The sequence below is a fragment of the Ambystoma mexicanum genome, chromosome 14 (assembly GCF_040938575.1).
Source record: "Ambystoma mexicanum isolate Mex_15411 chromosome 14, UKY_AmexF1_1, whole genome shotgun sequence".
In the NCBI taxonomy this organism is placed as follows: Eukaryota; Metazoa; Chordata; class Amphibia; order Caudata; family Ambystomatidae; genus Ambystoma; species Ambystoma mexicanum.
This window is the reverse complement of record NC_090940.1, coordinates 260,777,609-260,921,787: the sequence shown is the minus strand read 5'-3', so window position 1 is coordinate 260,921,787 and position 144,179 is coordinate 260,777,609.

Here is a 144,179-nt window from a genome sequence, read left to right as displayed (position 1 = left end):
TAAAAGGCTTTTTGAAAAATCACTGAACTTCTATGACTATCATCATTTTTGAATATGTAAACATTTTACTTTGGAATTCATCAAGCTTTGGAGAGTTTACATTACTTATATACCCTGATTGGGTCTTCCAAGAGAGCAGCTGTGTGACCTTGCATCCCATTTGGTCTTTGGCTTCTTGAGCTGTAGGCACAGTCTGTTTCAAATCGCACTGCTGCCACCAGTGTGGCTAATTGGATTCTGCTCCACACAAGTACAAGAATGAGTAGGGTGAAATAGCCCACTCAGCCCTCACACATCTACAGACCAAAATCCAATACAATCGTAAAGGTTTAACAGGGACTGTTAAGAGATATACCTCCTTTGCCTTTTAAGATAACGTGGGATGACGGAAGGCTATGCTCTTAAGAGGGGTGTGAAGGTGAACCAATAATGACCCAAAGAACACAAGAACATAGTCTACAATTAAGGGAATATCCACTCAAGGTGCTATACAAATATATTTACTTTAAATAAGAACACCATCTGTAATAAATTGAATAGAAAATATGGTACAGAAACTCATCCTGAAGGAAGAACAGAGAAGTTGTGACAGACTAAGGAAAGTCGCATTCTGAGCGTAGTTCTAGGGGTGCTAGGTAAGTTTCTAGCAGCAGAAAAGATGTGTCATTGTTTTAACCAGGTGGCATTGTGACCTAACCAGTCTCTAAGGACTGAGGGGGCAGTCCGTAGTCAACTGTACCTGGATTCGGTTCTTGGTTGGTTGTCAAAGTTAGACTCAGTGTCGATTGTTGATGCGAGTGGATGGAGCTCAGTACAGGCACATTGGATTGTGTGGGCCCAAGCAGCAAGCATGCATCGAGTAGGGGTGAATGAGGTCTGTGGGGTAAGGGGGCTCTAAACAATGCTGGTCACCCAGGATCTCTTCCCAGTTGGGCCAGGATGAGTCTGGCTTTTGCCGCTGGTAGGGGTCGATGCGTGAAGCTGCAGCAGTTTGAGTCGGCAGGCGACAGTGGACAAAGTGGTGATCTCGGGGGAGTTGATGTGCAATTTGATGAGGTAGCCTTTAGAGGGCTGACTGGGTGAAGCCGTAGTTGTAACCCATCATCAGAGGCAGTTTAGGACTCACCAGTGATTCAGATCGTGTCACAGCATTGAGCAGTTTCTTCAGTCCTAGCAAGTGATGGGCTCAGCTCCTTCTATAGTACATTTCAAAAATAAATAATTAACTAACTTAGCTTCCTCTTGCTTTCTGCCCTCGGTTTCTTCTTGTTCTTCTCTTGCAACAATCAACAATTATGCACAATAGTCAACTGTATTTCCGGCCAGGGCTTCACTTCCATCCCTACCTGTTTCTTCATCTGCTGTTGCACTGGCTCAGGCAGTCCCCAACACAAAATGTGGAAAAATAATGCCACTGTTTTAACCCACAGTTCTCTCGTCCTAATACACCAACGCTCTTGAATCTCTTGAATAAAGGAAACAGGGCCTTTGTACTCCCCCATTTTCCATGTCATAATCACAACCATATCTGATGTATCAGGGTACTATACTCTACGCTCTCCATATGTTACCTCTCCAATTATTAAATGGCACTCCATCATGTGTTGTGTTTTGTGCCGTTATGCTCGCATATTCAGCTAATCTCCAAATGTCATCAGCTCTCTCTTTCCTAGTATGGGTGCTAGCAAACCCTTTATATCACCAACTACTAACATCATTTCTTTCTAACTCATAGAACCATTTTCCTGCATCTGCAGTAAAACTAGGCAGTTTACATTTCAAGTTCTCTTTATAAACCTGTGGCCATGGGATAAATTGTGGTCGTCCTCCCCCTTTCTCTAATAATGGGAATTGCATATTCCTTCACACATAATTGTACCCACCTACACTTCTAGTTTTCAAGGTGGAGCAACTTTCACCTGTCTTCATCCTGGCAGCGGCCTTAATGTGCTTACATATGGTGGGGATGTAACCCCTGCACTGTGCAATCGTACTGGTGGTCATTCAGAATATGGTGTTGGTTCCGGTGTTTTCTCTTTAGGGTCTTCTAAATCTTATTACTGTACCCCTTTTTCTATACTTGGATCTATTGAAAAACCACTTGCACCTTCTTCTCCTTGTGCCTTCTCATTTTGTTACCTTTCTTTGTGTGACATCAATATACCTCAGCTTTTATGGCTGTTGTGCCTGTCCTTGTCATAAAGGTCTAACCCACTTATGAACAGTGCTTTGTGTTTGTCTGCCATTATGTCACCCCATATACTTTCTATTTCTTCTTATAAAGATCCCTCATTGTTCCCTTTAGATTTATAGCCATCCTTGTCCCTAATCTGCCTATATAAACCCCCAATCCTTTTTCCTTTGCGTTCTGCCTCTTGCTCATCAGCCCATGTCTGTATTCTTGGTATTCCCTGCAGCTCTCTATGGGGCTGTTGTGACCACCTCTCTTCTTCCCACCGTTAGTGTGCTTCAACTGGCACTATGCATCTGTTAACATGATAATCTATTTTGTCATCCTTGTGTTACCTACTCCTTCTGATTTCTTCTTCCCTTCTTCTCCTCTCCCTGTTCTCTTTGTCCACTCGCCTTCTTTGCACCCTATGTTCTTTCATTCTCTGGACTTCTATTTAGCGGTGTTTCTTCTCCTCTATCTTCTCCTCTATTCTCTTATTCTCTTTCTTTTGTTCCTCATACCTTTTTCGTGCCTCCTTTTTTTCCTTTCTTTCTCTTTCTGCTCTTTATATGCTCTTTTCTGTTCTTTTTCTTTCTCTTCCCATTGTTCTCTTTCTTACTTCTCCCTAAAACCATTGTTACCTTTTACGTCTAATTTGAGTAATATCTGTACTCCCATCAATTCATTTTGCACTATAATTCCCTCCTTCGCCCAGTCCATCTCCTCTTTTTTGTTTCTTTGACTTCCTCCTCTATTTATATCTGTCTACTTCTTCATTAATCATGCGCTTAATATTCATCACGTGTCAATATATTTTTTCATTCCTTAATCTTACTTTCTTCCATACTGCCTTCAATATTGTAAGCGGGTGGTGCGTATGTAGGATTTACATACCCTTCTGCTGCCTTTAATTCCTTTAAAGGATACATTCCCTATTTAACTTCCATTGTGCTATCGTTTTTGGGAGGAGTAAGAGGAGCTGAGGGTGTTAGGTCTTCCTCTTTATGCTGATTAAGCATCCACTACTTCTCGGACGGGTTTCTTTCTCATTTTGGTACATCTTCAGCTAATCTTTTTTGTAACTTCTTTCCCGTGTATGTACAGGTATGTTGTCATATGTCGCAAAACTGTTTTTGACAATTAATCTTCTTGAGGCCACGGCATGAGTGCTTTATTAGTCATGCCCTTCACCCATTCTGTGTGGTACTGCCTTATTTTAGGTGTGTGTCCTGGTAATGACCTGCATAGATGTGAAAGAGGAGTGTGCCTATGTTGACAAGTCGATCTGGACTGGCATTACTTTCCAGGTTCTTAAAATAAATTTGGGTAAGCACTATCAATCACTGTCCTTTACCAATAAGATTAATATTTTAACCAATTTTAAAGTCTTTATGATATTGTTTCTTTTAATTTCTTGCTTTATAGTTCTATCGACTCTTTCTGTTCTGTTGTTCTATTATGGCCACTGCAAGAACTTTTTCTTGACTTTTACTATGTTTTCTCAACATGTATCCTTCTCTGATTGACGTCAATTGCTTGATTTTAAGACCTGATATTCAACTAATTATATTACTAATTATTGTTTTTATATTTCTTAGTTTATACAAAATAAACGTTTTACACTGACATATTTATAATCCCAAATAAACATGCACTTTTCTTTTTCTGTGATCGCTTTCCTTTACTTTCCCTTAGTAAATGTATCTCATCTCACTATTTACTCCATTTTGGAGTGTAATATGTGTTCTTCTTAATTGGCACTTGCCTCAGGAATCCCTATCATATACTCATTTTAGAGTTTAATGCTATTCTTTGGTCCCCATGGAACCCGAAATCGAGCTATCTATCTCTCTAAACACAAATCCTCTTTCGAAATATTTACACTTAGACTATAGCCCCTCCCCTTTATTTGCCACTTTCAATGCTCTACTTACATCCGTGGCTCAGCTCGAGTCCCTCAGCATCTACTTTTCTCCAATCTACCAGTTTGCCTTCAGTCTGCAGGGCACCTGCGGTGACCAGACAGGAATTTCTTCAAAGGGGCACCTGCTGCTTTCTTCACGTGTGTATTATACACCACTCTCCACCGGAAGCACAACAATCTTCTGGCTATTGGCAAAAGTCTTCGACACTACTATGATTCCTAAATATCTTCCTTCTCGAGCTCTTCGCTCATCCGCCTGCAACTCCCTCAGGGTCAGCCACTTCTCCAAGCAACGAGTTGGGGGTAGATCTCTCTCTGCGGCAGGGGCCTCCCTCTCGAACAGCCTTCCTGCATCCCTGAAACTTGAGGAGAACCATCTCTGGTTCTGGAAGCACCTCAAAACCTTCCTCTTTGCTTCTGCTTTCTCTCCCCCTATCCCCTGCTAAATTCCTACTGAAACTGCACTGATTCTGCAACTGGGCCACTCTCACCGATCTCGGTCCTTGACCCTGCACTCTCCCCTTGCACTGTCTCCCTGGCAACCCCTGCACTGCGGGACTGTCTCTGCATCCCTACAGCCCCCCTTCCCAGCACTTGTCTGCACTTACCTTGCACATGCCACCAGCTGGCCCTTATTATTTATCTTGTTATTCTTCTACCCCTGTACTGCACTTTCCCCTCTCCCTTTCCCCCTGCACTTTTCCCTTGCCCCTACCCTTGCACTTGCGCGATATGAATGACACCTGGACTAGTAGGATCGTTGTCTGTCTTCCCTTTGTTCCTCCCTCCCTGCCTCGTCGCGCCTTGAAACACTTGTGTATAGGCGCATTACAAATGCCATATCATATCATATTATCATATCATATCATATCATATCATACGAGAGTCTATATCTGGCCTAGGTAGCTGGATCTTGAAATATCTGCACCGCAACCAAAATGTGCAGTAGCACCTTGGAGCGTATCTTATGAGCAGAATGGAATTATGATAGTAAATGACCTCAGACCCAAATAACCTGACTGACTCAAAGAATATGGCAAAGTACTACTTTATTGTCAGCTCACATGAAGTAGGGAAATCTGGTGACCATTCTAAATGCAGCTCACTCACTCGTATCTAAGTTTTGAAAACACAAAGACGTTTTACTTCGATGTGGATCAGATATGACATCATCCTAAGTGGAAAAAAGTAAAACCTATAGAGGGGAGGGATTGCTTAAGGGAACATATATACCTATAATATGTATAAGTGTTAATAACATTATTGGCTGCCCTTATCTAGTAGGCATCCCTTAAGCTACCTCCAAATATGTATAATACTGATTATTAAAAATAAAAACTGCAGATTTTCCTCTGCAACATTGTATAGCATGTTGCTACATGGCCACTCATGATTGGTTGACGTACGCTCTCAACCTTGGACATAAGGCTCACTAGCGCATGTGAACAGAACGAAACCCAGATACAGAGAAAAGTGTGAGACCACTGCCCACTTCGGTCAATTAGCCTACAATCTCTCATCAGTCAGACCATGAGCCAAAGCTTCTCCTTTGTAGTTGAACTTGACTTTAAGGGAGTCAGGGTACACTACTATCTTCATCTGAGGCTTAATTAATAGAGCTTGTTTTTTTAGTCTTGAACCACGTGTCAGTATCCATTCCAAGCTGCTATTTAATACTTACTGCTTATTTATTTGATTTAATATGCTAGGTTCTATTACTCCTCTTGGCCTCTAGATACTTGGTAGCTTCGTCTTTCATATACTTTCTTCATCCTTGATTGTCCAATACTTGGCACTTGCCGATGTTTTCGCTGCTGCTTAATCTAAGAAAAATGTGCCCTTCGTTCATAGCTTATCCTGGTTAACTCCCTTTGTGCTTTCCAATTATATCTTGCTGTGTCAGTCATCCTTAGTCTTAACAAAACAGATATTCTTTGTTTCTTGCATTTAGCTGTTTTCTGCAGCATTTCTGATCAGTGGCCCTGGTTTGTCATTGAGGTAGTTCTGACACAATCCAACGTCCATATTTTCATTGTGGCTGCTTTCCTCACATTATTGTTTGTATTGCAGCAAACTACTATGTAGCTTATCTACCTTGCGTTTCTGCATTTATACATTCATTGAGATTTTTCTCAATCGTCTTCTCGGCATACATTATTTCTTTGTCTCTTTATTCTTGATTACTTTGTTACTTAGATTACACCTTCATTCTCAAAGTTTTCTTGCATCATTTCTGTGCGTCATCGTGCCTTCTCTTTATGATGTCACTTTATTCTCATTGGTTCACACTTACAGCTCTTCTATATCCAGTAGTGTATGCTGACATCCTTCAACCACGTTAGTGCGAGAGTACAGTCATTACAGCTGTGTAAATTCATAACGTCTCTCATATCTTTGGTGCATTATTGGAATCGTACCTGGTGAAATACCGTTGAACATGCTCGCATCCGGCTCAAAAATGCAGTTTATGGGAATCTGATGGGTATGGTGAACACCCATCTGAAAGAAGTGGGATTGACATTACCGTCTGCCTGCGAAGCCACTCCTTTTCTAAAAAAAAAGAAATAGAAGACTCTATTGTGGGACCGCTCTCAATCTAGCCATAAATTATCAGAGATGCAGAGATACACAAAATATGCAACTCAGGGCTCTTCAACAGATCTCCCACATGGTTATCTAATCAAGCATTGTAGCCCTCCTCTGATACGCTTCATAATGTACCTAGACCTTAATATCGTACCTGTGATAGAGTGCACTGGAGCATGGTCGGGCATACTGCAGTCAGCCAGACTTTGCCACGTGCAAAATTTAACCTTTGAGACATATCTTAATGGAATGCTCAATCACGGCAATTGCCCATGGTAATGTTTGTAATACATTTTCTGATTGTGAACCAGATCAACTCTGGTCAGCGATATATGCTGCTGAATCAATGGCTATCATGGTGGCAGCCTATTACGTCCAGGAACGTCTGTAACAGCGAGAAGGCATGAGGGACCATGGCTGCATATCAAGATCTTGTGCCGGACTATGAAGGGAATCAGCAATGACAGCATTAGCCACATTTTGCATCGAAGGACTTTACCATTCTAAAAATTCTGATGCCATTTCCAGTCATTTCTGGATTCCTGCATGCTCACACAGAGCCTGCCTCATACTTTCCCATTGGCTGCATCACTTTGCTTACCTTACGCAGGGAGCCAGCACCAAAGCTGGCCCCCTGCCCAAGGCCCCCCTCATAAGGCCCATTCTCCTGTCTGACCTGTCCGGCTGTGGCCAGAGTGCCGTGCCGCCAACCCCTGTATCCATCTGTCTCCCCTTCTGCCTTCTCTGACAGCCTTTGATGTTGCTTCAAGCCCTGCCTCCTTTGGATGCTCACCGCAACAGATACACTGACTTCAGGTTAAGTGCTGCTGCCTCACACTAAGCACTGGCCGCGTGTCTGCATTTTCCCCTCTCTGCCTATCTAGCATCTCCTATGTCACCACCACCTAAGGCTTCAGCATCGATCTTGCTCGGTCCAGCTGCTGCTCCATTACCGTGCCATCTGATCTTCGTCTCGATTCCTGCCCGCACAGCACACCACGAGTCGGCCTGTCCTCTTCTGTTTTTCCACATGGCCCAGGTGACAGTTTCTTCTCTCAGCCGCTGATCCCTAATGTTATATGGTAATGCAATGCTCTCTCTACGCACATTCGATGCCTCAGTCTATTTGCTGTCACTTGACTCTAACAACCTTGCTGTCTATGAAATTCTGCACCCAATCTACTCTGACTATGTTATATGTTTCTACCTGCAGCCTACCTACAATTCAATTACTTTAGTTCTGCTGTTAAGGGTTGCCAATGCCTATTGCGATTTTGCCTACGTATGCTGATGATGTTTGCCATTTGTAACCCTCCTACTTTGGTACTTGTTTTGCCATATCACACTGTTTTATCCATGATTGGGTGTTTGCTGTAATATAAGTGCATTAGGATGGGTGGCATTCTATCTCACACAGCCCTATCATTGTTGCTGTTTGCCTACCTTCTGCTTCTTTCTTGATGTGGGCACGAGCACCATGATGTGGGTTTTCCAAAGTTTTTCAACCTGTAGATGCCTCTGTTTGCCTTCCTGTTAAATGCATTTTTGTTGTAGCCCCTACCTCTTTTGGCTTCCCCAATCTGGTTACCCTCTCCAATGTTTTCCTCGTTCCAGCCTTGTGCTGTGTTGAACCTGCTTACTTGCACTTAATGTACCTTTTCTCCTCCCTCCCTTGTCCTGCACCTGCCCCTCTCCCCATCTCCCCTGCATTTCATGTTACAGCACTTGCATGATCCGAATTGTCTCAAGGCCTAGAAGGATCGCTTTTTTCTTTGTCTTTGTTTTGTTTCCTCATCCTTGTTCGTCCCCTACCCTCACTCCCCTCCTCCCCTCTACCCCGCTCCCCATACATTTCCTGTTTTAGCATGCACCAGATGTCGCAAGGCCTAGTAGGAACATTGTTTGATTTGTTTCCTAATTCCTATTCCACCCTCCATTGCTTGATGCACCTTGGAACAACTTTTGGCTGTATAGGCGCATTACAAATAACCAATAAATAAATAAAATAAAAGTTTAAGAAATTGGTAATTTAGTAATGTTTTATTTATGATATGTGATTTGTCATTTTGAATTGATATGTGATAGCACTGGTATAAACAATGCATTTTGTATTAATTTTATTGTGCATGATTTTGGTTTTCTAAATATTTTTTACTGATTTTATAATGTAAAAGGTTTGCAAGACAAGCCGTATACACTTAGAAAAAAAATGGCCATCTTGGGTTTACCCTTGCAGGCAGGATCACCCTACCTACGTCTTTGATCTTCTCAGTTAAGGCAGCCCTGTGGGTCTGTGAATGTGGGCGCCCAAGTGCTAGGGTTGCTCCCACTCTTCCTTTCTGAGCATAGGATGCGGGTGACTGGAATCTCCCCTTAAAGTTTTGGAACACTTTTGTGCCAAAAGGTTCAGACCTTTTCTACTCCACCTCTTTAGATTTACCTTTCTCATGCCCTTTGTCATCTGGTTTGGATGCAAAGGCCATTGCCTATTTCTGGACTCAAGTAGCCAGAAGCCGGTCGGCCGCCTCTGCAAACTCCGAAGGGTCAGTGATGTTCTTGTCCACTAGATACTGGTATAACTCCATTCACATTGTTTAAAAATGCTCACATGCCTTAAAATTTGTCAACTTTGTTACCTATGACCCAACCACTCAGATACTTCTGGGACTATGTTGTTTGGATCACTACTGGTTCACCTTCACACCACCATTAAGAGCATGCCTTCCCTCAGCCCACGTTACCCCCAAAGGCAAAGGAGGTATATTGCTTAACCGTTCCTGTTTTACAGCCAATGTTTGATTCACCTTTTCTGGTGACCTCTCTGAAGCTCTTGAGATGTTGTTCTGGGGTTTTACAGAACTTTCTGAGGATGCTGTCCTTCATTGTGGAATAGGAGTCAACTGAATAATGACATCAGTTCTGACTGTCACTAGGTGGCTCATAAGGGCTGCTCCTCAAACTACCCTTCTACCTCTAGTAGGCCGAGAGCTAACTACAGCTTTTTGGACCAGTCGAAAATGTCCCTCATCTCCTCATAAAGTTTGACTAAGTCCATGGGGATTTGGTACCTAGGCTTTCATTGGGATCCACCACTGGAGACACTTTCCCCACACTAACTGTTTTGCTGTCTTTCCTCTGGGCCTCCAGCCTGCACAATATCCAGTAGTCCCTTTGCTTTTTTTCTTCAGGACCATCTTTGTTTCTTCCAGTAGGTAGAGCCTTTCAATGTTGAGCACTGTCAGGGTCTCTTGTGGCCTGGCTGATGCACGGGAGCTACCAGATGAGTGTGATTTGTGGGGGGGGATTGTGACCGTTGGGACACCACAGTCTTGCCCTGTGGGAGGTATTCTGGGTATTCGCTATCTGGGAAGCGCTATCAATGCCACTCAGAAATGTCTTCCCCCTCCCCACGATATGCATGAGCAACAGTGCTAGTGGAACCACATTGCAGATGACCTCCGAGCAGCCCTCTATCCCCATAGCTTGTTCAAAATCTTGGAAGATTTTCAGCAGTTTGGCTTTCCTAAACCTACTACCATGAATGAGTGAGACTCCTTTCTTGACAGAGGTTGCACAAGGCGCTTACCTCCTTTGCCTTTTGTGATAACGTGGGCTGACGGAAGGCTATGCTCTTAAGAGGGGTGTGAAGGTGAACCAATAATGACCCAAACAACACAAGAACACAGTCTACAATTAAGGGAATATCCACTCAAGGTGCTATACAAATATATTTACTTTAAATAAGAACACCATCTGTAATAAATTGAATAGAAAATATGGTACAGAAACCCATCCTGAAGGAAGAACAGAGAAGTTGTGACAGACTAAGGAAAGTCGCATTCTGAGCGTAGTTCTAGGGGTGCTAGGTAAGTTTCTAGCAGCAGAAAGGATGTGCCGTTGTTGAAACCAGGTGGCATTGTGACCTAACCAGTCTCTAGGGACTGAGGGGGCAGTCCGTAGTCAACAGTACCTGGATTCGGTTCTTGGTTGGTTGTCAAAGTCAGACTCAGTGTCGATTGTTGATGCAAGTGGATGGAGCTCAGTTCAGGCACATTGGATTATGTGGGCCCAAGCAGCAAGCATGCATCGAGTAGGGGCGAATGAGGTCTGTGGGGTAAGGGGGCTCTCAACAATGCTGGTCACCCAGGATCTCTTCCCAGTTGGGCCAGGCTGAGTCTGGCTTTTGCCGCTGGTAGGGGTCGATGCGTGAAGCTGCAGCAGTTTGAGTCGGCAGGCGACAGTGGACAAAGTGGTGATCTCGGGGGAGTTGATGTGCAATTTGATGAGGTAGCCATTAGAGGGCTGACTGGGTGAAGCCGTGGTTGTAACCCATCATCAGAGGCAGTTTAGGACTCACCAGTGATTCAGATCGTGTCACAGCATTGAGCAGTTTCTTCGGTCCTAGCAAGTGATGGGCTCAGCTAGGGCATGATGCAGTACTAAGCTGCTTCGAATCACAGTCAATATTTTGCATTAGTGGAGCGGGGCCAGCATCTTCCATTTCCTTCGGGGTACAGTGAACACAGTACGACCAGTTTGGTGCTGTGAGGCCCAGGATGGGTCAGTTCAGAGTCTGCTCTCCCAGCCTTAAGAGAGTCAAGTGCAAAGTGGCAGGTCCTGATCCACAGCAAAGGTCATCCTCCAATAGAAGGAAACAGATCTCTCTTCTGTCTTGGATGGCTCCTTATTCAGCTCAAACTTGGTGCTTTGGAAAGTGCCACTTTCGCAAAAGAAAGTGTAGTTAGATATTCAGGGCAAATCTACAGCCTTAAAATTTCAGAGATGGTCTGAGCAGTCTGAAAAAGGGGTGGGAGACCCTTTCTTTTAAAGGCAAAAGTCCTGAAGTAATTGGGCTAAAGCTAGCCTGCCTTTGTGGTCCAATCGCTGCTCCTGAAGAGTGGACTTTGCCCTTCCCTTCTGATGTCACCCAAAATGTCTTACCCTTGGTGAAGTAAAGGGGACAGGAAGGAGAAAGAGAGACAATGAGAAACAAGATGGTGGAAGTCTGTATCCAGTGACTAGAACACTCCTGTCTACTCTGGCCCCCTTCCCTTTCCACTAAGAACGCATGCCCTCAGGCATGGATCTCCCTAGTGTGAGGCTTCTCCTTTTTAATGGGTGTGTTTCTTGATTCTTGGATCAGCACAGCGGCCTGTTGTGTGACTGTGCTTGGAGGAGGGAGTTACCGGCCCACACAAAGGGACCAAAGAAGAGGCTTGGCCCTCAGAGTTTTTGATCAGCCATTTGGCAGTTTCAATCCGTTTGACCAGAATCCACATGACCTTCCACAGCATAGCTGACTCACAGGAGCTGAAACATGCTTGATATCAGTTGAGATGTGGCATGTTGATATCAATTGGGATGTGCAGCCATGATCATAAGTAATACCATGCCTAAACTCAGACATATGTTAATTTACTACAACCAAATAATTGATGGGTGGTAGATTTTGAATTAATCTGAACCACTGGCACTGCTCTGGGCAACCTTCCACTCCACCGTTTTTAGCCCATCTGTGCCATTGAAAAACAGGTCCAGCCAGATGCAAATAAGTCAAGTCATACCACTAATGGTAGCAGCCCAGCCCAAACTGCAAGGCCAGGTCCCCTCTGCACAGAAACACAAGCAAGCCCATACATGTTTAAGCCTTGTTGGACATCCTCATTGAGGTGTAGCTCAGTTCCCTTTGGCGCAGCAAGCAAGTCGCCCAGGTCTGGGAATAATCCCTCTCACATAGGGAGACAAACTACAACCAAAAAAGTGATGGGTGGAAGGTTTTGAATTAATCTGAACCACTGGCACTGCTCTGGGCAACCTCCCACTCCACCATTTTTTAGCCTGTCTACGCCATTACATTATGGTTCCAGCCATATGCAAATCAGTAAGATCGTACCACATACGTTAATCTACACCAGCATGGGATACTTCTGATCATCATAGTTTTGTTTCAGTGGGGTAGAGACTTGGTTGTCACTGTGGCTGTTGAGTGTGCCTCTTGTGACCTTAAAACCTTAAACCTTAAAACCTGTTCTTTGCTAAAAGTAGAGCAGGTGCTGCGGATCAGGCTACTGATGCAGCAGAGAACAAGTACACTATGCTTTTGGTGTGGAGTTGATGAAACAGGAAATCTGGTTAGCAGATTATCCCTTCGTAGATGGAATTGTCCACATCATTTTAAGTATAAACTAGCTGGAATAACCGACGTTGCCTGTGTTCTAATCGAGTGGTGTCTCATGAACCCTCGAGGATGTTGCTCTTGTCCTCATTGGCAAGTCTTGCTTCAGTTTGCTCTGGTGTCTCATGTGCCTTGGAGGATGTTGCTCTTGTCCTCATTTCAGCAAGTTTTGCTTCAGTTTGCTCTGATATCTCATTTGCCGTGGAGAAAGTTGCTCTTGTCCTCTGGTTGGCAAGTTGTGCTGCTGTTTGTTGTTGTGTTTCAGAAGCTCTTGATATTGATGTTTGATTTGCATCAGAGGGAGCTTTTCCAAGTGATGTTTGTTTTTTGTTCGGCATGTTTCAGTCACATAATGGCTTCAGCACATTTGAGAAAATGTCCAAGAAAGATCAATTGATTGTGCTGTCTTCTCATGAATGTACTTAAGTAAACTGTAACCTTGCCATTTCCCACTGCACTTTTGAACTGTATACAGTAGTTATACATTCGAATGGAATTACCAAAATATCGAACATGTTGCTTCAGATACTTTTCCAAGCTTTGTCCCCTTCTAGTACCTTCTGTAGTGAATCGGGGTGAGCATCAGTAAAGAAGGGTGTCTACATTTTTTGCATCCAAACACAGACTACAATCTTGCCCCAGTCAATGTAAAATTTGGTAGCAGTGGGTTCAACGGTGTGTATTTGTATAGCGGGACAAACATACACACATACATACATTCAGCTTAATATATGAAGATAGTAATCAAATAAGCCAGGGCTTTGCACCCTTGCTAGATGGCAATTCCTCGCAGTCATCAATGACATTTGTTATGTCATCTTTGATGTCCTGGGTGTTAGTCTTAGCAGTGCACGGTGGTGGCGCGAGTTATGGTTGCTTAGCTTACCATAACTGGCGAATTTCAAGGGTTTTTCGGTTTTACTTGGAACCATAACGTCCCTTTAACAAAGTTTTTTCACTGAATTTCATAGGTTTTTAGTAGCGCAACTTAACCATAACGTCCCTTTAACAAAGTTTTTTCACTGAATTTCATAGTTTTTTAGTAGCACAACTTAACAATAATGACTTTGACTTTATATACATGTCATATGGAACTGACTAGATCTCTTCTTATGAACTTGATGTCCGCGAACTTATTTAATGTTCGCGGACATGTTCGGAGAACAGTACCACTACCTAAAATCTGTGGGGGGTGGTGGGGTATGTTTGATTGTTATATCATAATATAGGAACATTTAATAAATTGTTCGTAGTGTTCACTACCCAATTGAAACTGTTCTAAGAACACAATTGATGTCCTGAAATGTTCGTACATAAACTAAATTACACGTGTCCTGAAGAACACTATATCTGTCCTTACTGTTCGCTACCAAGTTTAAACTGTTCTAAGAAAACACGCAGTGTCCTGAAATGTTCGTTTCACGTGTGACGCACTTTTAATTACTTCAGAACCCGAACAGTGTCCGTAGGACATCAATGCGCATGCGCTAACCAATCTCTGTGCACTTAGTGTCCTGCGGACAGGCGCTTCCTTCGCAAACGGATCATATGACCGCGCCCACGCTCATCGTGTGTCCTGAAATGCGGACACTGTTCGTGTCCCCGAACAATTTAAAAGTACATTTTCAGTTAATCCATAATATTTTTCAATAAAATCTCACCATGGCACAAGTCCCACATAGCAATCCTTTTGAAACTTTCCAATCCTTTTTTTGTGTTCGATCTGTCCGCGGACAGTGCGCATGTCCGCAGACCGAGCACAAGCACCGCTATAAAAGACCACGCCCAAGAGCTTATTCCCATTGTGTTTCTGGCTATTCTTCAGAACACAGTGATTTTTGCTGCCACCTGCAGACTACACCATCATCGAGATGGCATCCTTGGCTGCTGAACTGCCACTTGGTGCTGCACCTGCTTCAGCACCACCCCCACCCCCTCCACCACCACCACCTCCCCAAGGGCCTGAAGAGGGGAACAGGAGTGAGGATGCGGAGGAGGAAGAAGAGGATGATGAGAATGAGGTAGAGGAAATCCCTACTACCCGCACTAGGCGTGAGTCTTGGGTGTGGCGGTTATTTACCATTCATGGGAATGGTCCTAAGGCTCGTGCGAACCGTGTTACCTGCAATGAGTGCAAAATGATACTCAGTCGCGGGAAGCACGGTAAGTACAGCTTTGGGACCACTACTATGAAGCGACACCTGAGGTCATTTCACTCTGGGGCTATTCGCAGGGTTGTACCTTGCGAAGAACGTAGCAGGTTGATTTCCTCTACTTCATCCTCTGTTTCTGATCCTGTCACCACAAGGACCACCTCTGTGCGACATCGTCTTTCTCAAGGTGCCTCACAGGCCATACAGAATGCTGATGACCCTTACCTTTCGAGGGTCACAGTTGTATGTATGTACTGTGACACAGTACTCTGCAGGGGGGAGCGACTTCGGAGTGCTTTTGAGACTATCGTCTCAGAGCACGAGAAAACCTGCTCACTACCCAAATAAAACCCACTCTACATCTTCCTCTCTCAGCTCGCCCTTTCTTATCCCTGTGGTTGATGTCCCCCCCTTTACCCTCCTTTACCCTCCTCTCCTAGTGTGTCGTGTCTGAAAAACCAAAAAAAATACAAAATTACAAAAATCAAAAAAAAATAAGGCTCTTTTCAGAGCCGCCTTTCCCAGTTAAAAAATAGAAGTGAAAATAAATGAAGCAGGGCCCTTTGTATTTTTTAGAAGTCCGCAGACAGTCGGCGGACATCTAAAAAATGGGGTTGCTACCCTATCATAACCATTGCAATTTTCTGTGGTCAGAAGTGGTGGCTCTGAAAAGAGCCTTTGGGAGGTGTTTGTATGTCAAAATTTATAAATACTTAACACCTGCTTCACAATGGATGCTGTAATTCTAAAAAAGGTTGTAATGCATTTTGTATATTTCTCAAAAAAATCTGATTGCCAGCATAAGTAAGATAGACTCCATCTCTGCGAAAAATGTACGTACTACAAAACATAATATTTTCATTGTGAAAAGAGGACATGCCAAAATCTCTTAGAAAGGCACAAACAGCCTTATTAACATTGCGCCTTGCTTTTTCCATTTGTTGACCAAATTCAGAAGAACAATGCCACATTTGTCTCTGTGCAATCCGTGAAAATATTACTTGAGAATTAGGGAACATGTCCATAACCTTCCCAAGTCCTTCTTTCATAGCAAATTGCAAAAAAATTCCAGTCACATGTCCTAAACTGTTCCCTCCACAATGAATTACAATTATGTCTGGATGTTGCTCTGTCTCCAAAGTAGCACAGAGAGGTAGCAAGTCCAACCACTTCATTCCACGTACTCTATTCCAGTGTACTTCCACATGTGGGAATCCAAGATCTACAGCTACTCCACAGCTTTCTGCATGCACCTTCAACCAATGTATCCACGAATCTCCTAAAATCCAAACAATCTGTTTTCTGAAACACACAGCCATAGCTATCTTTTGTTCTCTCAGCAAAAAGAGTATCTGAGAACATCTCTCCTGGCACAACACACCCACCAAACTTTCCTGACCAATCCCTTTCAGTGCTTATTCTCATTTGCATGACTTCTGAACCCAAAAATCCCCGGATGTAACTCCCGATGTTCGCGAACTACTGCCATGTCCGCGGACATATCGTAACATGAACAGCCCTTCTACCATTTCCACTTCACTTTCTGTGCCATTCCCTCATTGGATGTAGCTAAGAAGTCACATGACCATCCACCAATCACATTCAAGACCTCTACATCTAACTGCATCATCATAGATCAGCACTGCAAATGTACTATGAATCTCTCTGAGTACAAGTGTCATATCATTGGCAAGCACGATCTACAAGAAATACTGTACAAGTCTTCAAGATTTCTACTTGCAGCTCCATGCATATCCATATGAATGAACACAAACTCCAGGTATGCATATTTTCTGTACAGGACATGAACACATTTTCAAACTGACTTAATATTTTTGTTTTATTTCTCTATTTATTCAATTACTTTAATTTAAGCATGACATTGAGGCACTATTACCTGGAAGAGCTTAGTTACAGAAATAGTGGTATTCAGTGGTACATTATGAATTTCACAAGCATAGTAAATATATTTTGTCATTACAATACAATTTGTTCATTAAGAACATATCATATGTTTCAAACTTGTGCAACGTATCTTATGTAAATAAGATAGTTTTAATGGTTTTGAGGAAGGCGCTGAGGATTTCAATTAAAAAAATCAATGTCTAAATTAAAAACAGTGCTATATACAAATAAAATTACTAATTTGTTTCTTTTACAATTGCAGTGAATACCATTCTCCTGAAAAGAAGCAACCAAATTTGAAGAACAAAGAAGAACTAAGAAGTAACCTGTTCATTTCAGAAAAAAAGTAAGTAGAATATCACCATAATATTTGTATTATTACTGAAACACACCGTAAAGTTAATTCATGCTATTTCTGTGCCTAAAAATAGAGATTGTGCACCATTCTGACCAAAAATCCCCATGTCTTAAACAGCGATTTACAGCCAGAATGGCCCACAAATTCCTATTTTTGGACACACAAATTACCCAACTCAACCGCTGCAATTTTGATATTAAAGAACAAACAACCGTTTTAATTGTATACATTAGATTTATTATTTGTACTTCTCAACACCACTAGCTTACTTTTTTCTGTCATCTGAACCCCAGTTTAGCAGCACATAAATTCAAGAATACCCATCCCTACTAGTTGTAGTTCCCAATGCACAATCACACACCATTACATACATCTTTATCATCTTACTCAAACACTCATGCACACAGCACACATACATTGCAGAACACCCCAACCAATACCTTCTTTATTTTTTTCAACAGACCCTAAAGAATGCCTACCAAAAGTCAAGTCCGTAGAAAGCAACGCAAAAGTAGAACAAATGAAAATAAAAGTGTCCAACATAAGCATCCATATCTAGCAGAATTTGTAAAAAAAAGTTGAAACAAAACAGCGAATACAGTCATTTAGTGAAACAAAAGAAATTTCAAGTGCAAAAACTTTGCATCCTCTATCAAAATGTAAAACAAACCAGAAAACAATTAAATTAACAAAAAATCAGCTTTCACTAGAGATAAAACTGCTTCTATAAATCTTGATAAAGTTCAAAGTAAGCATACCAAGAAAAGTATTTTAGCCAAAATGTTCTGTCACAGAGTCCTTCAAAATCTTATAAAAACAGGAGTGAAACCAGGTGCAACCCTTAAAACCTATCGTAGGAAATTAATCTTAGAAGCTTTGATAGATACTGCAATTCTTCTCAAAAGAAAGTTATTTATTTTAGTGTCAAACAAAATTCAACCACTAACAAAACGAATAACTGAATTACAAAAAAGACTTCTCAATAAACGAAATATCAACAGAAAGAACTTCTTAAGTATCTGCGGAGGTGAGTGGAATCACACTATGAGCACAGAACCATACTTTAATGAAGAAGGGTACAAACAAAAGCAAACAAATACAATTGCCATACATAGCAGTGGTCGAAGTTATAGACATCTAAATTCTGTTGTTCCCACAACCCCAGAGATACTAAACAAACGCTGGCTGAGACTCCAGTGGGTTCGTCAGCTAGCAGTAGAAAGTTTCCACTTGCCATTTGGACTTCCTCCTCTGGAGCGAAGGCTAAGGAGACAAACTGGACCCCTGAAGGTTTACCCTTACATCTGGGATCTCCTTTCACATGGTCAGTCGAGCCACAAACAAAGCATTTGCCAAATGCTTTCTGGAATGGTGGCTTGTTCTGACCTCCTTCTGGTTTGGCACCAGAAGACACACTATTCTGCTGTGGTTTTCCTTGTGGCTTACCCTTCTGGTTTTGTTTGGGGCCCTCTTTGGAATTTGAGTTATTAGAATTCTCTTTTGAGTCTTTTTTAGGCTGTTTTCCCTCATCCTTTTTCTGAGTTGCCCCAGAATCCTTATGAGTAGCCCTGTTGGCAACCCATAAGTCAGCAGCCTTAGCTAGCTCCCGGGAATCCAATTCCTTCGAATCAGCCAAGTGCTGTCTGAGCTCAGGGGAACAGGCATCATAAATAGACTCCAACATAAAAAGATTCCTCATACCCTCATAAGTGTTCACTTTGTAACCCTTAATCCATCCCTCTATGTTTTTCAACCCTTCACTCACCCAGGTATCCCAAGGGGTACCATCATGCTTTTTGAGGGTTCTAAACCTCTTAAGATACTGGGAAGGGGTCTTCCCGAATCTAGCTATCAAAGCTAGTTTCACACTTTCATAATCCGTCTTATCCGCCTCCCCCAATTCCATTACCACATCAGTAGCAACAGGAGGGAGCCTAGAGAACAACCAGGGAAGCAAAGCATTGCCGGTGATGTCCTGGAGCCCATGATTGTACTCAAACAGTTTCAACCAATCCAACACATCCAATCTCGGTTCATACATACCCACTAATTCCTTCGGCATCCGGGGTCTTTTGGGACTGGAGCTCCTAGAGGAACCAGAGGAGAGAGAAGCATTTTCCATAGAAAACTTTTTCATCTCTAACTCGTGATTAAGTTCTATTTCCCTGAGTCTTAACTCAGCTTGCTTCTGCTCAGCCTGGGCATTCATCCATCTGAACTCAAGCTCTTGGTTTCGTTCAGATTGAGCCAAGAACCCTGTGTATTCTAATTCGAGCTTAATTTTTTCAAGTTCAAAATAAGCAGGGTTACTGGTGGGACCTGGTATGGGCCCTATAGGCACAGCTGGTAAGGCAGGTAGAGGAGCAGGGGAGACAGTTTCATTAGCCTCTCCGTCCTCGTCAGCCTCTTCATCGCTATCATCAGAATTATGATTTAGATCAACACCATCACTGTTATCTACATTTGCTGGAGAGATTGGTTCCTCTGAACCAGTACCCAGACTTTGGTTCGCCAGCAATCTCTCTATTAGTTCTAACTTCTTGCCTCTTACGGGAAGATTCTCTTGTCTACAGAGAGCTCGCAAACTCTCAGTATTTTCACCTGACAAGGATTCTTGACTGTAAGTTCCCATCGTAGACATGTTTCTGAAAGTTGCTTTTTAGTGCTAAGTTTTGTGGTTAGTTATCCTAAAGTGTCGAAAAGCACTCTAAACTGTATACTCGATACAAATCCCACCGCTGTACACCAGTGTTAGGCCGAAACCTGTGCAGTTCCCTCTGGGACCACTGCAAAAGATTTAGGACTACAGGTGTTTGGCAGTAAACCCACTTGGTAGCAGTCTGCACCACACAGATTCACTGTTGGTAGCTGTGGCTGAGCAGTCAGACTTCTCTCAAGAAGAGTTAAGCAGTATGTGGAGTATACAAGATAGGGCAATTCTTCACAGTAAGACAAGCAAACACGCAACGAGACTCAGTGTAAAGGTGTTAAGGTATTTATTTATAACGAAACATCTATCAAAAACACTATGGCACTATCACAGCAAACAAATCAATCACAATTACTCTACAAAGAAGAAACAATCAATCCCCCTAACAATATGTCGACAAGTCTAGGTTATTCCGGCACCACTTATTTACAGACAGAGGTGTATGCCTCAACCTAGATGGCACTCTAATATTAGTTAGGACGGGAGAGAAAAATAGGCAGGTTACGAAGTCAACACAGTTCAATACTTTACGGGAAAAATGCAAGGCAAGAAGACAAGAACCACAATAGATCATAAAGTTCAGAGGCCAGGCCCACTCGGAGAGAGGCAAGGCGAGATGTTCCAAAAGTCTCTTAGTGGAAATGCGTTCGAGTCTTTGTAGCAAATGGTTATCGGCAGATTGAACTAGTTCAGAAAAATACGTGAGAAAGCTTGGAGGCGACCCAACGGAACGGGGAGGATTAAGACACCTCTCTCGAAACCGATCGAAAGGGAAGCCAGGTGGACACGGTACCTTGTTGTGGAGGGCAGCTCCAGCGGGGGTAGTTGTTCCTGGTGGTGGATGTACGTCGGGTCTTTGCCAAGAGTAGAGATGATCTTGTCGTCGAAGAAAAGTGAAGTCCGGTGCACCACCAGGGAAGAGGCCAGCCGCGGAGTGCTCCGTCACAATGCACCACCTTTTGGTCGCGGTTCAGGGGTAGTGGCTATCCGGTTGCTGAGGTGCTCTGCACGGGCAATTCGACCACTGCGTCCTGAGGCGAATAAAAAGCAAAGGGGACTGGTTGTTCCCACCAGCCAGGGGAAGAGACTCTCCGGCAGGGAGATCTCCTCTGTCGTCGGGAAGTGGTGAGTCGGTTCCGCAGGGCTCCACCGGAGGTGTCATCGTGCAGGTCGGCTCAGCGTTACCCTCGTCGGATTCTTAGGTCCTGTTGCGACTTCTGAAGATCCAGTCCCAAAAGCCTTGCTTTTATGCAGAAAACCCCCATTCATTCAGCCTAGCTGTCAATCAACACATGCTAAGTGGTGAGCGGGGAGGCTCACCACTTGGGCCAATCACTCCAGAGTGCGACCGGAGTTGGCAAGGCAACTCGGTCCAGGGTGCCTAAATCCCCTCCCACACCCCTGTGGTAACCCAGACAGAATGGCGCCACTTTGGAGGGTCTCTGTACAGAGCCCGCCAAAAGTGGAACAAAGGGCTCGACCTTTGGTTTAGAAGTTATAGAGATGAACACAGACGCCATTTTACAAACCGAGTTCTGGCAGAAAATACCATCTGATAAACTTATTTAAGATAAGTGGACCGGTGATACGTTAGAGATTAACGAGAAAAAGTATCAATCTCCAACAATGGGACGAATCCCATAGGGTTATGTCCGGGGTCGAACATAACAAGTAGTTTCCACTGCCACCAGCCAAAACTCGACGAGGGGGGACGGGACAGTGCCCCCTCGAATAATAGATCCAGGAGTAATCGAATTACCCCTACTAGTACGTCCACAATAAGATGGTTTTTACTAGTTCTGTTCGTTAATTTGGGTCTAGTAAAGCCAATGGTGACTTTACATGCCCGGGGAGACAGTAGTCAGTCCCCGGGTATGGAGTCTATGACGGAGGTCCGCTAGGACGCCCCAGTGTTACGGCACGTAGGGTACGATGTAACACACATAGAAAAACACATGAGACCCTATGGAGTAAAAGACCCCATAGCCCATAGAACACATTGACATTCAAAGGAATTACACACATTCCACACATTCATGTCCAAGAGTGGGAGAAAAAGAGTCTCACTCTTGGCAGGATGGAAAAAACAAACTCCAGAAATCCAGCAAAGCTGCTGGGGGACTCACTAGGTTAGGAAATTCAGCCTAAACAGAGAATTCTCCCTAACACATGAGCATTTCAGCTCACGTGAAAAACTGCACATCTTCGTGTAATACGAGGAAAGGGCCCATGCGCGTAAGTGACGTGACGCGCGCATGTGTTTCCCTCAGCACGGGTTAAAGGTGAGCGGGCCCAGCAGTTCGCTGTACGTGCCTTTCGTGGAGACCGACGTGTGTTGCCGCTTCCTGTTGTTTCGCGCGCCATCACAACTTCACAGCTATCAAGGACGTATCTCTTCTTTTGGCGGGGGTATTGGCTACGCATGTTTTTATGCATCGCGCTAGTCAGACGATGAGTCGCACACGCTCTTTTCCCCACTGCGGGTGCCCCTGTGTATCGCACCCATTTTCGATGTCATAGTAGCCTGCGTGTCCCACGCGTACGTGTTATTCGTGTTACTGGGTGCCACCACGTACTGCGGGAGGTTGAATCCATGCACGTAGGCTGCAGGGTTGCGTGCACGGTTTTACTGCAGTTTTGGGGTGCGTGAGCGTTGCGTGACCCATCACTACATCACCGGGGTCACATACAGCCTTGCAGGTGCAGGGGGGCTGTTAACATCTTGCTTCCCACCCCCTTCACCCCAATTGCCCAGGTCAATTGTGGTGTACACCTCCCATTGGCACCACTCCATCTGTGCCGGCACTACTACATCTGTGCCATGGTTGGGAGGCCACCAAAGGTGAGGGGCGCCTCAGCTGGGCGTCCTCCTCGTGGCGGGCATGGTCGGGGACGTGGCCGTGTTGACCAGGGAGTAGGGGGACTCCAGGGTGTCCAGGGCGGCCACAGAGGGGGAAGAGGCAGGGGTGCGCCACTTGAGCACAATGTTGTGCCATGTGTCGGTGCAGTCATGCCACCACCCCCTGTGGTTCCGGGGGATGCAGCTTCTGCATCTGTCACTGGCGCCCGTGTGACCCGGCAGTCCGTTCCATCGACTGCCACGGGCCGAAGGGTAGTGGTAGCTGCAGCTGCAGCTGTGGACACCGCAACCAAGGTTCGGGGTCTGCCAGCGCAGGCTGCGTTGGCACTTGAAGAGCCCTTGGTAGATCTCCAACAGGCCATGGGGGAAACCATAGGGGCAGGCCGGGCTGCTCAGACCAAGACACGTGTCCCTGGGGCAGTCATGTCATCTGTTGCCCCGAACAGCCGGGTGTTGGCAAGTGCAGGGGCAGATGCACCCAACAGCACCCCGGTTGTGAGTCTGCCAACCAGGACCGTTGCGGTCAATGACCCTGCCACAGCTGATGTTGCTGCGCATGGTCCATTAGTGGGCACCCAGCTGCCACTGACACAAGTCAGGCCTTTGGTCATCCCTCCACCTGCCACTCCCTTGGCTCAATCCACCGAACCCACTGGCCATACTGGTCAGGGCGGCATTAGCCAGCCAGGGTCTGCGCCACAGTCCAAGAGGAGGAAGGTTGCACCTGCAGCACAGTCTGGGACCCCACACACAGCCACGACCTCCTGCACGTCGAGGAAGAAGCCTTTCTGTAAGCAGGAACTGGACTTCCTCGTGGACTACGTGCGGGGCCACAGCCGTGACATGCTAGTGGGTGCCAATAGTCAGACTACGGCTGCCCAACGTGACACCCACTGGAAGCATGTTGCGGAACATGTCAGTTCATTCGGCCATGAGGTGCGCACGGCGCAAGAGTGCAAAAAGCGTTGGAATGACATCAAATGCAGCACTAGGGCTAAGCGTGCCTCTAATTACAACTTGACTCTGGTGACTGGCGGTGGGCCTGCACCAGAGGAGGAAGAGCTCACTCCACATGAGGAACTCGTTGCGGAGTTCATACCACCTGAATTGGTCGAAGGAGTGGGAGAGATGCTGGACTTTGATGCCCAGTCCAGTGAGTGTTGATGCGTGTTTGTTGAGGACGTGTGTGTTTCACTTGTGGGATGTGTTGTGCATGATTGCCGCTACATGTGACGTGTACATGGTTCTGATGTGTAAGTAATGCAATGCTTCCGTCATGCATGTCTCCTCTGCCTGCATGCGGGGACTCCATGTAGGCATGCTCCCTTGCCCCTCCTCTGCCACTCTGCACCCCAGTTCCACCTTTGCACTGGTGTTCTTCAATCTTGCCAATGTGTACTTTCTTGTTCATGCGTCCTGTGTAGATGCTAACTTCCAGCGTAGAATCTGCCAAACATATGCCGTGTGGTACAGCCTTAGTACTTGATGCAGGGTATCTCACTTGTAGTGTGCATAGGTCAGATGTCCCGCATGGACATGAGTGCCCATTCATGCTCCATGTGCATTGCACGCATGCCCCTATGTGTCCTTGACTGGATGATCACTGTAATACAAGTCCTTGGTTACATACATTGCCTGCCATCTCATCAGCTTTCCCATGTCAACTGTGGCTCAGTCCTGCGTTGCACACATGTTTAGGGTCTGACAATCTGTGTGGCTCACAGGCCTCAGCCTGTTCAATGGCCAATGACTCTGTCCAACTGTTGTTGTGTCTTCTTCACACATGGGCGGAATCCAGAGTTTTCATCATGTGTCATGCTTACTGTCCCAGCATCATTTGCAGTGTTGTCACTTGAATCACATTAAGCTGTCATTGCCAATCAACACTGCCTGTCAATACACAGGTGTATGGTCAGCCTTTTGATACCATGCTAGGCATCCCTGCTTTGGTACTGGGGTGGAGGGGTGCTTGGCTTCTAGATATGGTACACATTGAATGCACAATGCACGTGATGTCTGAATTTGACATTGCACTGCCTTCACATTTCCTGGCACACACCATGGAGTCCTTGTACATGTAGGTAGTGAGTGGCGTACACATTTTCTGCACTGCATAGACCCACTGTTAGGCGGAAACCTGTGCAGTTCCCTCTGGGACCACTGCAAAAGATTTAGGACTACAGGCATTTGGCGGTGAACCCACTTGGTAGCAGTCTGTACCACATAGATTCACTTGGTAGCTGTGGCTGAGCAGTCAGACTTCCCTCAAGAAGAGTTGAGCAGTATGTGGATTATACAAAATAGGGCAATTCTTCACAGCAAGACAAGCAAACACGCAACAAGGCTTAGTGTAAATATATTAAGGTATTTAATTATAACAGAACATCTATGAAAAACACTATCGCACTATCACGGCAAACAAATCAAACACAATTACTCTACGAAGTAGAAAACGATCAATCCCCCTAGCAATATGTCGACAACTCTAGGTTCTACCGGCACCACTTATTTTCAGACAGAGGTGTATACCTCAACCTAGATGACACTGGAATATTAGTTAGGACGGGAGAGAAAAAGATAGGCAGGTTACGAAATCAACACAGTTTGATCCTACGCAGATAAAAATGCAAGGCAAGAAGGCAAGAATCACAATAGGTCATAAAGTTCAGAGGCCAGGCCCACTCGGTGAGAGGCAAGGCGCGATGTCCCAAAAGTCTCTAGCGGAGATGCATTCAAATCTTATAGCAAATTGTTATCGGCAGATTGAACCAGTTCAGAACAAAGAATGAGAAAAGCTTGGAGGCAACCCAACGGAAAGGAGAGGATTAAGACACCTCACTCAACCCGATCGAAAGGGAAGCCAGGCGGACACGGTACCTTGTTGTGGAGGGCAGCTCCGGCGGGGGCAGTTGTTCCTGGTGGTGGATGCACGTCGGGTCTTTGCCAAGAGTAGAGATGATCTCGTCGTCGAAGAAAAGTGAAGTCCGGTGCACCACCAGGGAAGAGACCAGCCGCGGAGTGCTCCGTCACAAGGCACCACCTTTTGGCCGCGGTTCAGGGGTAGTGGCTATCCGGTTGCCGGGGTGCGCTGCACGGGCAATTCGACCACTGCATCCTGAGGCGAATAAAAAGCAAAGGGGACTAGTTGTTCCCACCAGTCAGGGGAAGAGACTCTCCGGCAGGGAGATCTCCTCTGTCGTCGGGAAGTGGTGAGTCGGTTCCGCAGGGCTCCACCGGAGGTGTCGTCGTGCAGGTCGGCTCAGCGTTACCCTCGTCGGATTCTTAGGTCCTGTGGCGACTTCTCAAGATCCAGTCCAAAAGCCCTGCTTTTATGCAGAAAACCCCCATGCATTCAGCCTAGCTGTCAATCAACATATGCTAATTGGTGAGCGGGAAGGCTCACCACTTCGGCCAATCACTCCAGAGTGCGACCGGAGTTGGCAAGGCAACTCGGTCCAGGGTGCCTAAACCCCCTCCCGCACCCCTGTGGTAACCCAGACAGAATGGCACCACTTTGGAGGGTCTCTGTCCAGAGTCCCGCCAAAAGTGGAACAAAGGGCTCAACCTTTGGTTTAGGAGTCACAGAGACGAACACAGACGCCATTTTACAAACCGAGTTCTGGCAGAAAATACCCTCCGATAAACTTATTTAAGATAAGTAGACCGTTGGTACGTTAGAGATTAACGAGAAAAAGTATCAATCCCCAACAATGGGACGAATCCCATAGGGTTATGTCTGGGGTCGAACATAACAAGTAGTTTCCACTGCCACCAGCCAAAACTCGACGAGGGGGGACGGGACAGTGCCCCCTCGAGTAGCAGGTCCAGGAGTAATCGAATTACCCCTACTAGTACGTCCACAATAAGATGGTTTGTACTAGTCCTGTTAGTAAATTTAGGTCTAGTAAAGCCAATGGTGACTTTACATTCCCGGGGAGACAGTAGTCAGTCCCCGGGTATGGAGTCTATGGCGGAGGACCGCTAGGACGCCCCAGTGTTACGGCACGTAGGGTGCGGTGTAACACACATAGACAAACATATGAGACCCTATGGAGTAAAAGACCCCATAGCCCATCGAACACATTGACATTTGAAGGAATTACACACATACATGTCCAAGAGTGGGAGAAAAGAGTCTCACTCTTGGCAGGATGGAAAAAAAACAAACTCCCGAAATCCAGCAAAGCTGCTGGGGGACTCACTAGGTTAGGAAATTCAGCCTGAACAGAGAATTCTCCCTAACACTCGCCCCCTCCAGACTAAGGGACAGGAGGATTTAATCGACTCCTGGATGAATCTCATACCTCTAGTCGATGACATACATCCTAGAGAGACCATCAGCATTTCGGTGGTGACATCCTGACCTGTGCTCAATGGTGAAATCAAACCAATGCAGGCAGATCGACCATCTCAATAGTTTTGGGTTTTTCCCTTTCATTTGCATTAACCATCTCAAGGGTTGGTGGTCAGTCTGAATGACAAAAGTAGAACCATACAAGTATGGCCTAAACTTCTTCAGAGCCCACACGATAGCAAAGCACTCTCTTTCGATTGTTGCCCACCTTGTTTCAGGATCCTTCAGCTTGCGGCTGATGAAGCAAATGGGGTGCTCCCTACCTTTCCCATCCAGATGACTGAGTACGGCACCTATTCCTACATTTGAAGCATCTGTCTGCACAATGAAGTGTTGGCGGTAATCAGGAGCTCTGAGTACTGAGGCTTGGCAAAGAGCCTTTTTCAGGTTTTCAAAAGCCTGATTGCATTCCTCGTTCCATCTAACCTTCTTAGGCAATTTGGGCGAGGAGATGACATTCAGTGGAGAAGCTATGGTCCCATAGTTCTCTATGAAATTCCTGTAATACCAGGTGAGGTCTAGGAAGGCTCTCACCTGGGTTTGAGTAGTCGGTGTTGTCCAATTGTGCACAGCTTCAATTTTACTGAGCAAAGGCCTTATTTCTCCACCGCCTACCTCATGCCCAAGATAGACTACCTTACTCTGTCCAATTTGGCATTTGCTCGCCTTTATGGTCAGATTGGCTCGTCCAAGAGCCTGCAAAACATCTCTCAGGTGGGTTACATGTTCTTCCCAGGAATTGCTGAACACTGCAATGTCATCCAAGTATGCCATGCAGAAGTCCTCCATCCCATTCAGAACCTGGTTTACCATTCGTTGAAACGTAGCAGGTGCATTTTTCAATCCGAAAGGCATTACCTTAAACTGGTATAAGCCAACGGGGGTAGAAAATGCAGTTTTCTCCTTGGCATGGTCCGTCAGGGCTATTTGCCAATAGCCTGACGTCAAGTCAAATGTGCTGAGGAACTTGGCGGCGCCAAGTTTATCCACCAACTCATCTGTTCTTGGCAAAGGGTGGGCATCAGTCTTGGTGACTGCATTAAGAGCTCTATAATCCACGCAGAATCTAAGTTCTTTAGATCCGGCCTTTGGTACTAACACAACTGGGCTAGACCATGGACTAGTAGAGGGCTCTTTTACCCTGAGATCGAGCATCTTGCTGACCTCACCTTTGATGTGGGTTCGTACGTTTTCTGACATGCGGTATCCTCTGCTTTTGACTGGCAGACAGTCACCAGTGAGTATGTCGTGCTGGCCCCAAGGGGTCAAGCCTGGTGAAAGCGAGAACAGAGAGGCAAACTGATTCAACATAGATTTGCACTCTTCTTGTTGCTCGGGTGTCAGATTGGAGGAGAGATTCACTCCTTCAATTTTTTCATCTAAAGGTAAGCCTCTGAGGAGATCCGGAAGAGCTTCACTCTCTTCTTCTTCCTCGGATGACGCTAGAAGCAACGCTCCTACGTCAGGTCGCGAGACATATGCTTTAAGTCGGTTGGTGTGAAAGACTGTCGGAGCCTCCTTGGGATTGCCCAAGTCCACCAGATAGTTAACCTCTCCGAGTTTACCCACTACTCGGAAGGGTTCCATCCACTTATCTTGCAAGGCCCTCTGCCTTGTTGGGATCATAACGAGAACGAGCTGGTCTTGAGCGAACTCAACCATGTTAGCCTTTTGATCGTGCCAGTGCTTGACCAATGCTTGTCCAGCTTTCAAGTTATCGCTTGCTTCCGTCATCATGTGTGACATTCTCCTCCGGAGACCTATCACGTAGTCAGTCACTCTGACTGGCTTGGGGGAAGGAGCACTCTCCAACCCCTCCTTAATCAGGGCCAATGGACCTCTGACAGGATGACCATAGAGTAGTTTGAAGGGCGAGTAACCTACGCCTTCCTGAGGGACTTCTCTATAAGCAAAGAGAAGGCATGGCAGTAGAAGGTCCCACTTACGCTTAAGGGGTTCCTCTAAAGAACCTATCATGCTCTTCATGGTTCGATTGAACAGTTCTACCAACCCATTGGTTTGTGGGTGGTAAGCTGTTGAGAACTTGTAAGTAACTCCACAGGTTTTCCACATGGCTTTCATGTAGTGGGACAAAAAGTTTGACCCCCTGTCAGAGATTACTTCCTTAGGAAACCCGACCCTAGTAAAAATACCAAGGAGGGCCTTAGCCACAGCCGGAGCCGTAACAGTCCTCATAGGAATTGCCTCAGGATACCTAGTAGCATGCTCTACTACAACAAGGATAAACCTGTTGCCTGAGGAGGTTGGAGGATCAAGGGGACCAACAATGTCAATCCCTACTCTCTCAAATGGGACTCCCACAACTGGGAGAGGCACTAAAGGTGCCACATTCTTGGAGCCAACCTTACCAGAGATCTGGCAGGTGTGGCAGCTCCTGCAGTGTTTTTCTACTTTGGCCCCCATCTTCGGCCAATAGAAGTAGAGAGAGAGCCTTTCCTTAGTCTTCTTGAAACTCAAGTGACCAGCCAAAGGAATCTCGTGGGCTAACTGCAAGAACTGTGGTCTGTTCTCTTGGGGTACTACAAGTCGTTTGTAGTCTCCAGGTGCAGACTCGGTCCGTTCACTGTAGAAGAGGCCATCTTCCCAGTGCAACCTGTATTTCCCACGCTCTTGCCCTTCAGCCTGAGCTTCTGCCTGGTGGCGAAGACCTTCCAGAGTTAGACATTCTCTCTGTCCCTTACTGAAGTCTGCCCTGCTGGGTCCACCTTCTGCCAGTAAAGACTGCAGCTCAGGATGGTCAACAGGATCCAGCTCTCCAATGAGTTCCTGGCCTTCCATTAGCTCTTCCTCAGAGTCTAATTCTACCACACAGGGTTGTACCTCCCTCTCAGCCTCGGCTGGAGGTGGAGTTACGGGTGTAACTTTGGACAACCGCGGGGAAGTCCATGTTGGCTTCACTGGAATGCTGGCTGCTGGTTTCGGGATAGAAGCCTTAGGTTTCCCTTTTGCTTCTGATGTCTTGGAGACAGCGGCCGACAATTCCAGTGGAGCAGGAGTGATTTCTTTCTTCATCATCTCCCCGAGAGTACCGCGCATGGTCCTCTCTCTTGCAGGTCTGGTTAGCTCCTGTAACCGTTTACTAGGAGGTCTGGGAGTATGCGATACAACTCCGAGAGTTTTCAAATCGTTACCCAACAGTACGCGTCCTGGTACCTCACTCTGTATGCTGACAGGTATCTTCACAGTCATGTCATTACAATGGATGAGAACTGGTAATTGGGGAAGCATCTGCACAGGCCCTCCAGCTAACTTGGTGAGGCGTTTGGGTGCCTTAGCAACATCCTCGGCCTGAAAAAATGATCTATCCACCACAGTTATGCTGGCCCCAGTGTCCCTAATGGCAGGAGCCTCCTGACCATTCACCTGGACACTGTCCTTATAATACTCTTTAGTATTAGCGGGGATAGAATTATAGACATCTAAATTCTGTTGTTCCCACAACCCCAGAGATACTAAAGAAACGCTGGCTGAGACTCCAATGAGTTTGTCAGCTAGCAGTAGAAAGTTTCCACTTGCCATTTGGACTTCGTCCTCTGGAGCGAAGGCTAAGGAGACAAGCTGGACCCCTGAAGGTTTACCCTTACATCTGGGATCTCCTTTCACGTGATCAGTCGAGCCACAAACAAAGCATTTACCGACTGCTTTCTGGAATGGCGGCTTGTTCTGACCTCCTTCTGGTTTGGCACCAGAAGACACACTATTCTGCTGTGGTTTTCCCGGTGGCTTACCCTTCTGGTTTTGTTTGGGGCCCTCTTTGGAATGTGAGTTATTCAAATTCTCTTTTGAGTCTTTTTTAGGCTGTTTTCCCTCATCCTTTTTCTGAGTTGCCCCAGAATCCTTATGAGTAGCCCTGTTGGCAACCCACAAGTCAGCAGCCTAAGCTAGCTCCCTGTAATCGAATTCCTTCGAATCAGCCAAGTGCTGTCTGAGCTCAGGAGAACAGGCATCATAAATAGACTCCAACATAAAAAGATTCCTCATACCCTCATAAGTGTTCACTTTGTAACCCTTAATCCATCCCTGTAAGTTTTTCAACCCTTCACTCACCCAGGTAGCCCAAGGGGTACCATCATGCTTTTTGAGGGTTCTAAACCTCTTAAGATACTGGGAAGGGGTCTTCCCGAATCTAGCTATCAAAGCTAGTTTCACACTTTTGTAATCCGTCTTATCCGCCTCCCCCAACTCCATTACCACATCAGTCGCAACAGGAGGGAGTCTAGAGAACAACCAGGGAAGCAAAGCATTCCCGGTGATGTCCTGGAGCCCATGATTGTATTCAAACAGTTTCAAGCAATCCAACACATCCAATCTCGGTTCATACATACCCACTAATTCCTTCGGCATCCGGGGTCTTTTGGGACTGGAGCTCCTAGAGGAACCAGAGGAGAGAGAAGCATTTTCCATAGACAACTTTTTCATCTCTAACTCGTGATTAAGTTCTATTTCGCCGGGTGTCTTACGTCAGCTTGATTCTGCTCAGCCTGGGCATTCATCCGTTTGAACTCGAGCTCTTGGTTTCGTTCAGATTGAGCCAAGAACCGTTTGTATTCTAGTTCGAGCTTCATTTTTTCAAGTTCAAAATAAGCAGGGTTACTTGTGGGACCTGGTATGGGCCCCGTAGGCACAGCTGGTAAGGCAGGTAGAGGAGCAGGGGAGACAGTTTCGTTAGCCTCACCGTCCTCGTCAGCCTCTTCATCGCTATCATCAGAATTACGATTCAGATCAACACCATCACTGTTATCTACAGTCGCTGGAGAGATTGGTTCCTCTGAACCAGTACCCAGACTTTGGTTCGCCAGCAATCTATCGATTAGTTCTAACTTCTTGCCTCTTACAGGAAGATTCTCTTGTCTACAGAGAGCTCGCAGACTCTCAGTATTTTCACCTGACAAAGACTCTTGACTGTAAGTTTCCATCGTAGACATGTTTTTTGAAAGTTGCTTGTTGTGCAAAGTTTTGTGGTTAGTTATCCTACAGTGTCGAAAAGCACTCTAAACTGTATACTCGATACAAATCCCACCGCTGTACACCAGTGTTAGGTGGAAACCTGTGCAGTTCCCTCTGTGACCACTGCAAAAGATTTAGGACTACAGGCGTTTGGCGGTGAACCCACTTGGTAGCAGTCTGTACCACACAGATTCACTTGGTAGCTGTGGCTGAGCAGTCAGACTTCCCTCAAGAAGAGTTGAGCAGTATGTGGAGTATACAAAATAGGGCAATTCTTCACAGCAAGACAAGCAAACACGCAACGAGGCTTAGTGTAAAGATATTAAGGTATTTATTTATAACAGAACATCTATGAAAAACACTATCGCACTATCACGGCAAACAAATCAAACACAATTACTCTACGAAGTAGAAAACGATCAATCCCCCTAGCAATATGTCGACAACTCTAGGTTCTACCGGCACCACTTATTTTCAGACAAAGGTGTATACCTCAACCTAGATGACACTGGAATATTAGTTAGGACGGGAGAGAAAAAGATAGGCAGGTTACGAAATCAACACAGTTCGATCCTACGCGGATAAAAATGCAAGGCAAGAAGGCAAGAATCACAATAGGTCATAAAGTTCAGAGGCCAGGCCCACTCGGTGAGAGGCAAGGCGCGATGTCCCAAAAGTCTCTAGCGGAGATGCATTCAAGTCTTATAGCAAATTGTTATCGGCAGATTGAACCAGTTCAGAACAAAGAATGAGAAAAGCTTGGAGGCAACCCAACGGAAAGGAGAGGATTAAGACACCTCACTCAACCCGATCGAAAGGGAAGCCAGGCGGACATGGTACCTTGTTGTGGAGGGCAGCTCCGGCGGGGGCAGTTGTTCCTGGGGGTGGATGCACGTCGGGTCTTTGCCAAGAGTAGAGATGATATCGTCGTCGAAGAAAAGTGAAGTCCGGTGCACCACCAGGGAAGAGACCAGCCGCGGAGTGCTCCGTCACAAGGCACCACCTTTTGGCCGCGGTTCAGGGGTAGTGGCTATCCGGTTGCTGGGGTGCGCTGCACGGGCAATTCGACCACTGCGTCCTGAGGCGAATAAAAAGCAAAGGGGACTGGTTGTTCCCACCAGTCAGGGGAAGAGACTCTCCGGCAGGGAGATCTCCTCTGTCGTCAGGAAGTGGTGAGTTGGTTCCGCAGTGCTCCACCGGAGGTGTCGTCGTGCAGGTCGGCTCAGCGTTACCCTCGTCGGATTCTTAGGTCCTGTGGCGACTTCTCAAGATCCAGTCCCAAAAGCCCTGCTTTTATGCAGAAAACCCCCATGCATTCAGCCTAGCTGTCAATCAACACATGCTAAGTGGTGAGCGGGAAGGCTCACCACTTGGGCCAATCACTCCAGAGTGCGACCAGAGTTGGCAAGGCAACTCGGTCCAGGGTGCCTAAACCCCCTCTGACATCCCTGTGGTAACCCAGACAGAACAAAGGGCTCAACCTTTGGTTTAGGAGTCACAGAGACGAACACAGACGCCATTTTACAAACCGAGTTCTGGCAGAAAATACCCTCCGATAAACTTATTTAAGATAAGTAGACCGTTGGTACATTAGAGATTAACGAGAAAAAGTATCAATCCCCAACAATGGGACGAATCCCATAGGGTTATGTCCGGGGTCGAACATAACAAGTAGTTTCCACTGCCACCAGCCAAAACTCGACGAGGGGGGACGGGACAGTGCCCCCTCGAATAACAGATCCAGGAGTAATCGAATTACCCCTACTAGTACGTCCATAATAAGATGGTTTGTACTAGTTCTGTTAGTAAATTTAGGTCTAGTAAAGCCAATGGTGACTTTACATGCCCGGGGAGACAGTAGTCAGTCCCCGGGTATGGAGTCTATGATGGAGGTCCGCTAGGACGCCCCAGTGTTACGGCACGTAGGGTGTGGTGTAACACACATAGAAAAACATATGAGACCCTATGGAGTAAAAGACCCCAAAGCCCATAGAACACATTGACCTTCCAAGGAATTACACACTTTCATGTCCAAGAGTGGGAGGAAAAGAGTCTCACTCTTGGCAGGATGGAAAAAAACAAACTCCCGAAATCCAGCAAAGCTGCTGGGGGACTCACTAGGTTAGGAAATTCAGCCTAAACAGAGAATTCTCCCTAACACCCACTTCCATGGAAACTGCCACCTTTCAACAGGTCTGATCACAGAAGCAATTCAAAGTTGACCCAGCATGCATGCCAGGTTATATGTTGTGTGTCACATGTCTGCCTGATGCGTTTGCTATCGGTGTGTGTGTGTGTTGTGTGCTTCTGACATGTGTAGTGACCTTTTTTCTCTCTATTTTTCAGGTGATGACGCAATGGAGGCGGAGGATGGTGTTGTCATGCCAGACACAGGGTTGTTACAACTACATCAACCCGGCACTAGTGGGGGTCGTGGGGTGGTAGGCCACAAAAACCCCCAAGTGCTACAGTCCATCTTGTCTCTGGCTGCCTATGAGTCCAGCCTTGATGACGACTCTGACGTCCATGTTGAGTTGGATGAGCATCAAGTCCATGTGTCAGGGGTGAGTGATTCTGATGTGGACACTCCTCTGTCTGTGACATCTGCACTGAGGGATCAGACAGTCTTGGTTCCTCCGCCCGTGGTGGATCGGGACACAGGGTCACCCTCCACACCAGTCACTGATGTGCCTGGGACATCACGTCGACAGGGGCATGTAGCCGTGCAGCCGCGGGCGGTGCCAACACAGCGAGGACCCCCGGTCCTTGGGTCCCGCAAGGGTCAAGCCCGGCAACGCGGTCGCCGTGCGGAACCGCAGTATACTGAGTGGGAGCAAGACATGACTGCCAATTCAGAACGGCAGGGGGCAGCAATGGAGAACATCGCTGAGAGCATGGAGCGTGTGGCCCGATCTGTGCTCCCCCCTGCTAGGGAGGTGCTTCTCCAGCAGCAGGCGGCACGGTCCACGGCCCGCTCGCTCAGGCCGGGCATGGTGGCCTCAGACAGGGCACGCCAGGCTGAAATGTTGTCTCTGTGTCAAGCAATTGCTGCTCACGCAGAGGCGCACATGGATGCCCTGAGGGAGGAGTATGCTTCCCTCAGATCCACTCTGGGTGTCCTTATGATGTCCCAGAGGCAGCAGGCAGAGGAGAGGTTTGCACAGCTTGAGCGTACCATCTCGGCTGAGCTACAGGCTTGCCGGGAGGTGCAGCGGTTGTCCAGCCAGGCCTTGCAGGAGGAACTCCGTGTTACACGTGCTACCTTGCAAGAGGAAGCACGTGTATCACGTGAGGTTCTGCATGCAGACCTACGTCACATCGCCACACAGAACCAGGCTCACCCGTCCGGCAGACTGCTGCCGACGAGGGGCAAGCTGCGGCTAGGCGTGGCCAGGCTACTGTGCCACGTCCTCCTTTACAGGATGAGCCAGACTCGGACGACCATCTATCTCCCACATAGGTCGGGCTGTGCAGGCGTTGAGCCCATGGAGGTTTTTTTTTTGGCTCAGCATCATCGCATGTGGATGTTGAGCAGCACCCTGTACCTCCCCCCTCCTGGGTGCCTCCCCTCCCCCCCGGGTCGTATGTGGCCATTTTTGATTTTTCTTTTAGTTTAGTTAGTTAAGTTTCTGTTTGATAGTTAGTTTAATTAGGTAATGTAGGTTTTCCATAGTTAGTGTAATTAGTTAATAGTTAATAAAGTTTAAAATTGCTTGTCTATTGTGCTTTCATGTGACGGTGCGGTGCTTTGTGGCTTTTGAAGGCATCCACTGTCTGTTCCAGCTGGGCCCTTCAGGCTTGTCTTGTGTATGTGTTTGCTGCTTGGGGTCCTTGACTCACATATGCCACTCCTGCCTCCCTTATCCATGGGCTCGCAAGGATGGTTCGGTGTCACAAACTTTTACACAAGGGCTTTGGACTGTCATATCTGTGGCATGTCTGGTGCTGTGTGACTTGTGTTTACATCCCTAGTGGGGATGATTTTGGTGTTATTGTCCACTGTTCAGCTTTTGCTAGATGGGGTGTTTCATGATTAATGTGTACATTAATTGCTATGCATTGTGTAGTATGTTTCTTATCTTTACTGTACACGTGCTTGTTGCAATTCATGCTGTAGATAGTGTTCCACACTTTGGATGTGAAAGACGGACTGATGGTGTGATTTATGATGTGACTCTCTGACATGGTCAGTAATGAGATGCCTGAAGAGACACACACATGGCTTTGAAGCATTAATCATGTGTTTCATGCCCTTTCTGCAGGGGGATGAGTCTCCACAGCACCTTTGCCAGCAGACATGACCCATTGGACGACGGAATTCTGGACACGTTTGTTGGTGCCCACATGCACATGTGTGCACAAGCAGAGGCACAGGGATTGCAGACCTACATCCTAGAACTGCTGGCGTGTTCCAAGGAACTCCAGGCAAGGTGAGCAGCACAGGGGGGCCACAACACAGCAAAGCTTGCACCAGGCGAGTTGCACATGCAGGCTTAGTCACAGCACTGAGGGTGAGCTTGGACGAATATTGGTGTTGAAGCACACAATGCAGCTCAGATGTGTTGGTGGACTGATGGCTGTTGATTGTAAGGTTGTCTGGGACACCTGCAGGGGCAGTGGCACATACCCTCCGGTACACCAAGGTCCATTGTGGCACTTGTATCAACCATGTAGCCTTCCGAGACATGGAAAGGGGCAGCTCACAGGGACATACAGCAAGGGACATACTCGGGTGCAGTGCATTTCATTTCCATGTACTTTATGATAAATGCATTGCCAACTTTGTTTCGGTCATGGTGGTACGCAACTTGCTCTGAAGTCATGGCTTGCTATATGGGTCTGTCTGCTTACCCAGGGAACATTGCATGTTGTGTGAATTGTGACACATTGGTGTTCCATTTGCCACGCACCCACCGGCGGCTGACTTACTGCATTGACTGTGTATGACCCGTCACAGGGGTAATGTTATATATGGGTACGAAGCATCTACACCAGATTGTCTGTTTGTAGAGTAGTTTGTTGCTATGGGGCATGTTTGGTGGTGTGTTTTTGTGTAATTGGCACGTACAGGTTGTTGACTGTGGCTCTCTTTGCAGCATTGCAGTGCTCCTGTAACCGGACCTGAGAGTGCGCAGGCAGGAGGTCAGCACTCAAAACCAGAGCTAAGTGTCTTGTTGTTTTTCTTTCAAACTGCTCTGCATAGGCTTGCTGGGGGGTGCACTAATGCATGGATGTATGTGTGATTCAATTTGGTATGTTTTTTTCCCCCTAATCACCCGGAATCCTATGCAATTTTGAACCCTGTACCCTCTACCCTGTGTTCCTGCTTCCCGTGCCTATCCAAGCAACGTTCCCTAACCCTCTTTCCCCGCTGGGGTTGCGGATGCCTGTGTAAGCCCCGAACTTGCAGGCGCCAAAACCCTAGCGGGGGTGGTTGGTTCGTACCACTCCTAAGCCTAGACTACAGAAGGCCATGACAATGATGTCCAAGTTTGTTTGGATTGTGTATGTGTTCATGCAGGTAGTACATTTTCGTGCATTCCCTACTTTCATGTGTCATTCCTCCTCCCCTCTCCTGCCACTCATTCCAGTTATCCAGTGTGCCAACACCTGTCCCGACTGCATATCCCTGAACCTCCTTCCCCAGTAGGGTCTCAGGGGCCTGTGTGAGTTTGACCTTGCAGGCACCCGGGACACGGTGGGGGTGGTTGTTTCGTGACACTCCCGCGCCTGTACATGGGACCTGTGACAGTACACATCCGTTCATGGTGCATCATCCTATGTTATGTACCACACATGGTTCACATCCTGTTGTGACATTGTTTTACTGTGCTACCTTGGTTGTTGCATCATTTGGTAGTACTTGGCCTTTGTGAGGTACTGCTACGTCAAGTCATCTACTGGAGGGTGTTCTGGTTCGTTTTTATGCCTTGGATTTTGTGATTTTGGAAATGAGTGTGGATTCTGAGGGTGCAGGCACCTTTTTACACACAAGGTGGGAGATGGTGACGAAGGGTAATGGTGATCCTGTGGCCAGGTGGAATTGAGGGTTGAAGGCTCCATGACCCAGGTGCAGTTGTTCAGTGGGTCACGGTCATTTGTGAGGGAGGGGGGGGTTGTTGATAGTTGCCTTGCCCTGCAGTGTGATGGGAACTCTGACATTGTAATGGTGGTATCCTATGTACATGTTGTGTTCTGCTGATCAATGCCTGTTCATGTGTTGTGTTTACCTTTCAGGTACGAGGGGATAGTTGTGGTTTGACATGCTGGGGTGTACACATGGTGAATGTTCACATGTGATGTGTAGAGAACACTGATGGTCACTTGAGTGCACATGCATATGTTGAGTGCATGTCCTTGCAGACCCACACACTTGCACTCTGATGCACTACATGTACTCTCACCCTTGCATATCCACGTGTACACTGTTTACCTTCTGGTGGCCACTGTGTCCCTGCAGCACATGTTCTCTGACCAATTATGGATCCTGTACATGCCTAATTTTGTATGGGTATTGCTTGCCATGTCATGTTGTGGTTTGGGAGGGTTTGAGTGACATAACAGTGATGGCCATAGCCTGTTTTGCAGGTGTGTGTGATGCATGTCAGGGTCATCCGCTTCTCAGAGCAACTAGCTGGGGGTAGATCTCTCTCCGCGGCAGGGCCCTCCCTCTGGAACAGCCTTCCTGCCTCACTTGAACTTGAGGGGAACCATCTCCGGTTCGGGAAGCACCTCAAGACCTTCCTCTTTGCTTGTGCTTTCTCTCTGCCTCTCCCTTGCGGAATTCTTCACTGGAACTGCACTGGATCTGCAACTGGGCCACTCTCACCGACCTCGGTCCCTGGCCCAGCCACTCTCCACTTGTACTGCCTCCCTGGCAACCCCTGCACTACGGTACTGTCTCTCTATCCCTACAGCACCCCCTTCCCAGCACTTGTCTGCACTTACCTTTGCAGTTGCCACCAGCTGACCTATGTATTTGTTTTTTGGTCTACTTCCCCTGTACTGCAATCCCCCCTTCCCCTTCCCCTTGCACTTTTCCCTTCCCCCTACCCCTGCACTTGCACAATCTAAATGACACCTGGCCTAGTAGTACTGTTGTCTGTCTTCCCTTGTTCCCCCCTCCCTGCCTCATCGCACCTTGAAATACTTGTGTATAGGCCATATTATGTCATAGGTCATATGTGTGCCTTTTGGTCACACAGGATAGCTTGTGTTTAAGTAGCTAGGGATGCAGACGATGTGGCACTTCCATGGCAACTATCTCAGGGTGGTAGGGTTGTGACAGTTGACTGTCTCTTTGTCAGCAACGATTGTCACCTGGTATGTGCCTGGCCTGTGTGCACTCCGCAGGGATGGGAGTTTAGGTGAAAAATGTGGCCACAAGCTGGGTCCGGGCTTCCTCACCACGTGCCCTGTCCCCTCCCATGGGCAGCACCTGTGCCTGTGGTTGGGGATGTGGGGGCACCACCATGTCCACCGGGACGCCCTGCCGTGTTGCAACATTGTGCAGGACACATGCTGCCACAATGATCCTGCACACTACTGGTGGTGCATAGAGTAGTTGCCCGCCAGAGCGGTCAAGGGAGCGGAAACGTGACTTGAGCACTCCGAATGTGCGCTCCACTATGGCCCTGGTTGCAATATGGGCGGTGTTGTATCTTACCTGGGGTGGTGTGGTGGGGTTCCGGATTGGCGTCATCATGTGGTTGCTCAGAGGGTAGGCACTGTCCCCTGGGGAGGTGATAATAGTTGAGATTATTAGGGTTTGGGTATTTGTCTGTGTGTGACTTGCATGCATGTGCAAGGGCATTTGTACTCACCTATGTGTCGCCATGCTGCCCAGCTTCCAGGGCCCGGCTCAGGGCGGACATTCTGTATATGAAACTGTCATGGGTGGAGCCAGGGTAGTTTGCATAGACAGAGGTGATGATTCCCTTTGCATCGCATGCCACCTGTACATTGATGGAATGCCAGTGCTTGCGGTTTCGGTAGATGTGCTCAGTGGCCCTAGGTGGACGTAGGGCCACATGGGTGCAATCTATGGCACCAAGCACTTTGGGGAAGTGTGCCACCCTGAAAAAATCCAGGACAACGGCCTGCCTTTCTGTGGGTGTTCTGGGCATCTATATGTGCCTGCGGACTGAGGGGCGCGCTGTCATGATTGCCAGTACCTGGTGTAGGCAGCGTCACTGCATGGCCTGTGAGACCCCCCCCACTATGGCAGTAGTCCGCTGAAATGACCCAGTGGCCAAAAAATGCAGGACATTGAGCACCTTCTCCAAGGGGCTCAATGCTTGGGAGCAAAGGGTGGGGGATGTAAGGTCATCTTCCCACTCCCTGACCAGGTCTAGGATGATGTGGGGTGTAAAACTATACCTGCCATAGACCTGGTCGTCAGGCATCCCAAAAAGGCTTGTCCGTGGTGCGAAAATGCGTCCCCTGGCTATTCTCCTCCTCCTGCGGTGTCCCACGATCAGTGCTGCGACAAATGGGGCATTCATCGTAGCTGTATATACGTGTTTGTTGTTTGCTTGCACTTTTGTACTGTGCGCGGGGACGCTTCCGCCTGCTTTCGTGTGGCGGACGCGTTGACGCCTGTGTGCGTCTTTTGCCGTGCGCGGGTTTCCCGTATTCGGATCCATGAATACGGGTTGTTCGCGTGCGTGTGGGCGTTCCGTGTAGTTCCCTGCAGTACTTCCCCAGTTACGCCTTCTTTTTCACGCGTTGTTCCCCATTCCGTGTGTTACGCCCACTGTTCCGACCACTTTTGGTTGTGTGCGCCGCGCTATGTGCCCTTTAGCTGTGCGCGTAGCACACGCCGTGTATGCCTGCGTTCGCCATGGCTGGATTGGGCGCACGGACAGTGGGAAACACGCGCAGCATCTTCCTTGAATCGCACGCGTGCGCTGCGTTTCTCACGCTTGCGCTCCCTTGCGCCTGCTTGCGCATGGATTTTCGGCACACGTTTGTTCCATGAATCGGCCCCCATGTGTCAGTATGAAGATAAAGAAGACTTAACTATACTACAATCAAAACTAAACAATGAGCAACGTAGCATTTTTCAAGAAGTAACAAAACAAATTGCGCATGGTGTACAACACGAAAATAAAGAATGTTCCTGCCATAATTATAAACCTATACTACTGTACGTCAGTGGTGAAGCTGGTTCTGGCAAAACATTCCTATTCAAAATCATCAGTAAGTTCCTTCAATAATTGACAAACAACAAACTGTCAGCTGTTGTCACTGCTCCCACAGGTTTAGCTGCCTACAACATATGTGGTGTCACATTACACCGATTACTACTATTGCCAGTAGAACACCAGAATAAATTAGACTATTACAAACTTTCTGCAGAAGCTGCAATGGAACTACGCAGAGTATTGAAACAAATGAAAATGCTACTAATAGATGAAGTGAGCATGGTCCCCAACCTAATGTTGGCTTTGATTCACCTCAGATTACAAGAAGTACTCAAAACAAACTAGGAAGAGCTCTTTGCAGGAAAACACATTATTGTTTTCGGAGATCTTCAATTGACACCAGTAAAAGGTGAGCCAATTTTTAAAACATTAGGACACAAACTCTGCCGTAAAACTGTTGGCAGCATTGGAAATGTCAACCTTTGGCAACATTTCCAATACAGAGAATTAAAAGAAAACATACAGCAATCTGCACATCTCACTTATGCCAACATCTTAAAAGTATCAGAGTTGGTATACTTTCTAAAGAAGCAGAAGCAATATTGAAAACCCGGCACATTAATGCACTTTATGGCGATAATGCATGTGCTACAGATGTTATGGAACAATTAGCCCAAACAAATGTCAATTGTATGGCCTTAATGCCAACTCTTGCAAGCTGTTTCAAATTCAATGAAATAATGTTAAGTAAAGAAATGGAACCAATAATGGAAATTCGCGCCACAGACAAACTAGATGTACATGGTAAGACACTACCTATGTGTGACCAAGCCACAACAAGACTAAATAGTTTAGAAAAATCAATCTCAAACACAGCAGGCTTAGAAAAGATATTAAAATTATCCTTAAATTGCAGAGTAATGCTTAAACGTAACCTTGATGTGGACCGAGGACTAGTTAATGGAGCACTGGGTACAGTTGTTGGCTTTCAAACATACCCACGAGACTGTCATAAATCACCAAAGTATCAACTGAAAAGGATATAGTAACCAAAAAAGGATACAATTTGGTAGGGCTTTTCCGGATCCTATCTTCACACGACTTGAATGTAGGCAGGTCAAATTAGACCTTCCAAATGATACAACTCTCTGACTGAATAAAACAGGCAGAGAGATGGATCACTGGAAAGGGCGTGGGAATTGTACAGGAAGTATGCCTAGAATAGATAAGTATCATAAGACACTGTCCCAAGTTAAATACTAAGAAACACAGAATTGGGATTAATTCAGACACTCCCCTTAAGGCTAAACTGAAGAATTCCAGGACAGTTTCTTGAAGAGTCCCAAGAGTTGAACAAACGACAAAGGAAGGGAAGATTAGAAAGGGAGACTTATCCCGAACGGCACGAGGCTCTCACTAGATACCGGGTTGGTGCACCACAGGATAGCGTCCAATGTACTGTGCACATTCACCTTCCAATAGTTCATGAAATACTTCCTTTCCCACAAAGAACAAAATAAGAATCTCACCTGTTGACTGTCACAGGTACCAAAAGTTCAAAGTAGTTCAGAAAAACACGTGCAGGATTGCACGCGACAGCATACACGCAGCCAAGTCAGCCGCTCTTGTAGACAGCGTCCGCGTGGAGATTTGGCACGCAAACTGGATTCACGCAGCTCAGGACAGCCGCGCTTGCAGACAGCGTCCGCGTGGAGATTTGGCACGCAAACAGGATACACGCAGCTCAGGACAGCCGCGCTTGCAGACAGCGTCCGCGTGGAGATTTGGCACGCGAACTGGATTCACGCAGCTCAGGACAGCCGCGCTTGCAGACAGCGTCCGCGTGGATATTTGGCACGCGGACAGAATACACGCAACCCAGGAATTAGCGTGTGGCAGAAAACAAGCTCAAATTAGGCCAAAGAAGTTTGCTGAAAGGAATGTGAGAACGCAGGTCCGGAGTTCAGCTACCAACGCCAAAATTGACTTAATCAGAAGCAGCGAATGGAGTTTCCACGCTGCTTATGTACGCACTGCCGTGATACACGTGACGGACCTAAGTCACATGAAAATTAACGACGTGAAAAATGCAGACGTCGTTTTCCGGGCAATGGGCCTCATTACGACCCAGGCGGTAAGTTACCGCCTGGGTCGTACCTTTACCACCATGGCGTAAACTACGTTTACGCCATGGTGGTTGGCGGACTTACCGCCCCATTCCGAGGTTGGCGGGGCGGTAAGTCCCCAATCCCCATTTACCCTTCCCCATTCCCATTTTTGCCCCATAGGGCATAATGGGAGTGGGGAAGGCGTTAATTACGCCACCGTAAATTACGGTGGCGTAATTAACATCAAGGTCCCTTAGCGCCATGGATTTTAACACCTGCTAAAAGCAGGTGTTAAAACCTCCATGGCGCTAAGGGACCTCGGAATCAGGGGGTAAGGGTCGGCGCTGTTTACGCCGCCGTAAACCCCTTACCGCCTGAGTCGTAATGAGGCCCAATGTATCGAACAACCTCCATTTTGAGTAAAAAGGTCTACTGGTTCTATGGGCGTAACTCATCTTGTATGGAGAAGTTGTTCCTGGTCCAGAGGTATGTCCGGCAGGCATGACAGTGCCACCCCCAAAGGAGCTGCTTCTCCCCTTTTCGAGTGGAATCGCCTTAATAAAGCAGGAGCATGAATGTTCGACAGAGGTTCCGAGGATCTATCCTCGGGACCATAACCTTTCCAATCTACCAGATAAAATGGTTTTCCAGACCGCAACCTCATGTCCAGAATGTCATGCACTTCATATTCGTCTGACCCTTTCACTGAAATAGCAACAGGCCGTATAGGTAATCTAGTAGTATCCGAACACGGTTTGATGAGCGATACGTGGAAAACAGGATGCACTTGCCACCATTGTGGCAAAGCCAGACGGACAGCAGCCGGATTTATAACTTGGAGAACTTCATATGGCCCAATGTATTTAGGCAACAATTTCCTTTTCCCGGGTATTCTCAAGTTTTTTGTGGACAGCCATACCTTCATTCCTGCTTTGTAGACAGGTGCAGGAATTCTATGAGCGTCGGCATAGTACTTGTCTCGTTTTTAGCTTGTTCCAATTGCTGCTCAACTTTCTTCTGTAGACTTTTAAGATCCCTAAAAGTACGTCCTGCTGCAGGAGTATCCAAAGACAAACTGGAGTCAAAAGGAATGGAACGTGGGTGTTGCCCATACAAAGCGTAGAAAGGTGAAGTACCTATAGCACTATGATAGGAATTGTTATAGGCGAACTCTGCTGCCGGCAGAAGATTGAGCCAATCTGACTGAAACTGCAAGCACAAACATCGCAGATATTGTTCCATAGTGCTATTGACTCTCTCAGTCTGTCCATCCGTTTGAGGGTGATAAGCACTAGACAACCTGTCATCAATTAATAATGCCGAATTTAGTGCCTTCCAAAAAAGTGACGCAAATTGTGATCCCCTGTCAGTGATGATCACTGAAGGTAGACCAAAAAATCGGAATACATGCCGGATGAATAGGTCAGCCAGACCAGCAGCTGTTGGTACACCAATACAGGGAGTGAAAAGCGCCAATTTTGTAAAGTAGTCCACCACTACCCATATGGTATCGTAGCCTTTATTTCTTGGAAGTTCAACCACAAAATCCATTGATATCATGTCCAATGGTTTTTTGGGAACTGGTAGAGACTGGAGTAAACCAACTGGTTTGCCGGGAGTAGTCTTGCATTGACTGCATACCGAACATGTTGAAACATAATTTATAACATCTTGTGTTATAGACGGCCACCAACACCATCTTTTCAATAGCTCTAGAGTCTTCTTCTGTCCAGGATGAGCGGCAATCAAAGAATCATGACCCCAACTGAGGGCTTTTTTCTGAATGGTATCAGTTGGTAAATAGAGTACTCCTTTTTTAAAAGGCAAATCATTGTATAAATCAATGTTCAATTCTTGGATCAATTGTGGATTTAGTTTCACCCACTCCTGTAAGTCGTTTTTTAGAGAAGGTTGTGCAGAACAACTACATATCACGTGATCTGCCAACAACTTATTTTGTACCGATGATTCTTCTTTCACCTCTTCACCGATGCGAGACAAAGCATCAGATTTGACATGTTGTCTGGCAGGGCGATAAGTAATTTGAAAATCATATTGAGCAAAGAAAACATGCCATCTGGCCTGTCTAGCTGTGAGACATTTCATAGTTTTAAATGACTGAAGATTTCTATGATCGGAATACACCATCACCTGATGTTTGGCCCCAAGAAGATGATGTCTCCACTATCGGAAAGCATCTTTGATTGCAAGTAACTCACGCTCAGTGACAGTATAGTTCTGTTCATAAGGGGTAAGTTTACGTGAGAAGAAAGCAACTGGATGCTCCTCCTTAGTTTCCGCACAAACCTGCGAGAGTACCGCTCCTGTAGCGACACTGGATGCGTCTGCTTCAACGATAAACTGACCATCCGGACCAGGATGCTGAAGTACAGGTGCAGTTGTAAATGCTTCTTTTAACTTCTCAAAGGAAGCTTGAGCATTCTGGTTCCAACAGAATGGCATTTTGGAGCTAGTTAAAGCTGTCAATGGGGCCACTGTTTTGGAGAAAGAACGAATAAATCTGCGATAAAAATTCGCAAATCCTAGAAATGACTGTAGTGACTTGACATTGTGTGGGATAGGCCAATTCAATATAGCTTTCACTTTAGAATGACTCATTCGAACACCATGATTGGTAATGTCATAACCCAGAAATTCCACTTCTTGTGTATGAAAAACACATTTCTCGACTTTAACGAAAAGTTTATTCTCTCTAAGACTTTGTAAAACAGCTGAGACGTGTTTAACATGTTCTGGAAAGGATGATGAATATATCAAAATGTCATCCAAGTAAATCACCACGAATTGAACCATCATATCTTTGAAGATATCGTTCATGAAGAACTGAAATGTGGCGGGAGCGTTACAAAGACCAAAAGGCATCACTAAATATTCGTAAAGGCCGTACTGCGTCTTAAAAGCGGTCTTCCATTCGTCTCCTTCACGAATGCGAACCAGATTGTAAGCGCCGCGCAAATCAAATTTAGAGAAGTACGTGGAAGTTCCTAATTGGTCTAACAGGACATTAATCAATGGTAAAGGATACTGATTATTTATGGTGATGTCATTAATAGCCCTGTAATCAATGCAAGGCCTTAGGTCTCCTTCCTTCTTTGGAACAAAGAATAAAGGAGAAGCAGCCGGCGATTGAGATGGCCGTATGAATCCCATATCCAGAGCTTTATCGATATATATTCTTTCAAGACAGCATCTTCTTTGAGAGTCAAAGAATAAACTCTACCAGTAGGAATTTTAGCTCCAGGAATCAATTCAATTGGACAATCATATTGCCTATGTGGAGGAAGCTGTTCTGCCTGACCTTTGTCAAACACATCGGCAAAATCTGCATATTCACTTGGTATATGCGTACCTTTCTGATGTACCACATTGATAGCAGAGATTCCCTCAATAGAGGCCAACATATGTGATTTATTTGATACCACCTGGCTGGTAAAGCAATGTTCGTTACAAAAAACTGAAGGATATTGGATCAATACCGTAACCCAGTCTATCATCGGGATTATGAAGAGTCAACCAATTCAGTCCAAGTATTATTTGGTATTGAGGAGCCGCAATGACATCGAAGACTATTTCCTCCGAATGACCATTTGATAAAGTCATCTGAAAAGGTACAGTCTCCTGAGTTACCATACCGGAAATGAAGATTGATCCATCCACTGTATTAACAGTTTCAGGTTTGTTCTTGTCTATAAGGGGTATAGAACATTGCTTGGCATATGTGATATCAATGTACCTATTAGTGGCTCCCGAGTCAACCATAGCCTTGGAAGCCAAGTCTTGATCATTGAAACGTAACATCATCTCAACAGCTATCGGTGCATGAGCTGGAAATGTAATGGAGTCCGATGTAACACTCGACACAGGGACTCCTGCTACTGTCGAGTTTTGGCGTTTCCCGAAGGCTTATTTGGTCTTTTAGGACATGCCGCCAATAAATGCTCGGAGGAACCGCAATACATACATAAGTTATTTCTCTTTCGGTTCTCTCTTTCGGCTTTAGACAACCGGCCTCTCACCGCACCGATTTGCATTGGTTCAGGATCATTCGAAGAATGTGCCGGTGTATCAGAACGAACTGGTGCCGGAAGAAAAGGTTTTTTCTCTCCTTTGCGGGCATTTCTTCGGGCATCAATTTGTAAAATTAAATCAAGAAATTCTGAAAAACCTGTAGGAACCACTGGAACCGTGGACAAAGCGTCCTTGAGTTCTTCTGAAAGACCCTTGTAGAAAACAGCCGTCTTCTTGTCTTCCGGCCATCGGGTTTCGGCCGTTAATTGGTTAAATCGCGCAATATAAGCCAACAGAGGTTGAGTACCTTGTTGTAAATTCAACAACTCCAGATCTGTGGCTTGAGTAGCATAGCGCATATCAAAGACTTTGTTCATAGCCGCCAGAAGATCATCGCAATCGTACAACAAGGGGCTATTTGACTCCAATAAAGGATTTGCCCAAGCAGCAGCGGTACCCCCCAAATGAGAAAGCACGAATGCTGCTTTAGTAGTAAGATCAGGAAATGAATTAGGCCGGCAAAGGAAATGAAAAAAGGTTCTATAGGTTTTAGGATCACCTGTGAACCTTTCTGGAGGAGCCAAGGGAAACTGTGTGGGCATAACCACTTTAAGAGTTTCCTGTGATAATGATGGTGTCGTAGTCCCTGATCCAGATGCAATGGCTGCTGGAATCTGTACTCCCTGAGGAGTGACATGCATGGCATCTTGCATAACATCCATTTGATGCCATAGCATATCCTGTGCCGTAATCATTTGATTTCTCAAGTCAGAAATTAACTGAGTCAAAACAGTTATAGGATCCGTACCCTCCATGGCTTCTGATTCTGCCATAAATCACCAAAGTATCAACTGAAAAGGATACAGTAACCAAAAAAGGATACAATTTGGTAGGGCTTTTGCGGATTCTATCTTCACACGACTTGATTGTAGGCAGGTCAAATTAGACCTTCCAAATGATACAACTCTCTGACTGAATAAAACAGGCAGAGAGATGGATCACTGGAAAGGGCGTGGGAATTGTACAGGAAGTATGCCTAGAATAGATAAGTATCATAAGACACTGTCCCAAGTTAAATACTAAGAAACACAGAATTGGGATTAATTCAGACACTGACCTTAAGGCTAAACTGAAGAATTCCAGGACAGTTTCTTGAAGAGTCCCAAGAGTTGAACAAACGACAAAGGAAGTGAAGATTAGTAAGGGAGACTTATCCCGAACGGCACGAGGCTCTCGCTAGATACCGGGTTGGTGCACCACAGGATAGCGTCCAATATACTGTGCACATTCACCTTCCAATAGTTCATGAAATACTTCCTTTCCCACAAAGAACAAAATAAGAATCTCACCTGTTGACTGTCACAGGTACCAAAAGTTCGGAGTAGTTCAGAAAAACACGTGCAGGATTGCACGCGACAGCATACACGCAGCTCAAGACAGCCGCGCTTGCAGACAGCATCCGCGTGGAGATTTGGCACGTGAACTGGATTCACGCAGCTCAGGACAGCCACGCTTGCAGACAGCGTCCGCGTGGAGATTTGGCACGCAGACAGGATACACGCAACCCAGGAATTAGCGTGTGTTGGAAAACAAGCTCAAATTAGGCCAAAGAAGTTTGCTGAAAGGAATGTGAGAACGCAGGTCCGGAGTTCAGCTACCAACGCCAAAATTGACTTAATCAGAAGCAGCGAATGGAGTTTTCACGCTGCTTATGTACGCACTGCCGTGATACACGTGACGGACCTAAGTCACGTGAAAATTAACGACGTGAAAAATGCAGACGTCGTTTTCCGGGCAATGTATCGAACAACCTCCATTTTGAGTAAACAGGTCTACTGGTTCTATGGGCGTAACTCATCTTGTATGGAGAAGTTGTTCCTGGTCCAGAGGTATGTCCGGCAGGCATGACAGAGACAACAAAATTTAGTTTGTCAATATTCTCTTTGACAAACTTTCAGAAGTAAAAAGGATAGGACGCTCAACAGCTCGATTCCTTCTCTTCAAAGACATGTATGTACGCAGAGAACAATTTTCTCTAACTCTTGCATACGCAGTCACAATTCATAAATCACAAGGTCTTACCCCAGACAAAGCAATGATAGATACTGGTAACACAGTCTTTAAAGAAGGCATGAGCTACGTAGCACTATCATGCTTACGTACACTTGCCGGTCTATTTCTAATCAACTTTGATGCAAGTAAAGTATACTCTGATATTCCTTGCATTTTAGAATACAACAGACTTCGCTCACTATACACCCCCCATCTAAACACAAATTCTGTTCCACAAAAAGTAAAACGTTATAAAAGAAAAATAAATCAAACAGAAATGCAACGGGATGTCACTGCAAATCCTCCAAAGAGAGTAAAAGAAACTAATACTTCATCAAGTACCACAAGCAAAAAAAAATCAATTAGGGAAAGTAAACCAGGTATTTCTTCAAAGAAGGAAGACAAACTCCAAAAAAAGCAGTCAGATACATAACAACTCCCTGGTCCATTTGAACTCTCAAATATAGTTGGTGTAAGTTGCTATGCAAATGTAGCAATAAATATTCTATTTCAATTACCACCAATTGTTGACAACATTTACTTACACAGTATAGACCAATTGTGTTGGCAAATGTTAGTACTTCACAGAAATGCAGCAAACAATCCTGATAACACATATAGTGTTTATGGAATAAGACAACAATTGGACGACTGTGCTGGAATGTGAAATTCACTATAAACTCACAGTAAGATCCACAAGAATTTCTAATGTACTGACTACAAGTACTGGAAAATAAAAACATACCTATGAATGTAATCTTCCAGATTTCATACATATGGAAACATACATGCACTCCCTGCAACAATGTGACACAAGATCCCCAATGAACGCTTTGTATATGTATCAATACCTAATTGTGAATCCATTCCATTTCAGCAACTTGTACAATATGCAAACAATGGTAGATTATGTTCCACCTGCAATTCAGATAATCGCTCCACGTTACTAATACAAACACATAGTAAATACGTAATACTAATGCTTCTACGTTACAATGCAGATGGTACCAAAAACAACTGCAAGCTGACTGGATTCACACATGGTCAAGTATCACTTGGTAAGAAAACCTTCACAACAATAGGTATAATCTACCACGCAGGAGCCACAACCAATTCAGGGCACTACACTGCATATATAAAAAAGAAATGCGGATGGTTTGAATGTAATGATAGTACCATTACTCTAAAGCAGAGATTACCAGCAAATCCTACAAACGCTTATTTAATGTTCTTAAAACCAAAATTTGATAACTAAACTGTACTTAAACCCTAAGTAAACTTGTAGTAAAAAATATAAACTTTTAGAATATCCCAAAAGCTATCTAACTGCCCAAACATTCTACAACAACAAATCAGATAAATGAATACCAGTAAATTAGAGCAAAAAATAGACAGTTAGAATACGCCAATTGGTATCTAACTGTCCCAAAATTTAACAATATCCAAACAGATAAATCAATACCACTAAAATATATCAAAAAATATACAGTTAGAATACGCCAATTGGTATCTAACTGTCACAAAATTTAACGATATCCAAACAGATAAATCAATACCACTAAAATATATAAAAAAAATAGGCAGTTAGAATACACCAACTGCTATCTAACTGCTTCAAAATTTTATAATATCCAAACAAATAAATAATATGTTACTGCTCCAAAAAAAATAAAAATGCAACAAGCCAATGTAGAAAGCATTACCCAGAAACAACAAGTGAACACTGAAAACAAACAAACAAACAAACTGTAGCATAACAGAAAAAGTTTTTTTCTTAATCCAACATGGATTTTTTTTTCTCCCACAGACCCAATAATTTTAGGAAAAAACACAGAAACTGAGCAAATTGCACAGTACTCTGGTTTGTAATACACTAAATATGAGGGTCCAAAAAAAAAAAAAGTTGTTTATACAATGTAATAAGTCATTACAAAATACTAATACTAACATGCTATTTTCTTTTATCACAGAAATTAACAATAAATACATGTACTCCAGTTACTAAACCAAACAGTAAGTATATTATAAACTCTATGCCCTGGCCACAACCATCGCAGCATATCACACCCATAGTATCTTATAACTTTGTTCCTTATAAATTGGTTTTTGACCCAAAGTTATAAGCAACTATAAGTGTGATATGCTGCGGTGGCCATGCACCCAACACTCTATGCCCTGGCCACATCCACCGCAGCATATCACACCCATAGAGTCAAACATTTCAACTATGGCCTATGGAAACTTTTAATGTCCTCGGTCATTATGAGTGTTCTTAGAACACTTTCAACTTGCCAGTGAACAATACGGACAGCATATTCAGGACACCCCCTATGAACATATCAGGACAACGCGAGAGTTCTTAGAACACTTCCAACTTGACAACGAACAATACGGACAACGTCCTCAGAACACCTCTATTTTGTTTATTTACGAACATTTCAGGACACCGCAAGAGTTCTTAGAACACTTTCAACTTGACAACAAATTCAGGACACCACGAGAGTTCTTAGAACACTTTCAACTTGACAACGAACAATACAAACAGCGTCCTCAGAACACCCCCATTTTGTTTATTTACAAGATTTCAGGACACCACGAGAGTTCTTAGAACATTTTCAACTTGACAACGAACAATACGGACAGCGTCTTTAGGACACCCCCTACAAACATTTCAGGACACCACGAGTGTTCTCAGAACACATTCAACTTACCATCAAACAATACGGACAGCGTCCTCAGAACACCCCCATTTTGTTTATTTACAAACATTTCAGGACACTGCGAGTGTTCTTAGAACACATTCAACTTGTCAGAGAACAATACGGACAGCGTCCTAAGGATGGACAGCGTCATCAGAACATCCCCATGGAACATTTCAGGACACCACAAGTGTTCTTAGAACACATTCTACTTGCTATCGAACAATACGGACAGCGTCTTCAGAACACCCCCTACGAACATTTCAGGACACCGCGAGTGTCCTTAGAACACATTCAACTTGCCATCAAATAATACGGACAGCGTCTTCAGGACACCCCCTACAAACATTTCAGGACAACGCGAGAGTTCTTCGAACACTTTCAACTTCACAACGAACAATACCGACAGCGTCCTCAGGACACCCCCATTTTGTTTAATTGCGAACATTTCAGGACACCGCAAGTGTTCTTAAAACACATTCAACTTGCCAGAGAACAATACGGACAGCGTCCTCAGGACACCCCCTACGAACATTTCAGGACAACGCGAGAGTTCTTAGAACATTTTCAACTTGACAACGAACAATACGGACAGCGTCCTCAGGACACCCCCATTTTGTTTATTTACGAACATTTCAGGACACCGCGAATGTTCTTAGAACACATTCAACTTACAAGAGAACAATACGGACAGCGTCCCCAGGACACCCCCATTTCGTTTATTTATGAACATTTCAGAACACCCGTGATGTCCGCAGACAAACCAAACACAACAAGAATATCTACCACATGAAAAAACACAACTTTCAACCTATCTCATACTCTCCCACCCTCCCCAAACACTCCTACACACCAACACACTCTACTGAATACAAATTTTGAACCAAGTTTTACCGCGCTGTCCGCGGACGTCCGCGAATCCAAGATGGCGGGGGCCACCGAAAATCTGACGCGCTTCACGCGCCACACCGTCCAATCAGCGAACACGTTGCATGTCCGCGGACATGACGTAAGCCGATCAGCCAATCAGGACACTGTCCGCGGAGTGAACAGGGAAGTGTGTCCGCGGACCGAACACAGATATCACTAATTTTTTATGACCCACTTTTTCATAATTTAAAAAAAAAACTACTGAACGGATTTTCACCAAATTTGCAAAAGCACGCTTTGCTCCTTGTCCAAATTTGGTGAAAATCCGTCCAGTGGTTTGGGCTGTAGGCGCGAGCAAAGTTTTTTTCCCATTCAGTCTATGGGAAAAAAAGAAATGTTGGGACCCCCCTATAACTTTTTCCCCCCTGAACGAATCCTCACCAAACTTTGCAAACAAATTCAGAGTGGGCCATATACTTTTTGCAAAGTTTGGTGAGGATTCGTCCAGGGGGAGCAAAGTTATAAGCCACCCAAAAAGTGCTCTTCCTATGGAAACACCAACTTAACCATAACTACATGGCCACTACCATATATATATATATATATATATATACATCTATATTATAGTATGGTGGTCGCTGCACTATAGGTAAATTGAGTATCAAGTTTCATAGGAAACCCAGAAATGTAATTGCTAATACCTTTGCATGACAGATTTGGCTGATATTTTGCAAACAAAAGGTTTGTCATGCCCCCACCCACAGACTGAATATTATATTGGGAAAGAAAAAACTGCTTTTGGCCTACACCCATTAATTTCCCCATATAATAAAAGTCCACATTTGAGCACAGAGCACAACAAAAAACACTGGACGGAATTAAACCTGGTACAAAACAACTTGGGCACAAACCGTTGACTTGATTTCCAGGAGGGGTTTGGGGTTATTCCATCCAGCAGTTGTTAAAATATTTAACACAGAATGGGGTGCCATCTTCTCCAAAAATTAAAGCTATATATTTGTCCCAAAAAGAATCACCAATGGATTTCAGCCTTTTTATTTTTTGTTTGATGGCATAGATAGCCGTGGTTATACGAGTATAATTGGGGTTAACCAAACACCTAAATTGGAAAAAATGCCACTTGGAAGTGGAAAACAGATCAAATGGCATCAGGCTAGAACTGAGGAGGGGGAAAAAGGACACCATGAACAATTGGGGAGTTGTAGGGGGCTGTGGATCAAATTGTGAACTTGAACGTTTTTTCGCATAACTGGGGTTGTAGTAGAAAATGGGATCGGGAATGAAAGTGCATCAAACAAAAATAACTGTGTTTATTGTTATAACCAGGGTTATTTGTAGAACAGTGCAAATATAACCGCTGTTATGGAAAACATTTTTTTTTTTTAAAAGTGAGATTTAAACATAATTAGATTAATACCAAAAGAAAGGAATTTACAGTGAGGTGGGGGATAATGGGTGGTGCTGAAGGATATGGTTACTGGGTTACTTTAAGGAACCATATGGTGCAATATGGAAAGTGGGCATGGACGAAGGCCATGGCCACTGGCCACAGGCTTGATCCATGCCTAGTGGTCTGCAACAAAACCTGTTGTGGTAGTGTCAGTTGCTGCTTTTGCCGCCACCTTCATTCCCCCACCCCAGCTCCTGCCACTGACTTTCAGTCTGAAACTGCCCTCACTAACCTTAAACTCTCCATCTCCAACACTCCGAACATCCTTGCCCCTGTCATGAGGATCTGCATAAAGCCTGCCTCCAAGCACAACACCTGGTATGACTCTGACCTGGCCTCTCTGAAATGCAAGTGCAGAGCTGCTGAGTGGAAGTGGCAGTCTTCGAGCACATCCACTGGCACACTAGCTTGACGCCTGCTCCAAAAGCAATACAGACTTTCCATCTGCTCGAAGAATAGGGCCTATATCCAAAGCAGCATCTCTGGTGCCACTAACAACACACACGGCTGAAGTTTTCAAAATCTGCAAGGAACTCGCCATTCCTACTGCAGTCCCATTTCTCCTGTGACTTCCATTGCCCTCTGCACTGCACTGCACTGCACTGGCCTACCACTTCGCTACTAAATCTCAGGGCATCCCATCCTCACTCTCCTCTACAACACTCCCTTCTCCCTCACCCACTCTCTGGCATCCCGTGTCCCCCCCCCTCCACTTCCCTCCTACTCTCCTCTTTCTCTCCCATACCACCTGGTGAGGTCTCCAGACAAGTCCGCTCTATGAAAGTCTCATCCAAACAGGTGCTCCCCTGCTCCTCTAGAACTATCATGGACAACATGTTCTCCCTTGATCCAGCCTCGGCTGATTTCTGCAATCACTCCTTTGCCGCTGGATCCTTCCCGCTACTCCTCAAGCACTCCCTTGTGCACTCTCTCCTCAAAAAGCCTTCTGGCAACCACTCCTGTTGCCCTATCTCCATTACCCTCTTCCTGGGCAAACACTTGGAGAAGCTGGCTATCTCCCAACTAATCCACAACACTAAATCTGTTGGTTGTCTCCACGAGCACCAGTCTGATTTCAGAGCTGCCAGAGGGATGGAAACTGCACTCCCGAACACCAATGAAGACTTTCTCTCTAATCTCGATTCCAACTCTCCTTCCGTTCTCATCCTTCTTGACCTTTCCTCTGTCTTTGATACTTTAAATCATGCCACCCTTATAAAATGGCACTGTGGTACCCTTGGCATCACAGACCTGGCTCTGGACTGGTTGACCTCCTTCCTCTCTGAGTGACCTTCCCAGATTAAACTGGGCCCTTTTCTCTCCTATTTATGTCTCACTCTCCACCTGTGGTGTCCCTCAGGGCTCTATGCTCTTGTCTTGGCTTTGTAACATTTATCTTGGCCCTCTAGCTCAAGTGATCTCCCCCTTCTCTCCTAACTTCCATTGTTATGCGGAGCACACACAGCACAGTTCTCCTTCAAGCTCCCCTCCTCTGCCTCCTCCTCTTCCTCTCCCATTCCTGACTGCCTATCTGCTATTCAGGCATGGTACATGTAGAACTCCTTGTTCCCCACAGATGACCATGACCTCAGGTGAAGTTCAGTAACTTCTTTATTTAGTTCCAGTACATTATGATGGTCATATAATGTCAGGTACATCTGGGTTCAGGGCAACATACACCTGCATCCTCCCAGGTAGGCTTACATCTCCCAACTGACCAAATAGAACCCCAGTCACACATAAACATTCTAACCCTTAACACTCCATTGTCAATCAATACACTGACCAAAGGTTCCATTAGGATGCAGGATAATACCAAATCCCTACATATCTCCCTTCCTTAGGGACATAAAAACACAAGTAGATAACTTAACCATAATGGCTAATAACAACACGCACACAAACAACCCCACGTTCAATGCACTTGCCTCATCACTCCTAACTGAGAACACTCTGCTAGTCTCATTACATATTCCAAAATAGTCCACACAGCCGTGGGACACAATTACAATCAATGCCCCTTCCTCTTTCTACCAAGTGAGGAAAAGGCACCCAACTGCTCAAACATCCTTACTAAAACTTTTACAAATAGAGGCACCCATACCTCTCTTCCTAAACTTGACTTCATCGTCCCACAAAAGAACACACACACATCTCCCTCACACCCAACAATGCAAACCGGTATGTACCTAAATCCACACCACCTCCAACTAGACTGAGTATCCCAGATACCCGGGTAACTACTTCACTTCTTGTGACACCATTACCCCTAAATTGCCCATGTTGAAAGTATTCCTAAATACAATACAGCTCCTATTAGGGAAAACCACACTTCATTCACACCAGCATCATACCAACATCAATGACTCTACTATAGTCTTTGCTGTATCATCATGAAACTCTGAATGGTTTCTAAACCAAACAACCAAACAAAACGTTGTTTGACACTTAGCACTTTAAACTTTAGCATTAAATAAGGTCTTAATACATCTGCATTACAAAAGTCCCACCTGTGGAAATAAAACATTAGTGCACATAACTATACTTCAGATTCCACATACCAAACTCTAGCAATGTTGTCAATGCAACCTATATTTCATTAAATGTCCATCTGTGGAAGGAAAAGCGTGTTAGTTAAACATGACCGCACCACTATTTTTTTTTCCTTTGCATCATAACATTACCAAGTATTTGTTGACAGAGGTAACAGAGGCCACGACTTTTACACACTATCCGTGCACACCTATCAAACATGCTAACTACCACTTGCAAGATAACTCTCATACCAATGTACCTACAACATAAATACCAAATAGCATTTCAGAAAACACTATTACTACGCATATCTCAATCTCTTTCTACTAATATGCAACTTTAACCTACTTAATAAAACCTCACATTTGGATCACTTAATCCCTTGGTTGACTAATTACAAACACCCTTGAGACCTAAATTCAATCTAAAAACTATAAACTTTGTTCTCTGCTCTTAAGCTTCAACAACTTCCATGAAGTACCCCTATTACAGGACAACCTATCCCACAAGAAACTACACCTGACAACATACAGGTTCACGCTCTCATGCACTTACGCAGTCCAAATGCCATTCAGGCCTCACATGACAACAGATTCTGAATCAGTAACTAATTATAACTACTTAACCAATTCAATGAAGGCAAGACCAAATTGCTTCCTTTACTTATGCTCGTGAAAGCATCATCTCTTAACTTAAAAGTACCTCTGTTATTCATTCCGGCAATTAAGATCATTCACAACTTAAGCTTTTTGAAAAAAAATTCCAACGGGCGGAAATGCAGCCGCCCGCAACAGAAATGGATTTACCAATCCATCTGCCACACTTCCTTTTGTAAATATCACCTCCCGAAGTGTTCCTTTCCTGGTATGTTCATAATGCTGCTTTTCATTGCTGCCAGCCCCCTGCTATAAAAATTGTACTCCCTTTGCCTCCTACCGCATCTCTCAGTTCTTAAGTAGGCTCCAAGCCCTTCAGGAACTACTGACAACATGCCCTCAAAGATCCTCATCACCTCATATAAGTGATAGCTCCTACAGGCACCTCCTTAGCGCTGCTGCAAATGGGCCCTTGCCCCTCCAGGCACTACACATGTTGTCTTGGGCAATATTCTTTCATCTCTGCACATGGGCTCTAAGCCCCTAAGGTGCAGCCACGGGCTACAAGTCTCTTAGGTGCAGGTATGGGCTCCAAGCCCCCTCAACGCTGGAATGGCCCCTCAGGACCCTCCTCTGCTCCAGGCGCTTTTCACATTTGCCACCAATCTTCTATTTAACATATAGGCGCAGCTTAGGTTCCCAACCTCTTCTATTGCTGCTGCCCCAACTCCAGGCCTCAAGCTGTACAACTTCACTCCTCATTGTTTCTTTTCCCGGCGCAGCTTAGGCTCCAAGCCTCTCCTGTTGCTACTGCCTTGGGCTTATAGTCCTCAGTTGCACAGCATGCCTCCTCATTGCTTAATTTCCAGGCGCAGCTTAGGCTCCAAGCCTCTCCTGTTGCTACTGCCTTGGCTATATCCCTCAGCTGCCCAGCATGGCTTCCTCATAATTTCCAGGCGTAACTAGACCCCAGGCCTCTTCAAATTGCTACTGCCATGGGCACCAAGCCCTCCATGTTGCAGCTAGTGGTCCCAGACCCCTTAAGCAATCAGTCTCTGGGCCCTCAGCCCCTCATCAGTCTCTTGCTTTCTTCTTTTCCTGACCGGTCCTTCTAGTGACAGGCCAGCTGGCCCCTGGCTCTGGCGCAGCCCCTTACTTTCTGCCCCTGAGCTTCATGCGCTGGGCCCTTCTGCGCCTACAGTTTTAAGCGCTCGCCCTACCTGGGAGGTCTTCTTCTTGGGTTGGGGGGAGGTGTATGTGCCATCTTCAATGCTGTCCCCCCAGCACAGCCAGCATCCTCGTCGCCAATGTAGAACTCCTTGTTCCCCACAGATGACCATGACCTCAGGTGAAGTTCAGTAACTTCTTTATTTAGTTCCAGTACATTATGATGGTCATATAATGTCAGGTACATCTGGGTTCAGGGCAACATACACCTGCATCCTCCCAGGTAGGCTTACATCTCCCAACTGACCAAATAGAACCCCAGTCACACATAAACATTCTAACCCTTAAAACTCCATTGTCAATCAATACACTGACCAAAGGTTCCATTAGGATGCAGGATAATACCAAATCCCTACAGTACACTTCTAACAATCTCTGCCTTAATGCCAGTAAGACTGAGATCCTTTTCATTGGGACCCCAGCTTCCTCCTTCCCTCCTACACTCTGGCCACCCTCCATGTGCCCCCTCCACTTGCCTGCCTGTGATGCAAAAACCTTGGTGTCATTTTGGACTCCTCTTTCTCCTTCTCTCCTCACACAGACATTGCCAAGAAGGCCCACTTTCAGCTGTTCCTCCTCACAGGCATTCTCCCTTTCATCACTTTCCCCCAGAAACTCAATGTCTCCAGAGCTCTGGTCCTCTCCAGTCTGCTCTGCTGCTATAGCCTATTCCTCAATCTGCCTAACTCCTCCCTTTTCCCCCTTCAAGTAAGTCAGACTAAGAATGTGAGACTTATCCTTGGCCTCAAGCCCAGAGACGTCATCTCTACAGCCCTAAAACATCTCATATGGCTCCCGGTGGCTATGAGGATCAAATTCAAGACCCTCTCCATCACCCTCTGTCCTGGGAGGATAGCTCAGTGGCAACGTGCGCGTCTTGGAAGCAAGACGACACGAAGCAACACAGGTTCGATCCCCGGGTCCGCGCTTAGAAACCTCTGGGTTTTTAAGCGCGTTATAAATACGTAATTAAGACAAAAAAAACAATTACGCAACTAAAAAAACAAACAATTCCTGTAACAGCGCCTCGATGCCCGTGGGCTGTGTGAGCGCTTTAAAAATGTAAAATTAAAATAAAAAATCCACAAGGCTTTCTGGGTCCTGGGTCCCCACTTCATCCAACATTCTCTCCCTAAATACCTCCATGCTAGAGCACATCAGTCATCTAGCTCAAACTTTCTGCAGATCAGATGATTTTCTAAGCAAAGAGTGGGGGTATATCTCTCTCCTCCTCAGGTGCCTCCCTCTGGAATGAACTCCCTGCCCACCTCACAATTGAGCTGGATCTCCTTAAGTTCCAGAGCTTCTCAAGACCCTCCTTGTCTCTTTCTCCTTCCATCTCCCACTCCCCTGCTAATGTCCTCCTTTGCCTCTTTTGACTGGCTGCCTGCTACCTTCAGATTCTTCAGGGAAACAGGCCCTCCTCGACCAGTCTACCCCTACACTTGGTCTCCCGCGAACCCCCTACCTGCACTTGCCTTCCAGGGCTCCCTTCCTCTACAGTAGCATTGCTGAGCCTGAAACCCTTTTGTATATGCACATTATAAATACCCAATACATTAATAAATACAATTTCAAGGGGTACAATATCAAAAGTGGACATGGCCATTGTGCGTGGCCACTGACCATGGCCAAAGGCCATGGCTAGTGTGCCCAAAAGAAACCTAGTGGTCTGGCAAAAGCCGAAGGCCATGGCTAGTGCGCCCATTTAGGAAACCTATTAGAGCAATATGTAGAGTGAGACTGGATGGAAGCTATTGCAGTAACATGTAAAGTATCAAAGGGCCAATGAGCATGGAAGAATGCCATGTCTATTTAGTAAGAAGGAAAGGTAGTAAAATATACACTAGTAAAATATACAGGGGGCATCTCTGAAGGCCCTGCCTAGGGGCCCCGAAAGACATGTATTGAAAGCAATATTGTCTTACAGGGAAGTGCTACTTTACACAAGGCTTAAATAAAGGTGAAGCTTGGAATGTATTTGTCTGCAGCATTGAGTTCATTAAGGTATGTTTCTGGTTCGCTCTATAGGCAGAGAAGGAAGAGCAAGTGTTTTCATGTATGGGATGAGCATCTTGGATTTTGGGACGGACGTTTTCAGACAAGTTGCTTGTCTCAATCCCTACTCCTCAAGACTATTGGAGCTTTTCTGGTAAGCTTGCGGATTTAATAACTTTTTCTGTGGGTTTGCGGGGGTTCCTGAGCTGTCTCCTGTGAGGTATTATTTTCAGGCTCCCCAGCAGTCTGAAATTAAGACCACGTAGGAGATAGCTCAGGGAAATCTAGTTCTTACTGTGGATTGCTGTAAAATGCATTTGTTCTTGGGAAATAGTAAAGAGGGGGTCCTTCTTAACTCTGGGAGGCAGGGAGGTTGGAGGATTCCTTGCTAATTTGTCTGCTAGAAGTTGTGTAGTCCACTGAATACACCATGCAAACAGTCAATTGTCAGTGAGCTTATGGCCCTTGGAACATGCATATGGTAATGGATGAGAATACACCAGAATAATTCTGAGTTCAAATAACCAGACAAACTCAAGAAGATGGCAAGTCACTATTTTATTAACAATTATCTAAAACAGTGAGGTTACAACAAACATCAACGGACGTACGCAGTCTCTCAGTGACGTCATACTATGTGGCAATATGGAAAAACCTAGCAAGTGTTGGGATTGGTTAAGGGAAACATCTGGATATAGAATCATATAGGAGCTAGGATTGTTATTGGCTGTCCTTTATCAGGTGGACAACGTATGCTACCTCTTCAAACATTTCATTTCAGAAACACTAGTTACATCGTGTTTGATTGGTATTCTAAGCTACGAGATCCCTTATTATAAGGACTAATACAATTGGCTAATACGCTTGTGCCATGTCTGGATAATTTGGTTTATTTAGCAGCACGTTAGCCAAGACCCAGGTGCAGGGATATAGGACATGAAGCTACCTCACCACCTGATTAGCCCAACATCTCTCATCACCCATGCCTTCTGCCATGAAATTGTCTTTGTACTTGGCCTTGCAGAATATTCTCGTCCTGAGAATGCACAGGAGTGAGGGCACTCTCTTTTGTGTCTGGGACTCCAAATTCGAACTCTATTTCCATCCTTGGCTCAGGTGAAAAGAGACTACGATTTGGTCCATTCTGCAGCTTTTACATACTTTACATGAATTGAAAATTGGCAATCTTTGTGTGCTTTCTTGCACCTTAACGTGAGAGGATTCATCCTCTGCACACTCGTTATCTTCAAAGAAGCTGACCTTGATTTCTAGGATCTTCAGCAGCCTGTTATTCCACTGCAACATAGCTGTGCATTCCCTTTTCAGGGTTTTTGGCTGGGATTGTACCTTTTTACTGACAATAAAGGTCTGCCAGGACCAAAAGTTCTAAAAATGCTACCACCAAAGGTTTGAACACCAAAAGTTCTAACCTTTGGTGGCAGCATTGCAGGTAAGTAAAAAAAAACGTGTGGTATAGTGAACAGAGTGTTGCGGGGACACCCCCGTAGCACACCCGCAAAGAAAAAAAAAGAAAGAAAAATAAAAAAAACTGGGCTGCGGGTGTGTCCCCTACAACACCCCACTCTCTATACTTCACAGTATAGAGAGAGGGGTTTGCAGGGGAATCCCCTGCAGCCCCCTTAGGATGTATGTGTGTTTGCATGAGAAAGGGGCAAACTTTTGGTAGTTCGCACCTTTCTCATGCTAACGTTCCGACAGTGGCAATATCAGCCGCAGTCGGATCACGTAGATCCTTTTTGGCTTACTATTTTTTTATACCAATGTCCAGTTTCTATTCAATGGCAGCTTTGCCTGCATTCTATTCACTACTCATAGCTAGCCTATATGATGACTTGACCTACCTTGCGGTTCAATGTCTGTACATTCATTGAACTTTTGTTTTCTGCAGCACTTTGTTAACGTGTAATCTTCTTCTTTTACACTTTAAGGTTCATGTGATCCTTTTACTTGGTCTCTTCTCCTCTTGGATCTATACATTATCTTCATTTAGTATCTCGGGACATTGTGCACACTTTCCTATGATGTCATCAGTTCATTTTCTCAGCTCTTTCTCATATTCCTTCAGGGAGTTCCTCCTGTAGATTATCATCACTTCTGGGGTACATTTGATAGGGTTGTCCCAATGGATATCTCCTTCAAAATACTTGCTGCAGTATTGGTACGATGTGTCAGGCAAGGCACAGGGGGTCATTCCGAGTTTGGAGGTAAGGGGAAAACAATGCCGGTAAAGGATTACCGGCATCGCTTACCACTGCGGGCTATTCTGACCAGCCAGACCGCTATTAGCGGCATCGTAAAGTATGGTGCCTCTAATAGTGGCATGGGCACGGGCAGGTTTGCCATCATGCCGGCAATAGCGGCATGCCGTAAACTGGAGGAGATCACAAGTGAAGCGGACATGCAAATACTGGCATCATGAAGGCATTGAGGCAATGGAGTCTGGCCCAGTACAAAAGGAGCACACCCACACACCACACCCCCTCCCACACCAAGATGATTCCAATAGTAGTAGCATTACTGGAGCTGGAGGACATGCTTGCATTGCCACAACATCAACAACAACGACAACAGCCGACACCACAGAGGGGACGCAGGAGGAGAAGGGAGGTGAAACAGGCCCAGCATGCCCCACCAGTGCAGCCACCATTACCACGCAAGCAGCCCCCAATCCCTCGCATCAGAGCCAGTCCTTTCAACCTAACCCCTGAGAGAGATCCACACTCTGTACCGTCTGGACTGGGACACAATCACCACCATTGTGGACATGATACACGACGACATTGTCAGCCTCATTGAAATATGCACCGCCATCCCACAGGCACCTCCCAGCACACATTGTGGCACATGCATGGCATATCACAACCCTAATTTTCTCGGATTCTGAACCAAGAGCTGGATGCCCTTCTCAAACACACAAGGGACTACATATCTCTACCATGGACTCCCCAGGAGATATTTGATACAAAAGTTGGCTTCCATGCACTGCCAGGCATGCCAAATTGTGTAGGTGCCCTCGACTGCACCCATGTGGAGTTGGTGGTCCCGCATGCCATGGAGGTGGTGTACCGCAACCGCAAGCAATACCACTCCATCAATGTGCAGATGGTATGGGACACCAGCAAGATCATTACACATTGTTGTGCCCAATATCCCGGATCAACTCATGACTCTATGGTCCTGCGGAACTCCACGCTACCACACTTCATGGAGTAACATGCTGGACGACGTGCCTGGCTGCTTGGTAATTTGCATGACTGGCACATGGCATTGAAATGGGGGAGAGATGCACACACCACCATGCTGCCAATGTTGATGTGACTGCATGATGTGCACATCACCGAACACTGTGCCCCAAAGCATCACAAACGGTACATGACACCCAAATTCCATAGGAATGAAGTAAGGTCGACATCTATCACTACATGACTAACAGGAAACCACCCCACATCCCACAACATGTGCGCCACTCATCAGCGGCCCTCACCCTCCCTAACGCCATCCAGCACCATGCAGTGCACATGCACTATGTTACTGTCTCCAGCAAATCACCACACAGGACAAGCATCCCTGGGAGTGCATTGAACTGAACCAACTAGGGAATCCACTGTCTGTCACAGGGCTGCCACACCCACAGGAGTGCTGCATGTCACCATGGGAATGATCAGCGCTCATTGGCCAATATTGCAGAGACTACTGCCAATGCTCCCTCTAAGTGAATCTCACAGAACACAACACATCACAAATTTGACACAAACACAGCTGTATGCGTACACAATGCATGTGAAACAAAACATCAGTACACACCTTGTATCCTCTTGAAGATGCAACCCACACCATTAGTCCATTGCACAGGACACATTGAGTGACTGAAAATGGCGTAAAAACATACATGGACATGTGCATGTGGCCAACGATAATCGGCAGGCATGTGTGACTAGTACAGCTGTCCATCATGCATCGACTAACATTTACCTTTTATTGCCTCTCATGCAGGTGATAGTGGCTATCCCTTGAAGCTGTGGCTCCTGACCCCTGTCCGAAACCCACAGAACATGCACGAGGAGAACTCCAATCGTTCCCTGTTGAAGGCACGATTTCGCTGCCTCAGCCGGTCGGTTGGGGCACTCATCTACAGGCATGCGAAGGTGGCCAAGATCATCATGGCATGTGTCATGCTGCACAATTTGTGTATCCGCTGGAATGTGCCCCCGCCCCCTGACATTGAACTGCTACCACCTGGTGATGATGAAGGGGATGAAGAAGATGTGGCTGGACATCATTGCGGTGCCGATGCACAGGAGGGAAAAGCTGTGCGCCAGTCAGTGATTGCACAATATTTCTGACACACATGGCAGCAGAGGGTGACATGATAGTTGGACAGAGGGCACTGGCTGTGGGGGTACATGTACACTATGCACTGTATATGAATAAATGACACATGCGCAATGATGAATGTCCACTCAGGTCTTGCTTTTCACACAATGGGTGTATTAAATATAATAATGATAATGAAAGTGCAAAAACCCACCACCACCCCCACCACCCTCTGCCTCCCCCCACAACTCCCACACACACCCTCACCCCCCTCTCCCCACAACTCCCCCACACACCCTCACCCCCCTCTACCTCCCCCCACAACTCCCCCACACACCCACACCCCTCTCCCCCTCCCCCACAACTCCCCCACACATATCCCATCAAGTCTCCAATGCCTACATGAGGCTGCCCTGACTATCAATTGGCACTCCCTGGTCCAGGTGGCGGCATGTCTTGCTGGCGAAGGGTATGTGCTGACCTGCGGAGCGGGCTCGTCTGGGTCGAACTAGATGATGACGGTGTGGCTGCCTGCTGGGATTGGGTAGCGGGATGCCCTGCCTCCATGGCATCGGCTATGCGGCCTAATACCTAGCTGGGGGCTCAGCCTCCTAGCAGAGGCGGCTGGTGTGATCCGTGAAGGTTTTGGCCATGGAGGCGGTGTTCTCAGTGATGGACTTGCCAAGAGAGGTGAAGTTCTCACCCCACTCCTGTCTGGCCAGTGTGTTGTCCTCAACAAACTGCCGCACAAGGGCAGTCAGCTGCCCTGACCACTGATGCCCTGCGGGTGCACCTGTGGAGGTTGATGGTCCCTGGCTGTCCTTCTCAGCCTGCTCAGCCTCTATACTTGTCAAAATGGGACTGAAGTGCCCTTTTATTTGCTCCTGACCAGACTGCTCCGGGGTGGTGGAGTGGTCAGTTTCGAGGGACGATATTTGGGGGGATGCCGGTGGACTGGGCGTACAGACCACTTCCGATGCATCGTCCTCAACAGGCACCCATATGTCATCCTGTGGGTCCATCACAGCCAGGGGTGCTGTGGCTGCCACCTCCCCAGCCAAACTGGACTCAGAATGTGGTGCCTCACCTGATTCCTCAGGATGGCCAATGGGTGGTGGTTCTTCGGTCTCTACGGCCCTTGGCGGCACCGTTGTCCTGGCAACCTGGGGTTTCTTGCCTGTTGGTGCACAGCGGCCCCATGGTTGTCCCCTCGAGGTCGAAGGGCAGTTGGTGTCATCCCGGGACCTCTTCTGGGGTGTGGTCTCTGTGGGGGTTGCGGCCTGTCCATCAATGTCATGGTCAGAGCCTGTGGGTGTCAAAGAGAGGGATAGCATGAGTGATTTGGACAATTGATCATCCACACAATTGGGGGTAAAAGGCATTTGCGTTTGGATGAGCACGTTGTTTGTTCCATGGGTGTGTTATTCAGGCACACGTCGGCGTAACTTATGTTGGCCAAGAGCTATGCTATCTGACATGCATATTATTTGGGGCCTGCACGGTGTGTGACTCATGGCCTTTACATCTTTGTGTGGTATGTGTCAGGTACGACATTGCCTTGCAGCAGGCATCTGCATGTGTCTGTGATGCGTTCGCCTACTTTGCTGGGAGTGTGTGTGTGTTGGACCATGGCTTGACTCTTTGGACTGACATATTGGTTGACTTTCATCGGACTCTGCATTACAATGTTTTCTTAGGACACTCACCTCCATCGCCCGATGTTGTGGCCCCACACTCCATCTCGCCAACACCTTCTATCCCCTCCATTCTGATCATGCCGGTGCATATGTCCTCCCATGGGGTCACCTTGATTGGTGAGCTGGGACCTCCTCCTTTTCCCATTGCCTGGCTCCTGTTCACTGAGAGTATATTTCTAACTCTGAGTTGTAGGTCGTCCCAGTGCTTACGGCAGTCTTTGATGGTGCGTGGGGTGTTCCCAACAGCACTGACTTTCTGAGCAACAAGTGCCCAGATCTCCTTTTTTTCAGAATTTCCTCCCTTTTCATATTGCTGGAAAAGACTATCCCAGCATGCTCCTCCAGTGTCCCGACCAGCATCTGCAGCTCATCCTCATTAAATCTCTCCTTGCGCTGGCGGGAGGCTTCCTTCTTAAGGGCCTTGGGCATAGTGGTGTGATAGGAGAATGTTTTCAGAACAACAGCAGAGTCCAACAGGTCCTGTGTGGTGAGAATTGCAATGGATTGTGTTTCTAAAGATGGCCGCGGTGCTCCTTCCCATTCCTGTGTGATGATGCTACTTCCGGTTCCGCTTATTAGCGGTGACCGTTTTTAGCGTTGACCGCTAATAACGGTCACCGCTAATGCCGCATTGGGCCATGCCCGTAGTGCTATATGCGCTATGCATGATGCCGCTAGGGAATTTTTCGTGCCTTTAACGGCATGGCGGTAATGACCTTACCGGCATGGCGCAAAGCTCGTGCCCGCGAAGACCTAACAGTCCTCTATTAGCGGACTAATGACTGCCCGGACACGCTATTTACGCCATGCCGGTAAGACCTCCAAACTCGGAATGACCCCCACAGTCTCATGTCTCCAATACAAAGGAGGTTGGGGGTGGGACCGCCTGCGGATGTAAACATCTGCTCCTCTACATTCCCCCCTCTGGTTGAGTCCTCAACCATCTCCTCAAATGTTCCTGCTTCTTTATATTTTTTCTTGAAGAAGGGCTTGTTGGGTATCCATATCTTTGTCATACCTCTCACAGTGCCAGCTGTGTTAATGTATTCATTAACACCCCAGGTCATGTAATTGCTTTGTCCATTTGGGGTACAGAAGACCCAACATCCCATGTAATTCTTATGATCGGTTGGGTGCCAGAATTGTGTTCCTTCAGGTGGCACAATACCTGCTTTTATGTAGTCTCTAATGGCATCATCTCTCATCACTTTGTCTTCTGGTTCATCCTTTGCATCAATCATGATCTTCATCCCCATTGCTTTCTTTGCCGCTTTCTGACATTGTCCAATTATTATCCTTATCATACAGAATCCAAATATTATTATCAGCAATATTGCTCTAAGGAACTTGAATAGGTTTGCCATTCAATAAGGAATCCATGAAAACAGGAGTGAGAACCAACTATCATCTCCAAGGCCTCTGTCTCATCCACCATTTTTATGTGTAGATCTGTCAACATCGATATGGCCTCCATCAGAGTCCTGTTCTCGCGGTCATGAGATTGTGTAAATGTACAACATGATGGCCCAATCTTCGCACAAACACCTCCTTCCGTCGCTGTAATCATGTCGGGGACATATCTATGCTGTAGGGTCATCAACCTTATGACCCTCGGCTCTTATTTTATAGTGTTAAATCCTTTTTTAGTGGCATTGATTGTTTGCAGCAGTTCACACCTTGTGATCTGTATCCATTTGGCATTCACCACTCTTTGGATTCCAGATATGAACATAGATGTGAACATCACTGCAGTGCTGCTGAACAGTTTGTGCTTGTCAAGAATGTCTTCATAAGCCGTTAGTGATTTTTGGAAAAATAATTCCCTGTCTTCATCCGCCGGAGTTCGAGTGACCTCCTTTTTCTCAGGTGATCGTCCAATTTTGGAAAATCATCTATTTTCAGGTCACCAGTGCTGGAACATGGATATGTATCAAGGAACACACTCCACCCCAATTCCTGGGAAGTTTCATATAAGCTCTATATCCGCAGGCCCAATATCGATCCATTAAGACAGCCACTCTTCTCCTGGAACATCAATTATGTTCTTGCACCCTTCATTATGTCCAACTTGATTTTTTTCTCTTGCTCCAAAAGCACAGTGTTGCATTAACCAATGGGACTAAAGCTACTGGTCCTGCTTCATCTTCCATCCATGTCAGCAGTTTAGAGTACTTGGCTTTAAACACTCATCATTCACCTTCTGTACCTCTTTCACTGCTTCCTTCCTCAGCAGATGTGCTACACAGGACATTTTTTAATCTTCCCATCCTTTGGTTGTACTCGCTCGGCCATAGATTGGCAGCTGTGAACGCTCCCATCATCCAGGCATTACAGTCTTCTCTGTCACGTCAGAACAGTTAATTCTCTTAATTTCTTCAACAATCACCTTGTCTTGTCCTGCAGCAGAATACACAAGCATATTGTCTGTCCATCCAGGTTCCTTTTCCATTTGTGTGGTCTTGATATAATCGTCCTAGAATGCAAATTATAATCGTCCTAGTATGCAAATTACTGCCTTGATCTCCATCTCAAGGTTGCCCAGTTCCCTTGAAACTGTCATTTAGTATGACATGCTGCTAGATGACTGAGGCACTGTGCATCTTGCGCCAACATCTCTTTTGAAATGAAAGTTCTTACTATAGTCATGGCTTAGGGCATGAGAGAGCAGACGTAGCAATTCTCATCAGATGCTCACTCCCCCACCTTTTTTTATGTGTTGGTACCACATATTATTTCCCAGGTCAACTGAATTATCAAGATAGGTATTTATCTCCTGGTTATCTTCTTCTGCATCCCTCTTATGTCATCTGACATGCCCATAGATCACAATGAAATTATCATAATTTGTACTCATGCTAGGAATAATAATAGGTGTTGTTTTTCCAATGGGACCATTAGGATAATAGAGACTTTGAAATGTGAGGTACAGAAAGAAAAAGAAAACACACAGGCATATATATATATATATATATATATATATATATATATATATATATATATATATATATATATATATATATATATATATATATATTGTTAGCACATGGAGGATAGAAAAAACCTGCACTCCATGCATGAGGTCTTTAAATCCCAGAAAAATGAGAAAAACTCGAATCCAATTAGGAGGAAAAAACCGAGTTTAATAGGAGGTAAAAAATACAAGGCAAAAACACACAACAGGCAATACAGGACGCCTAGGCAGTATCCTTAGCGACGCGTTTTGTGCTTCCCTGAGCGCTTGATCACGTTAGGAGGATGTGTAAAAAATGAAGGTAGATATTGCAGATTAGTCCTTCTTCCATGTTGCCAACAAACCTAAGCTCACAGACTTGCATGATACCATGGTGGCCATTTTGGAATGTAGTCAAGGGCTGCATTAACCATAGAGAGTGCAAGTTTAGACACAACAGTAAAATGCAAAGCACATTAAAAGCCCACGTAGAAAATGTGGAAATGTAAAGTAAATAAATGGAAGGAGCAGGCAATATAATGATTGTCAATAACACTTGCTATACAGAAATTAGTACAAATAGGCAAGAATTAAAATTCATATAAAAACCGCAGCTGTGACATAAAGTACAAGTATCTTCCTCTGGAAGCTTAGAGGCTAATAGTGCCAATAGCTAGCAAATATGAATACAAAAATATAGAAGTATGAAATGCAAGTGCATATCTTCGCTAACCATGGTAGTATATAATATATAGTACATGATAAGAACACAGCTCGGACAAACCTATATGCAACCTTCCAGATAAAAACATATAGCAAACTACAATATAAAGTGCAAGTGCATTAGGCCATGGGCATATCATTCTAACCAAGTAGCCTAGTCAACCAGGTTAACATAAGCATATCATTGAGGATTTAAAAAATAATCTATTGAATACATTCTCAATAATAAAACATGTAGTAAAATGCAATATAAAGTGCAAGTGCAGTAGATGGTAAACCTGTCACAATAGCAACATGGCCCAGTTGAAAAGGTGGAATAAACATAAAGTGCAAGTGCACTATTTATTGAAAGATTATGAAATGAGTGAATGCAACCTTTAAGATGAAAGCATGTAGCATACTGCTATATAAAGTGCAAAAGCATGAGGTAATAAACGTAACTCTCTCGCAGCATAGCCTAGTTGAAGAAGGTTAGGTAATCATAAAGTGCAAGTGCATGGCATAATATTTGAGCTTATTATGAAAAAAGGTACAGGCAATTATATAGTAGAGGAGCAGTATCAACCACTAGAGTTTCAGGGTACAGATACAAACATGTACTCACAGAATTCAAACCCCCTAACCACAGAAGAGAAACTGGGGCAAGACAGCCAAAGTTCACCAACTAAACAATGAAAAAAGTTGGATAATGTAAATGATAAAGATTAGAATTTTTTTTTTTTTAAAACAAACATTAAATAAATAGACAAGTCCAGGCCAGGTCAATAAACATTTTTGTAAATAAGTAAACACAGAAAAAAGGAGAAGCAAAAAAGCAGTATACCTATGGCAGAAGGTCAAGATCAAATAACATAGGGCAGGAGAGAAGGAAAAGATGTGTGCAAGTGCAAAAAGGAACTAAATAATTAAAATGATTAAGTTCCCACAAAAGTATATAACTCCTCGTCAACATTGTGCCCATTGGGATACTTAGAGTCAAAATCCAGAATAAACCTGGTTTCAAGCTGTCTCAGTTTTAAAGTGCGATCACCTCCCCTTGGGTCAATCGGTACATGAGCGACAGCGAAAAATGTAAGTAAACAGACATCACTGTGATGTTCCTGCCTAAAATGTTTGGCCATGGGATACGTGGGATCAAGGTTTTTGATGGCTCTAAGATGCTGTAAAATGCGGAGCTTAAGAACACAAGTCGTAGATCCCACATACCATTTACGGCAGGGGCAAGCTAGAACATAAACCACAAACGGGGTCTCACAATTAATAAAATGTTTCAGCTTAAATTCTTTGCCAGTGACAGGATGTGCAAAAGATTTACAGATGGTTGCATGAGGGCAGACTTTGCATTTTTGGCACTTAGTGAAACCCTTAGGTAAGGCAGGTAGCCAACTGGTATATATATATTAGGCATAACCCTCTAGAAAAAACATTTGGTGTGCCATCCCAATAATTGTTGATTTTGTGCTCTCTCTATAACCACATTATCTTCTTCACAAATAATTTTAATGCAGGTGTTCAATTTACATTCTTAGCTGCGCAATCTGCTTAATTATCGCAATCAGGAGTCTTCTTTTGACTGGACCATTTTTAGGGTCAAGAAGAAAGGTTTGAATATTAAAGTCTCTCCTAATGGGAGCAGGGCATGACTGAGGTATAAACACAAAAATAGCAGCTACGAGCCAATGTGTGTCACTGTTGGCGGGTATTACACAGCCACGGTAGTGGCTGTGTAGTTATGGTTAAGTTGCTAATCCCATAGGAAGAGCACTTTTTGGGTGGCTTATAACTTCGCTCTCCCTGGATGAATCCTCACCAAACTTTGTAAAAAAAAAAAGTATATGGCCCACTTTGATTTTCTTTGCAAAGCTTGGTGAGTTTTGGTCCAGAGGGGGCAAAGTTATAGGGGAGTCCCAAAATGTATTTTTTTCCTTAGACTGAATGCGAAAAAAACTTTGCTCATGCCTACAGCCCAAACCGCTGGACGGATTTTCACCAAATTTGCGGCAGGAGAAGCGGCTTGGTCCCGAAAGTGTGCTTTTGTAAATTTGGTGAAAATCCGTCCAGTAGTTTTATTTAAAAATGACCAAAAAGTAGGTCACAAAAAATTAGTGATATTCCCTGTTCGCTCCGTGGACAGTGTCCTGATTGGCTAATCGGCTTGTGTCATGTCCGCGGACATGCAACGTGTCAGCTGATCGGATGGTGAAGAGCGTGGAGTGTGTCGGATATTTGGGAATGGATACAATGGGACCATTAGGATAATAGAGACTTTGAAATGTGAGGTACAGAAAGAAAAAGAAAACACAGAGGCATATATATATATATATATATATATATATATATATATATATATATATATATATATATATATATATATATTAGGCATAACCCTCTAGAAAAAACATTTGGTGTGCCATCCCAATAATTGTTGAATTTATGCTCTCTCTATAACCACATTATCTTCTTCACAAATCATTTTAATGCAGGTGTTGAATTTACATTCTTAGCTGCGCAATCTGCTTAATTATCGCAATCAGGAGTCTTCTTTTGACTGGACCATTTTTAGGGTCAAGAAGAAAGGTTTGAATATTAAAGTCTCTCCTAATGGGAGCAGGGCATGACTGAGGTATAAACACAAAAATAGCAGCTACGAGCCAATGTGTGTCACTGTAGTGGCTGTGTAGTTATGGTTAAGTTGCTAATCCCATAGGAGGAGCACTTTTTGGGTGGCTTATAACTTCGCTCTCCCTGGATGAATCCTCACCAAACTTTGTAAAAAAAAAAGTATATGGCCCACTTTGATTTTCTTTGCAAAGCTTGGTGAGTTTTGGTCCAGAGGGGGCAAAGTTATAGGGGAGTCCCAAAATGTATTTTTTTCCTTAGACTGAATGCGGAAAAAACTTTGCTCATGCCTACAGCCCAAACCGCTGGACGGATTTTCACCAAATTTGCGGCAGGAGCAGCGGCTTGGTCCCGAAAGTGTGCTTTTGTGAATTTGGTGAAAATCCGTCCAGAAGTTTCATTTAAAAATGACCAAAAAGTAGGTCACAAAAAATTAGTGATATTCCCTGTTAGCTCCGTGGACAGTGTCCTGATTGGCTAATCGGCTTGTGTCATGTCCACGGACATGCAACGTGTCCGCTGATCGGATGGTGAAGAGCGTGGAGTGTGTCGGATATTTGGGAACGCCCGCCATCTTGTATCCTCGGACATCCACGGACAGCGCGGCGACAAATGGTAGAGAAATACAATTTTGGCAAGTTTGTTGGTGTTTAAGACTGTTTGGGTAGGGTGGGGGAGTAAGAGATGGGTCAAATATTGTATCTATTTAGGTGGCAGGCACCGCTGCTGGGGTCGTTGTGTCTGCGGACAGCCGCGCTGTCCTCGATGTCCGCAAATGACCCAGATGGGGGTGTCCTAAGGACACTATACCTGTCTGTACTGTTCGCAGGCAAGTTGAAACTGTTCTAAGAACACACACAGTGCCGGGAAGTCCGTAATTAAACGAAAATGGAGGTGTCCTAAGGACACTATTCCTGTCCGTACTGTTCGTAGGCAAGTTGAAACTGTTCTAAGAACACACACGGTGTCCGGGATGTCCGTAATGAAACGAAAATGGAGGTGTCCCAAGGACACTATACCTGTCCGTACTGTTCGCATGCAAGTTGAAACTGTTCTAAGAACAGACACAGTGTCTGGGATGTCCGTAATTGGGCAAGCGGGGGTGTCCTGAGGACACTATTCCTGTCCGTACTGTTCGCAGGCAAGTTGAAACTGTTCTAAGAACACACACGGTGTCCGGGATGTCCGTAATTAAACGAAAATGGAGGTGTCCTAAGGACACTATACCTGTTTGTACTGTTCACAGGCAAAATGAAACTGTTCTAAGAATGCCCACAGTGTCCGCAGACATAAAAAATGCCCATATGGCATAGTTAAAATGTTTGATTCTATGGGTGTGGTCTATGGGTGTGATATGCTGCGGTGGTTGTGGCCAGGGCCTAGAGTCTTGGGTTCATGGCTCAAGGCCGTAGGCCATGCACCCAAGACTCTAGGCCCTGGCCACAACCACCGCAGCATATCACACCCATAGATCACACCCATAGAATCAAATATGGTTGTGATCTATGGGTGTGATATGCTGTGGTGGTTGTGGCATGGCCTAGAGTCTTGGGTTCATGTGGTGGTTGTGGTCAGGGCCTAGAGTTTTGTGTGCATGTGGTGTTTGTGGTCAGGGCCTAGACTCTTGGGTGCACCCAAGACCAAAGTTATAAGTACCAAAGTTATAGTCCATAATCAAACGAAAATTGAGGTTTCCTAAGGACACTATACCTGTCTGTATTGACGCAGGCAAGTTGAAACTGTTCTAAGAACACATACGGTGTCCGGGATGTTCGTAAGTAAACAAAAATGGAGGTGTCCTAAGGACGCTATACCTGTCCATACTGTTCGCAGGCAAGTTGAAACTGTTCTAAGAACACACATGGTGTCTGGGATGTCCGTAATAAAATGAAAATGGAGGTGTCCTAAGGACACTATACCTGTGCGTACTGTTCGCAGGCAAGTTGAAACTGTTCTAAGAACACACACGTGTCCGCAGACATAAAAAAGAACCATATGACATCGTTAAAATGTTTGATTCTATGGGTGTGATATGCTTTGGTGGTTGTGGCCAGGGCCTAGAGTCTTGGGTGCATGTGGTGGTTGTGGTCAGGGCATAGAGTCTTAGGCCATAGGTCATGCACCCAAGACCAAAGTTCAAGACCAAAGTTATAAGTACCGAAGTTATAAGCTAGCATGGGTGTGATATGCTGTGGTGGTTGTGGCCAGGGTCTACCCAAGACTGAAGTTATAAGTACCGAAGTTGTAAGCTATCATGGGTGTGATATGTTGCGGTGGTTGTGTCCAGGGCCTACCCAAGACCAAAGTTATAAGTGCTGAAGTTATAAGCTACCATGGGTGTGATATGCTGCGGTGGTTGTGGCCAGGTCCTAGAGTCTTGGGTGCATGGGGCATGCACCCACGACCGAAGTTATATACACTGTTTGCTTCAATGGTTGTGTTATGGAGCAGTATTTATGAGTTGTACTTATTGCAATATACTTACTGTTTGGTTTGGTAACTGGAGTACATATATTATTTGTCAATTTCTGTGATAAAAGAAAAGATCATGTTAGTATTGGTAGTTTGTAAGGACGTATAGCATTGAACAATAGACATTGTTTATTCATTTTGACCCTCATATTAAGTAGATTACAAACCAGTGTACTGTGCTATTTGCTCAGTTTCTGTTTTTGTTTTTCAAATCATTGGGTCTGTGGGAAAGAAATCCATGTCGGATAAAAAAACCTTTTTTTGTTATGCTACAGTCTATTTGTTTGTTTTCAGAGTTCACTTGTTGTTTCTGGCTAATGTTCTATCTGTTAAATATTTTGGAGCAGTTAGATACCTGTTGGTGTATTCTAATTGTCTATTTTTTGTTATAATTCAGTGGTATTGATTTATCTGTTTGGTTGTTGCAAAATCTTGGGGTAGTTAGATACCTGTTGGCATATTCTAACTGTTTATTTCTTGTTATAATTTAGTGGTATTTATTTATCTGTTTGGTTGTTATAGAATCTTGGGGCAGTTAGATACCTGTTGGCGTATTCTAACAGTTTATAGTTTTTTAATTGAAGTTTTGTTATTGTTTAAGTACAGATTAGTTATACATTTTTGGTTTTAAGAAGATTAAATAAGCGTTTGTTAGATTTGTTGGTAATCTCTGCTTTAGAGTAATGGTACTATGATTACATTCGAAACATCCACATTTCTATTTAATATATGCAGTGTAGTGAACTGCATTGGTTGTGGCTCCTGCGTGGTAGATAAATAAACCCTTTTTTTGTTATGCTACAGTCTATTTGTTTGTTTGTTTTTAGTGTTCACTTGGTGTTTTTGGCTAATGTTCTATCTGTTGGCTTGTTGCACATTTTTGGAGCAGGTAGATTCCTGTTGGCGTATTCTGTCTATTTCTTATTATGATTTAGTGGTATTGATTTATCTGTTTGGTTGTTGCAAAATATTGGGGCAGTTAGATACCTGTTGGCGTTTTCTAACTGTTTATTTCTTGTTATAATTTAGTGGTATTCATTTATCTGTTTGGTTGTTGTAGAATCTTGGGGCAGTTAGATACCTGTTGGCGTATTGAAACAGTTTATAGTTTTTTAATTGAAGTTTTGTTAATGTTTAAGTACAGATTAGTTAATCTCTGCTTTCGAGTAATGGTACTATCATTACATTCAAACCATCCACATTTCTTTTTAATATATGCAGTCTAGTGACCTGCATTGGTTGTGGCTCCTGCATGGTAGATTATACCTATTGTTGTGAAGGTTTTCTTACCAAGTGATACTTGACCATGTGCGAATCCAGTCAGCTTGCAGTTGTTTTTGGTACCATCTGCATTGTAACATAGAAGCATTAGTATTATGTATTTGCTATGTGTTTGTATTAGTAAGGTGGAGCAATTATCTGAATTGCAGGTAGTACATAATCTACCATGTTTTGCATTTTGTACAAGTTGCTGAAATGGAACGGATTCACAATTAGGTATGGATACATGCACGAAGTGCTCATTAGAGATTTGTTCCTGTGTCACATTGTTGCAGAGAGTACATGTTTGTTTCCACATGTATGAAATCTGATAAATTTCATTTATAGTTAGGTTTTTGTTTTCAAGTACTTGTAGTAAGTACATTAGACATTCTTGTGGATCTTCTTGTGAGTTTATAGTGAATTTCACCATTCCAGCACAGTAGTCCAATTCTTGTCTTATTCCATGAACACTATACGTGTTGTCAAGAATGTTTGTTGTGTTTCTATGAAGTACTAAAATTTGCAAACACAATTGGTCTGTACTGTATTTGAATATTTGAATGGACCAAGTCATTTTTTCAGAGTGTTTGTTGCTTCTTTGAAGAAGTACCTGAGTTAATTTGAGTAATAGGTTCTTCTTTGGTTGTGGTAATTCATGAAGTATTAGCTTCTTTTTGTCTCTTTGGAGGATTTGCAGTGAGATCCTGGTGCATTTCTGTTTGAATTATTTTTCTTTTACAATGTTTTCTTTTTTGTGGAACAGGATATGTTTTTAGATGGGGGTGTATAGTGAACGTAGTCTATTGTATTCTAAAATGTAAGGAATATCAGCGTTTACTTTAGTTGCATCAAAGTTGATTAGCACTAGACCGTCAAGTGTACATAAGTGTGATAGTGCTACATAGCTCATGCCTTCTTCAAAGACTGTGTTACCAATATCTATCAATGCTTTGTCTAGGGTAAGACCTTGTGATTTATAAATGGGACTGCATATGCTAGAGTTAGAGAAAATTGTTCTCTGCCTATATACATGTCTTTGAAGAGAAGGAATCAAGCTGTTGAGCACCCTATCCTTTTTACTTCTGAAAGTTTGTCAAAGAGAATGTTGACAAACTGAATGTTGTTGTCACGTGGATATGTTTGAAAGCCATCAATGCTCCATTAACTAGTCTTGCTCCACGTCAAAGTTACGTTTAAGCATCACTCTACAGTTTAAGGATAATTTTAATATTTTTTCCAAACCAGCTGTGTTGGAGATAGAATTTTCCAAGGTATTTAGTCTTGTTGTGGCTTGTTGACACATGGGTTGTGTCATATCATGTACGTCCAGTTTGTCTGTTGCGGAATTTTCAATCATTTGTCCACGTCAAAGTTACGTTTAAGCATCACTCTACAGTTTAAGGATAATTTTAATATTTTTTCCAAACCAGCTGTGTTGGAGATAGAATTTTCCAAGGTATTTAGTCTTGTTGTGGCTTGTTGACACATGGGTTGTGTTATATCATGTACGTCCAGTTTGTCTGTTGCGGAATTTTCAATCATTTGTTGCATTTCTTTTTTCAACATTGTTTCATTGAATTTGGAACAGCTTGCAAGAGTTGGCATTTAGGACATACAATTGACATTTTTGTGCACTAATTGCTCCACAACATCAATAGCACATGAGTTATGGCCATAATGTGCATGATTGTGCCAGGTTTTTAATATTGCTTGCGCTTCTTGAGATAGTACACCAACTCTAATACTTTTTAAAATGTTGGCGTAGGTGAGGTCTGCAGACTGTTGCATGTTTTCTGTTAATTATCTGTATTGGAAATGTTGCCAAAGGTTGACATTTCCTATGCTGCCAACAGTTTTCCGCAGAGTTTGTGTCCTAAGGTTTTTCAAAATTGGTTCACCTTTCACTGGTGTCAATTGAAGAAGATCTCCGAAAACAATAATATGTTTTCCTCCAAAGAGCTCTTCATAGTTTGTTTTAAGTACTTCTTGTAATCTGAGGTGAATCAAAGCCAACATTAGGTTGGAGACCATCCTCACTTCATCTATTAGTAGCATTTTCATTTGTTTTAACACTCTGTGTAGTTCCATTGCAGCTTCTGTAGAAATTTTGTAATATTCTAATTTGTTTTGGTGTTCTACTGGCAGGAGTAGTTATCAGCGTAAAGTGATACTGCCTAGGCAGCTAAACCTTTGGGGGCAGTTACAACAGTTGACAGTTTGTTGTTTATCAATTGTTGAAGGAACTTGCTGATGATTTTGATTAAGAATGTCACCACTGATGTATAATAGTATAGGTTTGTAATTTTGGCAGGTACATTCTTTATGTTCATGTTGTACACCATGTGCAATTTCTTTTGTAATTTTTTGAAAAATGCTACGCTGCTCATTGTTTAGTTTTGATAGTTTTGATAGTAGTGTACTTAAGTCTTCTGTGTACTTAAGTCTTCTGTATCTTCATTCTGACACATGGTGTTTTCTACTTCTGTCATAGCTAGTTCTGCCTCATTTGCTATTAGTGTCTGTCTCAGTGGTTCTTGGCTTCCTGTTACAGAAGGTTGACTACTGTCAGGAGTGTCCTTATCTAGTTGGGCCTGGAGTTCTTCATGTTGCTGTTCATTGTGCAACATTGTTTTGTACTGTGTAAAGTTTACATCAGTGATAGTGCTTTCATTTGCTTTGAAAGCATCTTCATAGGAGTCATAGTTATCTAGTATTTCTTCTTCTTTTCTCCATGGTTTAAAGAATTGTAGCTGGGACATGTAATATAGTTCTTTATGTTGAGGAGCTTTTAATTACAATTTGATATGATTAATTAAGCTGCCTTCACAATTTGTCACTCTGTTTCTACCTTTTTTTACATCAGGTTTTATATTATTTTTGTATGTGAAGTTTTGGGCTATGTGGTATAGACACATTGTTACCAAAGTGGTACTTCTGTTTGGATAGTATGTGTCCAGTAAATAGTTTTTCAAAATGTCTTGGCTGTTGGGATCATTTTTGGCTATTGTTTCTATGTCGTCGTATGATTTGAGAACTCTTTTTCTAGATTTAGCAGGGCCAAGACTTAGATTTTCCATACAAAGCAGTACCGGTTAAACAATCTGAAGCTTCATAGCAATGACATTCTCTATGGAGCATTTTTATGCCCAAGCTGTACAATTTCTGAGACAGTGTTTTGTCTGATGACAGGTCATTCCAGAGGTCTTAAAGCTCTGTTTTTTCTGCTTTAGTTAAGTAGGCTGTAACATATTGTGCAATTGCAGTGGAATTGTCTGTAATGTACTGCACATCTATGTTTGGATTCCACAATAGGGTAATGATTGCATTGTAATCATTGATATATTTAGCTTCTTCTGCTCTTTTTATGTAATATGTATTTTTAGGTGATTTACCTTTAACACTATGTCTAACTGACGACATGAAGTTGTTCACTTCACCTGTTTGTGTGACCGGTCTAGGGAAACCAAAACGGCATTTGGTGTAGTATTTCCCTTTGTTTTTGTATTTGCAACGACAATATTTGCCACATTTGTGTCTTTGAAATTTTACAATTTGTGCATGAAGGTCACTATTTGTTGCTTCTGGAATTTCACAAGTGACATATTTTTCGATAAGCTGTAACATAGTGGCATCACTGTCTTGACCAAATTTAGGAGCATCTTTAATCCATAAAAGCATGTGGATATGTGGTGCTCCTCTGGCTTGGTATTCTTTTCTCCAAAAGAAGTGTTGTACTTCTCCAAGGGGAAGAACAGTTTTATTACAAATAAAGTGTAGCATAGCAATGAAGCGATGATGGAAATATCTTGAAACATTAACAGGATCTAGAGAGCAAAGTTCTCCAGGTGTTTTTGTTTGATATGCATACGTAATCATGTAGATCTTCCCATGCATATTCTGCACAACTTAATGTAACAAACCAAGTGGGTGGGCCAAGGTTTCTTATCATACAACGTACATCTCTGTGACGTCGGAACCAGTACTCTTTCGTACCAAGCATGTTTGCTAACAGATTTGTAATGCTTGATTGTAAAACTTCATCTTTTTCTTGCACTCTTTGTAGTAAGTGTGTAGCTGACATATTTTGAAAGTGCGTTCCTGATTTTAATGTGTGTGTAACTCCGTAACATAGAGTTGCTAGTTCACTTTCAAAGAGTAGATGGAAAATGTATTCCACATTTTGTCTAAATCGGGGATCTTCAGAATACATTCGTAATGAGCGATATTCTGATGCTGTTATCTGAGTGGGTCTATCATCATACCGTCCTCCTTTGCCAGTAGGAAAGAGAGGAGGAAAAGCACATGCTTCTATACTTTTTTCCCTTATGCTGATTGGTGATCCTTTCATTTGTCGCATTTGGTACGTTTCTAGTGCATCTTCTATGGTGTAATTAGAGTTTAATGGATGAATTGTATAATGGTCTAAAATATTGGATACTGTAGCAGGATCTAGAAGTTCAAATTAACTAGTTTCTGGTGACTCTTGAATTATTTCAGTTGTTTCCCTTAAGTTTTCTTCAATATTTATTTCTTTGTAGTATTCATTATTGTCTTTTAGATATTGCAAGGCTTGTCTAACTTTATGTAAGTCTACCAGTTGTTGCCAATTATTTTTGTCTTTTGTAGGTACACCATTTACTAAGACAATTAAAGATTGTTCTATTGGACGTTGCACTCCCAGAGTGTGCACATTTTATTTTAGATCTAATGGTAAATATACTAGTTTGCCGCGAATGCCTTTCACCAGTAATTTTGCTGTTTTTGGTTGAAGGCATATTATTTCTTGAAATGGGTGCACTGTTTGAATTATGATGCTCTCATATAAATTGAATTGTTGCAGGGGTTTTGGTAGAGGGAATAATTCCAAATTATTTGTGATAGCACGTGAAGGAGTTTGATTGTTGTCAAGTTTTGTAGTGCAGTAACTGCAAACTGTTAAGGGGTCCGTTATTTCGTATTTGTTTTCTGCTATGAGGTAGAGAGCTAATTCAAACCATTTGGAATCTTCATTGCCTTCTATTTTGTATGTTATGTCTATAGTTTTTGTGTTACTTTTATAAAAAAAAGTTCTGTGCCAACACACACACACATGGTTTGGTATTTCAGCGGATGTACTTTTTAATTTTAGTATTTCTTTTTTGTATGTGTGTAGTAGAAGGTTGCCATGTGCAGAATTGTTGCTTGTCTGTTGTAAAGCTATTGCATTTTGTAAGTGGTTTTCACTTCCAAAATATTTACTCTGGATATGGTTGATTTCTTTCAGTAGGTCTTTGGCTGTACCATGTAGAATATTGTTATTTAAATTGGCTAGTGCTAAAGCAGGACTTTTAGCATAGTACAGTTTATAGACTAGATTTCTTATATTTGAATGATGTGTTGATATCATTTTGATACGATGGAAGCTGCTTTTGAAAATAGGTCCTGAAATGCAGGCCAATGAATGTCTTTGCAGTCCTGTGTATTTGCGCACTGGAAAGGCATCAATATTTTGCAGCAGTTTTATTTTGATTTTATCTTTGCCTTTCACATATTGATTGAGGACTGGCATAAAGATTTGAAAGATTTTTTGTTTTTTGGCAATGTTACACATTGACGTGCATGACCAAGTGTATACTGGACGTTCTGGTTCAGTCGAATGGAGAATTGATTCTGAGTTTTCTGGGGATATTTTTGTAAGCATTATTTCTTGTTCCATTATTTTATTATTAAGTTTTTCATAACCTCGTCCACTGCTATGGATGGCAATTGTGTTTGTTTGATTTTGTTTGCATGTTTCTTCATTGAAATATGGTTCTGTGCTTGTGGTGTGACTCCATGCACCTCCACAGATATTTAAAAAGTTATTTTTGTTGACATTCCGTTTATTGAGAAGCCTTTTTTGTAATTTAGTACTTAGTTTTGTTAGTGGTTTCATTCTGTTTAACACTAAAATAAATAACTTTCTACTGAGAAGGATTGCACTATCTATCAAAGCGTCTAAGATTAAATTCTACTGTAGTTTATAAGGGTTGTTCATGATTTGTCTCCTGTTTTTATAAGATTCTGAAGGACTCTGTGGCGGAACATATTTGCTAATATACTTTATTGGTATGGTTACTTCCTACTATATCAAGATTTATAGGAGCAGTTTTAGCAGTAGTGGTAGCTGCATTTCTGTTAATCATTTTCTGTTTTCTTTTACATTTTGATAGAGGAGGCAAAGTTTCTGTACTGGAAGATTGTTTAGTTTTTCTAAATGACTGTATTAGCTGTTTTGTGTGAACTTTTTGTGCAAACTCTGCCAGAGATGGATGCTTATTTTGGACATTTTTATTTTCATTTGCTCTATTTCTGCGTTGCTTTCTATGGACTTGCTTTCTGGTAGGCATTCTGTGGGGTCTGTTGAAACAAAAAAATAGAAGGTATGGGTTGGGCTGTTGTGCAATGTATGTGTGCTGTATGCATGAGTGTTTGAGTATGATGGTAAAGATGTATCTGGTGGAGTGTGATTGTGCATTGGGCAGCTTCAATTAGTTGGGAAGGCTATTCTTCTATTTGTGTGTTACTATACTGCGGTTCAGATGACAGTAGAAAGTGAGCTAGTGGTGAGGATAAGCACTAATAATAAGTCAAATGGTATAAAATGTAAACAATTATTGGTTTTGTAATACTAATATTCTAGAGGCTGAGTTATGTTATTTGTGCTCTGAAAAACGGGGATTTGTGTGCCATTCTGCGTGCTAATCCCTGTTTAATAAATGGTGATTTGTGGGTAGAATGGTACCCAAATCTTCATTTTTTTGGTGCACAAATTACACAAATCACCCGCACAGTGTGTTTGAGTAATATATTTTAATAACAAGGCGATACATATAACAATTAACATTATAACAGTAACAGTGGAAGCAATTTAAAATTGAGAATCAGACCAAGAAAACAGTAAGTAGACTAATTAAACTGAAGGGGAGAAGGAGAGTAGTGCCGTAGAAGTGAGAGAGAGGGAAGGGTGGGGAAGAGGAGGAGGAGGAGGGAAACGGATGGGGTTAAAGGTGAGAATGGGGGAGAGGGAATGGGAGGGAGATGATTAAGGAGATAAGGCAAGGGGGGAGGGGGCAAGAAGGTGGGAGGGGTTTCATGTTGGGGAATGAGAAGGCGAGATTTGAGGAAAGTGTAGAAGGAGGAAAAGTAGAAATAGAGCAGGGTGAGAGAGGTAAGGAGTTGCAGTGCAGGGGGGCTAGGAGATGGAAGGAGCAGAAACGGGATGTGGCACAAGGGGAAGGAGGAACAGTGAGAAGAAAGTGGTTACCAGAGTGAAGGGAGTGGGAGGGAGTGTAGAAAAAGAGGAGAGAGTAGAGATAAGAGGGAGCAAGATTGTGGAGGGATTTAAACAGTAGGCAGAAAAACTAAGGCAGTATTGTACTTACTTTATTGTGTGGAATGAGCAGGTTTCTTTGTAGTTGGTGTTTGTAGTTCAGATTTAGCTGTTTTCCAGGAGAGTGGTTTTCACTGCAATTGTAAAACAAAGAAGTCAGTAATTGTATGTGTTTATAACAGTGATGTTAATTGAGAGATTCATTTTTATGTCTTTGTAGAAGTATTCTTGTTTGATTTCTGAATATAGTGTATGCATGCAGTTTCATTTGACTATGTGCAGCCTTTATATTTCATTTATATTATGTTAGTTCAACATGCTTTGTAAATGAGTAGAATATTAAGTGTATGAAATTAACCTGGTTTTTTAAAGCTGTGTTATAGAATGTTAGGAGAAAGAAGAAATAATGTTATATTTATTTTGCAATTTTTATTAGGTAAATGGTAGAAACTGTATAGAAAAGCATGGAATATATGTATTTGTGAAGCTGTGGGTAATAAAGTAGAAGGATGTGATTTACAGGTAGTGGTGTTATTACAGCTGGGAGCATTTCAATGATAGTGTCTATGTGTATGAAGATGCATGAAATTTTACTGGCTGTGTGTAATTTTATGATACACCACTAAGTGTTTTTCCACAATTATATTGTTATTTCTTCCATCTTCTAATATTATATTTTTTTAGATAGGTGTGTGTGTAAAAAAGAAAATAGATAGCAGGCAGGTTTGGAAATGATAGTTGATTTTAGCAGATGGAAAAAATGACAATATGTTCATTTTATAGGCTATACAGGTTAAGTGGCAGTTACTCTGTTTATATTCATTTATAAGAGTTGTACATGTACTGTGCAGAAAATATGCATACCTGTAGTTTGTATTCATGCAAGTGGATATGCATGCAGCTGCAAGTAGAAATCTTGAAGACTTGTACAGTAGTTTTTGTAGTAGGTGCTTTCCAATGATATGAGACTTGTACTCAGAGTGATCTACAGTACATTTGAAGTGCTGAACTCTGATGATGGAGTTAGAAGTAGAGGTCTTGGATGTGATTGGTGGATGGTTGTGTGACTGCTTAGCTGTATCCAATGAGGGAATGGCACAAAAAGTGATGTGGAAAGGGTAGAAGGGCAGCCTAAGAGTTACGCGGTCCGTGGACACCGCAGCTGTCCGCGGACAGGACGTGCCACATCCGTGGTTTTCCAGCAAATGCAGCATGGAAAGGGGACAGTAGGGATCAGCCAATCAGATGTTGAGGTTGTGGATTTGTGTTGAAAGAGACTGAGTGTAGTGAAGATGGCAGAGGTGGAGAAAGTCAGGGTGTTGGTGCTTGGAGATATGTTTGTGCATGGTTTACAGCAGTATGCTCAATGCAGGCATGTGGCAAATCATTTTGATGTTAAAGGAGTGGAGGTGGTGTAGAGCACTGTGCCTGATTGCAATGTACAGGGAGTTGTACAAGTTTGTAAAGATATGAGCAGGATGAACAGTCCCCATGTGGTAGTTTTGCATTATGAGTTTTCCATTTGGGCTATCTCAGTGCCCCTATGTTGTTGAAAGATTTGGAACACTTGGTTCAAGCAGTAATGAACATCCTTCCAAATTGCAAAATAATTTATTCTGGATTAGTACCTAGTGCAATATGGGACAATCGTTCTGTTTTTTGTCCTCAGCAAAACATTGCTATGTGTGCAATCAACCAAGGCATGTGTGCTTTCATGCTTAGAGCTTGTATGTGCTTCTGTAATAATGAGAACATTGATTCCGGTAATGCTGTTAATTTTAAAGAAGATGGTATTTCCTTATCTTTTTTGTTAAATGCAATTCTGTTTTGGAATGTAAGGGTTGGTTTGGAGAAGGTTATGTGAATATTTTAGGAATAAAGTAAGGAAACCCCCCCCAAAAAAAATACAAAATAACAGGTGTTTGTCAAGCATCTACAAAAAAAACAAAAAAAAAACATCTCTTTTCAGAGCCAACCTCAAAGGGGAAATGGTGCACACTATTTAAATTTACATTCAGTATGCTGAGATGTTCGATATGTCTGCGGACATGGCGGTATTCCGCTGACATCACGTATTACATATGGGGATTTTGGGGTGGAGAGGCATGCAAATGTGAATGAGCAGAGCAACTGATTGGTCAGTAAAGTTTAGTTGGTGTGTTGTGTAAGGAGAGAGTTTGTCAGAAAGTCTTTTTCCTGAGAGAAGAACAATTAGCTATGGCTGTGTGTTTCAGAAAACAGATTGTCTGGATTTTGGGAAACTCATGGATACATTGTTTGGAGATGCATGAAGAACGCTGTGGAGTAGCTGCAGATCTTGGATTCCCTCATGTGGAAGTGCACTGGCATAGAGTGTGTGGAATGAAGTGCCTTGTAACGCTCACCTGATTCTCGCAGAGGCGCCGGTCTTGACTGGGCGACTACCGTATCTTCAAAGGTGATGTGTAGCACCCGGTTGGCTCTTTGGGCTGGACCTCTGTGCACTGTATGCCTGACGTGTAGAGTAAGATGTCTTAGGTAAGTGAATGCCGAGCTCTCCATCTGCCTCAGGGCAGGGTGCTGTAACCAGTTTCTTCACTGGATAGGTAGCGCAGGCCTCTTGACTTCAGAGGACTGCTGTCCGTCGTTTACTGCACGAACGGTAAGTTTCGAGTCATTCAAATGTCTTTAAAGTCTTTAGTAACGATGTCTCTTGTTTTGCAGGGTTCCGGCGATGGCGGATGACGGGCTGAAGTGAGTTGAAGATGGAGCCCGTGTGATGAATAGAAGCGCCTGGAAGCACGTAAGTAAGCGCTTGTTGCCTGCTTCACTATGCGCTCTAACTGTCTTTTTATTTTGCAGGTACGAGTTCGGAGCGGCTGCAGGGTGCCGGAATACCCACTGGATTAGATGTGGAAAGGAGTAATGGCACGTGAGTATTAAAGTTCCCCAATGTCTTTAAACGCACCTTGTTTTGTCTTTCAGATGCGGGATGCAGCGCCGAAGACCTCCGGAGCGCACGAAGAGTAGGTAAGCCTTTGCCTTTCAGATGCCGGAATGCTAACCTGTTCTTTCTTGTCTTTATAGGTGTTGCTGAAGACTGGATTCAGGATGGTAAGCCTTTGCCTTTCAGATGCCGGAATGCTAACCTGTTCTTTCTTGTCTTTATAGGTGTTGCTGAAGACTGGATTCAGGATGGTAAGCCTTTTTCCTTAGGCCCAGGACCGGATGCAGAAGACATGATGAGCGTTCTGCTGCAGAGGTTGCAGAATAACGCAAAGCAAGATTCATCCACTGGGTGTGGTTTAAATAGCCTCCTGTAGTGCTTAGGTGTCTCCTTCCACAGCCACGCCCAAGTAAGAAAAGAGTTCCTGGTAAGAAAAGAGTTCCTGCCTTCCAGAAGAGTTCCAGTGTTCTGAATCTAGGGAGTGGCTCCAGCCCCACGCAACAGGAAAAGTAGTTCCAAACAGAAGAGGATCAGAGGCTCAACTGGCAGGCAAGTAAGCAGCATGGTCTGCTGAAGGTAAGTCCACCCAAGCATTATGAGCCCGGCGCTTCCAGCGCTGGGACTGGGCATATTTATGAGCCTGGTGCCACTGGCGCCAGGACTGGGTCCAAAAGGTCCCAATTGGGACTGGTTGGCACTCGGAACCTGGGTTATGGATCTGCTTCCAAGGGAGTTGGGAAAACCCTGACCTTTTGGAAGCAGAGATCATGACAGTACCCCCCCTCAAGGCCCCTCCCAAACCGGGCTTCTCCGGGGGTTTTGGCTTGTCAGGAAATGTTCGGTGAAATCTTTTGATTAGGCGAGGAGCGTGGACATATTCAGCAGGTTCCCAGGATCTCTCTTGGGGGCCGTAGCCTTTCCAGTCAATTAGGTAGAATAGTTTAGATTTGGAGATCTTGGAGTCCAGAATGCTTTTGACTTCAAACTCGAGTTCTCCATCCACTAGGATAGGTTTTGGAGATTTGGTTAGTCGGGTTTGAGGTTGCACGGGTTTTAATAGAGAGACGTGGAAGACCGGATGTATCTTCATGTGCGGGGGCAAGTCCAACTTGACCGCTACTGGGTTTACTATGGTAGTGATGGAATAGGGACCAAGGTATCTTGGGTTGAATGTGCGTGGCCCTTTTAGAGATAGATATTTGGTGGATAACCAGACTTGATCCCCTACTTGATAGTGAGGGGCTTCCTTCCGATGTTGATCTGCTCCTTTCTTGTATTGTTCTTTAGCCCTTTGAAGGTGAGAAACAGCTTCCTTAAAGGCTTGGGTGATTGTAGAATGCAGGTAGTCTACTGCTGGTGTTTCAAGATCTTGGAGGGGATCCAACTCCGAGGTTCGAGGGTGACTGCCGTACAAAAGAAAAAACGGGGTTTTCCCAGTTCCCGAATGGACAGAGTTATTGTAGGCATACTCGGCTATCCAAAGGATATCTTTCCAAGTTTTTTCAGTTTGTTGCAGCATGCAGCGTAAATACTGTTCCAGAGTTTGATTGGTCCTCTCGGTTTGTCCGTCGGTCTGAGGGTGGTGACTGGTCGATAGTCTCACATCAATTTGAGCCGACCGACAGCAACTTCGCCAAAAATGAGAAATAAATTGACTACCTCGATCCGAAATCAGAACCGAAGGAAAACCGTGCAGTCGGACGATGTTTTCGAGAAATTCTCGGGCCAGAGTTGCTGCTGTTGGCAAGCCTTTGAGCGGAATGAAATGCGCCATCTTGGAGAATAAGTCCACGATTACTAGAATCGTATTGTATCCGGAGCATGGAGGTAGATCGGTGATGAAGTCCATAGAAAGCGTATGCCAAGGGCGAGGTGGGATGTCAATAGGGCGTAAGAGGCCTGCTGGTCTTTCCTTTTGACTCTTGTTTTGGGCGCATACTCCACAGGACATTATAAAGTCTCTGATATCTTTTTTCCAAGACGGCCACCAGAAGTAGCGCTTGATCTTTTCTGAGGTCTTGGCTATACCGGGATGACCTTCCATTAAAGAGTCGTGATAACAAGAGATTACTTTTTTCTGTAAATCTGTGCTGGGTAGGTATAATCGTTCTTGGAAATACAATAAGTTGTCCTTTACTGCAAAGTCCTTTCCCTGCAGATGCCAATTCTGTATGTCTGCTGGAGTTACAAGTTGCCTGGCTTTATCCTTAACTTCCTCTATGGATTCTGTGGCGATTACACCCAGAATTCTTTGTTCGGGAATGATTGGTACAGGTTTAGGGTTGACCAAGTGTTCTTCCACTCCCATCCGAGAAAGGGCATCGGCTTTACCGTTCTTTGTACCAGGTCGATAGGTAATTATGAAGTCAAACTCGGCAAAGAATAATGCCCAACGGAGTTGTCTAGAGGATTGGGCTTTTGCGGTCTTCAAATATTGCAGGTTTCGGTGATCCGTAATCACAGTAACGGTGTGTCGGGCCCCCAGCAGATAATGCCGCCAAGCCTTAAAGGCAGACTTGATAGCCAGAAGTTCCTTGTCAGTAATCGTGTAATTGATTTCAGGAGGCGAGAATTTGCGGGACCAAAATGCCACGGGATGCAACTGATTGGTTACCGGGTCCTTTTGTGATAGAACTGCCCCCATGGCAAGGCTTGAAGCATCAGTTTCCACGATGTAGGGGAGTTCGGGGCGAGGGTGTTTTAAGATTGGTGCAGAGATAAATTTTGTCTTTGCGTTCTGTAACGCTCACCTGATTCTCGCAGAGGCGCCGGTCTTGACTGGGCGACTACCGTATCTTCAAAGGTGATGTGTAGCACCCGGTTGGCTCTTTGGGCTGGACCTCTGTGCACTGTATGCCTGACGTGTAGAGTAAGATGTCTTAGGTAAGTGAATGCCGAGCTCTCCATCTGCCTCAGGGCAGGGTGCTGTAACCAGTTTCTTCACTGGATAGGTAGCGCAGGCCTCTTGACTTCAGAGGACTGCTGTCCGTCGTTTACTGCACGAACGGTAAGTTTCGAGTCATTCAAATGTCTTTAAAGTCTTAAGTAATGATGTCTCTTGTTTTGCAGGGTTCCGGCGATGGCGGATGACGGGCTGAAGTGAGTTGAAGATGGAGCCCGTGTGATGAATAGAAGCGCCTGGAAGCACGTAAGTAAGCGCTTGTTGCCTGCTTCACTATGCGCTCTAACTGTCTTTTTATTTTGCAGGTACGAGTTCGGAGCGGCTGCAGGGTGCCGGAATACCCACTGGATTAGATGTGGAAAGGAGTAATGGCACGTGAGTATTAAAGTTCCCCAATGTCTTTAAACGCACCTTGTTTTGTCTTTCAGATGCGGGATGCAGAACCGAAGACCTCCGGAGCGCACGAAGAGTAGGTAAGCCTTTGCCTTTCAGATGCCGGAATGCTAACCTGTTCTTTCTTGTCTTTATAGGTGTTGCTGAAGACTGGATTCAGGATGGTAAGCCTTTGCCTTTCAGATGCCGGAATGCTAACCTGTTCTTTCTTGTCTTTATAGGTGTTGCTGAAGACTGGATTCAGGATGGTAAGCCTTTTTCCTTAGGCCCAGGACCGGATGCAGAAGACATGATGAGCGTTCTGCTGCAGAGGTTGCAGAATAACGCAAAGCAAGATTCATCCACCGGGTGTGGTTTAAATAGCCTCCTGTAGTGCTTAGGTCCCTCCTTCCACAGCCACGCCCAAGTAAGAAAAGAGTTCCTGGTAAGAAAAGAGTTCCTGCCTTCCAGAAGAGTTCCAGTGTTCTGAATCTAGGGAGTGGCTCCAGCCCCACGCAACAGGAAAAGTAGTTCCAAACAGAAGAGGATCAGAGGCTCAACTGGCAGGCAAGTAAGCAGCATGGTCTGCTGAAGGTAAGTCCACCCAAGCATTATGAGCCCGGCGCTTCCAGCGCTGGGACTGGGCATATTTATGAGCCTGGTGCCACTGGCGCCAGGACTGGGTCCAAAAGGTCCCAATTGGGACTGGTTGGCACTCGGAACATGGGTTATGGATCTGCTTCCAAGGGAGTTGGGAAAACCCTGACCTTTTGGAAGCAGAGATCATGACATGCCTTGACTTGGTACCTCTCTGTGCTAGTTTGGAGACAGAGCTTCATCCAGTCATAATTATAATTAATTGTGGAGGGAACCGTTTAGGACATGTGTCAGGAATTGAATTTCTTTGCAATTTGCGATGAAAGAAGGACTTGGGAAGGTCCTGGACATGTTTCCAAATTCCCAAGTAATATTTTCTCGCGAAGAGACAAATGTGGCTGCGTTCTTCTTCATTTGGTCCACAAATGGAGAAAGCAAGGTGGAATGTTAATAAGGCTGTTTGTGCCTTTCTAGCAGATGTTGGCATGCCCTCTTTTCACAATGAAAATATTATGTTTCGTAGCACATGCATTTTTCGCAGAGATGGAGTCAATATTAATTATGCTGGTAATCAGATTTTTCTGAGAAATGTACAAAGTCCTTTTGTGGAATTACAGCCATCCATTTTGCAGTAGGTGTTGACTATTTCAAGTTTTTCAAACACAAAAAAACACCACCAAAAGGCTCTTTTCATTGTCACCACTTTCTCCCAGAGAAAAGTGCAATGATTTTGATAGGGCAGCACCCCAAAACGGTTGATGTTCGCGAACTGTCCGCAGACTTCGAAAAAAAATGCACAGGGCCCAGCCCCATTTATTTGTCACTTCTATTTTTAGACTGTGAAAGGTGGCTCTGAAAAGAGCCTTTTTTGGGGGGATTTTGTTGTTTTATATATTTTTTGTTTTTTTTACACACGCCACACTAGGAGAGGAGGGGAAAGGAGGGTAAGGGGGGACACCAACCACGGGGATAAGAAAGGGCAGGTGGAGAGAGAAAGATGTAGGGTGGGTCTTACTTAGGTAGTGGGCAGGTCTTCTCGTGCTCTGAGACTGTAGTCTCGAAAGCACATCGAAGTCTCTCCCCCCTGCAGAGTACTGCATCGACGTACATACACAAAACTGTGACGCTCAAAAGGTAAGGGTCATCAGTATTGTGAATGGCCTGCGAGGCAGCTGGAGGCATGAGCTCTCCCACAGGAGTGTCTCTTGTGGTTAGAGGAGCGGAAATGGAGGATGAAGTAGAGAAGCTCAACCTGCTACGCTCCTCACAAAGTACAACCTTGCGAACGGCCCCACCATGGAACGACCTTAGGTGTCGCTTCATAGTTGTCGTACCAAAGCTGTATGAACCAAGCCTCCTGTGACTCAGCACCATTTTGCACTGGTTGCAGGTGACTTTGTTCGCAAGCGCCTTCGGTATGTTAACATGAATGGTAAATAATCGCCACACCCAAGACTCACGGCGAGTGCTGGTAGTAGGGACTTCCACTACCTCATCCTCGTCATCCTCTTCATCCTCCTTTACATCCTCACACCGGTTGCCCTCTTCAGGCCCTTGGGGAGGTGGTGGTGGTGGTAGTGGTGGTGGTGGAGGGGGTGGGGGTGGTGCTGAGGCAGATGTTGAACCAGGTGGAAGTAGAAGAGCCGTGGATGCCATCAGGTTTCAACAAAATCTAGAAGATTGGCAGCCAAAGTATACAGTGTTCTGTCAGATAGCCATAAACACAATGAGGACGAGCTCTGGGGTAAGGCCTTTTATAGGGGTGCGGGTGCATGCTTCGCGGACACCCTGTCTTGTCCTCGGACAGATCGAACAAACCAAAAAGGCTCAAAAAGTTCCAGAAAATATGTAGAAAGTCAGGGTCATTGTATGGCACATGTGCTATGGTGACATTTTACTATAAAATACTGTGGATTGCCTGAAAAGTTACTTTTAAAATGTTCGGGGACCCGGAGAGTGTCCGCAATTCAGGACACACGCTCAGCGTGGGTGCGGTCACATGATGGCGTCGCAAACATGTCCCGAAGGGAACGTGTGTCCGCAGGACACCAAATGAACGGGAACAGTTGTGCGCATGCGGGCGGTTCTTCTACGGACAGTGTTCGGGTCCTGAAACTAATTAAAAGTGCGACACAAGTGAGACAAACAGTTACGGACAGGTGCGATGTTCGTAAAACCTACGGGTGTGGTGCGCATCTGCGTAGATGTTCTTCAGGCAGTACGGACAGGTATAGTGTCCTTAGAACACCCCCTTTTTGCATATATGCGGACATCCCAGACACCGTGTTTGTTCTTAGAAAAGTTTCAACTTGCCTGCGAACAGTACGGACAGGTATTGTGTTCTTAGGACACATCCATTTTGGTTTATTACAGACATCCCGGACAACGAGTGTGTTCTTAGAACAGTTTCAACTTGCCTGCAAACAGTACGGACAGGTATAGTGTCCTTAGGACACCTCCATTTTGGTTAATTGCGGACATCACGGACACCGCATGTGTTCTTTGAACAGTTTCAGCTTGACTGCGGACATTATGGACAAGTATAGTGTCCTTAGGACACCCCCCAGTCCGCTATTGAGGACACATGCTCAGCGTGGGTGCGATCACATGATGGCATCGCGAACATGTACGCGAAGGGAACGGGTATACGCAGGACACCAAATGCACGGGAACGGTTGTGCGCCTGGGCGCCAGTGTTCTACGGACAGTGTTCAGGTCCTGAAACTAATTAAAAGTGCGACACAAGTGAGACAAACAGTTATGGACAGGTGCGATGTTCGGAGAATTTACGGGTGTGATGCGCATGTGCGTAAATGTTATTCAGGCAGTACGGACAGGTATAGTGTCCTTAGAACACGTCCATTTTGAATATATGCGGACATCCCAGACACCGAGTTTGTTCTTAGAACAGTTTCAACTTGCATGCGAATAGTACGGACAGGTATAGTGTCCTTAGGACACCTCCATTTTGGTTTATTACGGACATCCCGGACACCGAGTGTGTCCTTAGAACAGTTTCAACTTGCCTGCGAACAATACAGGCAGGTATAGTGTCCTTAGGACACCTCCATTTTGGTTTATTATGGACATCACGGACACCGAGTGTGTTCTTAGAACAGTTTCAACTTGCCTACGAACAGTACGGATAGGTATGGTGTCCTTAGGACACCTCCATTTTGGTTTATTATGGACATCCCGGACACCGAGTGTGTTCTTAGAACAGTTTCAACTTGCCTGCGAACAGTACGGACAGGTATAGTGTCCTTTGGTCACCTCCATTTTGGTTTATTACGGACATCCCGGACACCGAGGTTGTTCTAAGAATGGTTCCATTTTGCTTGCAAACAGTACGGACAGGTATAGTGTCCTTAGGACAACCCCATTTTGGTTAATTACGACATCCCGGACACCCGCGCTGTCCACGAACACCCCAACTGCCTTTTCTTTTAAAAAACACAAAAAATAACTGAATTAAAACACATATCATATTTTTGTTTCATTATATATAGATGTACACATTATGAAAGAGAAGGAGACGCAGAAACTGACACACACACAGGGGATTTGGGGGTTTCAAGAGGATGGATAGGAGGATATGAAGGAATGGAAGTCTCATAGAAACATTTTTCTTCGTGGAGAGGCTTTGAGGATAATTGACTGGGATATGAAGAGGGGGGACAGGTACATGTGGGACAATGGTATTTATTTTTTTCTTTTATGTAGTCCTCCACAAAATTTTTCAAATGGTTGAAATTTGCCATGAGCATGTCCATTTTTTCTTCCATGCGCTGGAGAGTCTTTTCCTATGTGTCTTTGGTGTACTATTTTCAATGTTTGTATGGTCTGTTAAAAATATATATATATATGTTAAGTGTACATAAAGTAATGCTTATTAATTTGGTTATATAGAGAAGTGTCTACCATTAGAATCACTATCTTCAGACATTTCCTCACGTGGGAAATTCTCTTCAAACCACTCCAAAGTACTGGACATTTCTGTGAAAAAAATATTATATTACTTTTATTGTATCTAATACAGACATTTTAGAAATATTTAAGAACAATGCAGTACACTTACTAGCTTCTGGTAAATTGTGTTCTTACTGGTCTGTATATCTGTTGTTGCTCCTAGTTGTGCAGTTTCTGTGAGGTAATTATGTTGGAAGCCTATCTTTCTTCTTTTGGTATATTCCATTTTAGTACATATGGTATTTAAATGGATGGTTGATGTGTTAGATATATAGGTTCCACTTCTTATTTATTACTACATATAATGTGTTTGTGTGCTGGTTTTTGAACTCGTGCACTGTTCATATGGCATGATATAACAATTTAAGATACCCCCTGAGTTTTTGGGTAGTGTTGCTGTTGTCCGCGTACATCTGCGGACATACAGACAGTCCGCAGACATCAAAAACATTAGCTGGGGTTCAGTATGTTCAATGTTACATGTATATAAAGTCAGGGATATTATGGTTAAGTTGTACTACTAAAAACCTATGAAATTCAGTAAAAAAACTTTGTTAAAGGGACGTTATGGTTAAGTTGCGCTACTAAAAAACCTATGAAATTTAGTGAAAAAACTTTGTTAAAGGGACCTTATGGTTCCAAGTAAAACCGAAAAACCTGTGAAATTTGCCAGTTATGGTAAACTAAGCAACCATAACTCGCGCCACCACTGTGCACTGCTAAGACTAACACCCAGGACATCAAAGATGACATCACAAATGTCATAGTACTGATGCAATAGTTATTCCTTCAAAGAATTTCTAGAAAGTACGTTTTAGCCTATGGAATTGTCTGCAAGTCCATGCACTTCCTGCTTAAATGTTTAAGGAGTGTCCACTGAATTCCAGTCCAAAAGAAAAATTCTTCTTGGTCATCGTTTGAGCCTGAGCCTGAACATGCGGAAATTCTTCTTCTTGTCTTGCTTCTTGGTCAATGAGTGCTAGAGGGAGGGTCTCGCCTTTGTAGATTTTCCTATCCCCTAAATGCAACCAGGCTCTTCTTCACAATACCTTAACTGCAGTAGGGGGTACTTCCTCAACACATAAGGGGCCATTAAATATGGCCTCATGCCATCTACAGGTGAAGTTCTTTATAAGGATTTGGTCGCCAACAGATTTCGGTGGTGACAATAATTCACTCGGGTTGGTTACTTTGCCGTCCTCTTCGGTGCTCCTTGACCCTCCCTCCGATGCTTAACTTGAACTGTAATGAAAGAAACACTGGTAGTCATACATGTCAATTAATTGTGCATTTTATCACCTAGAGTCTGTTCTACACTCTGGGATTCACTCCTGACTCTAGATGAGTGTGTATGAGGTGTCCTCATGCAACACCCTGTCACTAGCTCATTAGGCATAAAATGGTGGTCTGTACCTGGTTGATTTCGAAGGGCATATAAGGCTAGGGGTAGGCAATATAGCCATCCCCTTTTAAAAGTTAAGTTATTCTTGGCTATCCTCTCTTTTAAGAGGCTGTTGAGTTTCTCAGATATCCTGTTTGCTTGTGGATGATAAGCAGAAGAAAATGTATGTCTTATACTCAATAGAAGTCCTATTTGTTCAAATAGCTCATTCACATAATGTGGTTCATTATCAGACGTCAGTACTTCGAACACAACCCATCTTGGAAATACTTTGCACACTAGAAACTTTGCTGCACAAGGGGCATCAGGGTGTGTACAAGGACCAGCTTCGATCCACCTAGAGAAAGGCCACACCACCACTAATAGATACATGTGTCCATTATATGTATCCAGCATATCGATGTAAATGTTGAAATAGACCATTTAGTCTAGGTATTACTCCTCTGATTGTTCTCAGTATATACAAAGCTGTAAACTTATGACACACATTGCTATTCACAATGAACTGTGCAACATGTTTGAATAGATTGAGAACAAACCAGTCTTATGCAATAGTGGCAGCAAGACTTCCTCTGGTTATATGCATGGGTAAATGCAACTGCTCGAGTGTGGCATCACTGGACTTCCAATGCTGTCAGGGACGGCATTTCACCAAAATGCCAGGGGTAGCGGAAGTGACATCACACGACCCTTGACCCCATGATGACATCACAGGAAGTGATGCAATTTGAACCCACCGCCAAGTGACATCACAGGAAGTGGTGGCAAATTAACTTCAAACTTTTTAGATTCATCTACCACCCATGTTTCCAGTTGTTCTCATTTCAGCCAGATATAAGAACTGAGGGACAGAGGGAGGCATGATTTGTCCATGATTACACATTTGGACAATGCCATTTTCCATATTCTACATGGGGTCTACATGTAAGACATACACAATGCAGTATTTCCAATATGATAACCAAAATATGTATAGCAGGCTACAGCTAGTGTATGAAAAATCTATAGGTCAATGAACACAGAAGTACGTATTATCTGTGCCCTTGCTGTGTTAAACAAGACAAAATAACACTGACCTGGGCAGGTGTGTGCTGCTGTTCAACCAGGAGACAAAAACTGCACGAGCAAGGCCTGAAAATGAAATCATTGACCAGGATTTAGTATCCACAAAATTCCCTGGTTATAAATGTATGTATGATTCAGCTACCACTACGATAGAAGAAACCTATTAAACTGGTCTGCGAGCGGAGTACACCTGATAATGTTAGGTTTGCTGGAGTATAATACCTGGGAAAGATTTTTTCAATATACCCAACATCCCCCACATATTATCTAAGCGTAATACTGGGTGCCAGAAGACTTTAAAAAAAAAAGCATTTAATGTAATATTGCTGCACACATAAATTCATAGCACCATACAGTATTTTAAAATTAAAAACACCCATGAGTTGCTTATCACCCGGGGACTCACTGGCAGACTTCAAGGCACGCACTGCACACTACTCCTTTGTCAGATGCAGTGGTGCTCAATGGCGTAGCACAAAATTTGGCAGCTCCCTGCGAGCCATGCTGAGGGGTCCCCCCAGGCTCCTTAACAAAGCACAGGGCATGCGACACCCCGGGTCGGTCCGGACCACCGTTTGTGCGGAATGTCCATGATGATTATGCCGCTGCAGGGACATGCACTTATGCAAGTGAAAGAAGTAAATATGTTTTTCAATCAAAGCTTAAATCTTTAACGTAACCTAGAGAGAAGGAGCCTGGTCTTCAAATATGCCAACCACCAGAGTAAATGTTTTGAATAATTGGTTAAATATGGGTAAAAGAACAACAATCAGCTTCCCAATCCATTATCATGCAGGTCTGTGCAATATATGCCAGTATAAAAACATTTGTATGCTGGCTGTGCCCGTACATTTCCATGTTGGCTCCACCAACATATGCTAGTATTCCCACATAAGACCATACTTATGTTCACTTTAAGACGTTTTTCTATATTATCATTACAGGCACTGGGCACAAAACTGGCTCTGCCAATATATATATGCCAGTGCTCCTATGTAAGTACATACTCTCATTGATTTGGCCATTAAAAGCGACATATCACAATAGGAAAACTTATCCAAACTGGTTCCAATGTAAGCCAGTCCAGACTCATACGATTTCTTATCTTGCTTGATTCATCGTAGATGCTCAGTTAATAAAAAGTCATGCTACAATGAATAATATACAGGCCACCACGCCAAAACATCAGTCTAGTGAGCTAACACTATTTATCATGCTTGCTTTTTTAAAGATACCGAGTAATAAATGTTATGCCACAGTAAGCAATGGCAAGACTAACTGCACCAAAATGCTAGTCTAGCCAGGGAATGGCACACATGAACTTGCCCCCCCCCCCTCAGTATCCCAGGGCATTACACACACATGCATCCCCTTTCACCCACTGGTCACTCACCCATACATCTCATCTCACACTCACTCCCACTGGATTCACCACACAGACACACCAAACCCCACCCAGAACATTCAAACACACACTACCACATGTATGTTCATTCACCCACCAGTCACTCACTCACACCTTCTTTTGCACCCGCTCATTGCATTCTCTACACAGGCACACACCCGGCCACCCACCCACCCAAAACATTAAAAAACACACACCACATCACTTCTCATTCACCCACCAGTCACTCACACCTTCTCTTAGATTCACTCATTACATTGTCTACACAGACACACAACCACCCACCCAGAACATTCAAAAACAGACATCACATCACTTCTCATTCACTCAAGAGTCAGTCATACTTTCTCTTACATCCTCTCGTTACATTATCTGCACACAGGCACACACCCACTGACCCAGAACATTCACAAACTCACATAACATCACTTCTCATTCACCCAGTCACTCACACCTTCTCTTACATCCAATCATTGCATTCTTTACACAGGCACACATCCACCCACCCAGAACATTCAAACACACACATCACATCACTTCTCATTCACCCACCATTAACATACATACATCTGACCTGCACTTCACAAATGCAAAACACACATCATATTACAAGAAAAGACTTCTTACCTTTTTCCTGCAGCTTCAGTCCCTCCTTCCAGGCTCACAAACAGGAACCACAAAGCTGAAAAAGAGCCTTCTGGTTCCTGTTTGTGAGCTGCAAGGAAGCTGAGGGAGAATTGGCTGATGGGTGAGGACAGGGCCGGAGACCTGGTGTGGCATGTCCCCCATGCCACGGGAGGGCCCACTACACCAGGAGCACCTGTTTTTATTTTGGACAAAACAAACATTTATTTAGCTTTTTGTTAAGTTGGGGTCGCCAGGGAGTCCCCTGGTGACCCCAAAATGACACCCCTGAGTGCTACCCTGTCTCCATAATGCTTCCGTGGGGGGAAAAAGAACACACCCTACATTTCCATAACTCCTGCTCTTCTTGTGTGGCTCTACCTCAATCTCTGTTAGTTGCGTAAATGACAGCATATTAAACCCTTCTCATACTATCATGATTCTATTTATTACTTCTTTAATATGTTCAGTATCGGAACTCAAGATTTCAGAAGAATATGCAACTCTTTTGGCTTCTGCATCTGCAGCTTGTTTCCGCAAGAGAAAAAGTCTGTTTGTTTAGTATGCACTGTTCATTTTACGACTGCTATGGCTACTGGGAGTTGTAGTGCCTTAATGAGCCTGTCCAATAAAGATGTATGTTGCACTGGAGTGCCGTCTGTACGGAGGTAACCCCTCCTTTTCCAGCGTGACAGCCCTACATCTATGGTTGATGTCACATTGGTGGAGTCACTGTACAAAATCACTTCCTGTCCTTTGTATATTTCGTGCACAACAATAAGTGCTACTAATTCTGCCGCTTGTCCTTAAAAATGAGATAGTAGTCTTGCACTCACCACTACCTCAAAGTCACCATTTAATCAGTGTCTTACAACTGTGGAGCCTAAATACCTCTACCCACTAGTTTGATCAATTTTCAAAGAGCCATTAATAAAGAGAATTTTCCCCTCCCTCTAAAGCATTTTCTTTCAAATAGTGTATATCATCATAAAATTCAACATTATTTGAGCATTCAGGCACATGATCACCTTCTTCTACAGGTTTAGCTACAAACATGGCTAGATTCCCTATTTTACACCTCACTACCTTAATCGCTGAATTAGAGATCATCCCCTTACATGCCAATGTTCTTTGTTACATTAATGTACCCTTGGGTTTCTGTAAAATGACAAATAAGGCATGCTCCATGTAGAGAGTCATGGGACAGCCCATGGTAACACTTTTGGACTTCTCAATTGCAAATACGGCAGCAGCCAAAGATTGTTCGCATGGAAAATGTCCTCTAATAACTGGATCTAGTATCCCACTGTAGCACACCAAAGGTGTATACCCTAATGTTGTTATTTGTGTGAGTACTGCTGTTATTACTGATCTATTTGCATGAGAAGACAAATACAAATCTTCCTAAAACTGGAGCTGTACAGATTGCTTTTTTTAATTCCTCAAATCCTTCCTCCATTTATTCAGTCCATTCTTTCTTTACCAATGTGTGCTTTCTTAAGTGCTTGCAAAAAGTGGTTTTGTGTATGTACTGTAAGTAAACACCCTGGCCCGGCAATGATTGCACAAGCCCAGAAACTGCTGCATTTGCCTTATTGTATTTGTGTTTGGTGTCTTTGTGATAGCCTCAGCTCTCTCAGGTGTCACCTTCTTTCCTTCAGGTGAAATTAAATGACCTATGTACAACCCCTCTTCCTGGCAATACTGTCATTTCTCCTTATCTAACTTGTATCATTTGTTTGCCAATACAATCATTAATTGAACAGAGTCTTGTCTACATTCATCCTCTGTTTCACTGCAGATTAATATGTAATCTACGTACTGAATTACTGCACTCTTCAGTGCAATGTTGCCTAGATCCATCTGTAGGACTATGTTAATTAGCGATGTGGACTCACAATAACCTTGAGGTAATCAAGTATGTTTTATTCTCTTTTGTCTGAACATAAAGGAAGTAAGGTCTTGTGAGTCTTTGTGCAACAGGATCGAGAAAAACACAGTTTTCAAATCGATCACCATGAAATACTTAGCTTCAACTTGGATGTTACACAAGATTGTTGCATGATTAGGAACTAACGGAAGCTCTGCTTCTACAATCTGATTAAGAGTCTTGTATAAATCTCAATGACCCCCCCTTTTGATATTTTTATCGGATTCACTGCAGTGTTGCACATGAATTCCAATGGCACAAGGATTGTTTGATTCATCAGTGTTGAAATTGTCAGGAATGGCACTCTGTCAAGAGTGGCACAGGGTACCCAGGTAGGTGTTGGGTGACTGTGCTGAAGTAAGGTAGCAGATAAGCACACACAGCAGGAAGTTCAACAAGAAAGAAGAGTAGGAAAGTGTAGCTGTGAGCCAAAAGGGGCAAAAGATACAAAGGTACAAACAAACTGGATTCCCTCTTGGGGTGTATGCTGAAATGGGAAAGAGTGTTCCACGAACCATAGGAAACTCCAGCCTTCTGCACAGATTGCTATAACAGAGGCCCACGCTGTATGCTCATGGCTGGGAACAACAGCAGTGGGTGTCTGTAACACTGAAAACGCGACAAGGGAAGGGGCAGAGGTTGCCTGCCGGAAACCAACAGGCAAGCTCTGTACAAAGGGATTACATAAGACACATGAGAAGACAAGAACAGAAATATCCAGCGAAAAGGAAGTCAATGAGCAATCTAGCAGAAGGAAATGAAGGAAAGGCAGTTAGACTGAAGTAGATAACCTAAGGTGGAGTACAGAGGACTAAAGGAAGAGAACAAGGGAGCAGCAGTCAGGAAAACAGAAGGGCTGCAAAGTAGGAAGCAGGTCTGCAGTCAAGAGTGGCACTAGGTGCAGGCAAACTGTAGTGGACTGCGGAGGACTGTAGTAGGCTGCAAGGCAGGGAGTCCAGAAGAACAGGACAGAGAGAGATTATTAGTAGGCGACAGACAGAGAGCCCAAAAGAATAGGGCCGCGAGGTAGGGAACCCAGAGGAGCAGGGCCGTAGGTAGCTAAGTGTAAAACAGGCTGTAAAACAGAAGAGTGTAGCAAGCCCCAAGGCAGGGAGCCCAGAGGACAAGGGCTGTAGGCAGCAGATGGAGACAGGCTGCAAGGAAGGAGCCCAGAGGACACGGGCTGTAGGCAGCGGAGGGAACAGGCTGCAAGAAAGGAGCCCAGAAGACAAGGGCTGTAGGCAGCGAAGAGGTGCAGGCTGCAAGGTAGGGAGCCCAGAGGACAAGGGCTTGGAGACAGCAGAGGGTTGCAAGCTGCAAGGTAGGGAGCCCAGAGGACAAGGGCTGTAGGCAGCCGGAGTAAGGTAGGCTGTAGGCAGGGAGCCCAGAGGACAAGGACTGTAGGCAGCCGGAGTGAGGCAGGCTGCAGGGCAGGGAGCCCAGAGGACAAGGACTGTAGGCAGCCGGAGTGAGGCAGGCTGCAGGGCAGGGAGCCCAGAGGACAAGGACCGTAGGCAGCCGGAGTGAGGCAGGCTGCAGGGCAGAGAGCCCGGAAAGGGCACTGGATCAAAACAGGATAATGCAGCAACAGGAACAGCATACAAAGTAGTGGGTCAAGGCAAACAGGAGCGGGGAGATCTCGAGATGCAAGACACTGTGCTCCTGCAGGCAGCTGCTTATATACAGCCCTGCCCTGTTCTGAGGCAGGCTAATTGACAGCACCTGGAGCAGCACACCTGAAGACAATCTGCCTCCTCCCTCTCTGGTCCTGAGCAGGTGGAAGCAGCGCTGGCCGCTAGGGCTTCTGGGGATTGTGGTCCTAATAACGATGAATGAGAATAGCCAGGAATTGAGGACTGCAGCCAGGTGCATTATGGTAAATGTAGTTAATTGAATAAAATAAGAAAGAACCAAAGTTGAGCAAATGGAAATAAAAGACCAAGGTGTGAAAAGGAGTTGTTCAAGGAGTATTAGGAGGATAAATGAGTTCCAAGTAGTCCATGATGGTTGCCAATGCGTGCGCCAGTGGCGCAGGCATGACGGTATGCCCCTCTCCATGCCTTTCTCCAGGCCCCTGAAGACTGACCAACAAGAAGAGCACGTCCAAGGCCTGTCACACCGCGAGAGAGTCTTATACCAAAAAGGCACATCATGAAGCACCAAAAACTGTTTAATGCTGCAAGGTGAGAGTCTTGAAGGGAGGAGACATTACCAATGTTTCGAACCTTTGAGGTATAATTCAGAAAAGACAACTTCTTAGTGACCAAAAACCCAACAGTGCATTCATGAACTGAGGAACTGTGGAGATGTGCTGCAGACTCCATGGCATATATTGCTTTGAAAGAAGTGGTCTTCCTTAAGACTGGTAATGGTACAGTGCTGAAAGGTGGAACCAGAGATTCAGCTGAATTGGTTGCTCTAGGACGGTCGTCCAAATAGTCAGAAGCAGCAATGGCAACATGAAGATTTGCGACAGAGACTTCAGGAGTAACAAAGGTTGCAGGAACACCATGAGTTGCAGGAAGATCAGGAATGGCAGTAGGAAGTTCAGATGCTGTAACAGCTGGAAGTATAGGTGTCACAGGAGCACCAGTCGACAGGGACGCAACTGAGACTGATGGAGTTGTGACTGGTAGTTTAGGTGCTGCAGAGGCACCAACAGGATCTACCACAGCTGTAGCCTTTATAGGAGAACCTTTAACTGGCTTTCCAACAGGTACTGTCCTTGCAGGCAGAGAGGAAGGGGGTGCTTCGACTGCAGTAGGAGTGATCTGAGATGAGGCATCAGTAGCAGATGCAGGAGTACTGGCAGGGGGAGCAGCAGAGATTGGGCTAGCAGATCTTGTAACAAGTAGCAAGGTGGATGTAGGACCAAGAAAGGGTAAGCCTTCCGAAGGCTGGCCTGCAAAGTCTTGTGTGCCCATGTTGATACATGGATCTGGGGTATTGACAGTAGGCAAAGTTGGATTCCAGACAGGTACTGGGTATGTTTCAGGATCTGACTCATGGTCAGGAGTGCCAATGTTCATAGAAGCAGAGTACATTTCAGATCTGGTCACTTCAGTAGAGGCTGTAAGTTGGAGTAAAGGACTGACATCAAGGGCAAGAATGGAACAATCCTTTGACTTAGCGGAATGTCCAGTCAGATGATTACACTTTATCTTTGGTGTAATGGCCGTGTGAGCGATCTGGCCCACTGGAGGAGTCCATTCTTCACTATCTGAACGACAGCCTGTGTTACTGTGGCTAGTAAGTGAATGAGCGGTGTCAAGCTTTAACTGGTATGTATATGCCAAGTTCAGGTCTTCCAACTGCTCTGTATAAGTCTGTATCCTCTTCTGTGTTACCAGTACAGGCCTTAATCTGTTAAACTCTAAAGACAGAATGTCGGGTGTTGGACATAGTGTCAGATGGTCTGGGAAATTGTGTCCCTTAGCTAGATTCTTATAATGCAGACAGACGAATTCATCATAGAGGTCTTTGGTTTGTCTTTTAAGGCTTAAGAGTTGTTCTTGTAACAGGTATGTTCCATTGGCCTGTTCTACAGCTTCAGAATCTGGTGTAGCAGAAAATTTGGGTGTTGCAATAGGAAGACTGACCTTAGAGTTATCATGGTTAGTAGTTACTGGGGAAGCATTAAGACAACCGATGGTCAGTATTGGTCTTTTGTACCCAGGACCAGCTGCACTAACCTCAGGATACTGAATGCCTTGTCCGGTTAAATGAGTGTTTACAGCAGTCAGGGGAGGTTGTGTAGCTTGCCAAGCTGATCTTGAGCATATCACTTTGGCAACAGCGTCCTCTGGTTGAGAGTCTGCCACAATGAGTGCAATATCCTTGGCTGTAGCAATGTTACGACATTGGTCCTGAGACAGGGTAGCCTGGGATAAAGGAATACAAGGTTCGTGTACCGGCTGAATGTCGAATGTAGTGTCAGAAGAAATGCCAGAAACCGCATGAGTGTTTTCCACTGGTTGGGCTAACAAAATCTGCAGGAATTCATTTTCTTGCTGTAGCTCTTCTATAGATAGAGACTGCGGATCATAGTTGCAAATGTCATAGTAGTTACACATGGAAGGGTCAGCGAGCCAGTGAGTGTAGTACTGTGCTTGTAAACCTTTGTTTACTAGGGCGAGTCTGTCTTTTAAACTATGGTTTTTGTTTGCAGTCCTTAAGAAAACTTTACATTTTTGCAGAGGTTTCTTGAACCGAAAAGAAAGCATCTTTGGTCTGTGTGTGCCCTTCCTGCCTATGCAACAAGAATCTTTTTGGTCTTACATTCTGTCAGGAAAGGCACTCTGTCAAGAGTGGCACAGGGCACCCAGGTAGGTGTTGGGTGGCTGTGCTGAAGTAAGGTAGCAGATAAGCACACACAGCAGGAAGTTCAACAAGAAAGAAAAGTAGGAAACTGTAGCTGTGAGCCAAAAGGGGCAAAAGATACAAAGGTACAAACAAACTGGATTCCCTCTTGGGGTGTATGCTGAAATGGGAAAGAGTGTTACACGAACCTTAGGAAACTCCAGCCTTCTGCACAGATTGCTATAACAGAGGCCCACACTGTATGCTCATGGCTGGGAACAACAGCAGTGGGTGTCTGTAACACTGAAAACGCGACAAGGGAAGGGGCAGAGGTTGCCTGCCTGAAACCAACAGGCAAGCTCTGTACAAAGGGATTACATAAGACACATGAGAAGACAAGAACAGAAATATCCAGCAAAAAGGAAGTCAATGAGCAATCTAGCAGAAGGAAATGAAGGAAAGGCAGTTAGACTGAAGTAGATAACCTAAGGTGGAGTACAGAGGACTAAAGGAAGAGAACAAGGGAGCAGCAGTCAGGAAAACAGAAGGGCTGCAAAGTAGGAAGCAGGTCTGCAGTCAAGAGTGGCACTAGGTGCAGGCAAACTTTAGTGGACTGCGGAGAACTGTAGTAGGCTGCAAGGCAGGGAGTCCAGAAGAACAGGACAGAGAGAGATTAGTAGTAGGCGACAGACAGAGAGCCCAAAAGAATAGGGCCGCGAGGTAGGGAACCCAGAGGAGCAGGGCCGAAGGTAGCTAAGTGTAAAACAGGCTGTAAGACAGAGGAGTGTAGCAAGCCACAAGGCAGGGAGCCCAGAGGACAAGGGCTGTAGGCAGCAGAGGGAGACAGGCTGCAAGGAAGGAGCCCAGAGGACACGGGGTGTAGGCAGTGGAAGGAGCAGGCTGCAAGAAAGGAGCCCAGAAGACAAGGGCTGTAGGCAGCAAAGAGGTGCAGGCTGCAAGGTAGGGAGCCCAGAGGACAAGGGCTTGGAGACAGCAGTGGGTTGCAAGCTGCAAGGTAGGGAGCCCAGAGGACAAGGGCTGTAGGCAGCCGGAGTAAGGTAGGCTGTAGGCAGGGAGCCCAGAGGACAAGGACTGTAGGCAGCCGGAGTGAGGCAGGCTGCAGGGCAGGGAGCCCAGAGGACAAGGACTGTAGGGAGCCAGAGTGAGGCAGGCTGCAGGGCAGGGAGCCCAGGGGACAAGGACCGTAGGCAGCCGGAGTGAGGCAGGCTGCAGGGCAGGGAGCCCGGAAAGGGCACTGGATCAAAACAGGATAATGCAGCAACAGGAACAACATACAAAGTAGCGGGTCAAGGCAAACAGGAGCGGGGAGATCTCAAGATGCAAGACACTGTGCTCCTGCAGGCAGCTGCTTATATACAGCCCTGCCCTGTTCTGAGGCAGGCTAATTTACAGCACCTGGAGCAGCACACCTGAAGACAATCTGCCTCCTCCCTCTCTGGTCCTGAGCAGGTGGAAGCAGCGCTGGATGCTAGGGCTTCTGGGGATTGTGGTCCCAATAACGATGAATGAGAATAGCCAGGAATTGAGGACTGCAGCCAGGTGCATTATGGTAAATGTAGTTAATTGAATAAAATAAGAAAGAACCAAAGTTGAGCAAATGGAAATAAAAGACCAAGGCGTGAAAAGGAGTTGTTCAAGGAGTATTAGGAGGATAAATGAGTTCCAAGTAGTCCATGATGGTTGCCAATGCGTGCGCCAGCGGCGCAGGCATGACAGAAATAGTCTTAAATATGCCTTCATCAGCTTCTCGAAACATGGGATACTGTTTTGCCCTTGGTAAAATTGCTGCTGGCTTAAGTTTTATTTTAACCTCTCCTATTCCCTTTAATAGGCCTACTTCATATGGGCCCATAGTGCAAAGGACACTTGGCACCTTTTCTAGATCTTCCTCGAAGAATGGTGGTCATTGCCGTGTTATCAGCATTTTCTCCGGGACTGCCCTTTTCTCAATCTTTATCCAGTATGCTTTTGAATAACACTACCTCATCGTCTGTACGTTCAGCTCTGAACATAGCTTCATCTGTTATGTCAGTCAATCTGTATCCTTCCTCCAGAGCTATCACTGTCCACCATGCTCTGCCTTCATCATCTACTCCTTCAAGCATTGCTATTTCCCATTGTACTATAGCTGTTTCCAATTCTATAGGAATAGTCTGTTCTACTTTCTCATCCATAGGTACTTGCGGTCTTAACAAGAACTCATCAGGTATCCTTAAAATCTTCTCTACTAATGCAGGTAGCTATGTTAATAAAATGCACACCTTATACATGAAAACATACAGATCTACTGGGACTCCTCATTTAAATACTGTATTCCTGGAGTGGAGCACACTATTCTTTGATTAGTGAATGAAATTGTCATGTTAAGTTTTGTCATTAAATCTCTCCCCAGAATGTTAACTGATTTGTTGTGAAGATAACAAGGGGACAGACATGTCACATTCCCCTATAGAAACAGGCAATTTGGCAGCAGAAAAAACTACATTTGTAGCTCCAAAGAACCCTTTAACATTCTTGGCAATACCTGACGTTGAGTATTTTCCCACCCTTATGGGGTGAGTCACCCCAGTGTATACAAGAAAAACAGATCAAGTCACTTTGTGAGCTGTCCCATTGAGAGTACAGATTCATCCCTGTCCCTGTGAAAGGGTTCCCTCCTACCACAATGACACCCCTTATCCTAGGTGTTAGTATTTGCCCCGTGTTCACATTCTGTTGTGTTTGGATAGGTGATTGTTGTGATTGCCCTTGTAGGGGGGCAATTTGCTGCACCAACCCCAGATGTTGTGCCTGTTGTGCTTGCAATGCTTGTGTCTGATAGGATGTGTGATCCTGTGCAAAGCCCTCTCATGTGTGTGTACTGGATGGCAGTGGATAAGCTGTCCCCCGCATTTTAAGGTTTTCCATTTTGCTGCACGTTTCTTCGGCTTCTACATACATGCGCAATATGCCCTGTCATCCCACAATTCAGCATACTTGGAGTGACACTCTGACCAACCCTCCATCATATTCTCCCTGAGCATTCTGATTTCCACCCAAATTTTGAAGTCCACCTTGGGTGTTCTGAAATCTGCCTCCTCTTCCTCTGAAACCTACACCTCTACCTCATGGACAAAACCCATACCCACTTTAATCTCCTGGGTGTACATTATTCGCTTGCGACTCACCCATTATTTCTTTCATGCCTACTCCTTCTCTGCTTGTCAATACGGCCCCTTCTATAGCAAATTTCGACAATTTCTTCTGAACTAACTTGGCTTCATCAATCTTTCTGTTCTCATCTTTCTTTTTGTTCTTCTCTTGTAATAACTGACAATGATGTACAATAGTTAATTGTTTCTCAGCCCACAGCTTTGCTTCTATTCCTACTACTCCACAGTTTTTTCCCACCCAGCTTGGGTATTCTGAAATCTGCCTCCTCTTCCTCTGAAACCTACACCTCTACCTCATGGACAAAACCCATACCCACTTTAATCTCCTGGGTGTACAATATTCGCTTGCGACTCACCCATTGTTTCTTTCATGCCTACTCCTTCCCTGCTTGTCAATACAGCCCCTTCTATAGCAAATTTCGACAATTTCTTCTGAACTAACTTGGCTTCATCAATCTTTCTGTTCTCATCTTTCTTTTTGTTCTTCTCTTGTAATAACTGACAATGATGTACAATAGTTAATTGTTTCTCAGCCCACGGCTTCGCTTCTATTCCTACTACTCCACAGTTTTTTCCCACGGTTCACACGTTTCAAGCTGGCATTTCTCTTGAATATCCTGAATGTAAGCAATAGGGTCTTCATCTTCTTTCATTTTACATTTCATAATTGCACCCATATCAGACGTATCAGGATATACCCTGAGAGCACTCCAAACATCTGCTCTGCAATTATTAAATGGCGCTCCATCACGTGCTGTGTTTTATGCTGTCACTCCCACATATTTGTATTTGTATTTGGTTTATTTATATTGCGGACCTGGCCCAGGGGCATCTGGGCACATTTCTTACAAAATTGTTGAAACAATACAGGGCATCATAATACAGATAATGGCGGTGTGTATATTTACATATTTTACAGGCTATTTACAGGTAATTACAGTGTAGTAAATTACAGTAGAGAGTAGACAAAGGAATCGGTATGCAGAAGTATATGCAAGCCGTACATCAAGCTGAGGAGGAGGCTATGTCCTGTTCAGTGAGCCAAAGTTTGGCTTCATTCTTGAAGTTCAGTTCTGAGTGTGTTAGGAAGTGAGTTCCAAAGTTTGGAGGCTAGCACCCGGAAGCAGGACCCCCCAGCTGTCTGCAGTTTGAATCTGGGTATGGCCAATGAGTGGGTTTGTGTCAATCTGAGTGGTCGGGTGGCCGTGTGGATAGTGAAGCGGTTGGCGAGGTACTCAGGATCTTGGTTGGCTAAGCATTTGTGAGTGAGTGCAAGGGTTTATAGCGAAATTCTGCATGCAAGTGGGAGCCAATGGAGATTCCGTCTTGTGTCGGAGATGTGAGATTTTCTAGGAATATTAAGGGCTGCTCTGATAGCATCATTCTGTGTTACTTGTAGCTTATTGATGTTTTTGAGGATGGTCCCTAAGTAGAGGGCATTGCAGTAATCCATTTTGGCCATAATGCGCATTCTTGCGAGGATTATGCAGTTTGGGGGGCGGTGAGGAACAGCCTGCCATCTGTACGAGTTTGCATGTGTATGCCGATGTTGAGGCCTCCGCATTGACTTGCTTCATCAGAGAGAGGGTTGAGTCAAGGTAAAAACCGAGGATTTTGGTGTTGTGGACACGTTGATGGTGTTCCTATCGATGTTGGAAGATTTAAAGGCGGGGTCCAATATATTGAGTTTTAGGTGAGAGCCTAGGATGAGTAGCTCAGTCTTGTCATCATTTATCCTGCATGTCTCCAAATGCCGTCAGCTCACTCTCTAAGATTAGCTGCCAATAGACCTTTTATGTCTCCTATGGTCAGCATGTTTCCCCCTGTAATTTTTTCTAGTTTGTATATCCATTTCCCAGCCCCGAAGTCAAACCAGCGAGCTTGCATTTTAAATTATGCCTATCCATCTGAGGCCATGGAATATATTGCGGTCTCTCTCCCCCTTCTTTTGCAAGGGGAACTGTGAAAACCCCATCCCATAATCGGATGCCATTATTTGCTTGCCTAATGTAGGGGTAATCATCCCTATTCATCTCTGTGCTGGTAACAACCTTAACCTACTCACATAAGGTGGAGATTATCCTCTCTACACAATTGTTTTCTGGGAATTAAAGGATATGGTAAAGGATCTGGTGTTCTTTCCTTAGGATGTTCCAGATCTGACCATCTTACCTCTTTATCCATCTGTTGACTTCTCAAAGGGACACATGTATCCTCTCCCTCTATCTCACGGCCTGACTCTCTTTCCTTGTCCGACATTGTTATACCCCAACTAGTGTGACTATCATCCTTCTCTTCTCTATCTAAATGTAATCTACTCAAAGACAATGCTCTGCACTCAATACTAAAAATGTTTTCCTCCTCATCCACAGTTTTTGTATTTGGGCTCAGTTACCGCTCCCTCGAGTCCCATACTTGCTGTCCTGCCTTATTTGCTGGTATAATTTAGCAATACTTTCTGCATCATCTCTTTCCTCTTCCCGTGCTACTTTCTGTGTGTTTCTTGACTCTTACTTTACTTACTGTGTCCCATTGCCCCTGTATTTCATCGCTTGGTCTTAATAATTTTTTCAAGACCTCGCTGCCTTCTATTCTGTTTGATTTCTTCGTCCACCTCCCTTCACTTTCTCACACCCCTTCTTTCCCTATCTTCTTCTTGCCTTCGTTCTTACCTTCTTACTTCTTGTCTTCATTCTTCTTCTTCTCTCCTTCTCTGTAATAATATTTCCTTCACACTTTGTGCTTCTTCTTCATCTCTCTTCCTTTCTGTCTTATCCCTTTCTTACATTTTGTTCTTTCTAGTGTCGTACTTCCTTTGTTCCTCTGCCAGCTTTTACGTCTTTTTTGGTTCTTCTCTATATATCTGTCCCTGTTGTTACCTGCTTTTTCTTCCTTGCTCATCCTCCCTCAACCACTTTTCTCTTTCCCTATCCTTCTTTTCTTGCTCATCCTTATCGTCCCTTTGCCTAAGCTCCTTGATGCTTTTTCCATCTAACTTGAGTAATATCTGTCCTCCCATCCATTCGTTCTGTACGAGCGTTGCCTCATCAGCCCTATCATTTTCTCTTTTTCATCTCTTAATTTCTCTGTCTATTTCTGTCGATATGTTCTACCTCTCGCCTCTTTCTTCTTTATCTTGTACGCACTTACAGGCTTCTTTCTTTCTTTTGCTCTCCTCTGTACTATCATGACTACTATAAGCAGGGATTTCATACATTGGATTACTATGCATCGCCGCTACTTTTAATTCCTCTAGAGGATAAACTCATGTCTCCTCTGTATCCACGCTCTTAATCTTGGACAAAATAAGAGCAGCTGAGTGCTGAATGCCCTCCCCTTTATGCTGATTAAGCATTCACTCCTCCTGTTCTGGGTCTTCTTTCTCTTCTTCATACATTTTCCAAAGATCAAAAACTGCCAGTGTTTTTCTCTAATTTCCTGTGTACGCAGCATGCACATATGTGGTCATGTGCTGTAATACTGCTTTTGACAATGACCCCCGTTGCGGCCATTGCATGAGCACATGAGCATTTCATCAGATGTGCCCTTTCCCCATTCTGCACTGTTTGAGCTTGGGCACATGTTGTGGTAATGTTTTACAAAGGTGCATGAGATGAGTGTCCTCCGACAAGTCATAATTGAATGTTGATACTTACCAGATTGTTAATAAATCTCTATCTATGTCAAAGCCTTTTGTAAGCACCATCAATAGCCGCTCAATCCTCTTTTACTTCAACAACCTATCCGTCTTCTGATTGGCGCCAATCGTTTACTACACTTTAACTCAAAACAACACCACTTTTAACCTTCACAGCTTATTATCTCTAATGACTTCAGACATCAAATAATACTTAAAACGACAACAAAATAACCATTAATATGTTTTGTGTTCACCTTTCCTTTTCCCTATAATTATTTATAGTAAGAGGTATTTTCTCCTCGCCTCTAATCATATTACGCTGTGCAGGGTCACCTTACAAAGTTCTGACTGTGCGTATTCTCTCTCTTAATATTCTGATTGGAATTTGAGATGTATTCTTCTATCTCCCTTGAAATAGGATTACTTAGGCATTCCTTTATCCACACAAAATGTTCCATTACCCAACAATATCACAATCCTCCCCCTTTATATTGCCATTTCCCTTACATCCATTAATCAACTCAAAGGACTTCGATATCAACTCCTCCTCCAATCTGACCACTTTGCCTTCCATTTGCAGAGCGCCTGTGGAAACCGAGCAGGAATTTCTTAAAGGAGGGACCTGCCCAGTGTCTTGATTTTTCTTGCAAGTTTATTTCTATTGGCTGCTCTCCACAGGAAACTCCACGATCTTCCAGCTAATGGCAGAGGATGCCTGATCCCCCGAAACTCTGAAGTCAAACTAGTGTCGATCTGAAATCATCCGCACTGCTACCACCTGAGCTTATTGCCCTTGGAATGTGCATATTTTAATACAGGGATCACACCAGAATAATTCTGAGTCTAAATAACTGGACAAACTCAAGAAGATGGCAAGTCACTGTTTTAGTATTAATTTTCTAAAACAGTGAGGTTACAACGAACATCAACGGACGTACCCTTAGTCTCTCAGTGATTTTCACCAAAAACATAATTATATTCCCATTATGCGTCATAGTGACATCATACTACATGGCAATAGTGTAAAACCTATCAAGGGTTGGGATTGGTTAGGGGAAACACCTAGATATACAATCATATAGGAGCTAGGATTGTTGGAAGCTGTCCTTTATCAGGTGGCCAACTTATGTCTACCTCTTCAGACATGACATTTCAAAAATACTATTTACATTGTGTTTGATTGGTATTCAAAGCTATAAAGTCCCTTGTTATATGGACTAATACAATTGGATTGCATGCTTGTGCCATGTCTGGAACATTCAGTTCATTTAGCAGCATGTAAGCCAATACCTGGTGCAGGGAAGCTACCTCACCACCTAATTAACCCAACATCTCTCATCACCCATGCCTTCTGCCATGAAATTGTCTTTGTACTTGGCCTTGCAGAGTATTCTCACCTGAGAATGCATGGGAGTGAGGGCACTCGCTATCGTGTCTGGAACTCCAAGTTCAAACTTTATTTACATTCTTTGCTGACGTGACAAGAGACCACAGTTTGGTCCATTTAAAATGCTTTTAAATGCTTTAAATTAATTAAAACTTGGCATCCTTGGTGTTCTTTCTTGCACCTTAACGTGAGAGGATTCATCCTCCGCACACTCGTTCTCTTCAGAGTAGATAGCTGATCTCGATTTCTAGGATCTTGACATCAGGCCAGACAGTCTCACCATGCAACTTCAGCAGCCAGTTATTCCACTGTGACACGGCTATTCATTCCCCTTTCATGGTTTTTAGCTTACTATTTCATTTTACTACTAATAGCTAGCCTGTATCCTGACTTGATCTACCTTCAGTGTCTGTACATTCATTGAACTTCTGTTTTCTGCAGCACTTTATTAACGTTTAATCTTCTTCTTTTACACTTTTAGGTTCATGTGATCCTTTCACTTCTCCTCTTCTCCTCTAGGACCTATACATCATCTTCATTTAGTATCTCGGATATTGAGCACACTTTCTGATGATGTCATCAGTTCATTGTTTCAGCTCTTTCTCATATTCCTTCAGGGAGTTCCTCCTAAAGGTTATCATCACTTCAGGGGTACATTCGATAGGGTTGTCTCAATGTATATTTCCTTCCAAATGCTTGCTATGGAATTGGTACAATAGCTGGTGCCAGGCAAGTCATGGTCTCATGTCTCCAATCAAAGGAGGTAGGGGGGCGGCATCTCCTGCAGATGTATACATCTGATCCTCTACACCAGCTGCCAGCAATGTGCTCTCTTCTCCTATGTTGGGGTCTGATTTTTTTTGTTTGCATTTATCTGTCAATCCTAGGAAGATGTTTGGTAAGATTATCCTTTCTCAGTGGTCTTTGTAGAATTTCTTTGTCCTGATCCTTATTTCCAATACTGGCGAGGTAATGAGATTAAAAGGGAGTTGTAATTCTCCAGAGGTATTTAGTGGGTGCTCTTATCAGTGGTCTGTAACATTATTGAAATGTATGTGATGAAATAATTTCAGAAGATGTCTGATCATTGGGACTGGTCAAATTTGGCATTCCAGAAAGTACAAAAGAGGGCAAATATTTGGGTGACTTCATCACAATCTGAGCAACCATTGAAAGGGGACTTTTCATAGTGAAAACTAATAAAAGTAATTGTCATTAATAATCTTCTTCCTAATCAGGGATGTCATTTACGGGTCACCAGAGGTCTCAACTGTGACCTCTGAGGTCTCCCTTGCGACCTCTGTGGTCTCCGTTGCGACCTCTGTAAAAAAGAAAAAATGTACAAATCGTTTTTTTTTGGGTTTTTTTGTAATGCAAGCTCCTGGGCTCTTCTGGAGTGGCTGGCTTTCTTTTTCAGGCCCTTTAAAAAAAAAATAATAATAAGAAGTCACAAGTCTAACACTTTCAGCACAGACCCTAAATAAGAAAGAATAGGAATATCAAATAATGTGTCTTTCTGGAATTCTATACACTAATTGCTAGACTCATTAAAGGTTTATTTCAGGCACACTTCAGGGAGTGAGTCACTGATTTAGTCTGTTCTTAAACACCTCAACTTAGCCTTTCATCCTTCTGAGGTCGAAAATGAGTACCAACACAGGTTGGGTGATATCAGGTGTATATATTTTCTATATAAAGTGCTTAAGCGTAAGTGTTATATAATAACACATCATTATCATTTGGTCATGGACGTCTGCTTGCATTCACAGTAATTTGATAATATGGGCCTATATACACGGATCTTAACGCTACATATGGTGATACATTCTTGCATGAAATGTACATCACATTATAGTGATATCGTAACCATATTTTCCATAGTGTCAATGCTTTGTGATGCCACTTCCTGTTTTGTCAACAGGTGAAAGGTTGTGTTCCAGCGCTTCCCGTGATATCATTTTGGGGTGTCATCAGGGGGTCAAGGGTCATGTGATGTTACTTCCGCTACCCCTGACATTTTGGTGAAATGACGTCCCTGTTCCTAATACATTTAAAAGAAAATCAACATTTAAAAGGAGGTAGAAATCCTTTATGTTATTTGTTTATTTATTTTGTTACAGACTTCATTGCTACCATTCAAATGACAGTTAGTTAAATGATTAAACGGTGAATGACAATCACATCAAATTATTTCAAGTACATAGTAGAGGCGAGGAGAGAATTGGGCTATCTAGTTTGAGCAACACAAATTTAATTTCAATACTGAAAAACATGATAGAACAGATACAAATGTTCACATATTTCATAGGCTGTGGATCTGGTTGCTGAATGTTGTTTTGGCAAAAATATTAAATAATTAATTTAAGAATAACTATATTTTCATTTCAACATTCTAATTTAATACTTATGTATTTGGAAATAATTTTGGTTTCTTAAGAAGAAGGCATACTGTCTACTTCTGAAAAACTGTTCATTAGGACCAGGCACGCGTGGTGTAGTTCCTCTGAAAATCGTCTAAGGATTGGAATACATGGAAATTGACTGATAATGCAAAATTAATTTCCCTATTGCTTTCATCAGAATGTTAAAGATTTGTTGTGCTCAATAATGAGTCAAATATGACACATTGAAATTTTCTAAAATAATTCATGTTACGATACAATTTAGGAATAGTAATATTGAAAAATGAGATTGCTCAACTTTACGATTAATCAATATAATCCTACCTTTTAATAAGATGTTTTTAATAACAGAGTGATGAGTTTATTTCCTATGTATAATAGATCTGTTAAATATTGTGAATAAACATGTTAACTTTTAATTGTTACATTCCTTTTAATTGTGATACATATCGAGGTGCAGTATATTCCACTAGGAGTGCAGGATATCACCTTACGTTTCTTGGAAAAAAAACATAACTGATATAAATTGGAACTAAAAATATGTAAGGACAGATACTGTGATAGCTAAATAAATTTGAAGGTAAATAAAAGTTCAAAAATATCTGTCCTGCAACCTTAGAATGTGCCGGGTATTCCCTTCCTGGCTCAGCAGTTTATCATAAACAAACATTTGTCTATAAATAAAGTCTCTTGTTTTCCACTATCTGGGACTTGGCATCTGAAGCTACTTGTTGGGACAAACTCCCAGGTAGGTTCGAGGGCTACTAGAAGTTCGCAGACTTGTGGAAGGCCCAACACCTTCCTGCAAAAGGAACGCAAGCCCAGCCAGACAACAACTTCAAACTGCGGTTTATTACAGCCAAAACCAACAGGGATCAGTACAAGGATCGGAGAAAATCCTGGGACATCTTTACGCTCCCTGACTCGCAGGCCAGTTTTGTCTCTCGATTTCATCATAGTGACATCAAGATCTGGGCCCCTCTCCAGCAAACATTAATGCACTGCTGGATTGGGTACGGAATAATAATCCACCTATAGTAGACCCTATACATGTTAGCCTATTGGCTTTGCCATGTCAGGTGTCAGGCCTGGCCCATCCCAATATTGCTATCATTAAACAATGTTGCAGTGTGAGGGTCATTGGTTCTTGCCCATTGCTACCCACCCTTACAATACTTAACTGTGGTTGGCGTCTCCAGGCCTGGGATCCGAAATTATTATCATCTTGAGGTGTACCTTCTCAAGGTAATAAGTACAACTATGTGTCTGCATTGTAACTTGTGTGTACCACCACAGTCTATGAGAGTGCCCATTCACATCGTGCAAGACTTGTCTTCTCATTGTAATGACTTTGTTGCAAGCTTCTGTCTGGCGGCGTGAAATCGCTCATCTTTCCCAGCGCCGGTTTTGATCCATCATCCAAGCCTGCAGAGTTATGTTTTCAGAGACCATGTTTTGGGCTTCTTTCTAGCTCTGAATCACTCTGAATGACGAAGAAATATTTGTGTTTACCGCAGCTGGTGTTACTACAATTCAGGCAATGGAATGCCACTCATACCTGGTGGCCTTGGCTGCAGACTTTGTTCCACGTGTTTGCTCTTCTGTTCAGCTTGAATTCAATTTAGCTCAGCTCCTGCCAAGGGTCTGTGGCCTGCTGTAATTTTCCCAAACCATAACATGGCTTCTATATATTTGTACTATTCTATATCCTCCATACTTTAGTCGTACCTGGCTCTGTCAGGTCCCATAGGTACTGCTGCAGCTCCACAGGGTTAATAGTGTATAAGCATCTGCAAGCTTGCTCAGGATCTCTTGCTTCTTGGGGATTCTGTATTGCTGTGTTGGCTAATGACAAAATAATAAAGCAAAGACATTATGTATATGTGTCTATCCTCTGACTTACAGAACTGTTACACTTGTGTTCTTCATGTATTCAGGTGTGTGTTTGTGTCCCGATGTGCGGATGGCACGTGTGCTTCCTGTCTAACGTGACTATGTCATGGTGTCTCTAACGATATCAGTGGCTACGGCTTCTTGGTGCTTTAGTCGATACTGTCAATTGAAGGCTCCTCAGTTGCATCCTGAGGCTCCTCGTCCATTCTGGGTAACGTTTGCACTGCTCCTGGGCTATAAGGTTGGCTGAGTGGGTACCTCTCGACATACTTGTCTATCATAGGAGCACTAGAAATCGGCCCAAAATAGTATGGGCGATCGCGGTATTTCCTGTTATTCTTCTGGGCCATGTATCTTATGGGAGGGGGAGCAAGGGGTGGATATGTCGATCCATCCTCATACTTGCATGTGGTCCTTAGCAATCCTGGTGTTCTAGGGGATATCTCCCCTTTTTTCTCCCCTTATTTCTTGTCTTGATATTACTAGTCACTGGTCTCTTGCTCCTCTCCCCCGGAATATCTGTCTTTGGTACCTCAAGACAACTTACTTCAGTGGGAGACTCTGAATCTTGAATTCATTGATTGAGTACGGTGCGGAACAGGCATGGGTCATAACATCATGGATGGGTATAGCGAGCATGGAAGGACATGATGGTGATACCCAATATACTTCTCCCACCTATGCCTCTCTTTTGTCTTACCTTCTCCTCCTCAGCTAGTACCCAGTTCTACAATCATTACATTCTCTACACTAGATCTATCATAGCTCTTCTTGTAATCTTATGTCAGCTTTCCAATCCTCTAATTTATTTATTAAGACTTTTACCAAACCCTTCTCCTGTCCCAATAATTGTCCTTCCTTCTGCTCCTCTAATTCAACTACTGTACCAACTCTTTGTATCTCTCCTCCAGTTCTTCCATCTCTCTTCATAACCACCTACTACAACTCTTTACATTATTTCTTGCCTTTGTCAGCCCTTTAGGCAGCTTGCTTTTCCTAGTCCCATATTTCTAAGCACATACTATCTCTTCCAGCTAATTCACTCCTGTGGGCACTGCCTTCTTTGCAATCAATGTTCTACCGGTCTTTCCAACCAATTCCACCTTCTATGCCCATCAGAGCACCAACAGTATTTTCAAAGCCCCTTTACAACTGAAAACTCTCTTTTGCACCACTTGCACCTTTTGAGAATCAGCCGTCTCCACACGGATTTTCTCTAATTCACCATCATTCATCACAACTCCATCACTCCTTTAAACACTACACCTTACATCAATATTTGTCTCTAGTTTGCAGCTATTTCTTGCGCCTACTTCACCACTCTGAGCACCACTCTCTCCAATGACACCTCAGTATCTTTGGCCACTACCCCTGTATTCCTTAACATAAACCCCAATTCCCTTCAATTCCATGTTTGAGCTTCTGTGATTCTTCTTAATCTCCTAGTGCCCAGTGTGCCCCACATATCTTGAACTCTATCTTTCACTCTCATGTGCTTGCTCGCCCTCCAGGTCTCCCATTCAGCCTGCTTCAAAAATGCTCTTTTCTTCTGTGTACAGTCTCCAGCTACTACTCTGACTACCTCCACTCTCATGCTCACCCTATGGGCTTTAACTCTAACTCCTAGCCTTTAACTGGTAAAAGAGGGGCCACATGTTTTAGATGGAATGGGGATTCCCGGTTGACTGTGGACACTGGAATTGCTTACAGCCATGCTGCGGAATTTGAGATGGGCCTGTCCTTCCACTTGCTTGGCCCACTCTCTGTCTGTAATGGTCTAGTCCTGCCTTCCAGCTTCTCTCTCTAGGAAAAGGGAATATTGTTTTATCTCTTCATGCAGCTAGTGTAGTGATGGACTGATTGGCCCCACCCCTCAGGATAACTCTGAGTTTTCAGGTTGGACCCCTGCTGGCTGGTCGCTCCTCTTGGGTGTTCCTCTCACTGGATGTCACAAGTAGCCCAACTCCCTGGATGGACACCCTGAGCCTTTCTGTTCCTAAATGTATGACAGTGAGGGTCTTGTACGATGGATGGCTGATTTATTGGTAAATGTCCCTTACTAATTTAGGGTTCCCTCTTTCCTTCTGTGCATATCATTCCTGGTTCAGTGAAATGGCAAGAAGAGCATGCTGGTGCAGCTGGACGGCCTTTCCTTGATTTATTTTAAACAGCTAGTAGCTGCAGAGTCATTGGTTTCAGCAGAAGCAAAAGTACTAAGATTTGAAAGCCTGATTTCATACATCCCATTAGGTCTCTCCTTTCAAGGTGTAGGGGCTGTCCTCTCCCAAGACCCATCATCCACTACCTTGGAAAAGCATCTGGTTCCTTAGTCACTTAGTCACTTCACTGTACATTGCCAGAGTGAAGCAGATCATATTTTCACAATTGTCTATGGACCTCCTTTATAGAAATCTGGGTTTCTTTCAATATATGAGGGAAGTCAATCATCACTGGGAAATTTCCAGTGTCCATGACTTTTCACTGTAGTTGCATAACATGATTATTTACCTAGTGAGGCAGACAAAGAATTCCACTTAAGGCCAAAACAACCACTTCACCATGGACAGGTAGACTAGTGGGTAGAACATGGATGCACACTGGGTGGCCATCCCTTCCCCTGCCAAGAGGAGTCCCAATTCTGAAGTCCATCGAGCAATAGGCGCTAGAAGTTTGGCACCAGATCACCTTGTGCATGCAAGGATTTGATGGCAAATGCACTCACATTGAGGGGATGGTGACACAGTGGATAAGCTTCTGACACCGACAGCTGGGCTTGTCTTGGCTTATACTCAGCTGTAGATGTACGGGACTATATCCAGGATAACCAAGTGGATGTCATGTGCATCACAGATACCTGGTTGCGAGATTTTAGTGGCCCCATCATTGATCAGGCCACTCCTTAAGGATATACATTCTTTGGGAAAAACAGGGAAATGGTTAGGGGTGGAGGAGTGGCAGTCATAGCGAGATGTGAGCTGGCCTTCTTCCAGATCCCGATCCTCTCTGCAAGCTGTGAAATTATGTATATGTAAATGACACCTACATCCAACAATTGTCTGAAATTATATTATTATATCATCCTCCTAATGAGATGCCACATTTTATAGAGGAAATGTCACAAATTGTAACCAGTATGCATAAACCAAAGGGCTCCACTATTATACTGGGAGACTTTAATAGGCATCTTGGGAAGGAAGCGGATTTTGATGCCATGGTGCTGGAACATGGTCCTGAGTAAGGAACCTACTCACATACCAAGTAATACCCTGGATTGGGTTGCAGTAAAAAATGTACCAGTTGCCACACTGACTGTTGAACCATATATATGGTCTGACCACTTTCATGTTAATAAAGCATAAGTGTACCCTACCCCCTTGGTTCAATCTGATTTAAAGTAAATTCAGGGGGAGCAAACAAATGACAATTTCTTTTCGAGAGTGCTATAAATTGTCCCAATTCACTAATGCTGGCATTTTTCCTTGTTTTAGTGAGATTCAGCTGGTTAGAGGGAGAAAACAACAATCCTGTATTTGACCTATAATCATTGAAGGATTCAAAATCATAAGTAAAGTACTCATTCGGAGAAGTAATTTAGTTCAACACATTTGTACATTTTCTAAACAACTTTATATTGATTGCTTCAAAGTATAGTACATGAATACACATAACAGAGATCATTCAATTTCATGATTCATTGTGCAAGAAAAATAAGAAAAACATAATGAAATTGTTTCAAAACATTAGAACAACTTGACAAACAAAACTTAAAATTACAACTAGTGTGCGTCTAAATATAATCCAACGAAAAATACGGGGGGACGAAAAACACACAACAAAACTAGGGGGAAACTGAAACGGTAGTTGCCCCTGGGTGTATGGGAAATTCTTCTCTAGTTGGATTCCCCAGTTTTGCCCAACCTGTGGGTCTTTGTGCGGTAAAGGAATTCTTTGCCAACATGGTGCTGGGTGGGAATGTCCCAGCTATTCATGTTAGACCTACTTGTCTCGCTCAAAGAAAAAATCCTATTAAAAAAGTGATTAGTAGAAACCTTAACAACATTAAGGCAGTTAATTTAGAGATCTGCTTTAAAACGCTTATGGATTCTACCACAGATGAAGATGCTCCAGATACATTAGCAGCAGAATATGAACAGAGCATAAATAAGTTACTGGACAAGATTGCTCTTTCCAAATTGAAGGTGGCCAGAGAAAAATCAAATAGAAAAAACTGGTATACAGCTGAACTGACAGAACGTAAACAGACTAAAAGGAAGGCAGAGAGAACATGGTTACAGACCCAAAAAGAGAAAGGAGAAATGGAAAGAACTCGATAAAGTATAGGAAATCGTCAAAGAAAAACAGGAGTACTTTAACACGCACATCCTGAAAGCAAAGAATGAGACAAAACATTTTTTTGAAATCTTGAAGACCTTAGAAAAACCTCAGGCTCAAACAAATAAACTAGACCCCACTCAGGAAGACTGTGAGAGAGTGCAAAGGGCTTTCTCTGAAAAAATAAAGATAGCTCAGGCTAATATTATACAAAATCAAGCGGGGCTTGCATCTAAATTGGTGCCTACAGAGGTGGAAAGTACAACGCAGAGGAATTTGACTCCTTTTGCCTTTAAAACTATTTCTAGATTTGATTTAGAGAAGGCTCTTAGAACTATGCATCCCACTACTTGTTCGGAGGATATTATCCCGTCAAGATTCATCCTTGAAAACTTGGAAATTCTTACTCCTTTTCTATTACTCTTTGTCAATGCCACTTTTATGAATAATTATGTGCCAGCATTGGTGAAGAAGGTGACAGTCACTCCCCTGTTAAAGAAACCAGGGCAGGATTAGAAAGACTGCAAGAATTTAAGACCCATAACTAATTCACCTTTTCTACTGAAAATGGTTGATAAGCTTGCCACTATCCAACTACAAGAACATGTGGAAAGTCGAGAAATTCTGCATCCGAGACAATCAGGATTTAGATCGTCCCATGATACAGAGACTGCCCTTTTAGATTTACAATCGTTAATGCTTGACATTATCGACAGGAGTAAGGCGGGGCTGCTGATGCTGCTGGACCAGTCGACAGCCTTCAACCTTGTGGATCAGGAAACACTTCTGGCTAAACTTGAGGATTATGGAGGGTGATCTAAGGGAGCTATCGACTGGATTAGGTCCTTTCTCTCATGGAGGTGTTCTAGAATAGTCTGGGGTAAGGCATGCACTCAGTCTGAGTTCATCAAATGTGGTGTACCACAAGGAGCATGTCTATCTCTGATTCTATTTAATGTATTCTGCTGCACGTTATGTGATGTTTTGGATGCACTGGGAGTGCACTTTTCCAACTACGCAGATGATACTTAGTTAATCCTGGAACTGCGTGATGTCTACGAAAAAGATTTAGAAAACATACAAAAAGTGTTTGCGGCCATACAAGATTGGATGATCTCAAACGGCCTATGTTTAAATGCAAATAAGACAGAATTTCTGATCTTTGGATCTATGCAGTCGCGAGCTAAACTCTCCACCATGTATGAGGGCTTCTTTATAGAAAATCCTTACATAAAAGTATCACTCAAAGTAAAGACTCTGGGAATAATATTGGAACCATTGATGGGATTCGAAGCGCATGTGAGCAGCGTAGTTTGGAAAGCCCACTATTATATCAGGCTGCTCAGATTGGTGAAGCTGTATATATCTATAGCCAGCTGCACAACATTAGTGAGAGCAGTTAGTATGCTGAGATTGGACCACTACAATGCCCTTCTTGCAGGAGCAAGGAAGGGATAATAATAATAATAATAATGCACAAAAGACTGCAGATACTCCAGACCGATGCAGTGTGGAAAGGGGAATATAAAACAGGATCCTTTCGCCAAACATAGAAGAGAGCTACACTGGCTTCCGGTAGAAGCTAGAATATGTTTCAAAATAAACACTATAGTACATAAGTGTTTGTATGGGAAAGCATCACAATATATAAAAGAAAGACTGACCCTGGAAAACGTAATCAAAGTTACCAGATCCAAGGAATCGATGCATCTGGCATAACCAAGATTTAAACAAGTATGGGGCAACAAATGGGCCTTTGCCTCACAGGCTAGTGCAATGTGGAACAAACTACGAGTGGAGATGCCACAGAAAGAGAAAATATCTGTCTTCTGGAAAAGCCTTAAAACACTGCTGTTTGCTTAGATTGTTGTACGTCATCCTGGTTCTTTGTTCTGTGTCTGCGCCCTGATGCCCGTGGTCTCCGGCACAATATATACCAATAAACATGAACACACATAAATATATTGACCCCAACATCATTCCGGCCATGTGAATTGGCAAGAACCCTTTAATCTTTTAGTAGTACATTTGATCTAGAATGGTCAGCTTGTGAGGCAAATAAAAGCTAAGGCCCTGAAGACACAGGGCAAGAAATGTGCTTTAACAATTGCAAGGGCACCACAACATGCCATAGCACAACATGAATCACAATTGTGAGACACTGTAACTCCACTATGTAAATGGTGGACCAGCTACAGGAACAATACATTGCCATCATTGAATACTGAAACTGTCATATTCTCCTTTGGATGGTGCATTCTTTAGTCTGCAACGTGGCAGCTGCTTCCTGATATCTGATCTGTATAACAGCCTTTATAAGAGGCCACCAAGCAGGTAAGTCTGTGCCCTGCATCACTCAGTGAGGTACTGCTACTGGTATCTGCTAGAAATAAAGCTGTCAAAATGATAAGGACCAATGTTTGCGCTAGTGAGGAGGTGGATGCAGTGCGTCTAACACGGATTGTGGTCCCAAATTTGAATGGGAAACCACAAGTAGCCTCAATAAAAGGGATCATTGAATACACACTGTAATTATTTCAAAACCCATATTTCAAGAACACAATGACTTCTTTTCATCTACATTTGGCAGAGGAGATCTCTGAGAACCCAGCATAATGAGTCAGAGTTAACATGGATAAAGATGTATTGATGCAACACTTGGAAAACACATTGAGAGAATTACATAGAAAAGAAGAAAATCCTACAACTTCTGTGCTTAACTCACTATCAAAGATGCCATGTTGAATACTTTGCTGCTCCTTCCCTTCGTTTTAAAACATAGTTCATGAACTTCATTTAATTGGCTTATGAAGTGTCTTGCTGATGTTAGATTGTTTTCAATTCTTGCGCTTTTACACCACCATCACCATCACACCACATATGAGCTGCCTTTTTTGTTCCTTCTCTGCTTCTTATTTCTTTTAATTGCTGAGTCTTCTGTACGATAGGTTCACACTGTTGCTTGAACCTTTCTAAAACACACCCCCCTTAACTCAAAACTCCTTGCACTTTATTTGAACATATTTGCAGTGCGCCTGCAGGCCTTAATTTGCTTATGTCAAGTCTTGATGGACACAGGACATGGGTCGACCAACCTTTTATCATATCAGTGCACCTTCACTAATTGAATCAGTGTACCCACTGTATGCTTAATTCATAATAAAAGATGCAGCGCAAGGTGTTATTTTAAAATCATATTTAAACTGCAACCTGAGCACAGCATTTGGGAAACATAAGCTCAAACATGTGCAGTGTTTTGCAGCCACTCAAAACCATAACTGACAAGGCCCAAGATGAACATTTCAAGTACTAGAAAATAAATAATTGTTTGTTAAAAAGGAGAACTGCTTAACCCAAAGAGAAAGAAATCAGCATGCTCAACAAAGAAAAACACCTATGTTATGCTTCTGTTTATTGGGGAAAATATAAAATCCAGGCCAACAGGAAAATGTACATTTTTTAAAAGCTGAAATTGTGGGATAACATTAAAGGAAGCCAGAGCTGAACACTTGACATCTGGATTCTGCTCATGGCAACTCCCTTAGAATGAGATGTGAAAACAGGTCCTATGCTTTCTCACAGATATTGAACAATTATTGGGGGTTTACCCATAACGTTTTTGATTGGCCTGCAATTTAGTCACAGAGAAGCCAAAATGGAAATACATCCTGAGCACGTGCTTTTATGGATTGTATCTCTGTCTGGTGGGTTTTAGATAATGAACTAATGGGAGTTCAGCAGATCTCTGGTGCATAATCTGATCTTCCATCTCCCAGGGCCTCAGAAAGGAAGAAAAGCTCATATCTGGAAAAGCAAAGGTTAATCTGAAGAATATACAGACCAATTCAGGCCATGGGGGGCAATGACAAAAGTAAAACAAAACTAATGAACCAACCTTCAAAGACCTCATCACTGCCAGGCATCTGGGTCTTAACGATTAGCTCTGAACTAACAGTTAAAGAACTGAAGACTCCAGATGTTGTGTGCGTGGCACACTCAAATGCAGATGCGATTAAATGTTTGGTATTGGAAAAATGCGTCAGTGGGATTCACTACATTGCCCACAATTCTTGAATAGAGCCTCATTGAAACTTCATTTTTTTGTGAAATGTTCTGCTTGAGATGCTTTATCTAGGGCTACCAAAAATATATGACTTTAAGTATGCAAATTAGGTGAATTAGCAGACAGGGAGGCTCAGAATCAACAGTGCCAAGAAATGGCCCAGAAAAACTCTGAAGAGCTGCTGAGCGCCAAGCAATTGTGTAGCGACTAACTGCAAGACATTGCGCGGCTGCAAGAATCACTGAAAGAAAGCCTGGTTTGCATATTAAAACAGCACAATGTCATGGAGCAAATGCAAGCCGAAATTAAGACATCTCGTGATGTACTGCAGAATCAGATTACACAGTTTTTGAGTGTCCAGGACACTTATAATCAGTGTATGCAGACCAAATATAAGCGACAAGGAAAACATAAGAACACATCTTTGCATAATAATCCGTGTTAGACAGCATTGTGACCCCAAAACTATATTTGGTAGAATTAAAATAAGAAAATAATAAATCAATTCTCAAAGAAGTTGAGTCCCAAAACAAATTTGATCACATTAATCATAATTTAATTGTCACAAAAGACAGAGACATCAGCTCGCACATAGTTTAATGCTCTAATTCATGCGAAGCAACAATAGATACAACAACTAGAACAGGCACATGCAAATGAAGGCCTTAGAAAGGCTGCACTGGCAAAAAAAAACAGGAATTGTCTAGTGTACTTCAGAATTCCCAGCGCGAGAATGTAGCTTTCATGCCCCGGAGGGGGGTGGTGGAAGGACATGGCATTTAGCAGCCCACTAGTCCTCAGCTCAGCCTGTGGGCTGTTAAAGGCCATGTCTGCCCCCCGCCGGGGCATGATGGCTATTCCCACCCTGGTATTTACCGGGCTGCAGAAGGTTTTCTTTTTGATTTTTTTTCTCCATCAGGGGATCAGCTCAGTGCAAAGTGCGTGAGCCTATCTCCCAACAGAGAAAAAAAAGGCAAAGAAAGGCTGCTGCCATCAAAATGGAAAAGGGACTTGGTCCCTTTTCAGATGACAGCGGCCATAAAAAACATTTTAAAAAATGACTGCATCATCCAAAAAGGGGCCTAGTCCCTTTTCTTTTTTATTCAGCAGGTGCAGGCAGTGATTACACAATCGTGCCTGATTGTGATTGGTCAATCTGTCTTTCTCATGTGCGAATTAATGTTTACAGCAGGAATTGCAAAATGAGATGGACTTGTTAACTTCCCATACCAAAACGCCCCAAGTTGATCAGGCCAGCATATGTGATTTAAGAAAGAAATTAGCCCTATGTAAGTAGAACACGATTATGGAAATGGAAACTATTTATACCACAAAGTAAGGGATTATAAAAAGGCCCCACCATTACCCAGCTTATAACCAACTGTTAGAGGCAAGTATTTTGGACAGAGGGCATTAGTCCCTTTTGCCAAAGGCCTCTCCCACCAAACTGCAGCTTCCTATAGGCAGGCTGAGATGTGCCTAACATCTCCTCTGCCAAATATTTCTGATCAAGAAGGAGAGCATTCTTTATCTGACACATATGACTTTCCACCTTTACCAGTGAGAAGGAAGGAGGGTGCCCCATTCAGCATGCCAGGAAGGGACAGAAGTTGTAATTAAAATACATCCAGGTCCTGGGAAAATAACCCTGAGAAAACCCAGAAAAAAGAACAAACAGATGAGCCTGTGTCCTCTGCATCTAGAAGCCATTCCCAAAATCAGAACAGTATGGAGGGCCCAGATGGCAATAGGGAATAGGGTTCTAGCAGTAGTGCTGACTCAGAGGAAGAGTGGACTCAGGTTCATAGATGCAAGAAGGGCAGATCACAACAGGTTTTCATCAAAGACCCTAAACATTAATAAAATCCATCAAATGTGTTATGACCTCTTATCATAAAAATGACAAATATTCAGTGTGGGAACATTTAGTGTTGGTGTTTGAGCAAATGATGTCATCATTTGGAATAAGGAATGATTTTAACAACATGGAAATGTCAAATGGACATTTCCTCCTGAGTTGTCCAGCTTCTTTGCAGGGCTACAAAAACAAAATCACTTTAAACAGTCTGCCTATATGGCACCCATTTTAAAACATGTTTCTACCCTTAGAAACTCACAAGAGGACTGTAAAGATGCATACAATATGGTGTGTGGTGAGGACCAATGTCCGATAGAGTTTGTCCAAGAGTTGAAGCTTCTCGACGGGTAAATTCTAACAGTAAGGAGTTTTGTCAGTACATTTTTCCATGCACTCCCGAAATACATAATCACCCAATTAGGGCAAAACTCTGATGTTTCGCAAACTCTCAAATGGGTGATTTCACAGCCTGCTAGGATTTTGCAGGTTCAAAAACCTGCAGAAAACAGAAATAATCCCAAAACTTCCAAATCGAATTCAACGCCTACCACCATGAAAGTGACAGAGGTGAAGAGTGCCCCTTCTTAGGATGTGAAGTCAGGGGGTTCAAAGAATACGTCTCATTCCACTGACTGAACAGAATAACCAGCAGAGGAGACCTTCTGCTCAGTCCTCAGTGACACTCAACCTGTGTTAGAAAATACTGACCCTTCTGACACAAGTGCATATGTAAGTCTATGATACCTGGGTTTTAAGCCCTTTATGCACTACAGATGCATTCCCCAATTCTCTTAGATTCCAGGACAATAGAGCCCAGGTCCACTTAGGAGTAGAGACCCAGAAATTAAGGGTACAGTAATTTCCAACAATACCTGAGTAAAGATCTCTCAGCCGGAGTGACAGGTCAATCAATTGACTGAGAACATTGGCCAAATGTTGAGGACCCAACGGTACCCTCAGACTACTAGTGTTCGCCAGAGTGCCGAACGTTTAGGACAGGTCCCCTGGGGGGACAATGACAACAGGCAAACAACCCAAGTAATGATATCCTAGTGGAAGAAGAAAAAGGGGATTGGGTGAAAAGATATGCCAGCCGTAGAGGAAGCTTTCTTTCTGACCCATACAACAACACCTGAATTAAATGAAGAAATACAAAAAAATGGTAGCAGCAACTGATTCCACTGGGAACTACAACCAAAAGAACAGAGAAAAAGAGTGAAATTCCAAGAAAAGAAAAATAGGATAGTTATCATTGAGACAGAGGAGCAGACAGAAATCCCTGAAAAGAAAGCCTTCTCTTTCAGAGAAATTAGGAAAAGAGCATGAAATGGGCAAATAATCTGCTAGGTATGAAAGCCAATCAGAAAAGACAGATATCATAAATCCTGAAAGTCCAGAACAGAGGAGGGACTGTTGCATACAAATCAGGTATGTTCATCTCCTTTATTTACATAACCTCTTTATAAACCCCACCAGCATCCCATACATCTCTCTGTAACTGCTCTTCATTTCTACATTCTGTTCGACACATTCCACAATACATTCTTGTGTCTGCCACCCACAATCACATTCCTATTATCCTCTTCTCACAATTGCACTCTGCCACCATCTCCCATTTCAGCTCTTCCATACACATTTCTTATCTCCAACCTCTTACACACTCTATTTACATTCCAAACTTTTGCATCTGAAGTTTTAACCACCCCATGAGATCACTTCACCACATTGATTGGATCTGACCAACTCTGGCCCAGTTCTTTCCTTCCTGGCCAAAGTTTCCCATAACTCTGATGACCAGCTCCAACAGTCACCTCCTTGGTTGCCTTACGCCGATCAATATTAACTTTATTGCTTTCTTGTATCTTTTTAATATTCTGCCGGACAGTGTCAAAATCAACGTTACTGAAAATCGCCCTATCTAATGACGGGGTACACAACCTAGTGTTGGGTTTTCTCCCTCTGAACATCTCAAAAGGAGAAAATCCCATGGCAAACTGGGGCATAAACCTATGCGCCACAACAATTTCATTCACCATCTACCTCCAATCATCCCCTTCTGCGATTGCACCACGAATGTTGTACTTAATAATCCTGTTAAAGCGTTCCACAATACCGTTTGTTTAGGGATGCTAAACAGAACTGGTAAACAGAACTGCTCTATACCATTCCCTTTAAGATAGCGCTCCATCTGTTCCGAAACCAACTGTACCCCATTGTATGTCATTAAAATAGAGGGATAGCCTTCCCTTCTGAATTTCATCTCTAGAAATGTAATAATGCCCTTGGCACAGATGTTGCACACCCATGAAGTCTCAACCCATCTCAAAAGCATGCCCACCAGTGCAATACAGTACCTCATCACCTATTGACATCTTACTGGACCCACTATGTCTAGGGCCACACTTTCCCATGGCATAAATGGAATAGTCATTAATGTCATATTCTGAACCTTGCTGGTGAATACCTTTGCAGAATTCTCATATACAGCACATTCTCTGATTAAGCGCTCCAGCTGAAAATCTATCCCTGGCCGCCAATAGACATTCAGAGAAGACATTTAATCTTAGACCTTCCTTGATGTCCTTAACAGTTTGTCCCTTACACCCACCAGGGGAAGCCCCTTGACACCCTCAAAACTGTGATTCCTTCAACATGCAAAAAACATCCTCACAGCATCGGGAGCCATGTCTTTCCATATAGTGTTGGTCAGTAACCCACTCTCTTCCTTCTGTCCTTCAAAACTGGGCCTGCAACCATGACTTCATTCCATTCTTCCTCGGACACTGCATCCTGACTAATCTCCAACACTTGACCATCATACTCATCACCCACGGCTTATTCTTCTGCCACATTGTTAAATCACAGAAGACATTCAGCCTCTTTTTTTTCCGCTCACCAGGCACATACTCAGCATCTTCTTGTAAACCTGTGATCCATTTCCTTATCATGAAAGGTACATTACCCAACCCTTTTGTCATCAGTATCTCCCTTAAAGTTTTGTGAGCCACATGCACCATAAATCTAGAACCCTACACATATGCTCTACATGTATCAATGGCCCACTTCACTGCCAACAATTCTTTCTCTATGGTTGAATAGTTCTCTTCTGCTTCTTTCAACACCCAGGAAGCCAGGGCTATCATGCACTTTTCTTCTTCACCCTGCTGTGACAGCACAGCTCCCATACCATGGTTACTTGCATTAGTGGTCAAAATACTCTTTCTTTTGGAATCAAAACCTCTCCGTGGGCGATCTGTTCAATGGAAACTTCACCTCTCAACATTCTGACTCACATTTCCCATTCCACTGTAACTGTAGTGCTTTCTTTAGCAGTTTCTTCATGTTGTGAGTTTTGCTGACCAGATTCAGAGCAAATTCGGTGTAGTACTCTGCCATCAACAATTTGTTCCTTATTGATTGGACGAGGAAAACTCCCAATATTTTTAATCACGTCCTCCTTTGGCCAGATCCTATGTCTTGAGATCTCATGCTCGAAGTACGTTATCACTCACTTGCAAAACTCATACCTTTCCTTGCTGAGTGTCAGACTAGCATTCCATAAATGTTCAAGACCCTGTTTAGTCTTCCATTATGTTCTTTTAAATCCTTGCCATACACAAGTTTATCATCTTGGAAGCATAGCACACCTTCCTCATCGTGAAACAGTTGATAGTTCACTATCCTAACAACGAGGTATACAGTTGGATGGACAAATATAGACAGAACAGAACACCTAACAATTCAAGTAGTTCTTCTGACCAAGAGAACAGCGGACCGGGAACAACAGACACCGATCCACAAGACGGAGGAGGAGGAACAAGCACTGGTAATAGGAATCCAAAAACAAGAAGACCCACCATTACCAGCAAACATTTTTAGGATGAGGAGCAAGAGGAAAAGGACCAGGAGGGGACGGAGGAAGAGACCCACAGCTGCCGAACACATGAGAGAACCTCAGGAAAACCTAGTTATCAGCTTATCAAACAACCCCCTCAGTAATACAGAAGATACATTACTCCAGAAAGGATTACATTCTGTCTCTACCTACAGCTAGAATTTGTTCGAAAGGAAAGTAGAACTTTTTAAATTTTCAAGAAAACTGAGACTGAAAGCATTTTTTACTTCAATGAATAGCATACCATCTGAAGAATTGTTAGAGGAATCTGAATTTAAGAAATTTAAGACAAAGAGCAAGTTCATTTCACCCATAAGCTATCATATTATAGACCTATTTCAGAAGATGGTCACTGCTGACCTCAAAAAATTATCCTTCACACAACCTAAAGGGAGCAATTTCCAAAGAAGGGATTTAAACATCATTCAAAGATTGTTGATAGTTCACTATCCTAACAACGAGGTATACAGTTGGATGGACAAATATAGACAGAACAGAACACCTAACAATTCAAGTAGTTCTTCTGACCAAGAGAACAGCGGACCGGGAACAAAAGACACCGATCCACAAGACGGAGGAGGAGGAACAAGCACTGGTAATAGGAATCCAAAAACAAGAAGACCCACCATTACCAGCAAACATTTTTAGGATGAGGAGCAAGAGGAAAAGGACCAGGAGGGGACGGAGGAAGAGACCCACAGCTGCCGAACACATGAGAGAACCTCAGGAAAACCTAGTTATCAGCTTATCAAACAACCCCCTCAGTAATACAGAAGATACATTACTCCAGAAAGGATTACATTCTGTCTCTACCTACAGCTAGAATTTGTTCGAAAGGAAAGTAGAACTTTTTAAATTTTCAAGAAAACTGAGACTGAAAGCAATTTTTACTTCAATGAATAGCATACCATCTGAAGAATTGTTAGAGGAATCTGAATTTAAGAAATTTAAGACAAAGAGCAAGTTCATTTCACCCATAAGCTATCATATTATAGACCTATTTCAGAAGATGGTCACTGCTGACCTCAAAAAATTATCCTTCACACAACCTAAAGGGAGCAATTTCCAAAGAAGGGATTTAAACATCATTCAAAGATTGTTCTCTGATGAAAGCATTACATTTAAACCAGCAGATAGAGGAGGAGGTTTGATCATTCAAAACACTATAGACTACAAAGAGGAATGTGCAAACCAACTAGCAAATTGATCAGTATATGCTCCTATAAACTCGAATCCAACACCTGACATGCCAAGAAACCTGTAATATCTTCTGAATATAGCAGAGGAGAAGAAATGGATAACTGAAAAAGCACATCACTTTCTTACAACTTCAACCCCAAGAATATGTTTTTTTTCTACACTTGCAAAGATCCATATAAGACTGGTCAAACCTCCAAGAAGACCAAACGTCTCAACCACTAATAGTATTCTGCAACCATTAGGCACCTACTTGGATTCATTTATTCAACCCCTTATACAAACTACAAACACATACATTAAAGACACTACACATTTCCTCAATTACCAACTTTGAACAATATTATTCTTTTCAGACGTACAGAGTTTATACACTTCCATACCTCATAATCTAGGACAAGAAGCCGTTGAGTGGCTACTTCTATGTGCCAGAGAAATAAAAACATCTAAAGAATTCTTAATGATATTGCTGGAGTGTATTGGAGTTTATTGCCCAAAACTCATATTTCAGATATAAAGACCAATACTACATTCAAGTAAGAACATCTATGGGGGTAACCACGGCCCCAAGCTATGCAAACATATTCATGCATAAATTTGAAACAGACTGTATTATCAATCATCCCATCTGGCAAGAGTACCTCCACTACTGGGGGTGCTACATCGATGAAGTATTTGGCATATGGATGGGGACAGAGGAACAAATTAAAACATTTGTGGAATTCCTCAACACCATTGATAAGCGCATACAATTTACCCCGACACACAGTCATCAAGAGGTTAACTTCTTAGACATCACCATTAAGAACACAGAGTCCAAACTCACAACAACTTTCTACCGAAAGCCAAGTGATCACAACAAACTGCTACATCGACTAAGTTTTCACCCACCAAACACTCTAAGGAGTCTGCCATACAATATATTTCTCAGAGTTAAAGAAATAGTTCAAGATGAGACAGGTTAATGAAGGAAATGGCCACAAGATTCACACAAAGGGGATACCAAGAAGTAGAAATGAATACCTCATTACACAAAACCGACACCATTAACAGAAAAGGCATATTGGTAAAAGAGCGAATCTCGAAAGAACCACCCTTAATGTATGTAACAAAAAATTCCATGCAAAAAAGCAGGATCAAGAAAATTGTGGAAGAACATAGGTACTTTTTATGTGACGATGGAACCCTAGGAAACCTCTACACAGCGTCACTTATGTTCGCATACACACGAAGTAGAACTATAAAGGATCTGCTAGTAAGAAGTGATACAAGGAACCTACCAACAAAAAGGGGCACATATCCCTGTCTTAACTGTTTGAATTGTAACATGGTATTCCACCCTAACACCGGCAAACCCATATTTTTTAGAAAATACACAAGGTGTGGCACTGCCAATGTAATTTACAGCATCAAATGCCCATGAAGTAAGTATTAAGTTGGACAGACTATGAGAAAAGCGAAAATGCAATGGAATGAACATTGGTCTAACATCCAAACTGGAAACATTAAGGGGCTGATTCATGGAATTATTTGTGTCAAAAAACGGGGATTTGTGCACAATTCTGCCTGCAAATCCCTGTTTAACAAATGGGGATTTGAGTGCAGAATGGGGCACAAATCCCTGTTTTTCAGCGTAAATAGTTCCATGAACCAGCCCCTAAATCTCCAGTATTGAGACATTTCAGAGAAGCACAACACCAGATTGGCCAGATAAAGGGCCTCATTACACGGTAGGTGGTAAACCATGGTGCTGTTAGCACCATGGTTGCCGCCGGTACCATACCAGTACCACCATGGAGGAAAGGAGAATTACCACCCCATTCCAAGGTTGGCGGGGCGGTAATTCCTCCTTTCTCCATGGCCCTTCCCATTCCCATTTTTGCCCCATTGGCATAATGGGAATGGGGAAGGAGCTAATTACGGTACCGCAAATTGCGGTACCGTAATTAGGACCAAGGTCCCTTTCTGGGTCCCAACTTTAACGGCTGGTCTACACCAGCCGTTAAGGTCGGGTCCCGCAAAGGGACCTCATATTAAGGCGGTAAGGGTTAACGGTCACCGGTACCCTTACCGGTCACCGTTAACCATTACCGCCTTCCATGTAATGAGGCCCAAAATGTCTAATACTGGACACCATTGAAAAGAGAAGAGATGTGTAAGGATATATATGGGGTTTCGATATCCAGTATGCAGTATGCAGTATGCAGTATGGAAATGCAGCCAGGCCAAGTTTTTCAAATTGCAGGTATTATGTTTAAAAGCAATTAGTCCGTGGGCAGTATGCAATATCTAAATGCAGCCATTTCAAAAGAGATGCACAATAGGTGCACAGCAGTTTTCAGGAACAGCCAGCAGGCATTTTTTCAGAGCATTTAGTAAAAGAAAATTGTTTCAGCACAGAGTGCTGTCATTTTAAAATGAAGAGGTGCACATTTTTATAAATTTGGATGTTTTCATGTGTGCGAACTGCATTAGAAATACATAACTAATTAACCTTGTACTAACTGCCTTACTAATATATTAATTTCAACTCCTATAACATTATTAATTCAGTTTTTGTGCACAATGAAATGCATTATATGTTTTTACATGCACAGTTTGAAATTCACTTTATTTTCCATGAAGGGATGCACACTCAGTTCATATGAGTGTTTTTTTTTTTTTGGAGAGCAGAAATATGCACCACCAGGAAAAGCAAATGAAAAAGGTATTTTGTGGGGCTGAAGTCTTCATTGTTCGAAACAGGCGATGAAATAATACTGCACATTCTTTTATTCTGATTGGTAGGGATTGTAGGTGGATAATCCACGTCAATAGATGGCTGACTTAGGGCCGATAGACAGGAGGAGTTTTCTTAAAGAATAACCAGGGGGAAGCATTCAGATCGTGCTGGGACAGAGAGACAGACGGTGCTACATAATAAATGCTGCTGGACTCCATGTGTGTGTGAGCGCTAGCTACGAACTTAATCAGCTGGCAGCTCCCAACACATGCAAAGGAGTTCTTGGCACTGGGTCTGCAAAGCGGCAAAGTCGTACAGAGACAATCCTGACAACAAGAGTTTTGGACTTCACTGGCCTGGGTGAGTAAGTGCCAAGTGAGGAAAAAAATGAATGGGATGACATTATTTATTGGCAGTGCAGGGAGTAAAAAAAAAGAATACTGCATGTTCATATTTCTCTATGTTTAAACAGCCAAACATCAAATTATTTTTTTTTATTGCAATGTGCCTCTTTGTTTTCTGTTCTCTTTTATATTTTGTAGGCGATGATGTGATATCATGTGGTAAAATGTATTTCTGTTTATAATTGCTATAATAATACAAATTGTACAAAAAAAAACAAAGGCTGGGGTTTTGGTGTAATTCATACGTCTGTGAATCATTTCTATACAGGGGAATCACAAGGGTTTGATGTGTATACCAGAGCGGTACAGCATTTGCTAATTTACCACTGTAGCTAAAATAGCAAGCAAGAAAAAGTGAATGGATACCTGCAAGGTCGAAAGGTATGTGTAAGTGTTGTGAGTGATTCCTTCTTTGCATCCTGAAAAGAAGGCAGTGTCAGATGAGACACATAGATCACTGGATGTACATAAGCCAGTAATACCAGCCACAAACCATAGGTGGCATTCTGAATAAACTGATTGGGTTCTCTGAATTGTGATAGGTTTGGGGGTTTTCTACAGGTGACTAAAAGACATTCTAATAGAGAGGAAAGGTTTGTTTTATGATGGGGTTGTAGTATAAAAAAACGATTAGCTCTGAACTAACAGTTAAAGAACTGAAGACTCCAGATGTTGTGTGGGTGGCACACTCAAATGCAGATGCGATTTAATGTTTGGTATTGGAAAAATGCGTCAGTGGGATTCACTACATTGCCCACAATTCTTGAATAGAGCCTCATTGAAACTTCATTTTTTTGTGAAATGTTCTGCTTGAGATGCTTTATCTAGGGCTACCAAAAATATATGACTTTAAGTATGCAAATTAGGTGAATTAGCAGACAGGGAGGCTCAGAATCAACAGTGCCAAGAAATGTCCCAGAAAAACTCTGAAGAGCTGCTGAGCGCCAAGCAATTGTGAAGCGACTAACTGCAAGACATTGCGCGGCTGCAGGAATCACTGAAAGAAAGCCTGGTTTGCATATTAAAACACCACAATGTCATGGAGCAAATGCAAGCCGAAATTAAGACATCTCGTGATGTACTGCAGAATAAGATTACACAGTTTTTGTGTGTCCAGGACACTTATAATCAGTGTATGCAGACCAACTATAAGCGACAAGGAAAACATAAGAACACATCTTTGCATAATAATCCGTGTTAGACAGCATTGTGACCCCAAAACTCCATTTGGTAGAATTAAAATAAGAAAATAATAAATCAATTCTCAAAGAAGTTGAGTCCCAAAACAAATTTTATCACATTAATCATAATTTAATTGTCACAAAAGACAGAGACATCAGCTCGCACATAGTTTAATGCTCTAATTCATGTGAAGCAACAATAGATACAACAACTAGAACAGGCACATGCAAATGAAGGCCTTAGAAAGGCTGCACTGGCAAGAAAAAAACAGGAATTGTCTAGTGTAATTCAGAATTCCCAGCGCGAGAATGTAGCTTTCATGCCCCGGAGGGGGGTGGTGGAAGGACATGGCATTTAGCAGCCCACCAGTCCTCAACTCAGCCTCTGGGCTGTTAAAGGCCATGTCTGCCCCCCGCCGGGACATGATGGCTATTCCCACCCTGGTATTTACCGGGCTGCAGAAGGTTTTCTTTTTGATTTTTTTTCTCCATCAGGAGATCAGCTCAGTGCAAAGTGCGTGAGCCTATCTCCCAACAGAGAAAAAAAAAGCAAAGAAAGGCTGCTGCCATCAAAATGGAAAAGGGACTTGGTCCCTTTTCAGATGACAGCGGCCATAAAAAACATTTTAAAAAATGACTGCATCATCCAAAAAGGGGCCTAGTCCCTTTTCTTTTTTATTCAGCAGGTGCAGGCAGTGATTACACAATCGTGCCTGATTGTGATTGGTCAATCTGTCTTTCTCATGTGCGAATTAATGTTTACAGCAGGAATTGCAAAATGAGATGGACTTGTTAACTTCCCATACCAAAACGCCCCACGTTGATCAGGCCAGCATATGTGATTTAAGAAAGAAATTAGCCCTATGTAAGTAGAACACGATTATGGAAATGGAAACTATTTATACCACAAAGTGAGGGATTATAAAAAGGCCCCACCATTACCCAGCTTATAACCAACTGTTAGAGGCAAGTATTTTGGACAGAGGGCATTAGTCCCTTTTGCCAAAGGCCTCTCCCACCAAACTGCAGCTTCCTATAGGCAGGCTGAGATGTGCCTAACATCTCCTCTCCCAAATATTTCTGATCAAGAAGGAGAGCATTCTTTATCTGACACATATGACTTTCCACCTTTACCAATGAGAAGGAAGGAGGGTGCACCATTCAGCATGTCAAATGGACATTTCCTCCTGAGTTGTCCAGCTTCTTTGCAGGGCTACAAGAACAAAATCACTGTAAACAGTCTGCCTATATGGCACCCATTTTAAAACATGTTTCTACCCTTAGAAACTCACAAGAGGACTGTAAAGATGCATACAATATGGTGTGTGGTGAGGACCAATGTCCGATAGAGTTTGTCCAAGAGTTGAAGCTTCTCGACGGGTAAATTCTAACAGTAAGGAGTTTTGTCAGTACATTTTTCCATGCACTCCCGAAATACATAATCACCCAATTAGGGCAAAACTCTGATGTTTCGCAAACTCTCAAATGGGTGATTTCACAGCCTGCTAGGATTTTTCAGGTTCAAAAACCTGCAGAAAACAGAAATAATCCCACAACTTCCAAATCGAATTCAACGCCTACCACCATGAAAGTGACAGAGGTGAAGAGCGCCCCTTCTTAGGATGTGAAGTCAGGGGGTTCAAAGAATACGTCTCATTCCACTGACTGAACAGAATAACCAGCAGAGGAGACCTTCTGCTCAGTCCTCAGTGACACTCAACCTGTGTTAGAAAATACTGACCCTTCTGACACAAGTGCATATGTAAGTCTATGATACCTGGGTTTTAAGCCCTTTATGCACTACAGATGCATTCCCCAATTCTCTTAGATTCCAGGACAATAGAGCCCAGGTCCACTTAGGAGTAGAGACCCAGAAATTAAGGGTACAGTAATTTCCAACAATACCTGAGTAAAGATCTCTCAGCCAGAGTGACAGGTCAATCAATTGACTGAGAACATTGGCCAAATGTTGAGGACCAAACGGTACCCTCAGACTACTAGTGTTCCCCAGAGTGCCGAACGTTCAGGACAGGTCCCCTGGGGGGACAATGACAACAGGCAAACAACCCAAGTAATGATATCCTAGTGGAAGAAGAAAAAGGGGATTGGGTGAAAAGATATGCCAGCCGTAGAGGAAGCTTTCTTTCTGACCCATACAACAACACCTGAATTAAATGAAGAAATACAAAAAAATGGTAGCAGCAACTGATTCCACTGGGAACTACAACCAAAAGAACAGAGAAAAAGAGTGAAATTCCAAGAAAAGAAAAATAGGATAGTTATCATTGAGACAGAGAAGCAGACAGAAATCCCTGAAAAGAAAGCCTTCTCTTTCAGAGAATGTAGGAAAAGAGCATGAAATGGGCAAATAATCTGCTAGGTATGAAAGCCAATCAGAAAAGACAGATATCATAAATCCTGAAAGTCTAGAACAGAAGAGGGACTGTTGCATACAAATCAGGTATGTTCATCTCCTTTATTTACATAACCTCTTTATAAGCCCCACCAGCATCCCATACATCTCTCTGTAACTGCTCTTCATTTCTACATTCTGTTCGACACATTCCACAATACATTCTTGTGTCTGCCACCCACAATCACATTCCTATTATCCTCTCCTCACAATTGCACTCTGCCACCATCTCCGATTTCAGCTCTTACATACACATTTCTTATCTCCAACCTCTTACACACTCTATTTACATTCCAAACTTTTGCATCTGAAGTTTTAACCACCCCATGCGATCACTTCACCACACTGATTGGATCTGACCAACTCTGGCCCAGTTCTTTCCTTCCTGGCCAAAGTTTACCATAACTCTGATGACCAGCTCCAACAGTCACCTCCTTGGTTGCCTTACGCCGATCAATATTAACTTTATTGCTTTCTTGTATCTTTTTAATCTTCTGCCGGACAGTGTCAAAATCAACGTTACTGAAAATAGCCCTATCTAATGACGGGGTACACAACCTAGTGTTGGGTTTTCTCCCTCTGAACATCTCAAAAGGAGAAAATCCCATGGCAAACTGGGGCATAAACCTATGCGCCACAACAATTTCATTCACCACCTACCTCCAATCATCCCCTTCTGCGATTGCACCACGAATGTTGTACTTAATAATCCTGTTAAAGCGGTCCACAATACCGTTTGTTTAGGGATGCTAAACAGAACTGGTAAACAGAACTGCTCTATACCATTCCCTTTAAGATAGCGCTCCATCTGTTCCGAAACCAACTGTACCCCATTGTATGTCATTAAAATAGAGGGATAGCCTTCCCTTTTGAATATCATCTCTAGAAATGTAATAATGTCCTTGGCACAGATGTTGCACACCCATGAAGTCTCAACCCATCTCAAAAGCATGCCCACCAGTGCAATACAGTACCTCATCACCTATTGACATCTTACTGGACCCACTATGTCTAGGGCCACACTTTCCCATGGCATAAATGGAATAGTCATTAATGTCATATTTTGAACCTTGCTGGTGAATACCTTTGCAGAATTGTCATATACAGCACATTCTCTGATTAAGCGCTCCAGCTGAAAATCTATCCCTGGCCGCCAATAGACATTCAGAGAAGACATTTAATCTTAGACCTTCCTTTATGTCCTTAACAGTTTGTCCCTTACACCCACCAGGGGAAACCCCTTGACACCCTCAAAACTGTGATTCCTTCAACATGCAAAAAACATCATCACAACATCGGGAGCCCTGTCTTTCCATATAGTGTTGGTCCGTAACCCACTCTCTTCCTTCTGTCCTTCAAAACTGGGCCTGCAACCATGACTTCATTCCATTCTTCCTCGGACACTGCATCCTGACTAATCTCCAACACTTGATCATCATACTCATCACCCACGGCTTATTCTTCTGCCACATTGTTAAATCACAGAAGACATTCAGCCTCTTTTTTTTCCGCTCACCAGGCACATACTCAGCATCTTCTTGCAAACCTGTGATCCATTTCCTTATCATGAAAGGTACATTATCCAACCCTTTTGTCATCAGTATCTCCCTTAAAGTCTTGTGAGCCACATGCACCATAAATCTAGAACCCCACACATATGCTCTACATGTATCAATGGCCCACTTCACTGCCAACAATTCTTTCTCTATGGTTGAATAGTTCTCTTCTGCTTCTTTCAACACCCAGGAAGCCAGGGCTATCATGCACTTTTCTTCTTCACCCTGCTGTGACAGCACAGCTCCCATACCATGGTTACTTGCATTAGTGGTCAAAATACTCTTTCATTTGGAATCAAAACCTCTCAGTGGGCGATCTGTTCAATGGAAACTTCACCTCTCAACATTCTGACTCACATTTCCCATTCCACTGTAACTGTAGTGCTTTCTTTAGCAGTTTCTTCATGTTGTGAGTTTTGCTGACCAGATTCAGAGCAAATTCGGTGTAGTACTCTGCCATCAACAATTTGTTCCTTATTGATTGGACAAGGAAAAATCCCAATATTTTTAATCATGTCCTCCTTTGGCCAGATCCTATGTCTTGAGATCTCATGCTCGAAGTACGTTATCACTCACTTGCAAAACTCATACCTTTCCTTGCTGAGTGTCAGACTAGCATTCCATAAATGTTCAAGACCCTGTTTAGTCTTCCATTATGTTCTTTTAAATCCTTGCCATACACAAGTTTATCATCTTGGAAGCATAGCACACCTTCCTCATCGTGAAACAGTTGATACGTCACTATCCTAACAACGAGGTATACAGTTGGATGGACAAATATAGACAGAACAGAACACCTAACAATTCAAGTAGTTCTTCTGACCAAGAGAACAGCGGACCGGAAACAACAGACACCGATCCACAAGACGGAGGAGGAGGAACAAGCACTGGCAATAGGAATCCAAAAACAAGAAGACCCACCATTACCAGCAAACCTTTTTAGGATGAGGAGCAAGAGGAAAAGGACCAGGAGGGGACGGAGGAAGAGACCCACAGCTGCCGAACACATGAGAGAACCTCAGGAAAACCTAGTTATCAGCTTATCAAACAACCCCCTCAGTAATACAGAAGATACATTACTCCAGAAAGGATTACATTCTGTCTCTACCTACAGCTAGAATTTGTTCGAAAAGAAAGTAGAACTTTTTAAATGTTCAAGAAAACTGAGACTGAAAGCATTTTTACTTCAATGAATAGCATACCATCTGAAGAATTATTAGAGGAATCTGAATTTAAGAAATTTAAGACAAAGAGCAAGTTCATTTCACCCATAAGCTATCATATTATAGACCTATTTCAGAAGATGGTCACTGCTGACCTCAAAAAATTATCCTTCACACAACCTAAAGGGAGCAATTTCCAAAGAAGGGATTTAAACATCATTCAAAGATTGTTCTCTGATGAAAGCATTACATTTAAACCAGCAGATAGAGGAGGAGGTTTGATCATTCAAAACACTATAGACTACGAAGAGGAATGTGCAAACCAACTAGCAAATTGATCAGTATATGCTCCTATAAACTCGAATCCAACACCTGACATGCCAAGAAACCTGTAATATCTTCTGAATATAGCAGAGGAGAAGAAATGGATAACTGAAAAAGCACATCACTTTCTTACAACTTCAACCCCAAGAATATGTTTTTTTTTCTACACTTGCAAAGATCCATATAAGACTGGTCAAACCTCCAAGAAGACCAAACGTCTCAACCACTAATAGTATTCTGCAACCATTAGGCACCTACTTGGATTAATTTATTCAACCCCTCATACAAACTACAAACACATACATTAAAGACACTACACATTTCCTCAATTACCAACTTTGAACAATATTATTCTTTTCAGACGTACAGAGTTTATACACTTCCATACCTCATAATCTAGGACAAGAAGCCGTTGAGTGGCTACTTCTATGTGCCAGAGAAATAAAAACATCTAAAGAATTCTTAATGATATTGCTGGAGTGTATTGGAGTTTATTGCCCAAAACTCATATTTCAGATATAAAGACCAATACTACATTCAAGTAAGAACATCTATGGGGGTAACCATGGCCCCAAGCTATGCAAACATATTCATGTATAAATTTGAAACAGACTATATTATCAATCATCCCATCTGGCAAGAGTACCTCCACTACTGGGGGTGCTACATCGATGAAGTATTTGGCATATGGATGGGGACAGAGGAACAAATTAAAACATTTGTGGAATTCCTCAACACCATTGATAAGCGCATACAATTTACCCCGACACACAGTCAT